General features: G+C 47.8%; 4 protein-coding genes and 2 long non-coding RNA genes across 7 annotated transcripts in view; 2 read left to right on the top strand and 4 right to left on the bottom strand.

The window, feature by feature from the left end:
* Positions 1-5,308: 5,308 nt before the first annotated feature.
* LOC144149406 (neprilysin-1-like) lies at positions 5,309-9,078 on the top strand. The gene is made up of 2 exons (XM_077680966.1): positions 5,309-6,916; positions 8,793-9,078. The coding sequence occupies exons 1-2, from the start codon at positions 5,379-5,381 to the stop codon at positions 9,076-9,078; spliced, it is 1,824 nt and encodes a 607-aa protein (XP_077537092.1). The 5' UTR covers positions 5,309-5,378.
* A 25,090-nt stretch (positions 9,079-34,168) lies between these two features.
* LOC144148657 (uncharacterized) lies at positions 34,169-74,248 on the top strand. Its single transcript, XM_077680171.1, has 5 exons — positions 34,169-34,390; positions 52,944-53,056; positions 62,732-62,769; positions 69,114-69,302; positions 71,179-74,248. Exons 2-5 carry the CDS (start codon positions 53,029-53,031, stop codon positions 71,413-71,415), a joined length of 492 nt encoding a protein of 163 aa, XP_077536297.1. The 5' UTR covers positions 34,169-34,390; positions 52,944-53,028; the 3' UTR covers positions 71,416-74,248.
* A 2,947-nt stretch (positions 74,249-77,195) lies between these two features.
* LOC144149140 (protein-cysteine N-palmitoyltransferase HHAT-like) lies at positions 77,196-109,636 on the bottom strand. The gene is made up of 10 exons (XM_077680679.1): positions 109,431-109,636; positions 107,713-107,780; positions 100,935-101,045; positions 95,598-95,798; positions 90,663-90,890; positions 88,510-88,835; positions 86,942-86,977; positions 84,362-84,563; positions 80,034-80,172; positions 77,196-77,397 (listed from the first exon to the last, which is right to left on the bottom strand). The coding sequence occupies exons 1-10, from the start codon at positions 109,546-109,548 to the stop codon at positions 77,222-77,224; spliced, it is 1,605 nt and encodes a 534-aa protein (XP_077536805.1). The 5' UTR covers positions 109,549-109,636; the 3' UTR covers positions 77,196-77,221.
* Positions 109,637-117,833: 8,197 nt separating this feature from the next.
* On the bottom strand, positions 117,834-124,523 carry LOC144148802 (uncharacterized). Its single transcript, XR_013318067.1, has 2 exons — positions 124,154-124,523; positions 117,834-120,957 (listed from the first exon to the last, which is right to left on the bottom strand). It is a non-coding gene; the product is annotated as an uncharacterized LOC144148802 (long non-coding RNA).
* Positions 124,524-128,675: 4,152 nt separating this feature from the next.
* On the bottom strand, positions 128,676-135,365 carry LOC144148800 (uncharacterized). The gene is made up of 2 exons (XR_013318065.1): positions 134,996-135,365; positions 128,676-131,799 (listed from the first exon to the last, which is right to left on the bottom strand). It is a non-coding gene; the product is annotated as an uncharacterized LOC144148800 (long non-coding RNA).
* A 4,152-nt stretch (positions 135,366-139,517) lies between these two features.
* The window catches only part of LOC144150177 (protein-cysteine N-palmitoyltransferase HHAT-like protein), a 51,583-nt gene continuing 47,245 nt past the window's right edge, over positions 139,518-143,855 (bottom strand). For both annotated transcript variants that reach the window (XM_077682021.1, XM_077682020.1), the window contains exon 13: positions 139,518-142,642. In XM_077682021.1, coding sequence (XP_077538147.1) covers positions 142,542-142,642 — 101 coding nt within the window. In that variant the 3' untranslated portion in view covers positions 139,518-142,541. The remainder of the gene's footprint in view (positions 142,643-143,855) is intronic.

The raw sequence follows: 143,855 nt of genomic DNA, 5'->3' as shown, positions 1-143,855 counted from the left end.
CCCTCGCGCCCGCAGGAGGAGGCCGAGGGGAGTGCGGGTTCCCCTTTCGCCTTTGCCTGTCCAGTGCAGCCTCGAGCCGCTGGATGGCCCTTAGCTGATCTTCTCGCCCCGAAGAGCGCACTGAGTCCGCAATGTCCGGTGGGAGGATCGGCCTCCCCGCACTTGAGTCGTGGTCCGCACATCCCCACATCAAGTGGGCCAAGTCTGCGTTCACCCGCGCACACACACTGCACACCTCGTCCTCGTACATGTCCCGCTGAATCAGATGACTACAGTTCGAGGGAACCAGCCAATGAACCAAGCGGGGCGTGAAGCACGAGGTGCGAGCCACGGAGCTCGAGACACCTTCCAGAAGAAGAAGGAGAAGAAGGCCACCACCGAAGCCACCGGCTCGCCCCTGCCCGCCAACGCTCCCCGTAGAACCGTCAACCGACAGCGCCCTGATATGGCGTCCCTTCCGAAGATTGTGCGGCACTGCTGTACCTTCCTGTCGGCCTTCGGGTCGGCCGTGCTCTTCGCCATGGCATTTGTCCTGGCCTTCCTCGTACTCGAAGGTACGTGCTACCCTGCCGCCTGCGTTCCCGTAGTCGCTCATTGCAGTCTAACCTTTAGCGCACTTCGGTTGATTTCACGCGCGATGTCTGTACTGGTGCGGAATCCTGAGATTTGCGTGCTTCAAAGGGTCCACTCTAAGCGAGCTCTGATTGGCTGAGAGGCCAAGCCGCGCATGTGACGCAAGACAAGAAAGGCGGAGCGTTGGTTTTCGGTAGTGTTTATTCTACCGGCAGAGAGAATTTCCCCCGGCAGTCGCCTGGGACTGGGTAAGCCTGCCACCTGAAGAGTTGGGACAAGGCGTACTTGGGATAAGTACTCCGCCGATACGTCGGGTTGTGTTTGGTTTATGATAGGTCAGGTTACGTTATATACGTTGGGCGACCTTGGGTTAATGTCGACCGTCACAAATGAGGTCACTGCCGGAGATCCGCCGTGATAATAACAAAACGCTTATTTTCAAGCGAGATGTCACGTAGTTTTATAAGCCAGTGAGACGAGCACTGGCGTAATTTTGGCTAAGTAATTCTCCCGGATGTCGGCAGAACATACACTGCCTGATTTTTGATGGTACAGGTTAAAGACCTGGGAAGTGCTACCACGGCATATGCTGAAACGTAAAATAGATTGAAATTGTTTTCGAAGCGGGCACAACTGCTTTTTCTGCCCCTTGTGTACCCCTGCCCTACCGTACGGGTTTTCGGCGCCCCATTTTGTGAAACAATGGTCTATTTCCATTCCGGTTTACGGATTTCAATATTTCATCCTCAGCGTCATTTCATTTCGAAAACTGGGGCGAAATTATACGAGCGGGCGGAAGTTTTTTTTTCCGGGTGGGTTCATTTATCAGGCTGTCTCCCGTGATTATTTCAGCGCGCCGTTATCCGTGACGTTTTAAAGCGAAAGCTCTACTACGCCTCGTTTCATTGCGTCACAATGACCTTGAGCCGCCGGAGTGCAAGTGTGGCCGGTACAACGTCACGTCATGCGCTGCAGAGGGCTGTCGCTCCTGCTCTCGCTAATAGCCTCGCCAAGACGGTACCACGTGACTAGGCGAGGTTTCAACGGCTGCTTGGCCGGCGCTTAGCCGCTCAGTCTCGCCATGGCTGGCACACCGCCTGCGCAGTCTACGTGTGCGTCCGCTTCAGCGACAGTGACAGTCTGTCAAACCAAGCCAAGCAGACCTTTTACTCGTGTTCACTAGTGTAGTATCCCGCGTTTCGGTTTTGGTTTCAATGTCGGTGGTTCTACCACCAGGGGGGTAATCCGTGGACATAAATGTGACGCCATCCGGAATAAAGACTCTTTGGCTTGACTCCAACCAGAGCGCGCGTCTGTTGGGCAGTCACACGCGGCTGTAGGGTCGCGTCGGCGACGGCCCCGAAGAGCGAAGCAAGCAGACGTGCGCTCGGGTTGCAGAGTCAAGCCAAAAGAGAGCTTTATTCAGAATAACGTCGCATATATACCCTCGCGTTAGCCGCCTGGTGGTAGAACCAGCGACATCGAAACTGAAACCCCGTATACTACAACTAGGTTTTCAAGTATTAAACCTTGCCCATTTCTTCCGCGCGCAGCCTATCGTGCATGATGAAAAATCAGCCCTGTTGGAAACCTTCCGGCCCCTCCTCGAAGTACGGTGCCCCTATTTTACATATTTCCGATTTATGGCCACGGTACGAGGAAGTTGCAACAACGTTTATAAATGTCGCAATCGTTAACTACGCATCTAAATACAAACCATCGCTATATATTCAAATATATTCACATATACAGCAAAGGGTATACGTACAGCCCCGGAAGGCAGCTACAACTTGTGTTCCCCTCACGCATATCTTAAGACAAGTTAAATACCACAGGTGTTCGCTAAGAAGAATTCGTAACAAAGGAGAGTTTAACCTGATTCATGGCTGTAGATACGAAGCAATTGAATTCCTAAAGCGAATGATGTCACGGAACAATTTAGCGGCCGCATGGGGTCTGGAGAAAAGCCCGCTGGAGCCTGTAGACACCCGTTTTAAAGCGAAGCTTCTTCGGTCTCACTCATGGCGGTGTCAGAACCAAAACGCATTGCAGGAAAGCCAACATTACACAATGAGAGGGCAGGTGATGATGGCGATGATGATGAAACAAGAAAAAAAAACCGCTTCACGTGGTCGCAATTGAACCTGGGTCCCTCGCGCCATGAAGCCAACGTCTATACAATTGCAGCATCATCATCGTCGAGTCGCTCAGCGTCTATTTTGGATCGTCAGCGCATTCTCTCTTCAAACAAACTTCGAATCCCCTCCGGCTAACGACGACGACGAGGGGTGGGGCTCAGATTTTTCGCTTGCTCTTGGCTGAGTTTGGACTTCGACTAGCAGGCAGTTTGCACTTTGATCGTTCACGCCTGGACTTTGATTGTAGTAGCGGCTTTGACTTTGGCACCTCGCCGTTTGATTACAGAATGCAAGAAAGCTTCGCGTTTCAACCATCGTCGTCGTTCGACGGAGGGCAATTTTTTTGCCCCCTGGATGTTGTATCGTCACTTTAGTCATCGCGTTGCACACTGCAATCAGTTGTATTGTAACCGAATCCAAGTGCATCAGTGTACGAGCGACCGTATCAACTCCTCTTTCTCACGTGTTCGTCAGAGCGACATCTTACTTTTTTTCGTTTTCCGACCAGTTTATTTTTTGTGCCCGTTGAAAAATGCACAGGAAACGATTAAGCCTGAACGTTCGCGCAAAGGTTTTCAATAAGGAAGTGCACTGTTAAATAAAGGGGGGAAGGGCGGTTTTCGGATTGATTTGAATCATCCTTGCGCTAGTCCTACAGCCCAGCCGCCATCAAAACCTTGTTGGGGCTAAGGTCGGTGCACAGGACAATTGGCCATCATTCTGTTTATAAATGCGCTGAATTGTGCGGAGTAAGTTACACCGTGTTATTTGTCCGTGTTTTTCTAGTAATTAAGGTTTCGCCCCCTACCTCCCGCCTCCCCGGCTTGCCCCACCTTTGGGAAAGTTACTGCGCAATCCCCGGTGCCTAGTAACCATGAACTCTCCCCGAATTCTTATGCACACGACCATGTACCTCAGCAATGTTAAAACTTGGGCGAGTTGGTGATGCATGTTGAATCACAGCGCAAACGACGATGCAAAGGACGATAGCAAGAGGACACACGAAGCGCTGATCATTCTCATCATCTCTGTCACCGCCTGTAATCGACCCCGAGACATCGCGATCGGTGGCGCAGATGTCTTTGGTTCTGCAGCGTCGTATATTGTATGCACTCAGACCATGAGGAGGTCATCTTCCCGTATCCCGTGCTCTATCGGCTATGAAAGGTAAAAGGTCGCAATTTTGATTCACGGAAATTAGAAGCGCTGCCCGGTATGCAACTGAAATGTCCCTACCCCTAAATCTGATGCATTTTTGTGTTGCCTTTTTTGTTGTTAGCAGGTAGTAGTGTTTATATAAATAAGGTTTCTAATTACTTAATTTTCGTTACAGGAGTGTATTAAAACCTGCTTTCGAATCTACTGCTCTTACGTTGTGTTGTGTAGTTGCTTTTCTCCGATATTGGTCGCATTGTTTTATTTTCCTTGTGTGCGGCTCCGCCATTTCGGTCTTGTAGGGGCTTCTTGGGCCCCTACAAGCTGTGTACAGTAGCTTTTCTCCCAGAAACCCTTCTCAAGAACCACTGAGAAAAGAAAGAACTGAATTGAATTGAATTGAATTGAATTACCCTGGCCACTGAGAAACGCGCAGGCTACCACCGCAAGATCGACTTGGAGATCCACGAGCACGAGCACAACGACGCCGCCGAGTTGTCCTCGGGCAAACTGCACCACCGGCACCGGCAGCACTGGCAGCGCGGCAACGACTCCGCCGCTCGCGCCGGGCGCCCCCGCGTTCCCGTGGCGCTCGTGTCGCGAGTGACGGGCGGCGACGCCGCCGCGGCTGCCCGTGGGACCAGCGGCAAGCCGCGCCTGGACGCGTGCGACGACTTCTACGAGTTCGTCTGCGGCTCCGGTGGAGTCGACGACGCCGGAGAGCAGCTACACGCCCAAGTCGTCCCTCCGCAGCGCCCTTACGTCGCTAGGGTCAGGGCTGAGCGCTTCTTTTAAAAAGCGCGCGCAAAAAATAACACCTTGGGACCACGGCTTCAGTAGAGCCTTCGTGAGAAATGGAAGTTCTGATGATATAACAGACAGACTGACAGACCGACAGAAAAATTGTTTTTTCCTCTTAAAGTACGTACACTGAAGCTTAGGAACGCTAACACCAAGAATTAGTTGTTTTGTACTGGGTAAAGTTCACTCGCGAAGGATAAGCTGTTCGATTACTCCTCCCCCCCCCCCCTTTCCGAAGTCAGAACATTAGCTAGACACATACACTAGGCAGTTAAAACATCGCATAGCAGGAGGAATAAGTACAAAAACCACTCTCATAATTTCAACGTGCACACAGATGGACGAATGGATAGATTTTAAGGTATTCTAAATTTAAACGGTTTCTGATTCAAACTTAGCTGATTTCAATGCAAGAACCTCGGTCAGGCATCATGAGCCTTTGTGAATTAAAGTTGCCTATAGGCAATTTTTATTATAATAAAAATTGACGTCTGGCGCAGACCGCAGCGTTGCTTGAGGCGTTGTGACAAAATCCGCTACTATCATCACTGGCCAAAAGTGCGCAAAACTTTATTGGATTTGAATTTAAACGCAACTAATCCTCTCGCTGCACTTTCCTCTTGTATCCAGGTCGGGGAAACGCTTCTGAACAATCTCCAGAAAGCGTTCGAAGCGTACAAAGCGGCGGACCCGTACCCCGGCTTCCCCAGCATGTTCATCAACCAGGCCGCCTACTTCCTACCCAACTGCACCGCAGTGTACAGCCGCAACGGCCTCGGCTGGGACCCCTTCCAGGACGTCCTCGAGGACGTCGGCCTGGGCCGCTGGCCCACCCAGCTGCCCGACAAGAGCATGTCGACCCTGGCCGCACTCGTTGGCCGGGTGGACGCCGCCCTAGGCGTCTTCCCGCTCGTCGACGTCACCGTCAAGGATGAGTACGAGTCCAAGTACGCCGTGCACCTCGACGTTCCGGCGACGATCCTCAAGAGGCGCCAGACGTGGTACGCGTCTTCCAACCTCACCGAGTACGGAGTCAACATTTCCAACGCACTCAAGGCCCTTGGCATGGCCGCCGGGACGGCAGAGGCACGGGCGAGTGAAATAGTCGGTATAGAAGTCGGACTGGAGGAGGCCATCAGCACGCGTCGGTTCGAGCCCCCGCCGTACAGGACGCGAACCCTAGACCAATTGCCGCATGGCCGTGCCTGGGACTGGAAGAAGTACTTCTCCGCGCTCCTCAAGAACTTCCCAGCTGATGAAGAGCCCTTCGTCAGCGTCGAGGTCCTGGCGCCACTCTACCTCGAGGACCTGGCGAAGGTCTTGGACAACGCGAAAGACGCCTCCAAGTTCGTCCTCTACGTCGGCTACAGGGTTCTCGTACACTTGTCCCCGGTCCTGCCGGACGAAGTCGATCACTTCGTCCCGCTGAGCTCCGAAGGAATAGTGGCCGGGGTGGACGTAAGACAGCAAGCTTGCGCGAGGCTCCTCGAGCTCGTCTACCCTCAAGGCACCCGGACGTTCTTGCGGATGTCCCTGGGACTGCCAGAGAGCACACTTCGCTACGATACGCGCTACGACGGCGAAGTGCAGGAGCTCTTCGACGGCCTCAACCGGCAGCTGCAGACCATAGCGAAGCGGACGCCGTGGTACGACCCCGTCGAGCACGTCGTCGCCGTCGAGAAGCTCAAGGGCGTCCATTTCACTTTCTTCGGGACGACGCAGAACCTGACACCCATCGCCGACTACTACAACCTCAACGTGCCGGCGTTCCGCGGCCAGAGACTGTTGGAGAGCCTCTACAACATGCTCATCAACAGTCGCCAATCGTACTACCACCCGCAGAAGCGGTTCCGGGACTGGGACAACCGCTTCCACGCGTCCAGCCTCTCTCCGGGCCACGAGTACATGCACGGCCGCAACGCGCTCTTCTACCCGTACTCGAACGTGGCCGCGCTCAACCTGACAGCGGCCAACGGGAAGCTTCGGGCCCTGGACATTCCGGTGGTCGGGGCGAACATGCTGCGTGGTCTTGTGGCAGCCATCGACGAACGCGGCTCGTACATCGACCATAAGCGTCGTGTGCGGGGCTGGTGGAGTCGCGAGACGGCGGCCAAGTACCGGGTCATACGCGACTGCTTCTGGGCACAGTACAAGCAGGCGCTGGAGGAGATATTGCGCGATGACGTGGACCTGATACGGACGATTGAGGACGACATCGCCGACAACGCCATAATCTACCCGCTGTTCAGGTTCGTGTGGCCTTAGAGCCTTTATTGAATCTGCACAGTGCGCAAAGTCCTTAAGAACATCGGAGAGTGTAGTCGCTCGTTTAACCCGTGTAAAAAAATGTCGTAGAACGTATACAAACAGAACACTAACCAGTTAGTTGTCCCCGTATTGACTAGGTACTTAGCTGCTTTTAATAGCGGGTCATGCAGGACCTAGTAACAAGCTGCGCGTAACAATGTGGATCTCCTGAGTGCGCAGCGCGACATAGACACATTCGTCACGCACATATCACACGTGGACAATCAACAAATGAATTGAGCAAGAAAGCCAACGGGATGCACGAGGAGAGCGAGTATTACTTAGTTACCTTAGAAGTACATCTGATCTTCTTGCTTTTATAGCCAGCAGCGGAAAGTCCCCTGAGAGAGTCGGTTGGCTTGTCGTAAAAATCAGATATTTTAGCGATAATTTTAGAATTATGCATTTTAATGTGAGCACATACAAGACAGCATGTGGATTTGCAAAAACTTTTAAATCGTCATTTGGTGTGAAAAAAATCTGTAGTTGTTTATGTTCAATAATTCATAGAATTTGTTACTTCAGTGAATTTTAGTATCAAACCAGCAGCAGTTACTAAGTGCACGGTCCACACTTAGTGGTAGGACATACGTGGCAGTTCACACTAAGTCCACTAAGTACTGGGGGGTAGTAAGCTCCGTAAGGAGTTAGTAAATACAGTCCTTACTACCCTTTTACGAGCTTTTTTGTTGAGAGCGAAGGGCTTGGGGACCCGTCTGGGTAGCCCGCCAGGGACAGAAACACGGTGGCACGGAAGATGCCGTCACCGCTCACCGAAGCCCACAGCGTAGCAAAAAACAAACGCAGTTCTCGCACACTATAGTTCCAACGAGACTCTTGCGATTCCATCACCACTCAAACAGATTCCGAACGCTTGGAAAATCTATGAGGATAATGACAGATTGTTTTAAATTGGACAAAGCGGCGGCCTGTCATTCTATTTGAGTGTTTTTGTAGAGCCTAATGTTTACCCGAAACCTAAAGGGGAGCTGGAAAATACGGCCGTGTGAGGCAACTGATGCAGTTGCACGCAAATTGCACGCAAATCACGTGCACCTGTATTGTGCCAACATTATACACCTCACCCTTCACCCGAGGATCTGCCTGTGTGTGAGGGAGAAATAAAAACACGTGAAATATAAAAGTGCGGGGCTGTAACCACTGCTTCAGTGAAAACGACGGCCATATATGCACAAAGCGTGTTACATGCAGTCGGTGAACACCCTTTTCGCCACATGACTATAATCTTTTTAATTTTGAAGGTTCAAGTTGGTGTTTCACGTGCCAAAGCTAAAGAGGTGCACCGCATATGGAAACGAGTGATCATTGCATACGAGCAATTATTATTTTTGCGTTTGAATATTTCTTGCGAGTAGAGAAGTATATGAGGGGATGTCTTGTTCTTTACAGTGCTATTATGCATCCAAGCATGGCCTTATTCAATGAACAGCTGAACTGAACACATTTTCCACACCTTTTCAACACCCTAAGAAAACCCAAGGGTGTTGAAGTTGATCAACACCTTTTTTCTCACATAAAAAGGGTGTAGAGCTAGGAAAAGGGTGTTGAGATTCAAGAAAAAGGGTGTAAAGGCCTCCCAACACCCTTTTCTCACTTATGCTACACCCTTTTTGGCTAAAAGGGTGTAAAAAGGTTTAGTGAGTTATCTTGCGGAGATGCATTTATAGCTCATACATCTTTGGTATGGTTGGGGCGATGGCCTCAGTTCTGACATCAATGGCCCTGCAGTTTGACCAGCAGTTCTGCGCCTGTAGTTGGCAGTCGTTGACGATAAGCTTGTCAACTTTTTACCCGCAGGTACTACGTGCGGGAGGCGAAGCGCACCCTGGCGGTCGGATCGGGCCTAATGCTACAGAGACTGTTCTTCGTGCAGTTTGCGCGTGCGCACTGCTACCGCAGCAACGACACTCGCTACGAAGAGCGCATGGCCTTCTTCGGCGAGACCCCGCCCCGGCTGCGCGTCAACCTGCCGCTCACCAACTTCCCGCAGTTCGCCGAGGTGTACGGCTGCCAGAAAGGGGACGCCATGTACCCGCGCAAGGGACGCTGCTCGCTGTGGTTTACCGATGAAGACTCGCGATAAAAAGAGAAATTGCGGACAGCGAGAAATATCTCACTACCTGGCTCTTTCTCGTCTCTTGCGAACGTCAGACTGTGAACGCTTTCAACAGTCTTGCGAGCCCTAATATGTGAGGCATCGCAAAGACCTGAAGGTGTACTTATAGCGTGCTGCACGGATAATATGTGTAAATATGCAGGAATGCAATTAACGCAGGCTGTGAATGCAGCTGTATTTAGGAGTTAAGCGCTAACCACATGGAGCGATTTTTCCAGCGACGCGACGAGCGACGCGACTAGGATCCGCAGTCGCCGAACCGAAGTCGCTCGCCGAGGCAACCACATGACAGCGACTGCTCGAGCGACTGAGGATGGCGATTTCAATGTTGCCGCACACACTCGCTTGGTACGCTGGTTGTTGGCAAACATTTTTTTGTTCATTTGTCATAAAAAGCATGACTAAAAAGTATTACGCCTTTCTACCTTGCTTTTTGCACTTCATTGCATCTCTAAAACTGGTTTGGGTTAGCGATAGCGCACGCTTTTCATTCTGCGCCTCGTCTCTCGGCTCCAACATGAACGCCGTGAAGAATTCGCTTTCTTGACGTCGTTTTTCCCACACGGGTCTCACCCAGTGTGTGCGGGAGCCTTCTTGCTCCTGCTTCAGCGTGTACACAAGCTTTGCCACGCGAAGCTTTCTTTTCCGCTGCACCGCTGCGGAAAATCCGCTGCTCCGCTGCGTGGGTTTGCAAAGTCACAGAACAGGGGCAAAGTCTTCCCCCCGTTCTCTTCCAAAACCGGAGGTTGCGTGTTACGTAGGGGCTCTCCTATTGGCTAGTCGCTGAGGCCACTTCCGGGAGGCGAGCGACTGTTTCTGGCGGCCCAGAACCGAGCGATTCGATGAGCGACTTGGTCCGCGGCGAAAAGTAGTTCGTCGCTAGTCGCGTCGCGCCCCAAGTCGCGCGCAAAATCGCTCCATGTGGTTGGGGCTTTAGCCTTGGCCGCACCAAGTGTGGCGAAGTCTCGTTTTGCGAAATCGCAGAAAACCTCACAAACTCCTAACACTGGCTCGGCTTTGTAACTGCTGCTTACGGAGGGTACCTATAGAAGAGCTGGTGAAGGAGTGTGCTATTCCAATTGAACAGAACTTTTCGCTGAGTGAGTTGGTTCATGCTTGAATAAAAAAAAAAACGTGGCGCTAAACAGACGTGGACGAAAACTAGAAAGAAACAGGCACCATTTCTGCCGTATCTGTTTGTCGTAACTCGTGGACGTCCACGCCTGTTTGAAGCAACGCTTTTTTATAGGTACTATTGCGGTTCATTGCGGACACTATTGTAAAGAGAATCTTCAATTTACCATGTGCCGTTTGCCCAATCCTATCCCCGTCTGCTTTACCTTTGATGATCCGGTGGACATCGCGAAAGAAGGACGCGGATTCCATTCCCGGCCACGGCGGCCGCTTTTCTGACGGAGGCGAAAAGCAAAAACGCCCGTGTGTACGAGACTTCGGCGCACGTTAAAGATCCCCAGGCGGTCGAAATTAATCCGGAGCCCGCCACTACGGCGTGCCTCATTGCCTGCGTTGCGTCGGCGCGTTAAAGCCCACAATCAATCAATCAATCAATCAATCAATCAATCAATCAATCAATCAATCAATCAATCAATCAATCAATCAATCAATCAATCAGGACATCGGAAGCAGAGTTTATCTCCAAGACTTGCGCTTGAGTTGACTGTGCGCCCTTCAGCCGGAGGCTACCAGCAGGCCGAATGAATCATCTGATAAGTTAGACATATCATGGTCCAAAATGAACATCTTACACCAGGGGCGGTATTCTCGTAACTGTCCCTTTTGAAAACGTCCCTTTTGCGTCCCTTTCATCGTGACGTACTTCCGGTTAAGAATTGGACGTTGGTAGCATGGAGCAAGGTTGGCTGTAGGTTTGCCGCGCTTGCGTTACGTCACTTCCGGTTGTTTGCTTTTAGCCAATCAGGGCTCGCCAAAAGGGACACTTTTGAAAGGGACGCAAAAGGGACAAAACTCGAGAATACCGCCACAGAACGCGCTCGTCGCAAGGTGTCGCCATACGGAAATATCGAGCCAACAGGATGTGGCGATTTGAAGCTTATCTGTGCATGAGGTATTACTGTGCAAGCATTTCTTTGCTTGGTCAAAATCGTCTTCGCTGTGACCATGCAATCGCGCAAGAAATTACCGCGAACCCAAGCAGGATAAACGTAATTGAGGTGAAAGAAACAACGTTAAATTGGGGTCTGGGAATCCAAGCCCGGGACTACAGACTTCAGATGAACGGCGAATTCTAAAAACCACCAATAAAAAACACTTCAGAGCTCTTTGGCGACCACAACACCAACCTTGTGTTATCAAATTTAAGGAATGAAGAGGACAGAGGCATCCTTACTGTTCCGCATCCGGATCAACTCAGCGCGGACACCGGCGTGGCTTCATAAGCTGAACCTTGCCTCCTCACCTCTGTGCGCAACGTGTTGTGTAATAGGTGATATCGGACATTTTCTTATGGACTGCCGAGAGCATGCAACGGAGTGGTTAGCTTTGTTTAAGGAACTTCGAAGGAGAGCCGCTCCGCATGACTCTTCGGATGATATAATTTTTTCTATAGGACATTAGATAGTCAGGAGAGACATTTTGCGCCTGATACTCGGGTTTTTAAGTGACACAACCCTGAGTGACTCCTGGTGATTTCCCGTGCGTAGTGGCAAGAAGGTGTTGATCAGGGGAGCAATTGCCGGCATATCACGCAAGGCTAGATCCACCCGTTAATAAACATCGTCACCACCACTACCACCACTGCCGATCCAAGCAGCAATCCCCAGTACAATGACCGATCCTTAACTCCAGCTGGTCTGAGGGGGATTTAGTAAATGCGTTGTTGCCTTTGACTTGGAAACGTGCGCTACGGATATGTGTTTGGCATACAGAAACAATTGAGGCACAAGGAAGCACTCCCTTATGACACAGAGGCCACGCCGTTCCCTGTTTCAGCTAAAATACCTCGCACCTTGACGCCTACGGGTGGAAATTATGACACTCGACCTGTTTCGGGCAATAAACGCCTCCCTTACATCACGGTGCACAAAACCGCCGTAACACACGCGACCGTAACGACACAGATTGGTGGGCGCTTTTATTCCGAACATGCTTGGTCGTGGGCATGAAATCCGACTCTGTTGCACAATACCTACCCCTACAAACTTAACATTAAACGGCCGCGTGGGAGGACGAACGTCGCACGCCAGGTCAGATTTACATCCACTCCCGAATTCTGGGAGGCCCACACGCACATTCCTGAGACAATTTACCCCGACGTAATAACACCCACTTTGGTTGAATTATACGCCACCCTCCGCAGCCATCAGTCACGAAATTTCGTGTTCATTTGGCCTTTGGTTTTACTCCGAAGGCCAGTGGAGAAAGTCTTCCTCGCAATTAATTATTTCGTCAGCTCGTAACTCTCCGAGGGGCCCGGGGGGAAACGGCAGCAGAGGGTGCGTTAGAGAGGCTGCCTTTAAAATCGACAGGTCGGATGCGAGCGTGATGAATGCTGGCTCCGTAAGTAGGACGCGCAGCAACCTCTGAAGGTCGTTGCTGTTGTTTGGACACCTATGATTACTGGCTTGGATTGGCTCGGCGGGTCTCGGTGCGACGGGGAGCGCCCGACGCCGCAGGAAGATGCGGTGGGCATGCCACAGGAAGGCGGACTGACTGCGGTCGCGATTACTTTGAATTCTCCGTGAAACGGCGTAGTTGCGCGGTGTATATTCGCTCAGATATAGGCAGATCATAAGTCATCGTGGTGCGTGGTTGTAATAAACAAATAAGTTTTGTTTGTGTTGAGAACTGCAGTTGTAGCGTGTGCCTCTGCGTAGAACGGCATATTGATGCTCGAGATGTCTGCATATCAGGGTGTCATTAAAAGTCATGGTGCATGGGGGCACATAAATGAAAAAGATGTGTTTGTTTGCTTGTTTTGTTTATTTGTTTTGAAAACTGCAGTGGTAGCGTTGGTCTCGGCGTGAATATATATATCCTTAGTCGTGGGTGGAAGCGGGGGACACAGTTTGTGAATGTGGGCGTGTTCATTTGTGGGCGTGTTCAAGAGCAGCAGTTTTGTACTTTCGGGGACTGGTACACGGTTGTGGGTACGGTACTATAGCGAAAGGGGTCCCCTACACGTTCGTCGTAGTGTGTACTACTCTTGCAGACACTTTTAAGAAAGGCGGCTCATTATTTGTGTATTCATCGTTCGACGCACACTTTTGAATGCGCAGATATACGCGAAAAAGTCCGCAATCCTGGTACAGTTGCCCTGTTATTTATCTTGGAAGCATCCATCCCCTTTGCATTGTGTGCTGTAAGCAAACACCGCTATTTTCCATTGTTTAACACCCTCTTCAGCGTCATTCAAAAGAAAGGCCTGAGAATTGACTGATTACTATACGGGGTTAAAGTTAGAACTATAGCGATGTCTCTAGCCTCGTTAGCTAATTTATATGCATTTTATTTTTAAAAACTGTGTGCAAACATTTGATTGTCATGTTTTTTTTTTGCCACTTTTTGCAACTATTGTTACTTGCTACTATTGCTGCTATTGCTACCAACTTTCAGACGCCATCACAGCATCGAACCTGCCAAGAGCGACAAAGGAATGCCGCAGAAACATTGAATAAACAGCAGAGTTTTTTTGTAGGGTGATTCCAAAGTTCTCGCAGCGATTTATGGAACGTCTGTCGGCATTGTCTTTCGGATTGGCTTGGATGTCAACAGGGAACGCCTCAACGTCTTCTTCAACGACCGCAAGGCTGCCTCTAAACCGTCAATGGTCGAGCATCGAAGCTTCTATGTATCATTTGGCGCCCGAAAGTGGAAAACGGCGATACGACCTGTTTCTCTTCCTGTCACGTCTGCTTTCGCAATCTTCGGTCTCATGTGAGAGCCTGCGCGCGGTTTAAAGGGGCCCTAAAAGCAAATTACAACCGCGTTAAATTTGAAAGAACTGGCTTTGGTGTCTCACTCAGTTGCATTTCAACCAGGAAAGACGTGTTTTACCGCAAAAACGCAGAAAAAATGGAAAAAGAAGATATCAAATTTCGCGCTTTTAGTGACTTGATATGGGCCACCACTAAAAACCTAATTTTTATTGTGTTATCGCCACTGCTTCATATTGTTTTCTTTGATAGCTCGATTATATGTTTGAAGTTTCATGTAAAAAATGGTATCATTGCTATTGGGACAAATCAGTCTTTTTAATGGAGCAAACATGAATTTTGTCTTCATGGCCCTTTAAACTTTCTTCCTCTCTTTTAAAGACGATAGTCTTTCTTGGGCTACTTAAACGCAGAAATTTCGCTCTGTCTGTCTGTCTGTCTGTCTGTGACTTGATTCAGCCAGCCGGCCAAAGTGAAACAGAAGCTGCACATTAGGTTCATATACCCACAGGCTTATCTAAACGTTTAATTCCGCTGGCAATGTTCATACTTGTCAACATTTTTGAACAAGAACAATACATTACGCAAATATGAGGTAATAAATCAATGCGTAAGTGGTATTCGCATTGTTCCTTTACAAAAAATTTACGGATGCTTGATTTTTTGCGATAGCAGATTCTACATCCACTGAAGAAAAAAAATTCACTGCATCGCCTGCTGTTGCCCGCGCCACAATAGCTTCTGGCGTCATTTTAATAAATCAAACGGCAATAGTTACGAAAGGTTCCACTAGATAGGTTCCACTAGATAGGTTCCACTAGATAGGTTCCACGTTCTGCTTGGAACGCACGTGCAGAAGGGCAGCGTGGTTCTATAATTGTTGAATTAGAGTGCACCAATTCACGCGCGTCTCCGCCGTACGGCAGCGCTGGCATCGAGGCACCCGGCCTGGTGCGGTGGAACGCGGTAAATTTAAATTGACTTGAGCAAACCTCTAGCGTGTTCACCTTGGGAAGAGCGCGACGGGAGAGGAACAGCATGAGAGGTCAGCGGGAAAGCGAATGAAGGCATTTACTTGGCAAATGTCGACGAAAGACTATTGTCTTTTGTCGACATTTGCAACGAAACGAGCAGATACGCGGACAAATTTTTTTCGTGCGTTCATTAAACAGCACTACCGTTTTGGGCGAAACAACTAATCTCCGTCGAGTTGCGCGGAGAAGTCTTCGACTTGAAACGCACCCGACCAAGCCCATACCGCGTTCAGGTTCGTGACAGAGCGGCGACTTTCCCAGAGCGCGGGCGGAAACTCTTCCTTCCGTCAAGTCCGACGAAGCGAACGCGCCTGCGAGCCAAGTCGTCGTCGTCGCATGCCATCGTGAACACCCGGGCCACGCGACGCGTGATCTTGAGTCAATTGTGCGTCCCGACTGCCGAGTAAGCGCGCTTCCCATTGTGTGAGGCCGTGCGACCGACGAGAGAGCTGCGAGAGCGGCTGCTTGGCGTTCCCTCGCTGGGCAGCCCCTGCACGCCCCGGCCGAAGTCCTCGTCGGCGTCGTCGGCGCGGACGCCGGGGTGGCCTCGTATTGTCGCGGCCGCTCTCGATACGCGACGGACAAAGGTCGCGGAAACTGGTGCCCTAGCCGCCGACGCCAATCATCGCAATTATAAAGGCCCGCGTATACGACTCCGCCGCTGCTGCTGTACGGAAGATGGGAGCAGCGCTGCGCGCTCGGCTTCGGAAAAAGGGAACGACGCGGTCCGTGCTGGCCGGTGCACGGCCCAGCCGGACGTTGGGAATTCGGGTTGCATTGCACGAGTTTCTGTGCGCTCGGTGACGGTTTCCGGAGCAACCGTTGAGTTGGAATTGCGATGGAACTGGAGGGAACTTCGAAGAAAGATGATGCACATTTTAAGGCGGAATCTTTAGATGTCTCATCGAAAGCGAAATGTGACCGTAGTCGTAGTCGCCGTCGGCGCAAACACGAATGTTACCAAAATGGCCGCCACTATAGAGGAAAAATTAATTGGTGTCGGGATTTGAGCGCGGGTCGTACGAGCAACAACTCGGTGCGCTAACCACAGCGCTAACGGGTCACCGTGGAAGAATGGAACAAAAGTTAACGTGGTGTGTGCGTCGTGTCAGTTAAACGTGACGGAACGTGGGTGAAACAGGTTCACGCGAAAGATGATGATGATGATTGGTTTTTTAATGGCGCAAGGCAGACTAAGGGCAAGGAGCGCTAAGGAAAAGTTGTTTTATGAGGACAAAGTGACAGTAAATGAAAAACATTTAACTCAAGATATACGTGAAATCACGTAAAAGACCATGCAGATGACTGGTGTACAGGTTTTTGACTGTATAACGCGCCGACACAACGTAGGCGATGAGGCGCGCCGTAGTGGAGGGCTCCGGATTAATTTTGACCACCTGAGGGGGTTCTTTAACGTGCGCCGAAATCCCGTACACACGGGCGTTTTGGCTTTCGCCTCCATCAGAAAATCGGCCGCCGCGGCGGTTAATCGAACCCGCGACCTCGTGCTCAGCAGCGCAGCGCCTTAGCCACTGAGCCACCGCGGCGGGTACTGGTGTAAAGGGCCAGGTTGTTAGCATGCATGGTAAGTAATGTCGTGTAAAAACTTGACATCGCTAAGAAACTTAAAAATACACTTGCGGAGAAAATACGCTTGCATGGGGTCATCACCTGAAAATTCGTTGGGTGTAGTGGAATGTGTTGTCAGTATAGTTGTGAAAAGTGCGCGCGGAAGAGAGCTGTGAGTGTCCGCTAGCTGCTTTTTTAATTGGGGCCAGTCGGTCTATCGAAGCAACATGCGTCAAAACACGAAGAAACGAAAGCGAAGAGAAATCCCGGGCCATCGCCACTATAACGTGAAACCTGTGGAGGGGCGAAGCATGCAGTGTACAAGTGTATTCTTGGCGCCTTGGCGTTTTTGCCCACGGAGAAGAAACCTTTGGTGGGTAGAGGCATACACAGCTTTGCTGTAAAAGTCTCGTGTCTTTAAGCACGAAGCGTTCTAGCGCGAGGCGTTGGAAAACGAGCGTCCCTGTGTTTTAGTACCATGACGACATGAGACGACGACGACGACGGCGACAGGAGAAGCCGACAGCCCAAGCCCCGAAGTGGCTTCTCCCTGTAAAGAGGCAAACACGACGCAGCAGGGGAGAATTCTGATCATTTCGGGCTTTCGCCTTCAAGAGAGAGAGATAGAGGTAGATGAATCTTTACTGGTCATCTTTGCTGAGCGTAACCACCCGAAAGGGGGGTTCCGGGTGGGCGCTTGACGGCCGCAGCTTGTACTTCGGGAATGCAGCTGAGCAGCACGGCCTCCAACTGCTCGGAATTACAGATGTGGAATCCGGGGTTGGCGGACTGGGGTTTGAGAGGGCAGCTGACAGTCCACACCTCTTGCATGTGTCCTGGTACCTACCTGGATACTGTCAATGCCATAGGGCGGGGTGAGGGAAAGTATGTGACTGCAGGCTATGCCACGCTACTGATTGTCCTCTTGTGAGGGATCTGTGAGCTGCCGGAAGTTTAAGGCGACTCAGCCTATAGTGCTGTGTAATTGCCTGATATTACCAGAGCCGATCCCTTTTCCCCGTGTCAGACGGCACCTCTTCGGACTCGGGGTCAGCCTGGTTGCAGAATCCTCGGGCTAACTCATGTGCCATCTCGAACACGTAAAAAGACCGAAGTGCCCTATAGGAACATTTTGAGTTGGAAATGGGGTGAAACTGGAGGATACTCAGAAAAAAAAAAAAAAAACTTTGAGTATATTCACGTTTGAGGCTTGTCAGTGGCACACACCGAGCAGGAAGGAGAACGCAAAATTGACACTAGACATGAAGTTTGAGAGGAGCGTTACCGTCCCCAACCCTTCTTTCCGCTTGTCGGGTTTGTCGCGCCGTGAAAATCATATGCCTAGCAGACATGCTCGCCTTTCGATAGAACGCCTTCTTCGCATTCCAACGCGCAACTCAACAGCGTGCTGTTAAGACCATCGCGGTGGCTTCTTAATAAACGGCCTGCTCCCGTTAAGGACAGCGGCTTCTCGCGAGCTGTACAACGCACCCCCCTGCAATTTTTGCGAGGCGTAAACTTCCTTTAGGTCACCCGTACAAAAGCAGGAGTGAAGCCTCACATTCCGGCCAACCTCCCGTCTGCGAATCTACTCAATCTTGCACCACAACACACGTACACATACGCATCGCTCTTCGAATATGGTTGGGACACCGTGACGCAAATGGGGCGCTCTAGATAGCCACGCGTCCTCCCCCGCGTCTCCTCGCAGCCTGACCGCCTGGTCAGCAAAGAAGTGGCTTAGTTGTCCGTCGGCCACAGGGTCGCTTCTCCTTCGTGCGATTGGCTACCCTTTTACGTTTATTGATGACGTCACTGTGCTTTACCACTCAGGCTTGCGGAATTCGGGCGCGTGCTTACGCAGTGCGCAAGCCGTGTTGTCTGTGTGGTGCGACACGCAGAAGCCGTCGGAAGCAGTTCAGCTCGAGCAGCGGCGAATCGACGAAAACACTTGGGAGAGGACGTGCCGGTGAGCACAGTCGGAGGGCCCCCTTGGCCGAGAAAGAGAAAGCATGCCGCGGCACCATCATCACCGCCAGCGGCCATTGTGACTTCCGATAAACAAATCATCTCGCTGTCACTCCCTCCGAGATGTATTTGTCGAGAGGCAGACGTAGGGCGCTACTTAATCTGCACCCATCTCTACTCCATCTTATCCGTCCGCTCTCGGCACTACTAGTAATGTACTTCTAACGCGCGGGCCTGGCGTCCGTGAGGTCTCTCTCGCTGCTCTTACGTTCTTTCTCAAGATCGATGCGTTATTGTTGTGGATGTGCCGCTGCAGCCGCCTCTAACACTGCTCGCACGCTGCCAGCTCTCTGTATCGCTGAGTAGTAGCCCTCGCGTGTTTTACGCCTTCTGATCTCCTTCCGTCTGCATGGGTGCCGAAGAGCGCGTGGAGCTTCTCCTGTAATTCTAACGTGCGTCGTCCTGGCGGCGTTAGATGCGAGCGTCTGTTGAACGGATGCGGGGCGTTGGGAAACGGACAGCTTTGACAATCTTACAAGACAAGGGCACCAGATGTAATCTATCGGAAACGGAGCAAGGTGATTGGAGGGGGGTGTGGTGTACGTGGAGATCTAAAACGATGCACAAGCAAGGCAACAAATAATCTTGAATCACGATGTACGCTCCCGTTTGCCGAACAATACCTCGACGGCAAGCATGCAGACTTAATCGCACGTTCGCGCTTTCCGCGTCGTTGGCTGTTTGCAGTCACCTTGTTATTTCGCTTTTTTCTTCGCTTTTCGTTTTGTTTCCAACTTTTATTTGTCAAATGCCCCAAAATGCTGACTTGCCCGCATCGAAGCTCCCTTTAAGAAGGTGGAAGAACAGCTCTTGCACGGTTTGGTTTCTCAAATTCCTTCGTCTTCTCGCGTCCTACGCTGTCACCTGTATCTCATGAGATGGAACACCAAAGGGCGTTGCGTTTTCTTCACGGTCTGAGCCGTTTTACGAGCTGATTTTTCCGCGGCCTGCAGCATAAATTGCCCTACTTACGACCTCTTCACTAGTGCGGTTAGGTCACGAGCACCTCAGACGCGTCATATAAGTTGTAAGTGCAATAAGCTGTTATTGGGGCAGCTCACTTTCAGTGGAGAGCGAAACTCGTAGTGATAATAGAGTTTTAGCAGTCCGTACGTTCCGTGTTGTACGTAGTTACCGTGTTGACCGGGACCCGCCTGGGCACTTGGGCATTCGTCGCGGTGGGGGATTAGTTCCGCAGGCCGGCCCTCGCCATGCCCGTGCATTCGTCACGGCGGGGTGCGCCTCCTCGTCCTTCTTCCTCGCCCTTCCGCACGCACAGGCGCAGTCGGGTCCCGGTAAACACGGTAACTACGTAAACGGCGGAACAGGTCGACTGCTAAAACTCCCTAATTTCGGGGCAGGACTACCGGCCGGAAAAATAAACCGGTTTTACGGAAAAGTGGACAAGAGCTTTTCGCTTAAGTGCTGTTGGCTTTACGCTTACTTCCCCGCGAAGGAGCAGTGGGGGGAAAAGAGGGCAAGAGAATTTACTCGATCGGGCTGGTGCGCGACCGTCGCTCGGAGCAGCACAATTGGCGATTTGGAGGCTGTCGCGGAGACAACGCCCCGGCCTGGGTTGGTTGCCGCCGAGGTGAAGTTCGGAACGGGACTTTGACGGAGAGGCGGGCCCATCGGAGTGACCGTGGGGCCACGCGAAACAGGGTCAAACGGTCCCCGAAGCGTCAGCGAAAGTTGGTTCCGCGAGGCGTGCCCGCAAGCGCGAGACTTGCAAAAGACAACGCATCCGCAATTGGCCAATCCTCTAGTGACATGTGCCTAACAAGTTCACTGAGTTTAAATTAAAGTTTGAAGCTCAAGTTAGGGTCTCATGGTTGTATAAGGACAAGTTTAGGTAGCCTGAGTCTTGACCTGCGCCGAAATGTTTTACATATATCTGCCTTTTTTTAAGTGCAATGCACTTCTTAAGCGACCCTGAACCTGCGTCCACCGGCGATGTCCGCGCACGTGGAGATGGGCGCGCGCTGCCTGGCCGCTGACATGGCACATACCCACGTGGGGGATTGGCCAGGAATCTCCTCGTCTTCCTTGGCAACGGGGGGAGATGGGCGCGCGCTGCCTGGCCGCTGACATGGCACATACCCACGTGGGGGATTGGCCAAGAATCGGGCGTGAGAAGGGCTAATGCACCCGCTTAAAGGAGTACTGACACGAAATTTCAAAGCTGAGATCCGCTCTAGCAATCAAGTACAACGACAACCCAAATAGGTGTCTGTGAATAAATGCATCTTTCTTTCTTTGTAGTTGTGTGTGTGTGTGTGTGTGTGATCTCTCTTTCGCGAACATTACCGAACCGCGCAAATTCAACTCGTGCATTCGCACTTTCACATTCTTCCCCTCGGGGAAATGCGGGGAATTTTTCTTCTCCCTGTTTGTAAGCAGGCGCTAAGGCCGGAAATCGAAGGCTACTTTGGTGGAGGGTCTTTGAAGCAAAGAAAGCGAACGGGACAGACAGACAGACAGACAGACAGACAGACAGACAGACAGACAGACAGACAGACAGACAGACAGACAGACAGACAGACAGACAGACAGACAGACAGACAGACAGACAGACAGACAGACAGACAGACAGATGGGTGGATGTATGGACATATGAATGGATAGAAGGGTGGATGGGTACTCTTCTGGATGCTCTATGACTGGCATTGCCTCGATGCGTGTACACTTTGATGATTCTCTTCATCAAATAAAACAGACGCATAGCAAATACGTGAAGCTTGTAGTCCATCACATCTTCTGGAACAGCATCAAGCCAGACAGGAGGAGAGAAGGTGGTTTCTCGGGTTCGCCGCGAACAAGCCATGTCCTCCTGCACCAGCAGCAAGAAATTGATGGTTAGCTTCGGGGTGGACAAATGCCCTTGCGTGACCAACAGAAGCTACGACGGACACAGGTTTACTAAAATCTTGAAATAGCACAGTTATGAAGAACCTTTAATCACCACCATCCTTCCACTCTTTCTTGTTCCCAACTAAACACGTTTGTTATTAACGCAAAGCTTTACATGTCTCACCCGAAGGTGACCTTGGCGCCAACACGCAGGGTACAAAATCTGGTACGAAAAATATCCCGTCACCCAAGCAAGGCCACAAGCGAATCGAAACATGCCAGCCGTGTATTGAAGGTCAATAATGACTACCAACGTGGATTAGCCATTTATTACAGATTGGTAGTGATTATTATTAAGGTTTGATTACGGTGGAATAAGATGGAAAAAGGTGGGTCATGATGAATTAAAATGGATTAAGGCGGATTAATTACGGTGGGTTTTACTGTATTAAGGTGCATAAAGATGAATTAAGGGTTGTTTAGGTGGGTGTGAGTGGGCGTCGATACAGCACTGAGACATTAAAATAAGTATAAATTAAAATAGCATAGCTGCTGGGTATAGACGGGAAGACATGTATGTGAAAGGTGTTCGTCGGAAACGAAACCTCGTCGATGGCGAACGTGAATAAATATCGCTAGCCTTTCTCCTCCAGAGCTCTTAGTCAGACTCCAATGCTCCGAGAATTTTTTTTTTTCCCTGCTACTGAGCCGATTGTAAACTGCACTGTGCTGTAAACTGAACTGTGCCAACCGCAAAAGGCGTCAACGCTGATAGGTGTTAAAAAAACTCGATTTACGCTACCACCACTGTACGTAGCCTCGTCGACTGATGCATGGTACAATAAATAAAATGCAGCAGTAGCCCTCCCCTCAAGCAATAGCTAAAGCGAACAACCGAGTACACGCGCCGAAACAGCGGTTCCTCTTCCTAGTGTGGTCTTTTCTATTGCGTCAGTCGCTCAATTTTCACACGCTAAAATTAGACTCCTAGCTTGGGTCATAGGCCTCAATAAACTCTGGCCCGTGCCCGTAATATTTCATAACAACCTTCCATAAACCTCAAGAGAGACCGTCCGAACGTGTCTGTAAACAATTCTCCGTACCCGCTCCCAAAACGCTCTTAACAGCTCGACTACCGATTGCTTCCGACTTGAGCGTTCTCCCGTCAAAAGCGAAAAAAAAAAAAAAAAAAAGAACACAAGATGGCGGCGGAAAAGGAAATTCGAAAGCAGGCGCAAAAGGAGGTCCTAGCTGTTCAAACACGGCGTACACGAAAGACGACGGAGGAGGTGCCGAGGCCTGGACAACGAGGCTTCACTTCGTCTTTTCAAGACGTCAAGGAAGAGAAGAAAAAAAAGAGCGGCGATGGCGTTTAACATCCTTTCTTTCTTTTCTTTTTTTTTTATTCTTGTTGCTTCAGCCTTCGCTTCCGCGGGTTGAGGTTAAAAAGGTTTACCTCGCGAACGCCTGCAAGGCGTTTTTCATCGAGAGGTGGACCGCGACTCACCGCATACCACAAACGGAAATAACCGTTTTGTTCGACGCTGCATTGCGCGCGCTACACAACAATGCGGCTGGCGAAATCGGGCCATTCCGGTACGCGCAACATTTGTTATGGTAGTTATACGAGACGGGAATAGAGGAAGGATAATAAAATGCGCGCGTTGTATGATTTTTGTTCGCGCGAGTGTAGGTTAATATGTGCCCTCCGTCAGACGTCGTTCCCTTCTTTGTACTCGCACGTACGCGCGCACTTTTAGGCGCATGCGCACAGACAAGCGTGCACATCACGGGCGAACCGCATAGACGTGAGAAGTAGATGGAAGGAGAAACAAAATATCATCGCGCAGGTCTGCGGTTTGGAAATCTTGAGGTTACGCATATATGTGCGCAAGCACATACCTCCAGTTTTTTTTTTTTTTTTTTTACATCGTGTCTTTTACCTTTTCCCTGCCTACTTCCCCTCTCCCCCAACCGCACTTTTTTTTCCTTCGGTGGGGAAGACGCGAAACGTTAAGTGCGTGAACTCTTCTCCCTTGCTGCGAATCGACATTTCACTGTGTAATCGGTGAAAAAGTGCGGTGGCGTGGATTCTTGACCGACATTAGGCGCCTAGCGGCGCCGGAAGAAACCCTCGGCACTTCCTGAGAAAAGGAGAAATAGTTTGATCGAGGGAGAAACTAAGAGGTGTAGTCGTGGCGGGACTCGCAAGTGAGCAAATGGCGGAAAGGGCTGTTGGCTAAAGATGCGAAGAGCGAAGCACCGGAATCCGCTCGCCGTTTATACAAGGGCACCGATTTTCCCGCATCTTTTTTTTTTTTTTTCAAGCGCGCACTTTTTGTTCCGCTCTCTAATGGCGCATGTCAGCGAAGGGCTGGCCGGAGTAGGTCAAAACCCAGCGAGTTTGCGAACACGAATTCCCATAGACCATACAGTGAGTGTACCGCAGTTCGAGTTGGCTGCGTTGGCTGCTCCCGGTTCGATGAAGAGCGGCTTCCGGAAGCGGTGGAGTGATTGAGCAGCTAGACATTAGTGAAGAAACCTCGCCCTAAAAAAAGAAAAAGAAAACAAAGACTTCCTATTTTTGTTTGCTTTCTCGTGCTTCAGTGTTCGAGCTTCCGGAGCAAAACTCTCTCTCTCTCTCTCTCTCTCTCTCTCTCTCTCTCTCTCTCTCTCTCTCTCTCTCTCTTATTCTTTATAGGTTGTCAGCTTCTTCATCGGCATTCGTTTCTTTCAAAGAACGCCCTTCTTAAAATACGTGCTGCTTACATACGATTTAGCAAAGTAACGCGAAGGACGCGAATATAGCATCATACTTCCTAATATTGGATGCTAGGGATCACGGTAGTTCATGCCCCATTTCATGTGTACGCTGAAAACAGTGTAAGACATTTACCGAGAAGCGTAGGGATAATTATGGCCACTCAGCCAAGATTCGCAATTTCAAGGTTTCTTTTTTTATTTAATCGACATTATTGCTCGCTTTGAAAAAAAAAAAAAAGCAACTGCAGAAGCGTTGCTGCGAAGCTGTTACATCGTTGACATTTCCCGCCTACGGAGTCGAGTTGAACCGGACCGTCGTCGGTGTATCTTTGCCCTTTTACGTACTGGTGATGAACTCAGCGGGTACCATGGCGAAGCCGTCTTATTAACGCACGAGAAAAACAAAAATGCTATCTCTTTTTAAAGAAAGTTGAGAGAAGGCAGAATGTGCGTGCAACCTTCGCTGAAGGTGCGTTCAATCGATCGTCGTCGAACCCTCAAAACCCAAACCGCAAACGAAGGACAAACCAATGCATCGACGATTTTTCGCGCACTAAGTTAACGCATCCACGAACAAACTAAATGTATACCGATACGTGGTTTACGAGATGAAAGTATACTATTGTGCTTCTTCTTCGTGACCGATGCGCGTATTGTCTCATCTAGAAGCGTTACTTTTTCGCGATTTCCAAGTAACAGTTTTGGCACAATGGAAGCCCGGAAGTTTCACGCATGCGCGGCGTGTGTCCACAAATGTTTTTATCGGAGCTTTTCGGTCGACCGATCATGGTATAAGGGAAAACACACTAGTTTTCTGACAGAACGCCATCGGTATCACTAAGAATGCTTTCACTTTAAAATGAACACCGGACGAACCCGCGCCTTCAAGCCGGATCCGCTCTCATATAACGATGCGCAAACGTTCCAGGTTGAATGCAGCAAAGACCCAGCGGAGAACTGCAGCAGCTGCCTTCGGGGTCGGTTACGTTTCCGCTCAGTGAAGTGGTAGGAAATTTCCCGAGCGCGCTTTTCGGTTTTTTCTAATATGTAACCTTGTAATGCGCTTGGCTCTCTTTCCAATGAACGTAACCAACCGGAGTGCATAATCTGGCTATACAACAGTGAGGAGGATTACTTATATGTGCGCACGTCTCTTGTTGAATCTACGCCCGTTCACTCCCCCGTTTTTCTGCTTCAAGGTGTGATTCCGAAATTATTTGGGAGCAAATCGCAACTGATGATGTTGGTGGCGGTATACCGCCACCAACATCATCAGTTGCGATTTCATCATCATTGCGACTTCACCAACATCATCATCGCGATCATCTTGCGATCATCAAGTAGGCGGTATATTTGAAACGCCCTCGCAGTGATATCGCCTGTTCCTCACACGCCGATCTTGCAGACGGGCACCATATGGCTGTTAATACCAGTTATGTAGCCGGATTTCCTTTATGTAACCCAATAAAAGCTATCGTATGTACATGCCTATGTCGGCGACACAAGTCAGGGTAGTTGGGTCGGGTCCGTGTTGCGCTTGCGGCTTGAGCTATCAGAAGAGCGCGGACTTCACTTCCTGCAACACCATTTTCCTCCATCGATCTCAGATTTACAATCCATTTTTTTAGCTCGACTAGGCGAGGTACAAGCCTACGTCTATTAAACTCTTCCAAAGCGGCCGTCTGCAGCGGCCCGTAGATAGGTTCCTTCGGTTTGCCGCCTGCCGCCACTGAACGCTGCGAGCAATCGTTGTACGAATTCATATTCTTGCACGTTTAGAATGCGCGGCAGAAGTAACCGGGCGCTTTTTACACAACTGCTTTATATAATATATTCGTATGCAAATAAAACATCGCTGATGAGTTGGTGTGCGTAGATGATAGGAGTGCATGTCCATGCTTACTCTCGCACTGTACAAGGATGACATTGCAATTTTACTCTTCGTACTGGAGATGGGAGATGAAGCGCAGGTTTAGTCTTCACTGCTGCGGGAGCAGAACTGGGGCTGCACTCCGCCGCGCACGAGAAGAGTACGCGGTCAGTTTTGCTCTCCTGCTCATGGGGAGCGAACGTTGCATCCAACTCCCCGCAGCTTTCGAGGGGAGTCCGCCAACGCTTACCTGAGTACAATGACTGTTGGACTCTTCAACTACTCCCCCGATTTCTTAGAGTGTAATTCAACCGCATACGCGCACGGAAAAACGTCTTGCTTAGTGAAGGGCACACGCTATAGTGGCCTATGATAAAATGTATAGGGAATATAAAACTCCGGGTAGCTTTTTTTTTGCTTTAAGGACAACACTTGATAAGCAACACTTTTGATAAGCGATTTCACTCGTTCCTTCGCGTCTGGAGGAGCAGCGAAAACTATAGTTACCGCCAGCATGGAGCGGCACTGCGTGATTTGCTCGTCGCATCAGGTACGCCGTCCATTTCTGCTTTGTTTTTGTGGCTTTTTTTTTAGTTGCTATCGAAAAGCGTTCAGTGCTTCAACTGAAGGAAAACCGGCCAACAGCCGCCGCATGGCCTCAGTCACGTAATTGGAGCCGTCGAGCAACGTCAAGACGGGAAAAGAGAGAAAAATCTTTTGGGCGAGTTTACGAGATATCTGATGGGAACAGAGCAGTAATTTTTGGCTGAGGTAGTTGCGACCCCCTAATCTAAGTACTGGGTGTGTTGGGTGGCTACGTTCTGAAAGCTATTAAGATTTTTAAAAAAGTTGAAAAAGTGTTGAAGGGTCCCTTCAATACTTATTGTTATAGTAGCTGCCTTTTATAATGCCGTTGAACATTGCTATCTTCCCATGTATCTACCAGACGTCTCTTCTAGCTCAGTGATATTTAGGTGTTTCTGCTTGCCAACAGTGACACACACCGACGTAGTTGCTCTGTCTGGATCGACCACGCCTGCAGAAACAGACTTGTGGGCAGGAAAGGTTGTCGACTTCTACACGTAGGAGTCGGCCGCAAAAAAGCAAGCGAGCAAGCAAGCAAGCACGCAAGCAGACCGCGTGGGAAGATATTCCGAACGCCGCAGCCACGACGTCCTCCTCCGAGCCGCCGCGACAGCCAAACAATCGACGTAACAGGCTGGAAATGGAAAGGAGAGCGACAACGACCGACGAAGAAGCATTTTTGGTGCTTGTCACTAGCACAAAAACGAGAAAGGGGTGTGTGACGAACACGCCACAACGTGACGCGTTTTCTCTCTTGCTTTTCTGCGGGGCCTTAGTCTGCGTCGTTCGACGAGGCTCGACGGTTGCAGCAATCTAAGCTCCACTTGTCGAACCAAGTGTAAGAGCACGCAATGAAGCCTAACCGCGTCGTCGTCGTGTGACAAGAGCGAAACGTGCGTGATGGTGAGGTAGAGAGAAAGCAGAGTATACTGATGACCGAAAGATGTAACGATCGAACACCCCGCCACGTGAACGACAAGAGAAAAGAGTCACGCGTCTTGGCGTCGTCGTAGGTGGCTTTGAGCCCCCGCCGGAAACAAATAAAGCGAAGCGAGAACTGGGCCCGGTGATGTACCTGCGTCAAGGCGACTCGGAAACGAGCATAACCCGTTCCTGCCATATCCGCTCTCGCACGGTGACGAGCGTGCAACCAGCCGGGGTGGTCGTCTGAAGCTCGGACACGTCGCTTTCTGGACGCCTGCGTCTTCACGACCTCGATGACGGTTATTTTAATGGCGACGACGATGAAATAGTAGTGACAGAAATAATGATAACCAAAACGACGAGGACGACGACGATGGCGATGACGACAACGATTAGAGGAAAAGGAAGTGGAGGAGGAGGAGGAGGTCGTGATTATCGTTTTGGTGGATGTGGCGAGACGTTCGCACAATCACCCGATTGGTAATCTTGTTCATGGAATGCTTGCACGAAAAGTAGTTCAAGCCCTCGACAGTGACAACGCCTATCTCTAGTGGCAGCTAAATACACGCCGACACAGCCATTAGCTTGGGCTCGTATCGACGCGATCGAATCAAGACGATGACGACATTTTAGCTGTCTCCGCGAGTCTCAGTAAATAATTTTAGTGTTCGGGTTTTTTTTAACCGCTGGCGCTGTGCTTTTTTAACTTTCATTGGACAGGTGTGCGTGCCATTTCTGTAAATTCTGCGGATGAAACTTCCATCGAGCTAATGGTCTAATGCACTGTAATAATGGTGTGCTTCGGAGCACAACGATATCGCAAATTATATGCGCAAGGCACGCGGGTGTCGAGAGTGTGAAGTTGGGCTTGTTGGCGACGCAATCTTGTAGACGACGCGCAAAAGTAGACACAGGACGAGACAAGAGATGGGATGAGCTCGTCCCATCTCTTGTTTTGTCCTGCGTATATATACTTTTGCGCGTAGTCTACAAGAACAAACTGGTGTCTTCCAAATCTGGCGTGCGGCACAAATCTAGTTAGACTGTAAGAACCCCCAGGATTTCACTCATCACTGATACCAACCAGACACCTCTGAAATAGGGACGAGCATTACAATATCCAGACGGCATCAACAATCGTTTAGCTACTGCCCACGCCACACACAGTCATTGTCAAAAGTCTCTAGGCCATTCCAAGGGTTAATAGACCCTAAGAATTCAACATACAAACTTTTTTCTTGAGCTAGACTGAAAAGTTCGCTCCTTGTTCTTACTATCACCAAGAAACTCAGCCACACTTGGAGGCAAGGCTTTGCGTTAAGCTTTTGGGACTCCAGAGCTTTTGGCGTGACCTAGAATCTTTTTGCAAACATTGAGCTTCATTCACCTTTTGACTCGATCTAGATAGATAATGAGAGTAAAAGGTTATTGAAGTAGAAGAGGTCAGCCAGAGCAACTGATCCTAGACTTGCTACTTCCCGCTGAGGAAAGGGTACGGGTGGCAAAAAAGAGAAAGGAATGAAGATACAAGATATGAGAAACGACAGTGAAACCGACAAATCGACCATGAATATGCAATGAGACCTATAAACGCCCCACATGCAACGGGGCGCCGAACCATATTATCCCAGTCCCGTTTTCATCGCATGATTATCGTCTATATAAAAAAAAAATATGGGGCATTATTCCGTAGTCCGCGAAATTTTTGCAATCTAGAGCCGAGAATCCAGAGCTCGAGTCTAGGTGAATGAAGTACTGTAATCGAGCATTTAAGAATACATGGATGTTTCACACTGTAACGAACAAATTATTACAAATTATAGTTTATAATATCTCTGAGAGCAATCTCAGTTCTCGAGATACCCCTGACTCTATGGTGTGGGGTGTGAAGTCTAGCTTTGGGCTTCCTAAAGGCCGGTTATTCCCGATTCGATCATGCTCTTTTTCACTGGCATCTTTGTTAACCTGAACCCTTTCACAGTGAATTGCGACCTGCAACAGCAAACCCAGCATCGCGTAGGGCTTACCTCTTCAGTTCCTATAAGGAATCTTTTCTCTCTCTCTCTCTCTCTCTCTCTCTCTCTCTCTCTCTACTCTCGCTTTGGCACAAAACTGGTCACAGTATTTCTTAGCCTGGATAGTTTGTCTGCGAATGATAAATAATAATCAAAAAATAACAAAAACACAATAATGGTAATAATAAAAACCTTAGTCCATCTTCACAACCAGTGGTTCAACTTCCGATTTCCTTCGCATCTGGTCTTCCGGGACCCTGGGGCACCTGTTCTGCTCCTGCCGCCGGCCCGATACCCCGAGGGCAGACCTATACGGGCCGAACAGCATCTCGGGCTGCCCAGCCACACCCTTAGGGACCTGCTCTTCCCGACGGGCCCCAACTCCACCCAGCGGGAAGCCTTCCGACTTGTCCTGGCCTTCCTCGAGGAGAACGACGTCATCAAACGGCTGTATACCCGATGCCTGCCGGCCAGCCTTACGCAATCCTTAGCTCTGTCGTTCTCTCCCCTTCCCCCGGACTGGGTTGTATGCTGGTGAACTCCCAAAATTAGTTCAAAATATCCCCAGTCCACTTCTTTTCCACTTTCTATTTCAATAAATCACTCACCTCCATCATCTCTGGTTTCCAACAGTGGACTCCCTCGTTGATTTCCACACAAACCCGCTCTCATTGAAATGTATATAATCAATGAAATAAACATCATCCGAAGAAATCTGTAAAATAGTGGACGCATCATTCTTGGCGCCCAAAAATTGAAGGGCCGCCTGACCCCTCAAACGCGCGGGGTAGCTAAGGAACAAAAGTGGACGTTCTTTTTTTTTTCTGCAGTTCTAGTGGAAAGGGCCAAAGAGAGTTAAACGTTTTTGTTGAGCAGAGCATTGTTGGGAGTAAAACCCTAATTCAAACAGGTAACAATGCGTCATCCTGGCGCGCTACAACTCTCTCAACCTGCAGGAGCTCATCTCAAAAACTGTATAGCGGGGCAGCGAAGTCGTCAAAAGATGGGGAGTTATAGGTCGAAATTAAGCGACTGTAATGAACATACGCCTTTTAGCTATACGTGCATTTGTCTACCTTGCAGTAATGGTGAACAGGTATGTTTGTAGTCCAGTCTCGAACTCTGTCCACTCGTCGTTGCCAACTGCCAACTTTAGTCATTGGCAGTGCTATCCGATCTATTGAATGTCGGGGATTGGCCCAACAGCTATGGCTCCGACGCGAGCCTTAAGGAAGTTTAACTTCCGGAGGTGCCGTTATTAGTTTCGATTCTGACGTCTCTTCTGGTGCATTCATATAACTATAACATTGGCCTACCTCAAGGATTGGCTTATAATTAACACCACAAATGGGTCGACGCCATTAGTGCAGAGCGCGTCAGATAGGTACAAACAAACGAGAACTGGAGGGAGGAGACGACCCAAATGATCCGAGCGGAAGCAGGCATCGTTTCATTCTCCAAACGGGTCAGGTTACCTTTAAGGGACCAATCGCACCTCGGGAATGCAAGCTGAAGCCCTTGCACAAAAATGTATAAAAGTATATAAAAATTCAGATCGTATTTAACAGCATAATCCTGTAAAACAAAAACAGATACAGTGTATATCTGCTGTCTATAAAATTGTAATTGGAATGGTGGAGGCGACACTAGCGACCATGCTTTAGAAAGACCCCCATGCTCCGTGATTTCGTTTTCTTGTTTGCATTTAAGGGACAACTCATCGCTTTCAACACGAAGTTATTTTTACTGGAGAGCCGTCATAATCGTACAGAAGTGGTATCAACAACCATCGCTGTAGGTCTTCTAACCTAGTTGTAATATTCTGTGAATTATTTTCTTGCTTTGAGGGATGCTTTGCCTTAAATTCTACGCCATAAAACGGCAGGCCTTTAGATCTCAAAGCAAATAGTAGCTCATTGGTGGGGAGCATCGCCGTAATTGAGGAACGTAGAGCCGGAAATCCAGCTGTTTATGAGACACTTTTTACTCCCGCCCTTCATAGCCCTATGAAGCGGACAAGTAGCTAGTGACTCTTCTGCCCGCGTCGCATATCTCTTCGAGCGGACGAGAGAATCGCTAACTCGCACCGCACAAAAACTTCCTCTGGGACCTTGAATGCCTGGCGATACTTATAAACAACTCGTTCTTCGAGGTCATTTCTTTTTCGCAGTGTCTAGAGTGCCGTCCGACGGCACTCTAGCTGATCGTTGCAGGCAAGGCTAGAGTGCCGTCCCACGACATTCGAATATTTAGCACTAGTCTAGCACCTTCCAAAGAGAGAGAGAGAGAGAGAGAGCTCTTTAATGTGGGCTGGAGAGGTCAGCTCTGCTAGCGGCAGTGCTTGCTACGCCAGATGGGGATGATTACAATGCAGTGAAGTGAATGTGAGAAATCGGGAAAGCAGCAATAGAGAGAAAACAAAAGTTAAATAAAAATGGCAGTCGTTGTAGTGTAGAGGATCCGTCTCACCTTATTCGTCCCAGAGTCGGTAGTTCGAAACCGGCTTTTTTTCGAAACCGGGTCGGTTTTTTTTTTGTCATTATTTAATTGAAGTGTAATTTTTGTGTCCTAGGTTATTTTTGGTGTTTTAAAGGATTTCTTTGTGTGCGTTAGGTTAGCTTATGTTATGTTTAGGTTAGGTTGCCTAGCTTTACGTTATCTAGAGCGATGTAGTGCCGAACGCGGCAATTTTGTCATAAAACGCCGGTGGACGTCGATATAGTGGAGTGCTTATAAAACCGTCGGACGGCACTCTAGACACGGCCTTTCTTTTTTAACGGCGAAGCTGCTTAGCAAAGCGTTATTTGTCGTGTCCGCAGTTAAAAATACCAAGAAATTGCCGAACAGTGCGTGTTTCGCGACAACCGCCCAACGTCCCCGGCGCATGTTTGCCAAGCCAAGCATACCCACTTAGGTAGAGTGGTCAAGATTGGCCAAAAAAGAACTCCAGAGTTCGCGGCAATCGTAGCAACACTCCCTCGGGACGAAAAAGACACGTCACAGCGCACGCCCCTCCATGCAAGGGGATGTTCAATGGCAGCATTGAAGAAGAAGCAAATCGATTGAAATTGTGGGCTTGAACCTTCGTGATGGTTGTGATGGTATTGTGCAGCTTCGCTACCTTCAAATATTACGCGTAGGGTGAGCTTCCTTCATTTTTTTTTTTTTTGTCTTCTGGCGCTGATCACTTCGACTAGCCTTTTTTCTTCTACTCACGTGGCGTCACCTTCGGGCGTCACGAGGCACGAACTACCCTACATCTTCACGCTGTCAATTCACAGTTTTGTAAATGTCGTGAAGCGGCCAGATCAGCCCGTCGAAGCTCCCGATTCCTAATCGACTCCTCTAGTAGGCATGTGCCGCAAAGAAAGGGACAAAGACAGAGACAACAACTTTTGTTCTACGGCTGGCAGAGAGTGGAAATAGCCTAGTGGTATCGCATCGGGCTGCAACTGTGGAGACCGGAGCGCAGATCCAATCGTATGACACGGATGTTTTTTTTTTTTTTATTGCCTAATTGAAGCGAAGCTTTCAATGCCTTCCTGATTGTGTTCGATGTCGCGCCAGAATGCACTGCAAGAAAACCAACTTTACGCAATGGGTTTCACAAAACCATGAGGATGATAAGCGAAGGAACATCAAGCGGCTCAAAAAAAAAACCCTTCCCGTGGTCAGAATCTAACCCGGGTGCCACGTGTTGTGAAGCCGATGTCTATCCAATTACGCCATCCCTACGCGGTCGAAGCAGTTTGGATTTTGGACTTTGACTTTGGCTCAGGTTTCGTAGGAGAAAGCTTCGTGTTTTAGGCGTCTCAAATAAGAAAGGGGTTCTAAATTTTCTTCCTTTCACCGGCGGATTTTTCTTGACCTGGCAACAACAACAACAGCGACGGGTTCTTTTCTGAGAATGGGGATCCTAAAGCTTTCGCCCTAAAATTACCTTAAAAGAATAACTGCGCACGCGGAGGATTAATGTCGGCGCCCTGCCGTGTATAGCGACCATCAGCCGCGGCGATGCTGCACTGCCGAGAACATAAACGCCGGTGGGCAAAAGAGAACAAGCCGGTGTCAATCGGCCGCCGCCGGAGATGATGCCGCCGGAGCCGGGAGACGCGGGAGGAGGAGGACGCCGCACGGCGGGAAAGGGTGCAGCAGGAGAAAGGCCTCGACCTCTGAAGGTGAAAGTCGGAAGGAAGAGGACGACGAGGCATGGAGAGAGAGCAGCCCACGGAGGCGAGGGATGACGCGGAGAGAAGATGCGGAGATCAGAGTTGCGGGGATGCGCGCGGAGGGAAGGAGGCGACGGCGGGGGTGTCCGAGGGCTCCGCCCGGCCACGACAAAGGAAGAGAGAGGGGGAAAAAAAACGAAGATGCGCGTAACCCTCTCTCTCTCGCGCTCGGAGGTCCGGAGACGGAGCGAGCACTCTTCTTTTCATTGTTTGTATTTCCTCCCTCTCTTTCTCGTTCCGAGCGCGCGAGTCACGATGGGAAAGCCGTATAAAAAGCCGGCCTCCGCTGTCGCTCATGCCGAGTGTCCAGTGAAAGTCCGAGCCAAGACGTTCCTAAGTTAACGTTCCCTCCTCCTGCCATCTCGTCCCTTGCGAGAACGAATCGAGTGGTGTCGTGTTGCCGGACGTCCGCTTTGGAAAGCGCTGGTCCCCTACCTGCACCTCTTGAGCACCCGGAGCAGAAGTTGTGCTTCGAAGACGTCACCGACGAACCAACAAGGTGCGACCGGCCGCTGTTCTCCCTGTGTTCTCTTTGGCTCCGCGGTCACATTTTTTTTGGCACCCCGCATCGCCGCTGTCAGCCGTGATCCACGTAGTCGATACATCACCCGTCGCTCGGCCCCGATCAAGGTATCCGTGAGTAAAGCCGCCGGCGCCACCCAGGAAGGATATACGTGCTTCGATTACGATGAATTAGCCTGATGAAAGCGCGGTAAAAACCTAAGCTGCCCTCAGCGAAGTGTAGACGTTCTGATGTTCGGAGTGATGTTCCGGTAGAGCGATTCATTGTGGCATTTGATAATTAAGTGCACGTTAAAACGTCGAACCATGAAGTCAGTGTGAAGGATGTTGGGTAGGAACAGGCGGAGCACGGTGATACGTCTTTGATGAACGTTACCGGTGGTTTTTTCGCGCCAACGCTACCAGGATAAACTAAAGATACACCACCGGGTACTAGCCGTGCTGATTCTGATTAATTTAGGACGCTCGGGGTCCTAACCCCGCCCCGAGAATTTGTGCAAACTGGAGTTGTTGCTTTGTCGCCTGTATCGTGAAAAACAACCGCCGTGGCAGAGATTCGAACCCGGCGCTTTGAGCTCATGTGGTGTAACCTTTTAACCACTGAGTTATACCCCTTCACCTCGCGTGTAATGTTGCTCCTTGGGGGAATGGAGGGGTGGGACGTTTGCTAAATTCATATACACTGTTCCTTTCGACGGCTATCAGAAACTACCTTAACCTAAAATCCGTGTCTCGACTGGGAGTAGCAACGGCCAGTACAGCAGTACGGGAGTGGTGACACGAATATTCGCCTTCTATTCCGGAGTGTTCGCCTTCTATTCCGGAGTGTTAGGCACGGGACGGGATACAGTGAGCTCTCGACATAAAGTGCTGGGAACGAGAAACTGTTTTCATTATAAGCGTCATGTCGTTTAAAGCTCGTATGATTTGTTTCGGACGCACTGGAATGCGGGCCATATAAAACAACTTCTGGGATAGCGGGAATGCGAATAAAGCAGTTTCGTTGTAACGAACGTTTTACTACCCTGCCGTTTCCGCATATTGATATCACGTGATTGGGCCAGCTTAGAATGGCAGGCCGAGTCGGTCTACAAATGCAGCTTAATGATTATTGCGGAAATGATAGAGGAGAAGCTTGTATCACACGTTATATTTAAGCAGAAGTGTCTAGTTACCTTTATCGCTAAGAAGATTGCAAATCAGAATTGATTCCTAGCTGAAACAATCGAAATTCATGGCAGCTGTGCTTAACAAACACCCCCAAAAATGTACGTCAGTAAGACTGCAGGATGACCGGTATTATTTGGATAGATACTGTTTTAAACATTTATATCGGTGCAGTCTACGAAAAATCAATGGCGCCATTTTTTATCGAGCTTCTCTTTTTTATTTTGGAAATTTCCGCTTTCCGCTACAGTATACAGAAGTAGTAGCGGATACAGTGTACAGTAGCACTACAGTATACAGTAGCACTACAGTATCCAGTAGTAGTAGCAAAAGTGCTACAGTATACAGTAGCACTTTTGTATGGAACAAGAGGGCCCGCGATCCACGTAAGGTGAATAGTTGATTAGGAACGGGGGTTCGGATTAGTGCATACAAAACATTACAACCTGCTACCATGAGAGTTCCCCAGGGGCACCGTCAATTTGTCCTTTTTTAACTGACGGTTCAGTCTTGGAGAAAGATAAAAAAAAAACAATGACTGTTCGCATTGTACCGTTTCATCGGTTAATGTAAAATAATTGCACCCTAACGTGGCATACGTTGCCAACCGCTTGACGGACATAAAGTGGCCGAGGTGCGGCAGTATGGGCAGCCTTGACGTCCCGTCAGAGTCGGGCGCCTACATCCCGCTGTCATCGGTGACGTCTCGTAATCTCAGCCGTCCATCGGGGTCCGCTCTTTAACCATTTGGGTGATTCCGCAGCACCCTGGTTTGTTTATCTTGGCGTTTTATACAGTTATTCTTATATTTATTTGTTTATTTTGTAACAGCGTGGCTGAAACTGTGTCCTTTTACCCATTATTCCGCGCGCACTGTATCGTTTATCCACTTAGGGCGAGTCTTGTGTCACGGCTTTTCTCGTCAAGATCTTTATCAGCCAGCCATTCAGGCACGCTGATGGATTCTTTTATTTTAACGCGAAAGCATTACGTGGCTTACTGAACAAAAAAGCCGGTGTTCGTTAAACGCGAGAGGTCGTTTCCCAAAGGTAATGTGGCTGTATAGCGCGTGCCGTAGAAATAAAAACACCAACGCCGCGGCTTCCGCAGCCATCGGCTCAGCAGTCACCAGTAAACCAGTGGGCTCTGCGCGGCGCACAACCACACTCGCAGTCTGCGCTGCGGCCTATTCTGCTCCTCCAGGCGCCGAATACCCAGGAGCGCTCAATTACACACTGATGCTTTCGCACGCACTCCACCGTAAGAAGTGCTTATATGTCCTCGTAGTTCCTTTTGTTGAGGTTGTTGTTGTTGTCGTCGGCCACTAGAAGAGCGAGGCGTGGCCAAACATTTCCTATTTTGGGTTGGCGGTGCGTTTCTTTGGGCTCCTTCCTGTGGCAGCGCTGCCCGTAGATCATTTCCGGAAACTGTAAAGCCGGTTTTTCCGCACTGCGTGCCTCCTAAACTCTGCGGCTCCTGCGCTGCTCAAAGCAAACCTGCTGCGTGACACTTGCACGTTTTAGTTCGTGAAAAGCCACAGTCGCAGGCATGTACGCGTTACTTCCCCGCAGTTTTGAGACCAACGTACGTTGCAAGAGAATAGGTACGCCTCCCTATCAGGGGCTCACGGCATTGTACGCGGGTTGTATCGCCTAGCTTCTCACGGACGTTGGAAGTTCGCAACGATCAGATGTCCTGGTATTTGTTTTGCTTTCGTCATGCATTACCTTGTTATTTTGTGATTTTAAAGTCACAGACGAGTCAATGTCGTGGGTCGCCTTCCCCAAAGCCTATTATGTCGACGGTACGTGTTCTTTCGCACCCCCCCCCCCCCAGGTCTCCCTAACGGCAAAAGAGCAATTAAATTTGCCCGACCATCGTTATGCCCCTGAGAAATCCTGTCACTTCGGGTGGACGACAGATAATTTCCGTTTGGTTTCCAATCTCTAAATTGAACTGTTGATACATCTTTCAGGGATAAGTGGGCATAACTTGTGAGTTAATGGCTAATTACTTAATGATTATGAGTTAAAAACTTCGCTACCTTCGATGACTGATTACGCAAAAATTCTTAAAGGTTGCACGAAATTTTCGCTTAGTCATGTGTTTTGGCTTCATAGAAAAATGTTACTGCCACAGTTGTCCGAATGGCAAGACGCGACGGCCGCGGAATAATTTCCTTCGCAGTGACGCTGGAGCAGCTTGCGGTCACACCGTGGTGTCAAGGTAACGTGAAGGTGAAAGAAATCTCGGTCCTAATGATAGCAACTGTCTGTATGCTCGATGTAAGTTAGAAAATGGCTGTGCTAAGCCTCCGAACAATTCGATTTCGTACGAGGGCGCAAGTTTAAACAGGCGGCTTTCATTCGGCACTAGACTTCTGCAGTAAAGTTTTGTTTTTCCTTGCTTCGAAGTGAGCACTTCGCTTCGTCGAGACGTGTCGTTTACAGTGTAGTTCCTCAATTCTTCTGGCAAGCTGCGCCTTTGTCTGAACTTGTTGAGCGCCTTCCTCTCATTGCCTTAAGCAGGTGACGGGTGAAGGCTAATTGACGGCGCCATGTACGGGGTCCAGAGGTCCCGTGGAGTGGAGTCAATAAAGGTTGAGCTGCGTAATTCGGTTTGCATACCAAACACTGAGCATATAAGAAGAAAGCCGTGCAAGCGCCCAGTTTCAAACTAGCGCTCTTTTTATCTAGATTCGTCGTCCCTTCTTTCCCGCGTCGAAATGCCGTTACTGTTACTCAAGTGCTTAAACGTGTAACCTAAGCGCCCACACTATTCAAGTAGGGAGACCTTTTCCCTCGCCTTAGTTAGATGCTGCTCCTGGAAATAACCTAGAGGGCCCACATGAATGCTAGTGCCTCCGTAAGCACTCCCACGACACGCAAACTCGCTTCGTGCACCCACGAGCCCTCCGAGTACATTTACTACTGTGCGTGTGGGTTCATGTGACACAGGTGTTTGTGTGTCAGCGTGCGTGATTCACCCGTTTTTACCTCCACCTGAAAAAGCAGGTCACGCTGACTTTCCTCAACATTTTCCCGCACACTCTTTCACTCGGCTTTCACACCTAGCAACAAGTGAAAAGTATTCCTATAAGGGACCGTGTTTTTTTTTTTTTTAGCCCGGATGATTCCGTAACGGTTTGAAGAAATTCTAAAACAAAGCACTACAGAGGATACCCATTGGCACCCCTGAAACATCGCCGAGAAATGGACGGCACACAATTCATGGTAGCGTTGGGAACAACCGTTGGGGCGGAGCCGCATGATAATGCCGGACGCCTATAAAGGGGTTGCGAAGCATCTATTACAACAACTTATCTGGAATATCAAGCACTGTGCTCAACAACAACATCGCGCGGTTAGTACTAAGGCCGAACCTGGTATTACCTTCTCCGGCCCCGCCTTGCATAAAACAACGGTTACAGAATGTAAATGGCACACTTGCTTGCAAACCCACTCCGGGTCAGCGATACGCCGTACCCTACCTCTACCGAGACTCGACCTTCCTGACTCCGGAAAAGTTGCCCCCTCGCCCGTATACGAACGTCCACAAACGTATGCAAGTGCGTAGAGATGAATTCAGCAACACGCCGCGCTCCGTACTCTGCCTTACTTTCCGATTCCTCCTCTCCCCTATTTCTCATTCGGCGCCATGTTCTGATACAAAGCGGACCGCGCCGGGCGGCGCTGAAGATACACGGGCTATCGGCACTACAAAAGCCGGAGAAAAACGAACGACTCGAAGATGAGCGGCCTACATTTGAAATTCGCAACACAGTCCCTCGGCGGGTGCAGAGACGGAAGCCGCGGTGAAAGGAGAACAGACGACCATTAAACTCGGGACGAACACGGTACCCCCCGCTGAGCGGACGCTTCTTCTAAGCGAGGGTGGCCCGATCGCGAAGCACTGTATCGTTTCGCCCAGACCAACGACGACGACGACTGTATAGGAAGTCGCCGCTGCAAAGACTTGACCGTTGAACGACTTCTCGGTCCAGAGCAGTGCAGGGGTTATTTGTTCACGCGGTTGCCTCCCCCACCCGGAGGACGTCTGCGTTCGTGGCGGGAGTTTCAAATCGTTTCCTTCCAGTCTGAAAAGGGGCGTTTAACAGAGTGTCCGGAACAAGGGTTCACGAATGTGTGGTAAGAGCGGAAGTGGAGCTGCTTCGCTATTGCATCGCGCTACCCAAGTAGAAGTATCGGCAAGATAACCTTGCAGAGGGGGTCACTTTGTGGCCGTGAGAAAACGCATGTGAAGTGAGAGGGGGGAAAGAATCGGCCGCTTGGAAGCAATCTAAAGTATGCAGAATTCTAGGAGGGAATAGTTGAAACTGCACACGCACGCCTCCGTTGGCGAGGCTAGCATCATCAAAGAGGTGCGATTTAAGAGCAGGCAACTAGGTGGTGTGCGAGTTGCACAACTGCTTGGGCGTATGACCACAAGAGAAGGAAACTGTGCTACAAAATATACACTTTTATGCCCTGCCCCCGCCCCCCCTCCCCCTCGACCGGTAAAATATACGCACGCAAAATCAGGCTAATCATTCCGAAATAGCAGTTACTGAGTATCCCTTGCTTTATACGCCGCTATTTATAACTTAGCCGAACTCTAGTTGAATAGGAGGCTTCAGCGTATAAGCGTTTTTTTTTCTTATTCATGTCATAAACATGCACATGTTAAATGGAATAAGTCGAAAGAGTCGATAGCTTGTATATAACCCTTTTTCAACGAATACTTTAAACGTGTGGCGATTACCTCCTGATACTTTATTGTTTTGTGTGCGTGCTGATTTAAGTAAAGGTGCATGTTTACTTTGTACGTTTGGGTAATTTATGTTTCTTAGCTCCCGTCTCAATGCCCTTTCTTAAATGCCGGTATTATATTGTCTTACAGCGAACGTTATGCTGGCGGCTAGAAGGTGCCCTAAGAAACAACCTTTTCTGGATGAGCATTCTTTTTCTTCACATTTAGAGATACCGTCGTTTATTTGGTTGATATGCAGCAGTAATGCAGCGAGAAAAAGGGTGAGAGAGAAGAAACATTTAATAGAGCATACGGTGGTGGTTGAGCCGTCACAAATATAAATTTTTAGCGCGAACGCTTTTACGCACATCAAGTCCTCGTTGTAACGAAATTGTTTTATTCAAATTCCCGCTTCATTCGTAGTTTTTTTTTTTGAGAGCCTACACTCCCTTACACAAGAATAAAATTATATTACCGGTTTTAACGAAATACCCCTTATGAAAAAATCAGTTTCCTATTTCCAGACTTTCTTATAACGAGGGTTCACTACATATAATATCGAAATGACATGGGGGCCAGCCACAAGAGGTATCACGATGCCCGTGTCGGAACTATGCTTCCGTGACGACTGAAGCATTCTCTTTCGAAGTCTTTTACTTCCGGAGTAGTCAAACGTTTCTTTCACGCACTCAGCCCGTGGATCGCTGTCAAGAACTGTGTCTCAAACACGCGTCATGCGACGAACAAGTCTGCAAAGACGAACCGAGAAGGGTGCTGCGCTTGTTCGAGATGTACCTATTTAAAAGCACGGGTAGAAGTAGTGGGAGATGCCGCATTGTTTCAGTGATTGAAGGCTTTGTTAGGAGGCGTTTCGTTTTTCTCGAAAGTGACAATGAGTTTCGCTTTGTTTTTTTGCGCGCCGACACTTACACGCGCTGTCAGGGTGACACTTCCTAGTTTCAATTTTCCTTCACCCCGCGTGCTTCGGACGAAACAATTTCTAAAAGTAGTCGCGGGACTCAAGTGCTGTTTGAACAGAGAAGACTGTTAGAGCTTATTAAAAAAGCGTGACTGATAGGGGTGCGTGCATGCCTGCTAGAATTTCTTGGCAGTCGTGGGGCGGTTCAGTTCCGTAATATTCAATTTGCGTTACTTCGTTCGCCTGGTGTCTTTCCGACGTCTCAAACTGGCAAGATTCCCCAAACGTAATGTGTAACCAACTTTTGACAGGGATAATAAAACTCTACCGTCTCCTAGTCTTGACGCTGTTACAGGCTTGGGAAGGTTGCAACGCGCCGCCTTTTAGCAGCGAAGCTGTTTAGCAAATCGCAATTTTTCGTGTCCGTGTTTAAAAATGCCAAGAAATTGCCGCGCACACGCACGTGAGCACGGGCCTCGTGGCGATCGCCCGGCAGTTAACAAAACCAAGAAAATGCCTAGCGCTCGTCTGTGCGTGCCTCGCGACAACCGCCCAGCGTCCCCTGCGCACGTTTTCCAGGCCCAGCATGCCCACTTGGGGAGATTGGCCAAGATTCGCTAAAAAGAAACTCCAGCGTTCGCCGTAATCGTGGCAACACGTGCGCGGAACGAGAAAGACACGTCATAGCGTACGCTCCTACAAGTTGATTTCCAATGATTATCACTTCCAAAAAACAAAAAAAAAATCGAGGGAGGTCACACTTATAGCTACAAGGATGAAGTAAAGGTCGTTGCGGCAGCGACGAAGCAGCACATCGGCTGCAATCGTGGACTTAAACCATCGTGATGGTCGTGAAGGTTGCGTATACAGCTTCGTACACCTTCAAGTCTTTACGCGTTAGTGCGAGATTTTTTTTTCATTTTTTAAAGACTTCGCCTTCAGTTATCGGCCAGCGGCATTTCTTTTTGCTACATCGTATACAGCTTAAAATTTACTTTCAGTTTAAACGCAGTAGCTCCAAGACTATCCCCTAAACAACGGCTAGGAGGGGATGTCCGTGTAGAACTTCCATCGAAAATAACGAGCCTCTGCTAAAATCTACGCCGGTGCACTTCGACTGCGCAGTTCTTCGTCATTTATTCACGTACAATACCACAAATACATAAGGGTAAGCTAGAGCACACTAACAGGAGGTTGAAAGGAACGGAAAATTATGTCTGTGTTATCAGATTTATCCGCGTTCCGCGTTTTTATTCACCGGATGCTTCTTAGTTCTTGTGTTTGTTCTGAGAAAACAAAAGTGCTTGCTATTATTCTCCACCGCATTCATTGCGACGACTGTCAATGCCATAACCGTCTCGACGCCTCATTTTATATCTGAATCGGTAACACCTGTTCACGGTTACTAAAATAACCATGTGGTAGAGGGTAAAGAGGAACCGTTTTCGTCGAGGTCTGTCCTTTCCACATCATAGTGCCCTGTTTCCAAATAATGTGCAATTCGACTTTCATCGTTGTTGAGGCGGGGTAGTTTTACAAGTGGCTAGCAGAAATTAACACAGGAAACACTTTTATTGTTTCCAAAAGCAAGTGCCTTCGTGTGTTACGGAGGCGTGTTTTGTATAAGGACGTGTTCAAACACGGCCCAGTCTGCCTTGCTTCCGTCTGGAAGACCGGAAAGCGCGCAAGCGGTCTTTTTTATCTTTCAGGCCCAACGCGCATCTCATTAAAAAAAGGCCGCTGCGCGAAGAAATTAACCAAGGACATCCGCAACCTTTGAGGCGCGTAGCACGATAGGTCACTTCGCTTCCGTCTCGAAGCTCCCCGCATGCGTGCACGCCGTCGACGATTCCTCACAACCCGGCGTGTTTCAAAACGCGAACGTTACAAGACGACGCGTGAAGCTTACAACCTAAGTCTCCCTGACGGCCCCCCCTCGCACGTATTTGAAGACGGCGAAACAAACTCCTTGGTGTGATTGAAGACTCTGTCATGGCGAGAAAAAAAAAAAGACAAGCAGGATAGGCGGCTTCTTTAAATAGCGTTCTAAGCTCCGTTATTTCCGGCTGCTCAGCTGTACGGCACCCTCAACGGAGTGTCTATCGCGCAGTTCGGCGTCCGTGCCAAAGCCATTGTCTGAAAGCGAACGGTATTTACCGTGGTCGTATGAACGATGCAAGCCGGGACCGTGCACATCCTGCAGCAGCCGCGGAGCAGACGAGAGTTCACGGAAGCTGCAGCAGACGATCCTTCTTTGAAGAGCCATTACCGAGGCGCGCACAGCCGTTTGTTCGTGCTTGTCTTCTATCTGAGGCCTCGCTAGTAATTGCTTCAGCGGCACCTGTTCGCACAATGCTTGCGCTCAACAGACGAGCAAAGTTTCAGTCCATGAATAAAGCGACGGAGAGTGTATACGGCGCCTTTTCCGATGCATCGGGGTCTCGTTTATTAAGCGCTGTTCACGTTTCTGAGAACTTCAGCGCGCAAAGCTGAGTGTGTTGTGCCATTGAGAGCTTCAGGTGTCTGGCTTGTCGGCGAGAAACTAGTGAAAAGTGAGAATAGGAGAGAAAGGCGAAATTTGAGGCAAAGAAGACGATGAGAGAGTACACGCTGAAAACGATAAATACGTACCGTGTTGTGTTCTCCATTTCACGTTCTGTTTTTTTACCCTATAAAACTAGTTCCGTTACCTTGTGTTTTCGCACCTACTAATTGCACTACATGCGCCGCTTACTAAAATAATTGCCCCTGTCCTCTTAATGCGCCACCCCTACCAGTAACTGCACTGCACTGTGTTTCGTATACGATTGGGAGGGACACTTAATGTAAAGCTCCGCCACATGCTGGATAGATGACATATCACAAGTTACGTGCTCTTTCAACTGCCAGGAATCAGAATTCTGTGCATGGCCACGCTCTACCTTCCACAAAGAGCATCTTGACATCAGCGCTAGAGGGCATCGTGTAAGGGTACGTTTTTTACCGGTGACAGTCACGATAAACTGTTGTATGTTTGTATGTAAAGAAATAGGATATTTACCACCGGGTAAATGGTTCGTTGTCTTACTATCGCCAAGCTTTGAACTAAACCAGTGTGTACACAATACCAAGCAGCGCGTATAAGTAATAAGAACAACCTGTGGAGGGCAGCGTTATCTTTCTGTAAGAAGATATCTGTTGGATAATGCAGAAACAAAAAATTAATGACATTCACAATATCCCCGCGTACGGGAGGTTGTTCGCAGTGTAACATGTAGAGCAGGTTGATGAAATAAACATTATGAGACTAAAAAAAAATCAGTGCTGGGTACTTTACACTTTGGTCTGTGCCCTCCTCCGCCGCACCTCGGAATTTCTTGCACAAAATTAATACATAGAATGTTTAGATGATTCAGGATTGAATGCAAGCCCGGGTGTCGAATCTTTGCCCAGACCGCTACTCGCAAGAGTCCCTCCTGCAGCTGCGGGACCAACATTCGCGCAGCAAACACCACTCTTTTAGCCTGTGGCTCGTCTCGTGGATTGTGGCTTAGCTTGTGGCTTAGCTTGGCTTGGTTCGTAGCATGTGTTCCCCGAAGAGCTTCTTCCTCTACTTTGGATGCCGGTGGATTGCGCCCCGGGAATACTTCAATCATGGAAGAAACAAAAGGTCAGGAGAGGTCCCGGCGGTCACCGGTGCATTGGGAAAAGTGTAGAGGAGGTCACGTGATTTTATCACGCTCATGGGGGGTCACGCTCATCGCGTGTCCTAGCAATAGCGCCGGAGGCCGGCCCACGGAGGCCCTACGTCACTGCGCGGCCCGACGGGTACCCAATTGTCGCCACACTCTTAATCTGGTTCCACGTAAGATCCACTTAGTAACTGGAACTTTTTTGCAAAAAAGTTCCAGTTATATATTTGGAACCGTGTTCCACATATCCTGAAAATTAAGTGGAACAGTTCCCCACATATTTTTGCAACTAAATTATGTGGATCGGTGTTCCAAATAAAAGTATGCGGATCACTGTTCCAAATAAAAGGGTAGTTTGAGTTACTGGAACATTGATCCATGTAAAATGATTATGGAATTTATCCGGTGCGCCGTTCCAGGTACCTTCAGGCCAGCTGTTTATATAAAACGGTGTTCCTATAGGCATTGGGAAGCTGTCTATGGGACTCCACTTTTCCAATATTTCTGCTTTCCTGTCGGTATACACCGAGGCCATATGCCAGGCTGGCGGATGCATTGGTATCAGCAGGAAACCGCAAGCACCATTTTAACACAGCCTTGATATATGACCCGCAGTGATACCAACAATTGGAAAGCAGAAACCACCGCAGCAGTGGGGTCCCTGGCAGTTCCCAACAGTTGCCTATCGGAGCACAGTTCTATATAAAAGTTGGTCTGAGGCACCTAGAGCGGCACACAGTCTTTGGCTTCACCCGCAGAATCCTGTGCTGGGTTTCAGCTGCATATAAAAGAAACAATATACTTGCATTAAAATACACACAAAACAAACTATTATGACTCATAGACTGCTTTTCAACATACTATACAACTTTATTGGGTGTTAGTATGCATACATTTCAGATTTGAATAGCTGTCTATTTTAAATTGCACAGAAAATGACCAACGTACAAGGAATAAATACCATAACGATAACACTAGGCTCCAAGTGGCATTTTCACATATTCACCTTTACTCAAAAACATGGTTAATAAAGACGGTATTAGGGGCAACTGCTTCACAAATAAATAGACGTGTGCGTCTACCGCGGCACTGACACATACATTATACAACAGTGAGCATCAAATATGCTGTCTTAACAGATAAACCAAGGTAATTCAAAGGCGGAATGACTCATTGCGCTTGCCATACTATGTTTACGCATAACTGTTTGGGAAAATGCAGTTTGCTATTAAATTGTAGGGAAAGGCCTAAAAACAAGCCATAACCGGTTGTATTATCACAAACCTACAACAGTGCAGTGCAAGAGTTTAGGAAAACAACGCTCGAGCCAAGATTAACGATAAAACATTTTGACACGAGAGGTCACATGTGGCAGTATGCCACCATTAAAACATCGTTATTAAAGATAGTAGTTTCCTGACACCAGACGTAAGTGGAACATCAAGCTATTTGTAGGCAAAATAGACTTTATGAGCGTCCTGAAAAGGCCTGACATAAGGCACGTTACTTGCCCAAACAATTTGTAGTTGTTACAATAATTCATCCCAAGAAATCTCACAAAAGCCAGCGTGAATCACATAATTTTGCAAACCAGGTAGCTGGAAGCATGTTACACATATTAAAATTTAACAAGCAGACTAATGATATACGTCATCAATTCAAGCGGGAACAAGTCAGACATCCGTAAGAAGCAAACAAGCCAGCGTCGAATCATACAGGTGACCAGTTTTACAAAGCAGACTTGAAAGCATTTTTTCCAGCCTCAACATTTTACCTTAGGTGAAACTCACAGTTGCGTGCTATAAAAACCCTCCCGTCTTGCTACCAGTGTAATTGTGACCAAAGCCCTGCTTCTGCCAAACAAGAAATGCAGCTTTGTTCAAAAAAGAAAACTTGTTCAAGCCAAATGCGCACATTTTAAATTCTTCTCGGTCATGGGTGTCAGCTCATATCCTGTACTAAAATTTATCAATGAAGGCGGAAGCCATCTGCGTAAATAATCACTGTCACTTTTGCATCAGCAGTAGCACTGCCATGAAAAAAAAATCTCATGAGCTACACTTGAATAATAAGGACGTTACAATGAGGTGCAATGAACTACATTAACACCCACTATAGATTCAAAGGCAGCCAGCGCATTGTGCCAATGATGAAAAATAAGGCACGACTTCAGTGTTCAGCTGACATGAAACTTGCATGTGCCAGTAACCTAAACCTCTTCATCTGATTTCACCCCCTTCATGCCTTTCATCTGACCTCCTTCATGCCTTTCAAGAGATACTTTAACCTTTACCAATAATTTAAAATCCCAAGTGGAGCTGAACACTTCAAGTATTTCAACAGAGATTCCAACTTAAATGACACCAGGCCACTGTCAAACTTCTCATGCTTTCCAAGAAATCCCTGCAAAACTCCCAAGAACTCTCCAAAGGCACACAACCATATGAACATGATGACACGATAAAAAAGATGACATATGGGGCGAAGAGGATGACCACATCCTGAAGTGACAATGCAGGCGGCGAATCCGTGATGTGTTTCTTGCGGGCAATATTGATGCCGCCAGTCCCTTCTCTCAGAATAACCGGGCCTCGAGAAGACTTACTGCTCACCTCATGTACCTTCAAGGAAACAAGAAAATTTTGTTACATGGTTGCTTTAAATGAGTGAGTTGCTTAGTCCCTTTCATAACACAGTAATTTATTTAAAATCAGTGATTTCTTGGGTTTTTTCTGGGAGTGCTGCTAAAGGTGAAAGTGCGCTAAACAATATCACCACAGACAATCAATGAAATTGCCGTGATTCTGGAAGGTATCCAACTTTGCTGCCTCGGTATCCTGAATATAAGGTTTTTTTATCTTTGAAAGGTTTCGTTTATTAATCAAATAATAATTACTATAATCACCTTTGGGCATTATATTTTGCACACCTTCTCTCTGCAAAAAATGTTCTCTGTACTGTATAATGTGCTCCCTAGAATGCTGTAGTGAAACTGGCTTATTATAACTTACAGCTAAACGATGTTTCTACCGCAAAGAAATAAATGGCCAATCATAGGAAATCATAAATATCGCACTGTGGCAAAAATTTTTTTTGGAATTAGTTCCCCCTAAAATATTTCCCTCCTCGATATCTATTACCTCCATGGTTCGTAGTGGTATGAGGCCGAAGTTCAGCTGACTAATGCTGAACTAGGCTGTTGCACAATTTTCTTATAAATCGCAACTGTAGCACATTTTCTTGCAGACGTCACTTTCTGCACTCTAAACAATTCCCTTTAAAAAAATTACCTCTTATTTAACCACCTGTCAAAATCCAATGCAAGCATTACTCATGCTACGCCTGTATTTGGAGTATTATTGGTGCTACGGGCGTATTAACAGCGGGAAGTTTAAATTGTCAGTTGCCACCATATTGTTGTAGCAGCAACCACGTTGGGCGTGTCCGTGGTGCTGGCAAATCACAACTCTCAAGGTGTAAAAGCTAAATATTTACAAAACTAAAATACAAAATAGTGGGGTTTTTTTGGCCACTGTTGGAGGTCCGTAATAGGCGGAATGTGAACACAATGGCCAATATTGGCGTTCACGATAACTTCTTAACACTGAGATTTTATTCGGACGAACAGATGCAGAAATTGAGTCTCGCAAAAACAAAATGCCAGCTTACCCAACCAAAATTAAGACCCAGGTGTTTCTGCCAGGGCCTTCTCAAAGTGCACTTCCAGGAAAGTTTCGCTAACGTGTTCCGAAAAGCTCCGACTGTCACCTTGAGCCACAGGCCAAGCTGTCACTAAAAAGAAGTTTCAAACCATTAGTTACAAAGAAACTACCTAAAAACGCGCCATGAAAGACCCAAAAATGGCAGTGCGTACTTACTTGTAGAATGCAATGATTTCATCCCGTGCAAGAGCTTTAATGTGTTGCCTTCTGATGATACACTTCCAAGAAGAGGTCCAAATACAAATAAAATGGCCATACGCATTCCTTGTACCACTGTTCTAGGTCTATCTTCGCCCTATTGCCTAGAAAATAAACAGTACAAAAATATCAGATAATAAATTTTTGCCTCGCTTTACCCAGGGAGCACGAGAAAATATTGAACAATGTCTGATTCGTTCCACGAAAGTATAATGTCTTTTTTACAGCGGAAGCCCTGGTAATCTTTCCTTGCTAAACAATTTGAGATATGAAAATATTTGAATATACTTTAAGCTCACCTGTCCTTGGTCTATGCGAACTGGTGAATATCTGCACAATATGCACGACTCAAAAAGTACTCTTTTGTGGCTTATGAGCTCCACAGAGCATTCATAATCCGCCACACTCTCCCCGACGACCCTTCAGCATGCCAAAGATATCCTCAGCCAGTGAATGCCACAGTCATGACTTCGCAGGAACATGTAAAGAGAGGAAATAATTTGTTTTCATTTTTTTTTTTTTTTTTTGCAGAGGAACAAAAACGTTTGTCACAACCTATCAATGGAGGGCCAAATGTCTCCACAGTCAGCCATATACTCTTTCTGAACAGGTCATAGAGTATGAATACAGAATGTAGCAATCTGCTTTTGCAGTATAATTTCTACGTTCAAAGTAGAATAGAAACGGATTAATGTTTGCTGCACATCATGATGCAACAACTTTGCACCCGAGCGTTTTGAAAATTATTCCAACTCTCGAGCTGCCACTGACATTGATAGCATAAAATGGCACGAATGGATTATTTTTAAACTTACTTTGTGACGTTACAACTTCTAATAGTCCACACGTGAGTTTTATGGGTAATTATTCTGAGGTCTCAGGTTACCACTGACATTGACAGCATAGAAACGGCACCACACTTTCTGCGTGTTTCCACCTGCCGCCCCCTCCACAAAAGGAACGTTTTGTTACTACGCTACTGCTCAGACAACCACTTTCCCTTGCATTTCACTACACGTCAGGGAGCCAACTAACGTTGACTTGTGTAAATAGACCATCTAAATTCATCGAAGGCATTGGAAGAAACAAGGAACAACTACACACACAGCACAGATAAACGTAAGCAGTGCTGCCGCCAACGCCTTGAACGCACATCAACTTTAGGCGGAATAGCGTGATTAGCACAGTAAATTTATGGCTCTCAGAAGACCAACACAACGCAATTAACAAGGAAGTTTGAAAATACCGATAAGTCTAAAGACAGACGCTCCGACAAACATGTTGTGCAGTGTGTGCGCGTGAGACAATAGCGTGCGACTAACCCGAGAAGATTCAGTACCGCTGACAGGTACAGCAACCGTCAATATACAACTAAGCAACACCACACCGTAAGGGGACATGCAGACTCCAGAAATGCGCGCACCAGCCATGTGCACTTTCTAACTAGCACTAGCTAACGTACGCAGTCAGAAATGTCAAGCCGACTCCGACCCACAAACACACAAGCTTTTAATTAAAATAACGGCCGCAAACGTTTCTCGCTTCGAACAGGAAGCAGAGCGGCACGTTTATCGGACGCAGTGATGAACAAGTCAATGAACAACAACCGTTACCAGAACATAAATAAGCAGCACTGACCTTTTTTGCGCCGCCCGGCAAAACTTCACTTCGTCGAACAGTAAATACAGCCTGAGGACATGAAGAAATCCGCAGTTTCACGCCACAACCAAACCAACCAAACTGGTAACCGTTCCCGCCAGTCTGACCGACAGTTCATTTAGTACATCAGGCGCATAACGCGAGCAATCGAGAAAACCGCTACAGAAGGCCACTGGTGGCGCTGCATGCGGACGAACAAAAACTAGCTTCTACATAAACGTTGAGACGTAGGGGCGCTGCTGTCATTAAAAGTGTTCACGCAGTCCCGTTTTTCCGTCATCGTCGTTGTACCCGTTGCCGTCCCACTATACCATGCATCAACGCAAGCGGCGCTGCCTTGTATTCTTTCCTGCATGCTGTCAACGCATGCGCACGGCATGCCGCACTGAAGTGGCGGTCGTTTCGTAATCGTTTCGGCCAACTTTTTCTCCCTCCGTGCCTTTGGGGATGCACGCCGACGCCGTGGCCAGTGACCAGTCCGCGGAAGAGATCACAAACTCGGCACCCTTGATCGCTTATATTTGCTTCGGAAAATGGGAGTAGGCCTTTAAGCGGACGTCTACGCTGCTCTGAGGCTGGAACAAAGAGCTCAGATATTAGCCAATTTAACACGTTAGTTGGGCTAAAGTTGTTTCTCTACGCGGTCCGTGAGCGCGTGAGGTATGTGTGCATAAACTTTGATGACAGCTTTATTTCTTTCTTTGCAGTGAAAACAAAACGACGCTTCTTTATTGACTGCGTTCTCTTGACAAGTCTTTCCAATACCAATTATATATACTGCGACACTCTTTGATACCCACGTTATAGATAACTACTACCGCATAGTGAATCCAGTGTGATTACTCGCTAATTAGCGATTAATAATACATCTGCCCGTTTTCCAGCAGTTTTTCTTCATGAACACCAATAGTGCAGGGGGGACCAGCAGGAGAAGGCAGGTCATTCGGTGAACTTGAATTACTACGGCAAGTAACAACATTAGGGTAACACTGCGAATTTTCGCGATACTGCAATGCATAATTTGAAATAAGAATGCCATTTCAGTATAAATATATAGAATGTAAGGCAGATGTCGCGGGGTAGATTTAGTTCTCCGGGTTTTGTGTCATTCTCCTCCTGCAAAGAGGCTTGCGTTTTTGCTTGTGAAAATTACTAGCCGGGACGAGACAAAATACAAAAACTAACTACTAAGCATATAACTGCATGCGTAGCATGATGTGTGTGGTGTAAAATGTGACGCAGTCGGTTACCATTATGTATGTACCCCATCACAACATAAGTAACGTGCACTAAGTACCATTGAGCGCGTACTACATCACAGCGAGATGATGACTGAGTGTTGAACAAAAACTGCCGTTTCTGCGACGCTTTGTAAACCAAATGCATAAAATGTAATGGCCTCAACAAGTATTTCGTAATGAAGATGTTCACAAAAGCACCAGGAATTCTTCAGCGCTATAGCAGCTATGGCTTTGCCCGAACGGCATATGGGGAAAGGGAAGACGTTTAGTCCTTCTCAAATTGAAGTCACTGGTAATTTTGTACTTGACGCCTCAAATTAGAAAAATACAATGTTCACGAAGCGGTTTGGGTGCCGCAGAACACCTGGAAATGGGTTCCTGCAATTTCTTCTTTTGCCTGAGATATTCTCCTCTCGACATTTTTAATGCTTTGTACGGCGTTGACAAAAAAGTGGGATTTCGTTTTCTGTGAAAGGACATCACTAAAACTGCAGCTTAGCCGTATAATGAAAGTTAACTGCTGCAAGGCAGTATCATAGATGTCGGCGAAGTTCATTAAATTTTATGTGCGATGTGCGCGTGTATATTAAACGCGCACGTGAATCTTGGGTCAAGAAGCACCTAATATATATGCGGTTCATTGTTCCAGTTGATGCATGAAAGAGTGCATACTTCACTGCCGTGCACGAGTTATGTGGAACAAGACACGAGCAAAAAATATCCAAACGCACTCTCCCCAACCGTTTACTGGGACATAAGTGGAACAGTAACCGGAACCGCCGACATCGCATGACCCCATTTCTTCGGTTCCAGATAAAAACCACGAACATAAACAAAACAAGCTGACGGTTCCAGATAAGATCCACCTATATGCCTCGTTCCAGCTATTCTTTCGTTCGGATCCACATAAAATATATGGATCACCCTTTTTAACTGGAACTTATATGGAACCAGATTAAGAGTGCAGGCGGAGACGAAGCAGACGACGTGGAGCGAGCGATGGCGGACCAGGTAGCCTGTGCGCGCAAAACACAAGTAACAAGGGGCTACCCCCAATTGTGGTTGTTCCGGAGATGACGTCAGGGCATCTCGTAAGCTTTTTTTTTTCCTCCATGAATGCAATGCTTGAAATCTAAGCATCAATTTGGAAAATCAGTTACGTACAGGAATGAACCCGGTTATTCTTTTCTTTATCCCCTCGCAGGACACCCGCAGCCTCCGCACCGAGAGGAAAGCTACCCCACGGGATAACGTCTACGCGTGCGGACTCCTACCACCACCCAGCTAAGATGATGAAGACCGCCCTGATCGCCTTCGGTAAGTCGTTGCGCGTTTCGAAAACCGTTCGTCACGCACGATTAAGAGCAAGATTCGATCCGATGCCAAGGCTTCCATTCCTCGTGAGCCAAGCGCGTCCTCAATCACGTCCACAGCTGTTCCGCGAACCCCGCCCGTAAGCTTCTCGCAAGAAGAAAAAAACCGTGCGTATAGTTAGTTACATGATGCACTTCAGTGGTTACACCGCTTAAATTGATTTAGACGTGCGTGTTTTAGATATTGGATGTGACGTGACTTAAGGTAGATTACGAGAAAGTCTATATCCGGGCTCTTTTGCCCGTGGACGATCCTAGAAGACGAAAGAAAGACTTCTCATCCACACGTTGAATTCTTGCCGCATAGGCATGCAACTTGTAGTTCGTTGTCCGGCTGAAGGAGAAGAGAAAAGAGAAAATTAAAACCCGGAAAAATAGGAGGCGGGAAGCAGTGTTAGTCGATGGAGCAAAAGTTTCAATGACGCCAAACTGAGCCAAAGCGCCATCAAAAGGCGGCGCCGAAGAATCATCCATTAAAACACATCGATGGTGATTACGAACGCAATAACACAACGCTCAAATCTTTAAATGCTATCCCCATTCCGCTTCTCTAAAAATTATCATGCCTTCCCGTCAAAATTACCGCCCCCCCCCCCCCCTCCCTCTGCCTTGAAGGAATAGTGTGGTGCTTAAGTTTAGCACCTTATCCTGTGTCATCACTAGCAGCCCAAGAGAAGTATTGTGAGGAGAAATACTGCGCCCTACGCGACAATGTTCTTTTCTCTTTTCTACTTTCGCCAAGGGAAAATATAACTCCGCATTGAAATCCCTCCAACTGAAAACAGTACGGCACTCCTACGCATGCACTTCGCTATGCAACCTTCGCACAAACGGGCGTCTGCAAACGCAAAAATTGTTACGGGGCAACACCGAGAACACTTAACAGGCTACTGATAGTTTCGGTCTCCTTCACCCGCAGTATTACTTGACAGCAAATGCCTACGTCAGCAATTGCGTCGCGTGAATACGTACAGAAAATGCTCTGTATAACACAATCTCCTCATTCGAAATGTTTCATCCTTCCCACTGAAGAGCACAAAGATAATATCATTCCAGCTTTTAACGAATTGTAGCTTATAACGTTATAACGATGCCAGTTCGTTAGACCGATGGTGTACTTTGTTTTACGATTCAATCGACCCGGTAGGCGACATTCGGCGATCACACTATTGCAATCAATCCATAGCGTAGGCCTTGCTATCTAAGCGTGATCGGGAGTAACATCCTTAATTTCACAACACCACTCACCCGCATTGCTCCTGTGCAGCGTGCTAGTGACATGCCGCACAACACAACGCTTATGCAGTGAAGCTAACAGTCTTGCCTGCGGGGTTGGGAAGGAGCAAATCTCCCAGACAGATGACGTTACCTATATCTACAGAGACAATAAGTATTTGAGAAAGTGCCTTCAGCTCACTCTTCCTCAGGGCGTGACCCTCGCAGCCACATAAGCACGCACTGTGCCACGAAAATTCTTTCCGCATGTACCCGGCCTACTTAGACATATACAAGCCCTCTTCCACACGCGTATCTCAGTGAACCCCACTGTTGATGTCTTGGGTGCATTACAAACCAAATGTTATTTCGGTGCGCGTTTCGACGGGATTGCAGGAGCCGCCGTGTCAAAATTAGAAGTTAATGGGGCCCGTCAACGTCTCCATAAGAAGGCAGGCGCACTTGCGTGCGCTGTTCGATTAACGTATGCCCGCCCGTCAGCGGCTAGACGATATCAGAACTTCCTTCCTCGCACCTCGAAGCGCGCCGCAGCGACGCGCACTTCCAGCCTGTTCTCGCCGCCAGCCGCGCAAAAGAGCGCGGGAGTAGTACGGGGCCCTGCGGGGTACCACACTCTTTCCCGTACCCGGAGTAAAGAGAGAGAGAAAGAGAGACAAAGGGCAACAGAAGCGTCCGCAAAACGTCCCAGAAACGCTCTCGCGGAGAGTGCGGCGGGGGTCAAAATTACCGCGGGCTCAATCCGCGGCGCACGTATACTCTACGAGCGCAATTCACTTTCTCTAATGACCGACGCTGACCGCTTCTCTACGCGGAAGGGTACGTAGCGCGGTGGAAAATGGCGGGAAGGTTTGAGAGGAGGCGAGCACCACGCTTCGCTAGTAGGTTAAGCTTGAATTGAACGGAGAACTCACACAACAACTGAGTGAACTAGAAGAGCGCGGAGGGAGAGGGTAAACAATGGTCAATGGGAACGACGCACATGGAGGGTACGCGACGCAATTAGATGGGGTGCCTAGCGGCGCGTCGGTGGCGCAAGTGATGACGGCGACTGCGCGGAGTGCGTGTGTGTGCTTTGGAGAAAGAGCGATTTGGCAGGAATGGCGTGTCGTCAGCGCGAGCACGCGCAAGGCAACAAGGGGACGAGCTCGTCGTGACTGGCAATGACGGATGCGAACTCTTTCACCCGCATGATGGAAGGTGACGACGCGAGTTTTCGAGTTGAGTAACAACGGGAGCCGACTCCCTGTTAAAATGATCGAATGTTTATGCACGGTCGAAGGTTCGTTGCGACACCTGTTAAGATTGCGGAATGGCGGAAGCCAATTGAAGGGTTTGATGGAACCCCGCAGTGTGCTGCAACAAATGAACGACGTCGGCAGCAACACGACCTTTTAAAAAAAACCTGTTAAAAAGTTAATCGAAAAACTGGAACACTCGATAGATCGATCGTCGGATTAACTCGTTCTTTCGTCGCTTGGTTTGAGGGTTATAGTTGAACTACTCAAGATAAGTGTTGGGTTTTTGTGGCCACACACACCGAGAGAGAAAAGGTGAGGCTGTGGTGCTCACAAGAGGCCGTCTCATTAAGCTTCACAACGTTTCATAAAGCTTCAAGTATACATGTAGCCCTGAAGGCAGAAGAACGGAGAGTTGGGCTGGTTGGTAGGTGTTGATCTTGGTGGAAAACAAAAGCGCTCAAAAAACAGGGACGAAGGAAGACGTAGACAGCCCTGAATGCCCTGCAGCATTCGGGCCTGTAGCACTGAATGCCCTGTAGCATTGAATGAACGCACTGAATGCCTGTAGCATTGAATGCCCTGAAGGCATTCAATGCTGCAGGCGGGAATGAACGATTTGGAGGTTAAAAACGCGTATTTAGTTCTATGGCGACCGATCAAGTTACGACCACTACATCAAGAGAATTATGGTGCTTAAAGCTCTACGGTTTCGCTCGCCATTGCATTGCTGCCACATCTATAATACGCTGATAATCTGGCAAGTGGACTTAGCGAGCATGCGCTATATGTACAATTATGACAGCTTTTACGCAAATTACCCTTCTCGTTGTAATTCGGGTGAATCTATAGACAATTAAATTGCAGAGTCTACACACTTATGGAGGAATGAAATGCCCACACACACACACATTAGCCACGTCAACACGCCAGATCAAATACCGTGGTTTCTGGAGTGAAATAACGTCACGCTTCCGGTGCGCGTAGACGGTTTCTGCCATTTATTATTGCGGCTAATTAAAAACGCACCTAATGGATAGCCAATGCGCCACTCAATAGAAAACTGGTTCAAAGGCCTTCTAGGCCCTTGAAACGGCCCCGTAGCACAGATATAACGCACGGAATCATTTTACGCACGAAATTGCCCAGTCCGTGCGCGGTTCATATTTCCGGCCCGCGACTGATTTGTCCGTAACGGTGGATAAACGATAAGCGAAACTGTATGTAGATTCTATTATCAGCAAGAACCGTAAAAAAACCAAGAGAGCATGTTCAGCTTCGATGGTTCTACCAACATGTGCCACTCTGCGTACATGATACATTTTTTTTTTCAACCACTATAAGGGTTTTCTGGGCATTTGTACCACCAGCATCAACTTACACATCTGTATTTTGGGAAATAGCCGGAATCGCGTGATAAATGAACACGCATTTCATGCGTGTATTGGGTTAATATTCAGCGCTTCGAGATAAACGCGTAGTTTGAAACGTGGCAGGGTTAACGTGGTCGCCTGTTCCGTTTCTTTTTCTGTAGTCCCGCTTACTGCTTTCGACAAAACGAACTTGTGAAAACTAGGAAGGTCCGTTACTCTAAGCAAGCAGAGGAGCTCCGTCCGTGGCTCGAAAAGCTTCCGATAAAAATTACTCGCACTTAGGTCGCCTCATATATAGTGACTCTCTTCGCGTCAACGTTATGCTGTTCTTCTCGGACTTCGAAACTAGGGGTATTACGAATTTCATACCGGGAAATGCTAATCTGGCTCCAACCGAAGCCAAACAGAAGCCAAGACTTTTTTTTTTTTTTTTTTTTTTTTTGCGGTAGTAGAAGCAGGTACGTCATGGCGGCCGAAACGAAACGCGACACGGCTCTAAAGCATACAACCCTTGTAGTAACTGTAATACTGGCGTCTGGCTAAGGCATTGTGCTGCTGAGCACGAGGACGCGGGTTCGATTCCCGGCCGCGACGGCCGCTTTCTGATGGAGGCGAAAAGCAAGAAGGCCCGTTTGTACAAGATTTGGGCGCACATTAAAGATCCCCAGGTGGTCAAACCTAATCCTGAGCCCTCCACAACGGCGCGCCTCATCTTTTGCGTTGCGTCGGCGCGTTAAATGCTACAAATCAATCAATAATGCTGGCGTCTACGCAGAGCATGTGTTTGGGATCTCTGTAGGGTAAGTACTCTGCGATAACAATAACAACTTTAATTAATAACACTGCGGAAGTACTAGAGAGAGAGAGAGAGAGAGAGAGAGAGAGAGAGAGAGAGAGAGAGAGAGAGAGAGAGAGAGAGAGAGAGAGAGAGAGAGAAGCAAACTAATAAAAACACAGAGAGGAAGATCGTCCTGCGGATGCTGTCTGGCCAGCTACCCTGCGTCTGGAGGGGGACAGGGGACACAAAGGCGGGCAAAGTAGGGCAAACTTTCGGGTCGGTGCGAAAAACTACAAAAATGTGGCCACACCGTCTATACCAAAACTGCTCAGATATCAAAAAGAAAACGCGATGGGTGAAGCGACGGGTCAGTCGCGGAAAGGACAAATAGGTGACCGCATCAACACATGAATTAATGATTCGCGTTTATTTTTTTTTTTTCACTCATCGGCGCTAAAGCCATTGATTTTAGGGGGTGGGCGTTCGTTGGGGTCTTTCGGTAACTTGAATATCTCACCCCTAAAGGGGACTGGGCGATGTTTCGGGTGTGGGCGTTCACTCGTAACCTTACGGTACATGTGTCGCAAAGCCCGTTTTGTTCTCATTCCGTGCTGGAAGAACGCTCCCGAACGGAGGTGGCTCCGTAAAATGACGCCGGTCCGTGTAACCACTTTTCGGGAGTACGGAACCCTTTCCGTTAGTGCCCGTTCTTGCAACAAAGAGACAGAAGAAAACCGGCTTGGAAGAGCTACCGCTTACAAGCCAGGTAACAGGTCTTTGGAGATCCCGGGTGATAAATTGCAACGGCTCTCGTGTATTATGCAGGAGCGCCCCTTAATTGCCCATTAGCGTCCGTTTACGAGTGATAAGGTAGTGGAAGGAGCGCTTCAGAAAGCAGGAAAGCAACATCGTGGTCTTGCTCTCAGTGCTTGATTGACCAAGCGGAAACGCTGGGGACGCCAAATTCTCAGCCACCGTTTTTATTGATTGCGCAAAACCTAAATCTGCCACACGCGCGCAAGGGAGGCCGCGTACTTTCCTTGGAAGAAACGGCGAGATTTGTGCCGCACCGTTAATTGCTTCCTGGCCAATTCGCGAGCTGACGTCACTTACATTTCTCTAAATGACTAACACCGAAGCTATTCATGCCCATCTTGTATTGTTGTTGCTATGCTGCCGTGACCCCGGATATAACACCGGCCATGCAAAGGGATATGATAATCACTAAGAGGCTTCATAATCGTTCAATATCACGACAGTTTATAACCATTCAACATAACGCCAGTTTAGACGGGTTTAAATGAAGAGAACACCTGGTGCAAAAAAAATTCCGTATTATGCCGTGAACGGTTCTTGTACCAGCCTGTATGTTCATGGTGAAGCTGGTAATATCTTTGTGCAGAACGACCGATTCCTTCATGGTGTGAGGTTTCAGTACTGCCCAAAGTGATTTGATTGATTCATTGTGGGGTTTAACGCGCCGACGCAACGCAGGCGATGAGGCGCGCCGTAGTGGAGGGCTCCGGATTAATTTTGACCACCTGGGGATCTTTATCGTGCGCCGAAATCTCGCACACACGGGCGTTTTTGCTTTTCGCCTCCATCAGAAAAGCGGCCGCCGCGGCCGGGAATCGAACCCGCGACCTCGTGCTCAGCAGCGCAACGCCTTAGCCACTGAGCCACCGCGGCGGGTAGTATACTGCCCAAAGTGGCACTGACACCAGCATTAAATAAATCCTGCCCCTCGCAAACACCCACCTAACCAACTTTCCGAAATTTTTAAAGTTAAGCGTTCTATGCCTCACTGATGGCGTTAAATGACGCTACATAACGCAGTGCAGGAAAGCTAACTTCACACAATGGATTTCACAAAACGATGGTCATGATAAGCGAAGGCGCATTAAGCGCCTTAAAGGAGCCATGAAGAGAAAATACAACTTCGTTTAATTCGAAAGAACTAGGATTCAGTATCTCATTCAGCTCAATTAGAGCCACAAAATATGTTTTTAACGAAAAAAAAAAGCCAGAAGTGTTTAAAAACTTTCAAATTTTGCGCCACAGTGACGTGTTATGAGCAAGAATGACGTCATACGGGCCAGAAATAAAACATAATTTTCAGTGCTAACTGCACGTTAGCATTCAAGCGATGCGGTCAAATGGAACTAGAGGCCCCATTACAGACGTCCAGTCACGTGTCGTCGCGACAGGTCAGTTAGGCAGGCGGCCGCCAATCGCACAAACAAGGTTCCGTGACGTCATAGAAAAGTTGCGAAAAATTGGCTAGGGTGTCTCCACGGCTTCAAGCGTTTTCTTTAATATCTCCGTTACTTGTTCGAAGATTGCGATGATATTGATATCATTGTTATTGGGACTAAGCAGTCTTTCTAATAAACTCATCTTGTATTTTGTCTTCATGGCTCCTTTAAGAAGAAAACACTTCCCATGGTCAGAATCGAATCTGCAGGTCCGTCGCATTGTGAAACCGACGCCTATGCCATTTCGCCGTTCCGACATGGTTGAAGCAGTTCGCATTTCGGACTTGACTTTGACTCAGGTTGCATCCCAGAAAGCTGCTGCGCGTTTTAATAACCTTTATCTTAAAAAAGAGGTTCCGTTTTTTTTTATCTCTCGTTTCTGAGGTCCCCATTTTGTCCAATTTGAAAGCGAAGAACTTTCTTCAGATTGTTTCGTCGGCACTTCATCAAAGTGCCACACATTTTTGTGCGCGGTTTGGGAGCGAATGTAAGTAAAGTTTTAGACAAACGCTTAAAACCAAGATCATAACCGACGCGATGGTTATTAAATATAACGGCGCAAACGCATTTGTCATACGAGTATACAGTCATGGACAAATGAAATAACAACTCCAAAATATGAGACCTAGAACACGCAAAATCAAAGAATATATGGGCCGTGGATATAAAGCAATGACTCGCAAGTGGTACATTTTCAAAGACACGTTTTCAAACTTCGTTTCGGTAATTAAGCCCCACAACAGTGTTACTTGCACGGAAATAAATCGCGCTACTTGCGCGTTCTGGCTCATATTTTAGTGTTCGCGTATCATTTGTACCAGCCTGTAACATTTTAGCACAACAATAGTCGTTCTGGATCATGCCATTGGAATCGCTGTTGTACCCGCCGCGGTGGCTCAGTGTCTAAGGCGTTGTGCTGCTGAGCACGAAGACGCGGGTTCGATTCCCGGCCGTGGCGGCCGCTTTTCTGACGGAGGCGAGAAGCAAAAAACGCCCGTGTGTTCGAGATTTCGGCGCACGTTAAAGATCCCCTGCAGGTGGTCAAAACGAATCCGGAGCCCTCCACTACGGCGCGCCTCATCGCCTGCGTTGCGTCGGCGCGTAAAAAACCGCACTAACAAAAAACGAAATTTCTGTTGTGCCGGCGAGCCCACTTCAGCCTCAAGGTTGTCTATGTGTCGCCGCCACCTGCAAATCGTTCCGTACACAACAAATGGCGAACACCTTTTTAATCGCAACACTTGCACGATCGGAATTCTTATCGTGTGCGCAACTTGCCAAGACGTCGAAGAAAAGCGACAACAAGCTCCCACGTTGTGGAGAAAGGATGGGGGAAAAAGCGCGAAGGCTTACCGCCCGGCCTTGACATTGCTGCGCCCGGAGCTCCGTCTGTCCTGTGTTTTGGACGAAAAAGGCGCACAGATGAGGCAAAGGGGCGGCAAACGGGTTTGGCGCGTGCAGAGTCTATAGAACGCCTCTCAGTTAAGACAGCTTGGGTGCGACAGTCTGCTTAAAGGGGTCCTGAAACAAAGCGCTGCTCGACGCAATTTTAACGAACAAGACTTTAGAAACTCACTCAGCTCTTATTGCGGCCGCGGAATTCGGCTTTTAAACCAATAAAACGCAAGAAATATTGCAAAACGTGCAAAATTTGCGCTACAGTGACGCAATATGGGCAGCAATGGCGTCATATGGGAGAGCACTATAGTTATCAGTGTATGAACTCCACGATAGCATTCAAGTGATGCGATCGAATGGCGCTAGGGGAAATTGCCGAGTCATGTTTGTTGGCAATCGTTTATGCCGGCGGCTACCAACCGCACAAACATTTTGTGACGTCATAGAAAAGTTGCAGAAAAGTGAGTGGGGAGTCGCCACTGCTTCACATGTTTTCTTTGATATCTCGGTTATTCGTTTGAAGCTTGTGATTAAACTAGTAGGATTATTATTGGAACAATGCAGTCTTTTTTAATTAACCAAGCTCGTATATTTGTCTTCAGAACCCCTTTAAGCGTACTAACGAAAATTAGGAACACAAACTACGAAAAACTTGTACCATTCTCTGTCCACTTCACCATATCGCCTTCCGCTCTGTCAAATGTTCTTCTTGTTCTTGTTCTTGTTGTTCTTCTTCTTATACTTCTGCTACTACTACTACTACTACTACTACTACTACTACTACTACAACAACAACTAATACTACTACTATTACTACTACTACTACTATTACTACTACTACTACTACTACTACTACTACTACTACTACTACTACTACTACTACTACTACTACTACTACTACTACTGCTACTACTATTACAACAAGGTAAATATTAGGGCTGGTTGGTACATATTCAAGAATAGCACAAAAAGCGCAAAGGACGGGACAATGACGGGTCTTTTGTGCTGCTTTTGCTATTCTTGAGTACTACTATTACTTCACTAACCAGTTACTGCGCATTGCAGTTGTTATCTTAACTACAACTGGAGACAATGCATGACACCGTACTATATCTTCAAAGCGATGTATCGTTTCTCTTGATGTTACCAGCAATACCCCATTTCAAAGTGTCGTGGCCTAATGATTTCGTGTTAGCGTCCGACATGAGACGACAGCATCTGCGCAGTCTGGCAACACTGTCTCAGTTGCATTCCTTGAACGTACTATAGCTTCGCTTTCAATGACTTCTTTCCTGCTTTGCTCGAACGATTACAGTTACAATTTGTTTTTGTTTTTTATTCCAGCTGCCCTCTGCCTAGCCATCGCAGTAGCTGTTCCAAAGGTGAGTGCTTACGTACTTTGCACGAGTAGTTAGTGAGACCCTGGTTAGGTTTAGCTCGTTGCTAACAGCGTACAAACTCAGTGGTAAGGAAGGCATCGAAAAATATAACGCCGGCTATTTAAAACCAGCGAGCAAACTGAGTACGTGCGAACACAAATACTTCCACATGCTTGAATTCAAACTAAAATCGAAGCCTTGTTTTTACACGGACACTTATTCCGAATTAGAAGACGTTTCAAAAAGCCATGTTGTGTATGTTTCTTTAGGAGCCCTGTGCAAAGATATTCCCTTAACTTGTATTCTCTCGACATTTCGAACTTAAGCCACTTCCTCTGTCCCCGCACTAGGAAAAAAAATGCCCTGGCAATGCTAGCCGTTTTAGATCGGTTTCGGAGCCCCCAAAACGAGGTTTACGTTTCGAACGTTAATACAGCGCCTAGCAACGTCACAAGAAACAATCATCTGCCAGCATTCACCCAGCCTTAACTCATTGGAGAGCTTGGGCCACATAATTTAAAATTTTGAAATTAGGCCAATTTCAGCCAAATAATAGAACCAAACTCCGTAGAGCTTGGCGCTGCTTTGACGGACGAATCCATGGTCCTAAAACCATTCTGAGAACAAAAATATGCATGTAAGTCCGCTACCGCACCAAGTCCACGACAGTTCTTTTTTTGTTTTCTTTTTCTTTCCTGCCCAGCTCTTCCTTGGGCCTTTTCTTACCACATCCCCAAACCAACAGCAGAGAAGCATGCAGGCGTCTGTAAATGCCGGCAAACCTCTCTGCTTTTCCAATAAAGAGCCTTCTCTCTCTCTCTCTCTCTCTCTCTCTCTCTCTCTCTCTCTCTCTCTCTCTCTCTCTCTCTCTCTCTCTCTCTCTCTCTCTCTCTCTCTCTCAATAGAGAGAATCCACCAGCTCTGCTGTTTCTCCAGCTTTGCACCAATAGTGCATGCGGCGCCAATTTTTTTGTTTGTTTGACCGAGGCGTCCAAAGAAGCACACCGACGTCCTCCCGCTCAGCGCCTCTCAATATTAAGGCAAATTAAAGCCTCGGATGTCTCATTGAACGCGAAAGGTGACCGCCGTGGTGACTAACACGAATGGGGCCAGACAGGCCGCCCTTGTAAAGATAAAATAAATAAATAATAGCACACTCGGGTTCGTGTGGGATTTGAACCCGCGTCGCCAGAGCAGCAGCCAAGAGCAGCAGCCAAGCAGCCAAGACGAAAAAACAAAAGCGAAGAGACAGACGCAAACATGATCGGCAGCAATGGAGATGTACTATCGGCGTCAAATGAAACGCGAACACGAAAATATGAACCAGAACGTGCAGAATTGAAAAATACTGTTCGTAGAGTTCGTATAATGGCACGCTATTGGTATATTTGGAAAACCAATTTTCCCAACACTGTTTTTGTAACTAAGCCACGCGTCATTTTGGCTTGCATGGAAAGAAATCGCGCTATTTGTGCGCTCAGGTTCATATTTTCATGTTCGCGTTTCATTTGACGCCGATAGTACGTATTTGATAATCACTGGCTTTCGTCTTACAATTACGTCAGCAGACTTAAGTGTCCCATGAATGTTTCTTCTAGAACTCAAAAGTAGGCCGCATACTTGGCTCAATGCGACAGAAAGACGACGTGTCCATAAAAGCGAAAAACGGGAGCTGTGGGGAGGGGGACGTTGTTATAAAACGAGAAGGAGGAGGAGGAGGAGGAGAGGGAGGTCGAGTTTGAAAACACGTAAGGGCAAACAGCGGCGGCGCTATCGACGCGGAAACGAGTTGGCGCGGCCGATGCGAACACGGAGAAGGAAAACACGCGACAGCGCGCCAACCTTGGAGGTCGTGCAAACGATGTCGTCCCTTCCACCTTCTATTACGGGCCGAGGACCCAGCGGGCTGGGCCAACCAACGCCTTATAGAGAAGAAAGGCGGTCATATCAATCGCCTCACCATCGCCACTGCTCTCCTGTAAGATAGTTGGCCTAATTCATCTTCTTCTTGTACCGCTGCCTTTTTAAACAGATAGGAAGTTGAGTAGGATTAGGATAGCATCTTTGGTTCTTTGGTGCAACGCAATGACGTAATGTGGCGGCTTTCTATTCGTGTAGGTGTTGATTTAGCATTGCGGCATAGAAGCACGCTGAGCTCGATTTTCGTCACTGAGAGTACGTACGGACAGTGACGCCAAGAAAGGACGCGGGATTTTCTGTGTGTTATCCAAGGAGGTGGAGCTAGTTACCAGGACTCACCTTTTGCTAGCAGTAGGCGTGGGAGCTTAAGTATACCGACCCCCTTTCGAGTACATTGGACATAGGGGATTGCGAGAGCCTCTTTGAGTTAAGTGAGGGAGGTTACGCAATGCAACGCACGCTACCACTGACCAATACATGGATGACCGTGGATATACTTTCATAGGATCGAGACGCAGCGAAGAAACACGTTACAAGGACTAGCCTTCGGTTGAATCCGAACGCGGTGTAAGTTTTCTGGGTGCTTTTGGCTGCGCGTTAAGCCTCAGATTTCATGTTGGCGTGCTGTCGACTAAGCCGTACCGTTCGAGCGCTCTCAGTTGGCCTTGCTCGTCCATGAGGTCAAATTTTTTTTTGGTTCTGTCCAAAAATTTTTGTCTTTTTTTATTCTTTTATTCATCATCATCAGCATCATAAAAAATGAATTCACATTTTCCCCACAATGACCAACAGTTGTAATGATCTTTTTCATTATTGAACATACGAGAATAGGATGGGATAGGAAGTGTCGATCGTCGTGTACTGACAACCTCGGTTATAAAGCTCCGCATCGTGAGGAGGATTTTGGTTCGAACCATTCTTAATTTTAGAGGCAACCGAACTTTTAAAAAATCCTTGCAAGGCTACATGCTGCATGGATTTTTTTAGAGAGAGAGAGAGAGGAGAGAGAGAGAGAGAGAGAGAGAGAGAGAGAGAGAGAGAGAGAGAGAGAGAGAGAGAGAGAGAGAGAGAGAGAGAGAGAGAGAGAGAGAGAGAGAGACTTCGCAAGCAGCCGGAGTTCTTCCAGAGAAGAACGTTTTCAAATGTATAGTCACGCCGAGTCACCAACAGTCCCGAAGGTATGAGTTCCTAAAAGACCGAAGAACTATAGCCCCTCGAGATATCCAGCTGGGGAATCGAATGGTCACTTTGGTATATAACATCATCTGAAAGGGCACGCGGGGCGGCTCGCATACGAAGTTTTTCAAACAAAGCCGACCACATCGTCGCAGGATATGGGAATTTCAAGGTACATCATCAGATATCACCCGTGACACGACTCGTTGAACGCAGTGAAGATGGCGTTGAAATCGCATATCAGGCCACACTAGTTTTCCTCTGCAATTTGTGCGCGCATGGAACAGCACTCAGACATATGTGCTTTCGTTACTACAGTCAAACAAGGTGGTAACGCGGACGCCGCATTGACCTAAAATGCTCGATAAGAACCTGCTTTAAAATGCGCCAATCTTTTGGCAGCACTCTCACCAGGCGAGTGCTTCAGGTTGGGTTCTGACCAACTTGACAGCGGCTTCGTCTCCTACTACGTCCACGTGTGAAGGGAAGCCACACGAAGCGCACATTAGTACTCCTTTGTAGCGCACATGCCAGACTTGAAGGAAATTGCCACCCACGACACAAACTAAACAAATTATCTCATTCTCGCGTCAGCGAAATGGGACACAAAGGAATAACCTAATCCGCCGCTGAGGTGTTACAAGCCGCCCGGTACCACATCGCGCATATACACGTCCGTGTTAAGGACATTCGGCCGAAATAACCTGCGACCTGCTGCTGCGGAACCCCACAAGGAAGTACTCTTGTTCCTTCCCTTTTCCTTTCGTTGATACGCGGTATCTATACGCGTCTCGGCTCCATACGGTAGCGTGCGAAATGTATACACGCACGCTATCGTATACTTCGTGCAGGACCCCCCCAAGTGTCGCATTTGACGCGATATTCCTGAGGGAACGCGCACTCTTGCATTCTCAGTGCGCCCTGGGAATGGAGAGCCAGGCTTCCGTTCCGTCCGCCTTCTCTTTTTATAATTGGATAATCACTCTGTAGAGAGGTGACCCTCGCAGCTATTATGAAGGCTTAGGTTACACCCCGTCTTGCGTGCACCGTTGAAAAGTTCCCACTTCGCAGTTTGTCCAAAGAGGAAGGAAGGCATATACGACCGTGTGTTTTATTCGCTTGGCCCCTTCGCTCATGCACACAACAATCCATTGTTCCTCATGGCTTGACGAGCCACGCAATTCTTGCCGCTTCTTTAAAGACAGCTGCTTGGCAGGTGAGAAGATCGCGCACCTAGTCGGTGTACATCTTGCTGTCTGACCATAGATTTCAGAAATCTATACCGCCACTCGTTCTGTTCAGTTTGATCCCTATGTCATCGACAGCCATTCTGCAGCCGTGTCTTGAGATCCACCGGTTTCGCGGGGAATGCTGCAGCCGATTCTGATGAAGAATTGAACAGAAGAAACAGAAGATTGCGGACGAAAATCTCCAGGTTCTTGGTGCGGAGCAACTCCCTCCAAAGAAAACTTTCGCGTATACGCGACTGCATACCCTGAGCCGACATACGTCTAAACACTCAAAAGTTTATAAACCAAAAAATGGGTGGTACTTGCAAGGCTGTGGCTACACAAGCAAAATGGTTCCACCGCTTATTACGAAGTCAGTTCCCTGTCGCGATGTCTTCGTTATTACTACGGTTTATCGCAGTTTGCATGGAACATGCGAACACGCCGTAAGGAGTTATAACATGGCCAGCTTGTGCTGCTTTGCAGAGGCTAAGCTACTGTGTATCCGTTCACCATGCGTGCCGCGTGAACGGGTTTGCGGAGGACACGAGCGGTAATTATATAAGGCTGCCTTGTGACGGTACATGTCCTCGCACAAGGCCGGGAGTGCTTCTTCGTCTACGCGCCCTCCGTCTTTGACGCCGCCGCGTCGTGCGACGCCAAGGTGTCCGTCCGCGGCTTCTTCGTCCAACCCGCCCGCCCCTACATGTAACAGCGGGTCGAGGTCACGGAAGAAGAATGGCGTCCGGGAAAAAGACGCGGCGATCTTCCTTTCCCATGCGTCACTGGCCTCGAAGGGGGGCAGCCAGGGTAATTAATCGGAAAACAAAGCTAATGCGCTTACCTCCGGCGGCTCTCCTCTTGCTTCCGACCTCGACGATGTCGCAGCGCGGAGATGGCGTGCCTATAACGACGGTGGGATGCCATTGCTTTGTCGAGCGCTGTCCGACGAGGTTGCTGTTCATTGTTCGAGAATCTCAATTACCAATTGGTGCGACGCCAGTTCGCAGGACACTTGTTGTGCAGCGTGGGTGATCACAGCGCTGATTAGCACCGGCATTGTAACCAGAGGTTACGAGGATGACGGAGCTCAAGTCAGAATGGCGCCAACCAGTTTGCGAAGCTTGTGTTCTCACTAGCGCAGAAGCTGCAATCAGAAAGATGATTAATGGTACACTTGTTAACGGGACCCTGAAACGGGACAGACCGGGTGACTTTCTCTTAACTTTGTGATTGGACACACAGTGACAGCTATGCCCATACCGGTCAGGATACTCTGCCTGTGGTTCACCGCAGCCTACATGTGATGCGTCCTGATTCTTTAAAAATGATGTTCTCTAATGATAGCAACAGTGACAGCGTTAACTTTTAAAGTGACTTGTCGTTTGTCACAATACGTTGAACGTTTTGTCTTCAGGAAGGTTCTCAAGATTGTTAACGGCATGATTGTCATTGTGGGAGGAGGAGGAGGAGGAGGTGGAAAAACTTTATTGTGAGCCAGGTGATGTGGGAGTGGCTCCTCAGTCCAGGAGACCATGGGACGACCTTGCTGTCTCAGCCCTGGACACCAGGAGTTGCTGTGCATCCAAGCTGGCGCTGGTCGTCAGGTTCTCCCACAGCTCAGGAAGGGGAAGGGAAGTGGGTAAAGGAGGGAGGGCTGGGTGACTTGTGGCAGATTACCCAGAGCGCTGGGCTTATATGCGTTGCAGATTAAAGCTGAAGTTGACCCTCAGCAGAGACTTACCCAGTGTTTTCAAAGCCGGACAGGGCTATCGCATGTTACTTGGGGTGTATACCTCCGATTTCTCTCAAAACTTGCGAGAATTTCTGTAACAACACCGGAAAACACACCGCCACCCTTCTTTTCTTTTTTTGTTGCGCTCATCTAAGCTTCAACATTTTCCAGCTTATTCTGTTCGCTCTTCACTCCGCCTTCTCGGAACAACTTTTTTGAAAGCGGATGTTTGGTAACTGCTTCAGTGGACCCTCACATGCCCGCTACCTTTACTCGCGCATGCGCAGAAGGACGCCAATCGGCGGTCCAAGCGTGCCGCCTACGAGCTGCCTGCCGACGCGGAGCTGATCGTGGGCAGCTACCAGACGACCTTCAACTGCGCGGGTCTCCGGTACGGCTACTACGCAGACACGGACAACGACTGCAAGATCTTCCACATCTGCCATGAAGTGGAGCTCGCCGACGGAAGCAAGCAGGTAGGTAATCGGTTTGGCTATGGATGTGGGATTTTGTTCAGTGAGGATTTAAACAGAAAAATGTGGTTGATTCACCTTTCATAGGAATCGGTAAAACACGAAAGTGAAATGTGCCTTCCCAGCAGCATTTATTGTGCATCCATATGAACTTGCACATCGCTATTTATATGACGTGGGTACGGCACCGTTAGACGCATCAACGTTAGACACTGGATTGTACGCGCCAGAACATTGCGTAAATCCAACTGAAACCACAGCCTTTTGAAAACCATGCGACAAAAACGGAACCGAAACCGAAACCAAAAGCAGTAGGTGGTGCAGGGTGATTCACCCGCGTCCGCGTACACGAAGACGCTAGCATCAAGGCGCCAACTGTTGGCGCTCATTAGTGTCATGATGAACTACTTTGCTTCACTTCTCCTATGCGGCAGCATCTCCTAGGCGGAATCTGAATGAAGAAAGTAGTGGGAAAGATATAAGGCGTGTTCGTATACCTATTTGCGCTCGCATTCACAGAGCAGTGGGCAGACGCTGTGTACCTCCCGTTGCGGCGAGAGAGTTCGTGGCTGAATCCCGACGCAGCCGTGTCAGTGGAACTTTTTCTGGCGACGTCATTTCCGTTACAGATATGACGCCAGTCAAATCTTCATGTACCCGGGCATAAAACACTTTCGAGTTAAATAAGGAGGAGATAACTCAGAAGGCGAAAAATGTTGTAACTGTGACATTTCGTGGAAGAAAAAAATTTGTGAATGAAAACAAAAAACAAAAACGAGCCCCAACTCAGCGTCTTACTGAGGAGTACCAAGATGTTCGCTCTCATTGGCTTTCGTGGAAGGGAACGCTGTGATCATATGTGGTAGCGGTAGGGTCACATACGCCGTCTCCACAGATACTTGCGCACATGTGCTGCAGGGGTACAGCCAGAGGAGAAGGGGGCGCCTATGGGCCTTGAGCCGTTACAGAGAGAGAGAGAGAGAGAGAGAGAGAGAGAGAGAGAGAGAGAGAGAGAGAGAGAGAGAGAGAGAGAGAGAGAGAGAGAGAGAGAGAGAGAGAGAGAGAGAGAGAGAGAGAGTAAAAGTTTATTTAAATCAACAGGGGGGATTGTACTAAAGCTTGAAGGAAGCGTCCTCAGTCCAGGATGCCTTGAGCGCGGGCAGCATCGACAACCCTTTGTGCCATCCGAAGCTGGTCGTCGAGGCCGGTGCTCGCCAAGGCGCTCTCCCAAAGCTCGGCAGTAGAAAGTTAGTTGCAGGTTGGCGTAGACTCGAAATGTAGGCCAGTGTATGAAAGCAGAACGCAGGTCCATTTTTGTGTGTCTCTTTGGAATTATTTAGATCACAGTGGCGGGGCAGAGGTGAAGACGAAGGTTGTCGAACAGAAACCGCTACTGTATAAATATTGCTTTATTCGTCTTGTTTGATAGCCCTCGCTGCAGCGCACAGTAACAAAATCGTACCCGCCTTGAACGAAGTGTCGCTTATAACGAGGCCAGTTTCTTGTCTTTACGGCTTCCACATAACGAGGGTTCACTGCATATATATTCTGCTGCCGTCCTATACCCCCTAACCACGCGAAGTGTACGGTGCGCAGCCGTAAATTCCCTCTAAGAAAGAGGTGGCCCTGAATTCTGCGGCCCAATTGTCACACCTTCAATGGCATTTAAGGAAAAATACAACGTGCAAATATACCGGACATAATGAAGAGGCACAACACAACCGCTGCAATGTGACTCTTCCATGCTTTGCGGTCCGTTTGCGCGCTTTGTTTTGCCTACGATGTTATTCTAACTCGCCCAACCTTCCGTTTTGCTCCAACGGCAGCCAGAATGAGCTCTGACCTCTCTTTTCGCCCTTCCCGTGTGTTTCCGTCGCAGCTGAACCACTGGAGTTTCTTCTGCGGGAACCAGACCATCTTCAACCAGCTGACGCTCACCTGCTCCTACCCGGAGGAGTCGGTGCCGTGCGCGAACGCCCGGGACTTCTACTACGTCAACGACAACATCGGCGTCCAGGATGCGCCCTTCCTCACCGACGACGACGTGTCCCGGGGACAGGCGCTCTACGAGGGCTTCGGCGCCAGGCTTAGCGGTCGTGCTGCCAGCAAGAAATAAACGCCGCCCCACCACCCGGAAAGGAAAGACACGTGGAAGAAGACGCCACAAAAGGAACGACGACACGTTGCATACTCACGATTTCAAAAGGACAGCGAAAGCGTGGCTTGAGACCGGAAGGGGACAATGAGAGTGACTAGGACGGCACATCCACGTGACGTCGGGGCGAGGGAAGGAAAGTTGGAAATCTTCTGGCAGATGCTAGTAGGTGTCTTCCGGTCTCATGCCACTTTTTCTAGAGTCCGTTCAGGGCTAGTGGATTAAAAACCTTAGGAAAAGTAGGCGTTGCAGTCGACATTCTACCTAGTTCTTGTTTCATTGAGAACAATTGAGACTCGCTTGAATGTCCATTGATCAACGTCTATTTTTCAAAGGAGGGGACGCCCAGAAGCCCAGGTACTGCTACGGGCATGATGATTAATAGCGAGGTTTCAAAGTGCGCTCACCTTGTATTGCTTAGGTGGGGTCATAGTGCGTTTTCTGTCGGAGTCTTTGTGGTTTCTATACGCCGCATCACAGTGCCGGTGTAGGTGCAAAGCAGAAATTCCTGGCAAGTTCAATCTAAGCTGCGGCGATGGTCCCTCGCATAGGTCAAAACGATTTAGCTCGTTTTATCTTGCTAAGCGTATCTGCATCTTTTTTTTTTTTTTGCTTCAAAGATCGCTAGGACAGAAACTGTGCGAATCAATTTGGAGAGTTTCCGCTTAAGCATTATGTTTTTCTCATGGCCTCATCCTCAGTCCAGCGTCAAAAGTCTCGACCACAGGTTTGAGACCTTTTCGCTAACACTAGGTAACTTCGCCCTTCATCCAATTACTTCGACCAAGAGTACATTAACGCAAATTAATGATATGAAGGGCTCAACATGTTCGTTGCCAACTAGGGGTTTCAATCAGGTTTCAGATCTCCATTGCTACACTGCCACCGTGTTACACAAAACTGAGTGCCAATGTCTCTGTTTAAGGACGTCCAGAGGACGTTGCTTGCGGTTCAGTGCACAGAGCTGAGTATACCCTTCACAAACGTCACGCTAACGTGTTAGCATGAGCTCTCACAAATGAAGTTTACTCCAATCCAATCCGTCTTGAAGGTGCCTTAGAACAACACGTTTAAGAAGCGTGTTCGAGGTGGAGGCGGCTTCTTGTTCTTTAATAATTTTTCAGTTGGGATGATAGCGACAAACTTTCTCTCAGCTGTTTATCCCAATCTCTTATCGCGAGCCCGTGTCAAACGTAGTGGTTAAACTGGTTGTTACTGCTTGCCGTCTTCGAGGCGGATATGATATGGATAAGGACAAGTGAAGTTGCTTCTCAAACTCTGTTTCATTCTAGCATACTTATTAAATATTAAACTACTCTGTGTTGGGAAAACTAACTCGTTAGGAACTTTTCTTCTGTGTTACTACCTTGATAGTTGCGAGTTGTTCTCCAAGCGTAGCGTTTAACCCCATATCAAGCCATGTTCAAAAGATGTTGCACTGATAAGCCGCGGTGCGTCCATGTGCCAGTTCTTCCCTCACCCATCTCGTCTTAATTATTGTTCGTTTTATGTGAACGTCTGAGGCTTCTTTGTTCATGCTACATGTGGGTTTATGTTGTTACGAGATACGCGTCGATAGATGCGATGGGCCTTATCTACAACCTGATTTGCAACGCGGGATTTATCTGATGCTTTTTAGTGAGCAAGGCAGGGCGAATCTTTCTCCGCTGTTTTAGTAGACTGCCGAAAATAGCGCGAAGTTCCGGAATCCAGAATGGTAGTTGAAACAATTCCCCTTGGATTCGATTATTCACACCTACTTTTTCTTCTGGCAGGAGTAACCATACAGTGGCAGCGCCATGCATTGAAATCGCACTAGAAATTATTTTGACCTCTATTGCTTCAAGTGCCGTTCACAAAGCAGTTTCTTAACCTCTGCCAAAGTGCCTGTGATATGATGGTTTAGAAATTTAGGGCGCTTTTCACAGAACACCCCAGGTTGGAACCGGAAATTGCCCGAGACAAGCCTTTAGAAAGTGGAAGCTCGGATTTGATCGATCGTTTTACAAAGTGGGTCGAATACACAAAATATCAGTTCGTGAGTAATTAACACCCACTTTTGGAATAACTAGCACACGTGGACGCTTTTTGTCTTTATCTTTAAAGGCCAACCTCGGCACACCTTCCCCCCCCGCCACTCCTGGTTGAGGCCATAACTGTCAACTGCCTTAACACATGTCATTGTCCACCTATGCAAAAAAAAGAAACGTCTCGCTGGCTGAGATTGTTTGTGTACGCAATTCCAAGCTACCTTACTCGCTGCGCTTATCTTTTATCTGCAATGTGTTTGTCCTGGTTAAGTGCTTTAGCGGAGCGAGCCATCGTTGTCATGCTGTTGTGACGTTCTCACGCATACTAACACACGCAACGTTCAACGTATTGTTTTGTTGTCCGCTCAGAACCAATTGCTTTGAGTGAGTGCGTACCCGTCCTGTACGGCGTGTGTTCTAACTGTTAATTGTGAGATAAAACGGTGACGTCAGTATTGTGAAGTGTTCTGTTCTCTCGTTTCTGCCAAACGTTCACTTAGGCTACAGTCGCTTGTGTCAAATGTCTTTGTTGATCGAGTTATGTCAAAGTGAGTTCGTCTCCCTCCTTTCTTTCATCCTTATCACGCAATTTTGCGTTGTGTTATGCTGCGAGCGTTAGACGCGAAACAATTGTTTTGTCCTTTGTCACTGTTTTTTTTTTCATACCCTGTTGTTGCCATGCTGTTACGTTTCTTGTTTTGAGCGGCCTGAACCATTTCTTTACACGCGTGTACAGACCATGGAAACGGATGCAATAAAGACGCACAAGCACTTCCTTTTCCTGTTTCTGTGCAAGAAACTCTGTCCCGCACGACTATCAGCAGGGTCAGCAGCTCAGTGGCTGCGATCTGCTCGCAAGGAAGTCGGACAAATACTCCACCTAACACGGTGCATCTCGCATAAGAGGTCTGGGTTCTGCTGAAAGAATTCCGGTCTCTTAGTGCACTTCGTACTGCGCTCAGAGCTTGTGCAGAAAGAAAATTTGACATTCTCTAAAAAAAGCAACGGTGCGGCTACAAAGGAAACCCGTGCAGCTGTCTCAGAAACTTCGTAATGTTTGTCCTAGTCCAGTATTTCTCTTGTATACATTACCTTGTCGTGCTACTCAAAATTCGTTCTGGTACACCGCCTTGGGGTTTCCTCTCAACTCGTCGACTAACCCCCGGCTTGTGTGTCAAGACACAGTTACCGCACGTGACGCGAGCGAGTTTGGTTCCGCCTGAGGCGATAAACATGGCGCCTACGCGCACAATTACTGGCCTCCGTTGCACAACGTCAATCCCACCCTTGGTTGGCCAGGAAGACACGCTAGATGATAGCATCCTTCAGCTCCTCGTCCTGCTCGGACCTCTGGACCCTGCGCATGGTGATAGCGACGGCAACGAGCAGCCAGCGAGTACCAGGCCATCCCGATCTGGAGGCCCACGCACACAGGGCCAGTGTTTTCGCCGTCAAACACCAATCGACTCGTAATTACGTAATTAAAGATGTTTATTCTCTCTCTATCTGTCTCTGCTCACCTGTAGATGTGTGAGTTTGTTCCAGAGGCTGCAGCTCTCGCCTTGCATACGGGCATGTCGCCTGATATGATACCAGCCTTTTACGTTACAAGAACACCCCGGCTTTGCGTTCAAGTGACGGACATGACGCTTCTGAAAATAGTCAATGTGCGAACCCCTGTTTGGCTGCAAATACCTCCAGGACGCAAACGTAGTTGATGACACTGACTCGACGTCAGCGAGGCCACCCCGAGTAGTGCAGGCTTTCTTGGAAGCTAGGGCGGTTTGCAGTCTCATAACTACGGCATTAACGAGTCCCGCCCAACTAAAGTTAAGCCAGAGCTGCTTCCAAGAGAGCTTCCCTTTAGTAACAAGCTTGTTGGCAAAACGTGTCGCCATTTGGGGCGGTCTCCAGGCCCTTGCGTCAGCAACTTCACTTGGGGGCAACTTCACTTTCACGCTCATTGAACGACAGCGATACGTGATTTACGACGACTCCTCTACGCGTATCTCCTGTATTCACAGGAACACGATTCCTAGCAACATTGCGGCGGATAGAGCTTCAATTCTTCAACCCCTCCCGCGGCGGCCGCTCCCACTTTCATCGGTGTCAACACGAGAAGAACTGCTAGTGGCAAAGCAGAACCCCCGGCACGCCACGGATATGCGTGGCGTGCCCTACTTCCACCGTAACGAACCGCCCTAGTGAGCTCCCACGCTGGGTCGGGAGGTCTTGCCGCAGAGGTTTGAGTTGAGGTGGTCATATACCTAGCAATGGCCAGACCACACGCTCAACCTTCCCGGTTTCGTGCTCGGATTGCGGACACTTGTCCGTTTTAGACGCTCCCTTTGAAAGGTTGACGTGGACCAATTATTATTAACCTGATTGCATATCAGCCCAGAACACTTGCAACAGCTCCGGGCAACAAGGCTCCATACTGGGAGACCAGATGATCTCAAACAGTGTATATTACGCCCACCATCATCTGTCTCTTATTGTTTCTATGCGCGAAACGGGTGTAATTGTGCGCCTGTAAGAACCCCTACCTCGTTGAAAAATCTCTCGCAATAAAATGCCAAGCACAACTAAAAAACTAGAACTGCTCCTCGAAAAGCGTTTAACTGCAGCCAATGAATACTGTAAAGCTGGTGAAAAAACCCACCATAAGGCCTAAAGAATGTCCTCCGATGGGCGTTTTCAATAGGTATTCTCATTCGAAAGCTTATACTGCACTCTGCTTTGGGAGGACGCAGGAAGACGGGCACACAACTTCTATTTTGGCTCATATCTGGTCATCGTGAATTGTAAAAAAAAAAAAAAAAACTCGTAACATATTACGTACAATATGCTACGCAACTGACTGGATGGACCAAGTTTTCCCAATATTCCATGTTCGGTTTGACAGGGGCCTGACATGGCGGAGACCCAGGCAAGTTGCACTCATCTCCTAAAATTATTTAACTTATGCTCACTCACCGAAAGCTGCGGTTCGCAGTGTTACGCTGATGTTCACTCCAGAGTTGACCGATTTCGATACACGAGGAGTCGTCGAACTTCTGTGTACTATAGATTGGGACACTTAGGTGAAACAGTGAGTCAAAGAAAAGAACATTTGGCATGGCTTGTAAATTCGCCAGTAATATTGGCGCTGCCATAAAGAAATTAATTCGCATTCCACTCTCAAGTTATTTACGAAATACATTAAGCGTGAACAAAGGTATACCAGCAAGGTGAACAAATGAGCATAAGAAAGCCTGGGTAGATGCATTTTTCCCCTTGCCTTGCTAGTGCCCTTCTAACGCTATGCACAGTCACAGACAAATAAAAAGCGCGCACAAAAATATAAACCAGAACCCGCAACAACGAACAATATGACTCGTAGAGATCAGGTAATGGCGGGTTTGTGATAGATTTGGGTAATTACCTATTTCAACTTTGTTCTCGTTAGAGCCGCGCGTAAAGTTGGCTTGTATGAAAAGGAATCGCGCCTTTTGCGTGTTCTTGCTCATATTTACGCGTTCGGATTTCATTTACCCAAGACTGTACGCATGCTCTGTAATGAAACATTTTACAAGTAGACCCTCAACACCTTCAGTACGTTGATCTTGAGTTTCACCCTGAATCAGGGGCCGTCAAATGACTGCCAAATTGTTTTTGTGGTTGTCGAGTTCTAGGTTGTGGCATACGTAGCATGATTTTCAAATTTGGGAATCCTGGAACGACAATATGTAGCAAATTTATTCAGAAGACGCAACCACTCGGTTTTCGATGCACACGCGGGCTCCTTCAGGACCCTGCACTCCATCATTCGCCTTTGTGCCCTGCGACGTCTTCTCCCATTCAAGTACGTCCATGGCGACTTGGGCCTTGCAGTAGAGGCCGAGTAACACCGGCAGCAGAGGCACCGGAAAAGCTGAAGCAAAAGAGGAATCGTGGACAAAGGAAAAAAACAAAAGTGACTTTTCTTCGACACAGTCTATGGGAGTTGAAAATTTTTCTAAACACGAAAACAAAGAAAATCGAAGCGTTTGACCACCCTTGAGCCCGTTATTCGAGCTGATTCAGTCACAACAGAAAACACACGAGAGCGGACATATTAACGTGAACATAACCCGTCATAGATTCGCAGTAACAGCCAATACTTTCGAAGGTCTGTGCCACAAACGCGCACTTTTTTTTATAGGAAAGGTCCAAGACAGATGTGCTTCGAAAATGCGATAGCCCGTACTATCGGGCATACAGCCTGCGGGCGCTATCGGAGGTTTCTGTTTTGGGGAAGGAAGGCAGTGAAGTGCAGGTCCGTCCTCGCCCTCCCCTGTGCCTTTTCTGCTTATTTCTGTTAGTGAGAATGGGAGGAGTTCCTTCTTGTGAAGAGTCATACTTTGCCCGCGTATACCGAACCTGTTGAGGTCCAACCATGCACTATACCAAGTTTTTGCGATTCTAATCATCCCCCGATTCTAAGCATTCTCCTCTATTTTCGGAGGAAAAAATTGAAAGAAGAAAATATTTGCATGCGAATCTAAGCACCCCTTTTTTTAAACAACCGTCGCAAGAAGGATTTCCGAGACGTGGAAGCGGGCCCGAGTTGACGTTGTGGCCAAGTCATTTATGAAGTGTACAAGTACAAACCACTTCAACGGAACAGAAGACGACCTGCTGGGGGATGCTGAGAGCGGCGGCCTAAGCGGCACAACGAACTCATGAGACTTAGCACTAGGACTTCATTCGCAGGCCCCAAAGAAGTTTTTCCAATCCAATCCAATCCAATCGAATGGTAGGGAGGGTGACTGAGTATGAGACGTAAGCAGGTGGGTTCCCTTCACGTGCTTATTTTTCTTTTGAATATTTGCCAGATAAAACATTCCTTTCGCCCGTCTCGTCGAGGTACGGCCGCGAAAAAAAGGTGTCGGGGTAGGGGTGGCGGACGGGGGGTACTTTAAACTGTTCGAATCTAAGCCCCCTCCCCCCTTACTTTGGGCATCGTGGTCTTCGAAAGAAGGGGGATGCTTAGAATCGCGTAAATACGATAGTTTCCCTGGACTTTGCAGTGCACGGTCCTGGATACGAAGGCATCTTTCAGGTCAGTGTGGTTGTACCTTTACATTATGGGACTTACCGAGCTAATTTTGGGAAAAGGGGCCCTACAAATGCAGCGCAGAATCCGGAGGATGCAGCGGTACCAGAGCGAGCTTCGCTATTGCGACGATTAATCGTTCAATACAGTCGTCGTCGAAGCAGGGGTCGTGGTCTAGAGGAACAGTTGTCGACTTCATTGCCTAACCCTTCGTTGCCTTCTGGAGACCAAGGCCAAAGTCTGATCTAATTACTATTAGTGCTGGTAAATCGAAACACGCATTCCTTTTCACTTCTGGTTCTATGTTTCTATCGCGCTCTGGTTTGCTCTGAGATTATTGTGTACGATCCGATTATCCCATTGAATTTGGTGCACGAATGTTGCCAGCCTGCGAAAGCCTTATCAAAGTGAAAGCCTATCTCTGATGGCGCGCCGTCGTACAGGAGACCAAAAGTTTCTATTTTAACATCGCACTCCACAAATACGGCAGTTGTAAATTCACTCTTCTCGTGGTCATCATCATCATCATCTTCGTAATCACCGCCGTCATCATCGTCATCAACATATTGATGTCCACAGTAGGGACATTTTCTCCCACATGCTTCCCACCGCTTTTGTCCTGCGATGTCCGAATCCATTCTTCTCCCCAAGTTACGTTATTTTCATCGAGATCATTGTCTTGTCTTTTGGAGACAGGGCGATCTTTAATCAAGTATGGCATTGTCAAAAGAGCTGAAATGCTGATCTTGCTACGCCAGATGAATGCGGTGATAACGATAAAGAAAATAGTGATGGCGTTGAAGTTGACGCGTAGTACAGGCCTACAGATGCATTCAGTTATTTACCGTATCTGGTCAAGCCCTGTGTTTACCAGGCACGTAATCAAAGCTGTTATCAAGCATGAGGCACGTTTGGGACATGACTATGGACCTACTACATCCCAGAGTTAAAGACCCATGCTAAGAGGCAGTCCAAAAGACGCTGCGAGGGCCACTTTTACGCAATATAGTTTTATCTCTCATTATCCACTATGTTGCTCGGCGTAGATTAATATTTCCTCTGCTGGAACTGAGACCAGAGAAGGCCCTTCAAAATTCGAGCACTTTTCAGCAGCAGTAGTTTCAGCATTGACACCCCTCACATGACTCGTCATTTTGCAGCACATCTTGCGACATCTTCGATTTTGCTGTAAGTGGTTCGCGAAGCAAGCAAGCTGCACTTCGCTCTTGATTGTGTGGTTTAACGCGCCGACGCAACGCAGGCGATGAGGCGCGCCATAGTGGGGGGCTCCGGATTAATTTTGACCACCTGGGGATCTTTAACGTGCGCCGAAATCTCGCACACACGGACGTTTTCGCTTTTCGCCTCCATCAGAAAAGCGGCCGCCGCGGCCGGGAATCGAACCCGCGACCTCGTGCTCAGCAGCGCAACTCCTTGAGCCACCGCGGCGGGTGCACTTGGCTCTCACTCACCTAGTAGCTTTGCGAGGGAGCCACGGGCGATGGTAACGTCCGTCAGGTAGAAGAAGCTGCTTGCGATGACTCCGACCAGACTGAGGGCACATAAGACGCCTCGCAACACCTGCTCAGTGGGTGGACTTAGGTACAGCGCCTGCAGTAAGAGAGAGAGAGAGAGAGAGAGAGAGAGAGTGAGTGGTCGTCATCCCCAATTCTTGGGAGTCACGTTTAACAAGCTCGTGAGGCGGTCACTGTCCTGCCCATCACGCCAGCATTTTCGAATGCTTCCCTTCACACGAGTGTTGACTGTTGGGTTGACAATCTTCGAGCACAGCGCGCAGCAACAGGGCGCAAAAACTAGACTGTGTGCGCGTTCCCTCTTTGTGTCATTGTTCATGTGCGCTGTGCGTGAAGACTCTCCATCGGGGAAGGAGCATGATCTGTCGACGCACTGCAGAGGCTCTAAATGGCATCTTGGGGGAGATAGGTCCGTTACCGTCTTCGCCTCTGGCTTCACTTTCCGAGACAAACGCAGAGCTGCCAAAAAGGCTGCCGGTACGGGCTTTGCGGGTCTGTTTTCGCCCAAAGACTACATTCATCTTCGGAACCCTTGAAGAGACCATACGAGTTTTATTTAAGCACCTACCACCTCGCATATCCCTATGCCGTTCAAATCGGCAACCAAGTCGTTCAGCGCCCTGGGAAGTTCTCCCGCTGACAACTCTGGTCTTCCTAAGCATTGCGCTGAAAGACCTGTACGCAGCAGTATACGTGTCACCAGAACATATGGCGCTTATGTCCCTTCCACCCCAGTTAACGCTGAACGAGTTCGGGAACCCCCCCCCCCCCCCCCCCCCCCGGTTCAGGAAGTCCCCCTGCAGTCATTGACTTCTGGACCTCCTCCTGTATATACCTTTTGTATGTTGTTTTTTTTTTGTGATAAATAAACCACCATCGAATCGAATCGAACCATCAGTCGGAATGGCCGTGTAGGTTTACCGCACCTACGTAAACATTTCAGGCAAAATGCATATTCCGTGATTGGGTTTAGATGCGAAGCATTATTCGGTTTGGGAAAATCACTCGCTGCTGCATCACAGGCATCCATAGACAAAATTTGCTGGATCCTTACAAGGAAAAAAATCCCCATCCAAAAGAAAGTGGAGAGAAGCTCTAAAGCTAGGAGTGCGTGCAACCTCCTTCGCTGAAGGTGCGTCTAATCGATTGTCAAACCTTCGAAGACCGAAATCGCAAACGAAGAGACGAACCCGTGCGACGATCCGTTGCGCACTAAATATACGCATCTGCGAACGATCTAAATGTATACCGATACATGGTTTATGAGATAAAGGTACTCCTTCTTGTATGAAGGTACTCCATAAAGGTACTCCATAAAGGTACTCCATAGGTATCCCTTCTTGGATAAAGGTACTCCTTCTTGAATAAAGGTACTCCTTCTTAAAGGTACTAAAGATAAAGGTACTCCAAAGGTACTCCTTCTTGGATAAATGTACTCCAAAGCTAAAGGTACTCCAAAGGTACTCCTTCTTGGATAAAGGTACTCCATAAAGGTACTCCATAAAGGTACTCCTTCATTGTACTCATTCTTCAAGCTCGATGAGTAGTCTTATCTTCTTATCCGGAGCCGTTCCTTCTTCGCGGTTTTCAAGTAACCATTTTGACACAATGGAAGCCGCCCAGTTTCACGCACGCACCGTGTGTCCATGATCTTATCAGAGCTTTTCTCTTGACCAACCGGTCTATGGGGAAATGCATTAGTTGTCTGACAGGACGGCATCGGTCCCACTAAGGAAGCTTCCGCCTTAAAGGGGCACTGACACAAAATTTTGAAGGCGAGATAACTTCGGAGATAGATTGGTGGGAACACACATACATGATCTGCAAAATATCAGCGGCGAATACAGCCTAGAACATATTTAAAATCAGTTTTGAAGTGTGCGAAACGCAACCGAGCAGCCAGCAGAGGACCACGCGCAGTTGTAAATAAACAACATCCAAACACGTCACGAGTTTGTGTTTGCCGCTTCCGCACTACCGGCGTTTTGCGCCGGCTCGCGCGGTTCGCCGCTCCAATCGGAGGGCCGGAGGGCGGAGCTTCTGCTCTCGAGAACGAACGACCCGATCGTTGGCGGCGGAGGCGCCGTGATTTCGTCAGCTAATCGGGCAGCTGGCCGCGACCAAAGTTCTACAGCGATTCCAGGCACTCTGTTTCTATTACTGTTTATTACCATTGGATGCGAAAACGCGCCGGAGGCACGAAAAGCTCACTGAGCTAGCCGCACGGTCGCTGTGCAGGCGGCGGCCACGGCCGCGAAGTGGCCCAGGCCGGCGCAGGTAGCTCGAGTGATAGCTTGTTACCGCTGCACGAAATTGTCCCCAAGTCCCGACCATGGTGGCTTGCGCGAGAAAGGAGTTAATGATGCGATGGCGGGTTGCATTAAAAATTGTCATCTGCACCGCTTACGAGAGCGGCACTCGAATATCCGCCGCAGTGCTGAGCCGAACACATCTGTAGGCGGACCTGTAGGCAGACCGGCCGGCTGCTCCCAGCGCGCGTCTTGCCACCCACCGTCTCGAGCGTCGCGCGTCGTTCTTTAGCCGCGGTAGCATTTGCACTCGCAGCGCCTGCGTCACATCCACGGTCACTTTTTAATTAAGCGCCTCACGAGATCAGTACGTGAGGGCATTCGCAGAAACTGCCGTCGATGCGGATTCGACAGTGCTACGGCGGCTCTGCTCTGTGATATCCCTCCGACGGTCACGTAGTCAGCTTTGTTCACACAAAATCCACAAAATCCATCGTTTCGCGGCACTCGCTGAAACCGAAACTGCGACTGGCCGCATGGAAAATGCCTCTAATTAAACAACCGTCGCACGCTGAAGCAAATGAGGTTTCTACAGGTTATAAGTAGGTCACTAGCTACTTATCGCAACAAAAAAAAAAAAAAACAAGATGCAAAATTTTTGTGTCAGTGCCCCTTTAATAGATCTTGTAGTGCGAGTACTGCGAGTTCGATTAGTGCGAGTAGTCAAAAGCAGATGATGCTTGGCGCTTATTAACGTTGGCTTCACCGCCATACTATATATGCTGCTGTGGTGCCCCCTTTACAGGCAAACCGGTCGTACATGGCTTGGCGTAAAATATTCGATAGTCTCGTACACAGCAAGCCGGATTTTAAAAGATGTAGGATAAACGTGAGAACTACATGCCTCGTAAAGCTGGACAAATTGGACACGTTAATGCTGGATGCTTGGTCAATTGGCCAAGTTGATGCATGCTTTGCAGCGTCAATATCGGCGTCGTTCAGGCCTCAGAGCTTCCGCTATGTACGAAAGTGAACGACCAACACATTTGACAGCGTATTTCTGGAGCGATAGCTCTGGCGGTGTCTTCTGTACCACGAAGATGATGCCGCAGTGAAAAGTGATTACTGAATGTCGCGCGTCACGGGCATTGAGCGAACGACAGCACCGCGTCATTGCGAGTGATGAACCGTGTATTGTTGCAGCATGCGCCAATCGGGTCGCTCACGGGTGCGTTATCACAATTAGGCCTCCTCCACAAGAGAATGCCATGCTGCATAAAGTTTGTCGATCGCCGGAGTCAGAATCCCTATTCTCTCGAGGGTCGCTGCGCGCCACGTGGGGAAAGATTCAGGAGGAGTGTGGTTATGGCGTGTGTACGCACATGTCATCACTAGCCTCGGTCATCCCTTCTGAATAAATCTTTTCCCTCCCTCCCTCCCTCCCTCCCTCCCTTTCTTTCACCTCATCCCGTCTGAATAAAGCTCCTCCCTCCCTTCCTCTTTCCCTCCCATCCCTCTCTCCCTCCCTCCATTTCTTTCGCCTCATCCCTTCTAAATAAAGCTCCTCCCTCACTCCATTTCTTTCACCTCATCCCTTCTGAATAAAGCCCCTCCCTCCCTCCCTCCCTCCCTCCCTCCCTCCCTCCCTCCCTCCCTCCCTTCATTTCTTTCACCTCATCCCTTCTGAATAAAGCTCCCCCCTCTTTCCATTTCTTTCACCTCATCCCTTCTGAATACAGCTCCTCCTTCTTTCCATTTCTTTCACCTCAACCCTTCTGAATAAAGCTCCTCCCTCCCTCCCTCCCTCCCTCGATTTCTTTCACCGGTCACCGTCTCTTGCATTTCTACCAATTCGTTCAAAAGATTAATTAATTCTGAATTGCTTTTGCCTTGGCGCTGTAGCCTGCAGGGCCTGGGAGATGTACAATAAATTCATTCATTCATTCTCTTGGCGCTAGGCAAGTACCATACCGTATGGCAAAACCGGTATAGTACTGGGTGTCCAAGCACACTTACCCGCCAATACGCCCAGGGCACAGAGTTGATCACCGATGTGCAGGCCATCTCCGCTAGCACGAGGAGGAAGTTGAGTCCCGCCCAGACTAGCATGTTCGGTCTCACCGAGTGCCAGATGAGCACGAAGGAAAACGAGGCGCAGGTGCCCAAAAAGCGTCTCCACATATTCCAGCGATGGCTGACCACCGGTTTGTAGATGTATCTGCGCGCAAAGTAAGGGGAAAATGCCAATCCCAACACTCATAAACAGTACATCAAGTTTTATAGCGTAAGCTACACTGGCCGAGGTTGAGCAGTTTCGCGTGGACCTTGAACGGCCGTGCTGCGCAAGCGTGAGGAGCATTGGATTGGAATGGATTAAATTGGATTGTATTTGGATTGGTTTGAATTGGATTGGATTGGATTGAATTAGATTAAATCGGATCGGTTTAGATTTGATTGGATTGGAAATCCAATCTAATTGGAGTACGGGTGTGTAGAGAATTGGGTCTGCACATTCGCCGGTCTGCGCATTCCAGAGGAGTGACGACGTAGCGCGGCAGATGCACTGGCGCCGGCGCGTGACCTGCTGTGCGCCTCCGTTGCGCAGTAGCCAAGTCTGACGCTGCGCCGGAGCCGCTTGACAACCGTTTCGCGTGGCTCCTGGAGAGCAGTGCTGCGCATGCGCGAGGACCAGTGACTGGACTGGATTGGATTAAATTGGATTGGATTGGAAATCGTTTTAGCAGCTGTAAACATGATAATCAGCTAATCCTAGACAACCAGGAAACGTAAGAATAACTAGCTGAACCTTAGCTCATGCTACGTATATCCTGGCATAGCCGAGCTAAGCCACTGCTAATTTTTTAGCCTAGACCGCCTGCCTCGAGTCTACGCTGGTATGTCCAGACCAATGAAGAGGGCGTTACACTGGCTGCACCAGTGCAGTCCTAGTGTCACTCCAGTGGTGGTGTACCCTGCTCCCCACACGCACAAAGAATAGACTTGTTGTTGTTTGTTCGTTTATTTAATAGCCTCAAGGCTTAGTGGACACTAAGCGGGTCCGATCTATATCCAGGAAACTAGGTTGGCCTCCCGTATATAGTCCAGTAGGGAATGGTAGGCAGGACCATGGAGCCACCGATGGTAATGCGTATCTTGCTGCAAGACTTAAAAGCTGCCCGTACACCCCTGAACGCAGACGCGTCGGAGTCTGATACATTCCCTGGTTATGCCTTAAGCATTATGAAAGTCAAGGTGGAAATTCACTCACGTTTGGTGCCATTTGCAGTCAGACCGACGGGAACAAATAGGCGAAATTTCGGTTTGATGTAGACAATGCATTGCGCTCATTTATTTTTTTTTACAGCGGAGCTGCTAACCTCTAGTTTGACGGAAAATTTCGTGCCGTAAACAAAAAACCAGGGCAAGGACCCAACAGTTCTCGCCTAAGACGCCCAGCGCATGCGTCAGGCTACTCAGGCATACAGCATAGAGCCCAGTATTTGTGCAAAGAAAAAAACCTCAAAACAAGCATCGAAACCGCCTTATGGATGATATAAGGCGCCTGTAAACATTGGGACACCCTACCACGTGTTCTTGGTAAAGATTATGTCTGCAGATTATGTTTGAAGGCTAGGCAGGATTAGTGTCACTAAATATAGCAGTTCTTGCCCAAGACACCCAGCGCACGCGTCAGGCTAGGCAGGACCCAGCATTTTCCGCCAGAGAAGCCGAGCACAAGCGTTAAGCCCGCGGAGACGGCGAGAAACATTTCATACCTTCCCCCATCAGAATTTTTAGTTGTTAACAACAGCTTTGGTGGACATCTACTTTCACAGGGCGGGATGGGGACCATTTTAGATGCAACGCATCTCATGCTCGCCCCTCTGTACTTCCTGCGTCTGACCGGCGTTGTCCGCACAGCTGCGCCTCTCCTCCTCTCCTCTCTCCGGTAGCGAACACTCTTTCCCAAACAGCTGGGGGTTGGCGCAGCGCGCTCTCACGCCGTTGCTAGGCGCCGCTGGGCGGCGCTGCGCATGTGCAGTACTCTCTCTCTCTCCGCGCTCTCCTCTCCATCGGGCGCTGTGAATATAAAGCGGCATGCCGCGCTCCGACGGTCTCAGTCGACGGTCGTCCGCGTAACGCTTGCACTCTCTCGCAGTACTCGACGATTGCTTGATGCAATCGTCGAGCCCCTAACTGTGCACTTTACAGACCACAAGGCACTCATTCTCGTCTGCAATAAAGACCGTACCTGAGCATACGTGTACTGCATGTACATTGCATGGTGAAAATGGAAAATTACGCCAACCTCCCCTTCGCGTGAGAATCCCTGCTATAAGCGTAATCAATACGATGGAAAACACCAATGGAACCCCTCATGAGATGCGTTGCATCACACCAGGGTTCCCGCGAGGGGAGGTGGGCGTAATTTTTTTTCTGCCGCTTTCCCCTCCTAGACGTTGACAACTGCTTACTCAATGGTTCAAGTATCGGATACAGTTTGCCCTCCCACAATTTATGTTGGTTCTATACGAGAAATACAATACGAGTACGCCCTTTCGTGGTGCACCTCGGTGGTAATACAAAACGGCTCACCTGAGAATCCACCTGTACAGCCCTATGTCAAAATACCTGGAACAAACATACATACCGCGCTGTAATTTACGGGAAATGATCAAGAGAAGCACATAAAAAACCCGATAATTCCCCCTGCCAGAAATCATACGCAGTCAAATTCACGCTTTCTCCTCTCAGCGATAAGTTGCCAACATCGTGAGCAACGTTGCCGCAGAGTATTGGAGGCTCGTCTCCTCACAGTCGCTTAAAGAATTCCCGCTCAACCATTTTTGTCAATTATGTGCGCGGCTTGTGACAGACAGTCATGTTCATAATGTTTATCAACAACTTTGACGCCTCATCTCTCTAATAAAATCTATTATTTTCTACAGTGCTAAGATGTACTCGGGCGATTAAGGGCGCAGCACTTTGGCGGCCGCTACTGTGGTTTGGCGGCGGCGACGGCGCTGTAACTGACTGAACGATGGGAAGACCGAAGACTGAAAGAAAGCGGTGGAGGAGAGTGTCGCGAAATTTTGAGGTGGAGGGCGGTTTGCCGAGGCGGCGCGAGACGCTCCTCCGAAAGTGTGAGGCAGAGGCAGCTGCCGAGCCGCCGTAGGACACGTATGTAAAAACCGCCCTCGGACTCTAGTGGCACCATAGAAAGGAAACGCATAACCGGGCATCCATGAAAGCAAGCATCTTGTTCTTTCAAGATCACAAAATGCGCAGAAACCCAGCAGGCACTGCGTGCTGCACGTTCATCTGTACTTCAAGTTTTTCGGCGTCCTCCTCGTTGTGTGGCTTATCCGAACCACGTGACATTTGAGCGGGAAGTTCAAACACGATTCTAAGCAACATGCTCGCCGGTGGCGACGTGCTGCGAGATAACCGTACAGTATCGCGCACCGCCGTACGTTCCCTGATCACGCGATCACTTCCCGAGACACAGTAGCAGCTATGCGCCTGAAGCGAGATAACTGCAGTCAGTTCGCACAGCGCACAAATTTCGCATTACGGTGTATGGTAATCGTCAGACATTTTCTCTCCCTTCAGTCGCTGCTCGACCATCTACAGCCTTTCAAGAGCCGTCGACTGGCGGTATACACCCTTACGCTACCTTTCGGCCCCAAGGGCGCCAGAACCAAGGCCCACATTACGCTTTTATCTTTGTGGGATTCGGAATGAGGTGCTTGCTGGACGAACACAGAGAGCCGTCAGCCTACCACGCAAAGCAAAAGATGGGGACAGCAGGTAATGAAGGTAACCATTTTTTCATACGTTACGAAAGAAAGGAAAAAAAAAACATATGCCCAGTGTGGGGACCGAACCCGGATAAGAACAGGCAGCGTAAGAGGACGCAGCGAGGTAGCCTCACAGCAATGTCTCCAAGTGCAGCACACGTCCACGCAACTCGAAACTGCTTCAATTAAGTACCACACTCAAAAGATATCCGCATCCTCCCCTTCAGTGGCCTCCAAGACGTCATAGTGGATCTTCCTCTCTTTCCAGACTAGCCCACGAGCTTTACCTTCCCCACGGTCGCGGCAAATTAAAACAGCCTGTAGTGTGGTATAAAGCACAAACATGACGAGAAGTACATCCACCTCCAGGTGTTGCTGGCCGTGCTGATGCGCAGGCTGCAGCGGGGCCTGAGGTCGTGCCTCTCGTAGACGCCGTCCAGCCAGAAGAACAACGAGGACAGGCCGTAGCAGAAGTTGTACTTGAGGTAGAAGTGCACGGTGGTGAAGTAGACGATGCCGGCCAGCGGCCAGCCCGACTGCGACAGCAACCACTGGGGACACAGGGCAGCGCCCCGGACGTACGCCAGCCGCACGAATCCCTCTGTCAGTAGGAATCCGAGGGCCAGGCGACCGGACCTCACGAGGAACTCCAGGAGCCGCTTGGCGCTCCACAGAGGGGGACGGAAAGGCTGCTCTTTGAGGGAGACCAGAGAGAGGCAGGGAGGGAGAGAAAGAGAAGATAGAGAGAATAAACATAATCGTCATCATCATCATCATCATCCCGTCTACGCCGAGTGCAGGGCAAAGGCCTCTCCCATAGATCTCCAATTACCCTGCCCATGTGCTAACTGCGACCCATTTACCCCCGCAAGCTTCTTGACCTCATCTGCCCACCTAACTTACTGCCGCCCCCAGCCCCGCTTGCCTTCGCTAGGGATTTATTCTGTTACCCTTAATGACCAACGGTTATCTTGCCTTCGCAATACATGCTCTGCCCACGCCCGTTCTTTCTTAATTTCTACTCATATGTCCTTAACACGCGTTTGTTCCCTGACCCACTCCGCTCTCTTTTTGTCCTTTAACGTCACCCCTATCATCTTCCGTTCTATTGCTCGCTGAGTCGACCTCAATTTAAGGGACAATGGTAGGCTGCCATTCCTTATCTGAGAGTACCTGCTGAATGTACTCCACCCTATTCTTATCTGAACCAATAAACATGTTTATTGTTAAAAGCAATGGAGAGGAGTCTTGAGTTCTGCATACCTTAGCTTTGCGAGGATCCGTACCCTGTTGGTAGAAGCCCGCCACTTTCTGTACGTACCCAGCTCCATCTACTGGTGCGCTTCGTACACTCCTTCTAGTGCTTTGAGCAGGTGCCTCGGGGTGGAATCACGGATTTTGGCGCGAATGACCTGGGTTCGATCCCAAGCAGTGCTAACGTTTTTCCGTAAGACCCGTGATATGTTTACTCTAAAATGTGCTTTTGGCTCAGTCCTATGCATTCTGTCCGTTAATAAGGTGGTCTGGTATCTTTTAGGTCGGATACTTGTCATGGCGCGGGACATCAAAACATTTAATTACTTTCTGGATCGCATCGGAAGCACCTGGCTTGTACTTATCTCATAACGGAATATGACGCCACGATAACTGCCACCGCCCTTTCCACTGCTCCGCCGCATTTTTTTAGCACGGCGTACTGTCGCAGAAGACCGGGTCTGTCTGTGGTTCTGACTGAGGCGCCGTTTTGTGGCGTGAGCTACACTGGCCGAGGTTGAGCAGTTTCGCGTGGCTTCTTAAAAGCCGTGCTGCGCATGCGTGAGGAGCAGTGACGTCACACGGAGCATACAACGTTGCTTGTTGCCCGGCGTTTCTCATCGACCTCCTCCGTTCCGCACGTGGCGGCCCGGTCCACTTGATGATCGTGCGAGGGGTGGCCGGGTGGGGAACCGATGGCTCGTGCGTCGCAGCAACACCGGCGTGTGCCTGTGGAACCAGCTCAACTCTGGGGCTATTGCTGACGGTGCGCCGGAGCCGCATGACAAATACACACGTGTCACATAATGCGTATACCGTGTGTGTGTCATTGAAGCAACAGTAAGCATGATAACCAAGTTAATCCTAGACAACTAGGAAAGCTTGATTGATTGATTGTGGGGTTTAACGCGCCGACGCAACGCAGGCGATGAGGCGCGCCGTAGTGGAGGGCTCCGGATTAATTTTGACCACCTGGGGATCTTTAACGTGCGCCGAAATCTCGTACACACGGGCGTTTTTGCTTTTCGCCTCCATCAGAAAAGCGGCCGCCGCGGCCGGGAATCGAACCCGCGACCTCGTGCACAGCAGCGCAACGCCTTAGCCACTGAGCCACCGCGGCGGGTCAACTAGGAAAGCTAAGAATAACCAGCTGAACCTTAGCTCACGCTACGTGTATCCAGGCATAGCCGAGCTAAGCCGCTGCTAATTTTTTGCCCTCGTTTATCAGGAAACCGGCGCCAGGTGTCACGCAGGCCACGTACCTCCTTCATGAAGTCGGCGCAGTTAGTGATGGGGCCCGTCATGAGGCTCGGGAAGTACAGCAGGTAGGCCAGCTCTCGCAGGAACATGCTGCGCGAAGGGCGGGTGCGTCCCTCCCGGTTAGCGTCGATGAGGTCGGCGGCGACGCTGACGCAGCGCAGCACGTTCCAGCCGGTGAAGAAGACGGCCGCCTCGAACGACAAGGAGCCGTTGATAAGGCACGGTGGTATCTAGGGGCAGGCCCAGAGAATAGCGACAAGCGGATGAAATTTGGGTTAATTTCTCTTTGCAAGGAATCGGTAACAGCAAGGAATACGGTGGCACTTTTAGGGGGTGCATTCACACAGCTCTATTCAAATTGGCGACAGGTGGGTTTGCCGCACGACTGTCGGGGGCTCTCTTTTTACAGCGAAGCTGTTACAGGCTAGCTAGAGTGAATAAAGAATACGTAATATTGATTGATTGATTGATTGATTGATTGATTGATTGATTGATTGATTGATTGATTGATTGATTGATTGACTGATTGACTGATTGATTGATTGATTGATTGATTGATTGATTGATTGATTGATTGATTGATTGATTGATTGATTGATTGATTGATTGATTGATTGATTGATTGATTGATTGATTGATTGTAGGGTTTAACGCGCCGACGCAACGCAGGCGACGAGGCGCGCCGTAGTGGAGGGCTCCGGATTAATTTTGACCACCTGGGGATCTTTAACGTGCGCCGAAATCTCGTACACACGGGCGTTTTTGTTTTTAGCGCCCATCAAATACGCAATATAGGAAAGCCAGCTTAAAAAGCGTCTTACGGACGCAAAAAAAAAAATACCAGGCGATTAGCCCATAACCGATCAACTGTAAAAAGTGTCAAGAAACCAAGAAGTCAGCCCGCTAGTGGTCTCGCTTACCATTTGCGATGTGGGTGGAAAATGAGATGTATCATTCCCACAGGCGTACTACATATCTCCCACCTCCTTCACAAGCAGTCCTCTGCTCTATCGGCAGAAGCCCAGGGCTGAGCTTTGTCGACTGGTGCCTTCGCTCGAGCACTCCGGAATACAGAATACAGTAAGTCTCTAAGGTTGGCTAAAAATCCCCACAAATAGAGGTAAGCAATAAGAGTCCTCATTGCCAGCGCGGTACCATCGATACCCGCCGCGGTGGCTCAGTGGCTAAGGCGTTGCGCTGCTGAGTACGAGGTGGCGGGTTCGATTCCCGGCCGCAGCGGCCGCTTTTCTGATGGAGGCGAAAAGCAAGAACGCCCGTGTGTACGAGATTTCGGCGCACGTTAAAGATCCTCAGGTGGTCAAAATTAATCCGGAGCCCTCCAATACGGCGCGCCTCAACGCCTGCGTTGCGTCGGCGCGTTAAAGGAGAAATGAAGAGAAAATACAAGTTCGTGTAATTTGAAAGAACTAGGATTCAGAATCTCACTCAGCTCCATTACAGCCCCAAAAGATGTTTTTTAACGAAAAAAAAGCAAGAAGTATTTAAAAACTTTCAAACTTTGCACCACAGTGACGTGTTATGAGCAAGAATAACGTCATACGGGCCAACAATAAAACATAATTTTCAGTGCGTTAGCATTAAAGTTATGGGGTCAAATGGAACTAGAGGCCCAATTACAGACGTCCAGTCATGTGTCGTCGCGACAGGTCAGTTAGGCGGCCGCCAATCACACAAACAAGGTTCCGTGACGTCATAGAAAAGTTGCGGGAAATTGGCTAGGGGGTCGCGACTGCGTCACACGTTTTCTTTAATATCTCCGTTATTTTTTTCGAAGATTGCGATGATATTGGTATCATTGTTATCGGAACTAACCAGTCTTTCTAATACACCCAACTTGTATTTTGTCTTCATGGCTCCTTTAAACCCCACAATCAATCAGCACTACATTCGATGATTTAATGGCCAAAAAAGTCAGTCACACGGATAAATCCTGCGTAATGCGGTACGTAGTATAGCGGTCATCCAAGTGCCGTTTTCGCAAGGTCAGAAGTCGCTCGAGTGCCCATAGCATGATGCGCGATTTCATCACGCACATCAAAGACTGAACTGTAAGGAATGAGGGAGACAACCGCGGGAAGAGTTAGGATCCATTTAGTCTCCCTCAATCCGACAAAACGCAGTAGCCAAACGTGAACACGCGCACGTGCCTATACACCTTATCAACTTCGTCGCCTGTGAATCTGATGATGCTATTGAGCACCTGCTTTCTCGTTGCCCCAAATTTTAACCGGGTGGAAGCGTGCTGGCTACTGAGCCCAGCCGATTGGAAGATCGGCCGTTCACGGATATGTCCTAGGATTGTCTCTATCGCGAACGGTAGAGACAATTCTACTCCTACTCCTAATGTCCTAGAATTGCCTCTACCGTTCACGATAGAGACAATCCTAGGACATTAATCCGCTCCATAAAATTCGCAGAAGGTGGCAAAAGCCCTTCTTCGTCTCTTGAATGACGCGCGTCTTTACACAAACGTATTTTGCGCCAACATGGACTTTGAGCGCGCGTTACCGTTTTTGTCTCCTCTTTTTCGACCTCCTCCTCCTTTATCCCCTTAACCTCACTTCCCCACTGCAGGGTAGCAAACCGGGAATTACATTTGTTTAACTCTCCTGCCTATCCACTCGTTTTAAAGCGAAGCTTTAGTGCTCCCACTGATGCTGTTTTACGCCAATACCCCCTGAAGGAAAGCCAACTTTCTCCGATGAATGATCGTAGGTGAAGCGTAATAAAAACAAAATGCTGTGGTTTAGCTTTGGTTAACCGTAGTTGGTAACAGACGCTTCGCCCGTCTCCGTTACCTGCTCGTCTACCTCTCCTCTGCCGCCTATCTATCCTCGTCATCGGGCCGCCGCTGCGTGCTGGGCTCTTGAGGAACAGAAGCTCTGCGCAACGTCACCTCTAGGTGGCGTCGCTCTGCGCCGCACGATTCACACGACGGAGAAACCCTCTCTTTTTGGACCGCGGGACCCGCTCACGTGACCGGTTTTAGGCTCCGCCCCTCGGTGGGGATAGCCCGCGGTGGCTCCGGGAAAGAAAATGCCTCCGCATGTTTTCGCTCGACGGCGGTGGCCCTCGGCGGGGAATGGAACCTGTTCCTCGGCGCTGTCGTCTGCTAGTCACTCCGCGTAGCTCCGCACGTGTGGATGCGCCGCCAGGCCGGATAATCCAGTCACGTGTTGTTGACGTCACATATCCGTCCGCCTCCCTCCGTGAGAGGGTTTCTCCGTGGTGTGAAAACCTTCCAGCGGCCTTCTCGGCTATCTCTCCACTGCCGCCTATCTCTCCCCGCCATTGAGCTGCTGCTTCTCTAGCTCTCAAGGGAAAAACTGGTCACCCTGCGAAGACTGCCCGGGGTAGCGTAGTGTAGCTTTCGCTACAAAAACGCTTCCCGAGGCCGGCGTCAAATTTAAGGTCTCTCGCGTTATTGCTCCATTTCGGCATTGTCAAAGTGACCGCCAAGCAGCAGGTACCGATTCGCGCCGTACACCCCAAAGCCAAACGTTAGGGCTACAGGTGCACACGCGAGAGTTGCTGTGGATCATGCTCAGCTTTCCCGCTCATGGCAGTTCTTTCAACAGTTCTTTAACAATGTAGTTATTTAGCGAAATGGAAAGTTGGAAAGTTCTTTCCCGCAGCTAATATTGGGGGTGAAAACTTGCTTAGTGCACAGTTCCAAGTCTAGCACGTTGCACGACTAAGTTTCACAGCCATGGAAACTATCCTATATACAAATGCATGGGGTGTAAGATTTGACAGAGAATTACACACAAAAAAAAATATTCAGAATACTAGAAAGTTCTTTTAGAGTTTTCTTCTCCACGTTGACTTCCTTTCTGCCAAATACCACTTTCCTGAAGTGGTTTCGCAATGTTTCTGAGAGGTAGGAATTTTGAGCCAGAAAGCTGGGGATGATTCCAAAAGAGTGGTGTGCAGCACATATACTCGCATTGTGGGATTGGTCAACCAGAGAATTCATACCGAGAACGCTTCGCGTTCAACGTCTTGTTGGCCTTTTTAGCAGTCTCTGTCATGTCGTCAAGAACATCTTGCAAGATGTCTTGCTACGCTCAGGCATAGCGTCGCGTTAGTTGAGTTACAGAATGGCTACATCACGTCTTGACAATGTCTATGAAAATCTCGATCAGGTTTTGTGTAGATATCTCGGAGGTCTTGCCAAGATGTCGTATACAAGTGTGGTAGCTGTCTTAATGTAAAGGTCAAGATGACTGGAACAAGTAAACAAGATAATTTTAGACGTCTACAAGACGTGCTTTCGTTTACTGGGCTTCGTACAGTCAAGTACCATAGCCAGGCGGCGTTATGCACTTTATTGTCCGCCAAAAATCACGTAATCCAAATAGCACGTGCAAATGTTCCACTTTAAACCATGCAAAAGGTTGTCCATAAATCACTCGAGAGTGGCAGGCAAGTTACAAAGTCCAAATGGCATTAGGTTTAATTTGTAAAGGCCCTGTGGCATAACAAAGGCTGTCTTTGCTTTGTCTGCTGGACGAACGGAATTTTTCAATAACCCGATTGTAAGTATACAGACAAAAAATTGGAAGCGGAGTGCAAGAAGTCAATGGTGGCTTCAACCCGTGGAAGCGGGTAAACATTTTTCTTGCTGAGATCCCTCAATCGGCGATAATTAACCCAAAACCTCCATGATCCATCTTTTTTTCTAGCCAACATGATTGGAGCCGCCCATGAACTACACTATTCCTATATGACGCCTTTTGCCAATATCTCTTGAACTTGTTTACCATCGTCGTCGTTAGACGCAGGGGGGCGAGATTTTTTTTCCCCACCTCCCTCCGTGTGCTTAGGAGTAGCCACTTTATCAGTGGGGTTTGCTAGCAGCAGCATAATTAGTTATATATAATAAAGCACCATAAAAAGTTACATATAACACTCACCGGATAGTGAGGCACGAACGGAATGTTGATGGTCGTGTACGCCACCATGGCGGCGCCGGCAGCGTAGACAACGGCCTTGCGACGCAGCTGGACGGATGCCCACAACGCCAGCAGCATGATGCCGATTCGGAGCCACACGACTGCCGGGAAGTGGAGCCCCATGAAGAGGACCGAGTACCCCGCGTAGAAGCACTGCAGAAGCTGCCGAAAAGTCGAGCAAGGGCAATAATGTGTTGAACGTGCGGGACAGTCTGGAGCGCCATGCTGGACAGCTTGCCATGGGCGATGTTCCGTCCCGAGATAGGTATACAAGCCAGGCACTCCCGGTACAATGCAGAACCTTAACTCATCATCAACAACCTACTCAGGTCCACTGCAGTATGAAAGTCTTTCCTATTCACCTCCAATCACTCTTGTCCTGCGCTGCTCGAGTCCACAGCTTACCCCCGAATTTCCCCATTTAATCCCTCTATCGGGTTAATGGCATTCCCATTCTTCTAGACCGGTATCTCGGTGTCCACCGGTTGTCCTTTCGCCTCGCTACGTAGCCTGCCCTAGTACATTCCTTTCTATTTATTTGAACTGTGATATCCTCCACCCGAGTTTGTTCTCTGATCCTGGAAGCTCGTTTCCTGTTTATTAGTTAATTGAATGCTGCACCCGCCGCGGTGGCTCAGTGGCTAAGGCGTTGCGCTGCTGAGCACAAGGTCGCGGGTTCGATTCCCTGCCGCGGCGGCCGTTTTTCTTATGGAGGCGAAAAGCAAAAACGCCCGTGTGTACGAGATTTCGGCGCACGATAAAGATCCCCAGGTGGTCAAAATTAATCCGGAGCCCTCCACTACGGTGGGCCTCATCGCATGCGTTGCGTCGGCGCGTTAAACCCTACAATCAATCAGTTAATTGAATGCTAATTAATTTAACATTAATTACCAGTGTTGAAATGCCTCACCAACCACGATAACACATCGTGGTCTTACGCGCTACGATAACACATCGCGATAAATGCACATTCCAATTCTTCATAACGCGCGCGGTGCCAGCTCACCCAGCTTCGCGCGGCGCGGCACGCAGGCGCAGCGTTTTGAAGCCATGGCATGTAGCACCCCTATGGCGCCGCCAAGAACCACACACTGAAGGGCTGTCTGCCGGATGCTGACAGCATGCGTCACGAATGCTCTCACCCTCACCGTATACCACAGTGCGTCAGCTCACTTTCACAAGCGCTCACCTGTGGCGCAACAAGCACCGGCAGCCACGCGCTCCGAGTATCGCGTTTCAATCGCTGAGCACTGTACGTACACAACTAACGTGACAAAGAATGCGTTGGCGGATGTCGAGTGACAAAGCGAACAATAGCGTATCAAAAAGGAGCACGGACAGGTTTACTCGAAATAGGAAAGGTTTAGAACCTGCCTCTAACTCGGTAGCATTAAAACCAGGCATACCTGGTGAGAACTTTACTTTACTTTATGTGAACGTCATTGGACCGATGCGCATAGTGAGTATCTGTGTAGCGAGAGCCAGGGTAACCGTACAAAGAAACTGCGGTTGATTCCTCTGTCATAGGAATCAGAAAAAATACGATAGTGAAATGTGCAGCGAAATCAGCAGCTGAGCATTATTTGCGGGTCGGCGGCTGTCTTGTGGGTGTGCTTGGCGAGCGACGTTCTGCTGGCGGGTCGCTTCGGCAAAGGTGTACTGGCGTCATTTCCGTGACGGATATGACGTCAGTGAAATACTGGTGTATCCCGGCGTAAAATGCTTCCGTGTTAAAATATAAAACCCGAAAACGAACCCTAAGTATAACGTACTCTTAGCGCCCAAGGTTGCTTCCCCGCACGAAGACACTGTGTGCAGGGGTGCACCCTTTTCAGGCCGCTTGCTTCGTTGTACTGGCGTCCCTTCCGTGACGGATATGACGTCACCGAAATCTTTGTGTGTGCCCCGGAATAAAACACTTTCGTATTAAAAAGACGCCTCACTTTCCTAGCTGAGGCCCTCGAAGGGTGGAATGAAACTTTAGCTGAGTTGTACGCACTTGAGTAAGACGCCATCGTTTTGTTGACGCGTCACGGAGACTTTCCTTCCAGCGTCGCAGGTGCAAAGCCCCACTCGCGTGCGCCGTAGATGTAGAGAGAGAGAGAGAGAGAACTGTTTAATGTGGGCTGGAGAGGTCAGCTCTGCTAGCGGCAGTGCTTGCTACGCCAGATGGGGATGATTACAATGCAGTGAAGTGAATGTGAGAAATCGGGAAAGCAGCAATAGAGAGAAAACAAAAGTTAAATAAAAATGGCACGCAATGTAGTGCAAGGAAAAAACTCGAAATAAAATTAAGCAAAAGAAAAGAAAAATTGAGCGAATGGAGCCCAAGGAATCAAAGGAATGGAGCCCAATGGAGCCCAAGGAAGCCCAAGGAAGAAAAAGGAATCAAAGCGTACACAATGACGCAAACGCGTACAGACGTAGCCATGCGCACAATGGAAGAATTACAAAGTTTTGTCTAGTCCTGAATCTCGCAGAAAACGCAGAAGAATCTTTGTTCCTAAATATGAGTCATTGTTGTTGTCCCAGGGTCCAAGAAAGTGACACAACTGAAGGCTTGCTCCGCGTCGAACACGAGACAGGCAGCTCGCCGCTGTAACTCGCGCAGCGGAAAATCGCGGGCATATACACAACAAGTGCTCGGTAGTCTCGCGCACAGCGCATGTGGGGCACAGTGGTGAATCCTCCCACCCTATTCTGAACTTGAAGCTTCGGGTGTAAGCCACGTTGAGACGCAAACGATGCAGTACATCTTCAGACGCTTTGCTTAGGTCGGGTGGAACACGGAATTTACAGAAAGGGTCAATTCCATGTAGAGGTGGATATCCGCTGCGAGGGTGCTGCCACTTCAACATTTGCTCTCTCCAACCAGTTCGATAGATAAGGGCACAACCATCCTCTCGAGAGAAAGGAAGCTGTGTCGTGTTACGCAGAGAGTGGCCAGCGCTGGCGGCTGCATCAGATATTATATTTCCTTCTATTCCCGAATGACCAGGAAGCCATTGAAGCGCGATGTAGTGGCCCGCGCGCACTACCGCTGTAGACGGCTGTCTACCTGCTGGCTCTCTTTACGAAGACTGTATCTTTATCCCAGTATATATAGAGCGATGACACCGCTTGAAAACCGAAACCAAAAGCGAGATGAAAACGAAAACTCCCACCTCCCCTCGCGGGAACCGTGCAGCGTTGGACAGTGGAGGAACGGCGCTGGAACCATGGAGCGGAGCGGCGCAGGCACCGCGTTTTATAGCGCGCATAACGGTGAGGGGACGCGCCGGCGCCAGTGCGTCTTCCGCGGCTATGACGCAACACAATCCAACACAATCCACTTTAATCCAATCCAAATCCAATCCAATCTAATCCAAGCCAGGCCAAGCCAAGCCAAGCCAATCCATTCGAATCCAACTCAATGCCCCTCGCGAGAGAGGGGCATCGGAGAGGAGAGGGGGTGAGCGGCGGAGAGCGCAGCTCGCACGACGAGGAGAATGGGGGAGGGGCGGACGCCGACGACGACGACGCCGGATGCAGGGACAAGGCGAGTGAATGAGATGCAGTCGCATCTAAAAGCAAAAGGATGTTATACTGTTCAGCTTAAAATTGCACAACTTTCGTTGGCCTACTGGTAACGACCCTGATTTTATAGTGCAGCAAATTCAATACGGTGGCCCGCCGAAATTAAACGGAAGCAGCCTGTATCGGCCGGGTGAAGAATGATGAGCGCTGGAAAGCTAGGGGACACAAATTTTGACTAAAACTCATCTCTTCGAACTTCCCTTTACATTGCCTATTTCTCGAAAAGCTCACAGACAACGAGGGTTTACAACTGAAAGTCTTCCTCGCAGCAGTGCTCGGTGAACCTCAGTTCACATCGTCTTCCTGTTTTACTCCTTGTAAAAAAGCTTTTCTCCCGCCAGTTGGCACGTCAAATTGCTCGCCCCATTTATTGTTAGTTCATTTGATTATCCCAGTCCTTGCCTCACTGCATACCATTCAATTCGTCCAAGTCTTGACAGTTTTTGCCGACATCTGCGCCCAGCTTTTCATAGGTCTTAGTTTAGAGCTCCTGGGTTCTCTCCTTAACGAAGAATCATGTGTGCAAGCTAGTTACGTTTAAACTATTATAGGACAGACAGAGTCAAGTCTTTTCCTCCAACGTGTACGCCTTTCTTCTCCAAACCAGCTTTTCCAATGTGCCAAATACCTATTCCTCAAAGTTTTTAGCAACTCTGGTAAATGCAAGAGACCTGCTTAGTTATAAAAGCGCGAATAAATTGTACAGTTGAACCTCGTTATCACGAACACGGATATAGCGAATTATCGTCTATGGGGAACTAAATACAAACTTCGGTTGGTCACGCTTTATTTCAATGACACTTATTCTTTCATAACGAAACTCAAACTATGAGAGCCCCGCGCGATATCAGGTATAACAAAAAACTATTTGACCAGGAGTCTGAAAAGCTACACGAAAAAAAACCTCCCGGCGCACGAAACTACGCTAGTACGTATAAAGGCCCTTTGTTCGTGGACACCGTGGAAAACTTCATCCTGCTTAGTGCTACGAGTAGCCACCAGACGAAGATCACATCCTTTATCAAATAAATAAGGACGCAGGCCTGCTTTGTCAAGTGAACTCTGTTCTGTTGTAATTTCAAGCACTCATGTTCCGGTTCATTGATGTTGACATACAACAAGGAGAAAGGTGAGGGTTACCTTGTTTTTAGTGGATTCTAAGCCTGAAAAAGCGCATTTTTGTATCAAGTATTTTTGCGCGAGCCAGATTATTGATTGGGCCGAGCCGATTTTTACCTCTACCTGCCGCGGTGGCTCAGTGCTGCTGAGCACGAGAGCGCGGCATCGATTCCCGGCCGCGGTGGCCGATTTTTCGATGAAGGCGAAAAGCAAAAACGCACGTGTGTACGAGATTTCGGCGTACGTTAAAGATCCCCAGATGGTCAAAATTATCCGGATCCCTCCACTACAGCGCGTTTCATTGCCTGCGTTGCGTCGGCACGTTAAACCCTACAATCAATCAATCAATCAATCAATCAATCAATCAATCAATCAATCAATCAATCAATCAATCAATCAATCAATCAATCAATCAATCAATCAATCAATCAACTAACCCACCAATCAATCAATCAAGCGATCGATGAATCAATCGATTTGTACCTCTACTGTTACAACGAATATCGGGTTTAACGAACTAATTTGCTGTCCCGATACTACTTCGCTATAACGAGGTTCGACTGTATATAGACTGAAAACACACACCCTTTTTAAGCAACTCACCTGTGGTTGAAACTTTGCTATCAGCTGCGCAGCGACGAGGTGTCCGAGGAACCAGTACCTCGCCGACCAAGCGATATTGACTATGCCGTCCCATTCAATATCGCCGAAGTCCTGAAAGTAGCGGTGTGTACAGATTCACTTGTTAAACCTTAATTCGCAAGGTCTAAACACAACCTCTAGAGTCGCTTCGTAACTTTGCCTACTTTACGTCGCATGAATATGCTCCATTTGACGCAAACTTCTCGAAGTTCGGTACAAGTTGCTAGGTGCGATGAGGCACTCCTGACAATATGCGCGGACGAAAGCTAGCCCCAAAGATCGTCTTGTTTCCTGCCTGATTAGAGCAAGTGACCTTGACACGAAGGGAACTTTAGACTGTGGAATTTGTTTTCATTGGCTGATGCCGCTGCGTTCAAAATGATGACGATGATGTTCGGATGTTAATGGCGCAAGGCCAACTATAGGGCAAAAAGCGCCAAGAAAGTATACATAACTTATTTGAAACGGTGAATAGTAAAATTGGTTAGCAAAACATAAGTAAAATCAGTTAATGATGATGAGCATGGCTAGTGTAAAGGGCCAGGTTGTGATCATGCGTGATACGATACGAAGCGCAGAAATTTAACTTCTGATAAAAAATTAAGGACACGTTGGAGAGAAAATTGCCCCCGAAAAAGTATGCTGGGTGAAGTAAAATGTGGTGTCTGCAGACTCGGGAAAGTGTTTTTGTCGTGTTTTGTCGAGTGCCTGGCATGAGATTAGGATGCGGACTACGGATAGGTCCTCCCCACACCTGCCACACAGAGGTTACAGTGTACTATAGAAGACAGGTGTGTCGTTCAGGGCCGATTAGGGAGGTCCTTTATGCGATGAAAATTTCTGCTGAGGAGCTCCTGTTGTAAGCAGCGCCCCTGGCGGCCGCTGCTTAACAGTTTGTTTCAGAAGTTTTGTTTGTTAAATTAATCCTGAGACAGCTACTTACAAAAAAAATTTCCTTCGCAGTAAATAAATCCTCATTTATTGCCCTAAATAGTCTTATTTCTTTATTTAATGCCACAAAGTTTTATTAAACCCGTCAAATAACTGTTTAGTTTGATTCAAAAACGTATAGTGGCGCTGGCTGCAACAAGAGTTCTCTGGGGAACGCCAGCGCTCCATACAATTTTCTCATCGCAAAAGGGACCCGCCCGCCTTCTCCATTGGTTTTTCCCCCGAACGAATCTTCTGGTACACTGTACCATCGCCTCCTGTATTTTACAATGTCAAACGCATCGTCCGCTTCCCAGTGGGAGTGAGTGGTACGCCTGCAGTGCCAATATGTTGCAAGGTGGGGCCCCGAACTGAACCGGGATCACACAACCTTAACTAAAAATTCGAGAGCGGCTAGTGCCTGGTTGCCAAGGCAACCAATGTTTGAGATTGCCCAAGGAAGGGCGCTCCCACCAGTGTCAGAAAACTCAGATTCGCGGCGGAGCCCGTCTCGCCAATGTTGCCGCTTTCCACCACGCGTCGCCCCAGAATGAACCGATCACGTGTCCAAAGCGCTGGGAAGGCTAGCGATTGGGAGAGAGTGGCAGGAGTAGAAGGAGAGGGCTTGGTTGGCCGGTCCGCGGGCTGATGCGTTTGGCATTGTAAAAATACAGGAGGCGATGACTGTACACGGTCTTGAAGACCCACCGCTGCGTCCATACTGCCTAGTCGTAAGTTCGTTTGTAGTGGCGACACTGTGAGAAACTACAACGATGATCCCTATCGAGGCTCGCGTAGCAGCTTCCCATTTCTGCATTGGTCGTTGCCGCGTGAAATCGACGTGTTTCGCCTTAGCGGAGGGCGCTGTAGTACTAGCAATATAGTCTCCCCGTCTTGATCTGCGTGCGCAGCGTATACATGTTAAAATGCCGAAGTCGCCCTTGTGTACACGCAGATATCAGTGGTGGCTTGGGAACCACATATTCTTGTGTAAGCCCGACGTTGTATAAGGACAGCATCCTTCGGTTGGGCTGTGCAAGCACCCCTGTACAGCGCTCATCCACAGCTGTTGCAAGTCTACGGACGAATTTGACAATTGCCAACTCCGAGTGTAGTGCAGGAATGCAATAAAATTTCATTGTGGGCCAGTATGTATAGAAAATGTGAGAACGAAACCATTCTGAATGAGGGCTGAAAAACAAGTGCAGCATCTTTAGTTTAATGGGTTTTTTTTTTCGTTCTTGTATCCCTGTGATTGCAAGAGCGGGTTGCTTTTTTTCTCGTATACCTGACACCTTGCCCATATATCAATTGAGTATACGTACTACATGTTACGGGTACTCACCTACGGGGCAGAAACTTGGAGACTCACTAAAAGGGCTGAACTTAAATTGAGGACGACGTAGAGAGCAATGGAACGGAAGATGATAGGCATAACGTTAAGGGACAGACGAGATTGGGGTGGGTTAGGGAAAAAATGCGTGTTAAGGGTATATTAGTAGAAATTAAGAAAAAAATGGGTGTGGGCAGGGCATGTAATGCGAAGGCAAGATAACCGTTGTTCATTAAGGGCAACAGAGTGGATCCCTAGAGAAGGCAAGCGTGGCAGGGGGCGGCAGAAAGTGAGGTGGGCGGATGAGATCAAGAGGTTTGCGGGGATAAATTGGTCGCAGCTAGCACAGGAGTAGAATAATTGAGTCTATGGGTGAGGTCTTTGCCACGACCTATGGGTGAGGCCTTTGCCCTGCAGTGGGCGTAGACAGGCTGATGATGATGGCTACAACTTCTAAATTACCACGTGTTGGAAATAATGGTTTGGGAAATAAATAACGCGCTACTCAAGTTCAGTTAGGCCCATGTCTATGGCGCCATCTGAATTTATCCCATTACCGTGATTCCGCCTAATTTATCCACACTTGTTTTCATATTCACACACACCCCTCTCTCCCCGATGGTCCAGAGGCTAAGCCATTGCGCTACTTAGCACGAGGTCATGGTTTCAGCGGCTGCTTTTAGGGAACAAAGACAAAAAAAAATGTCCTTGAATGTACGAGACTTTGGCATGTTTCAATCCCCCCTCGGTGATCTAAATTATTCCGTAGCCCTGACACTAGGGCGTGCCTCGTAGTCCCGGGTGCACATTAACGCGTTATATTCTAGTTCGGCTTTTTATGCGCGGTTCCCATACCTGCCGATAATTGAGGGCCATTGTGGACGTTCAGTGCATATAAAAGCTTCTTTCCAGGGAGCTACCGCACTACAGCAGCGCACTTATGTCTCACGCCCGCGTACTCAACGTAAATAGCAACCCCGCCCGTACGCACGACTTAAGCATGACAGAGCCAGTATACCGTGGGTGGTAACTACCCACCCTTTAATTAACATTTTACCTTTTACAATGCACATTTTATTAACTGACGCAAAAACTCGGGCGCAGGCGATTAAACAAATACAGGAGGTTCCCTACCACTTCTACCACTGTATTATTTAAGAAACAGCGCTTTGTACCGTTCTTAGCAACCTGACTTAACGTTGCTATAAGCGTTACCCGGAGTTTTGTAGCTTCGCAACGTGGTGGTACGTGTTGATCGGTAATCCACGCCGTTCACTGTGCGTGCCGTTTTAAGGTCTTTTCCGTTTTTAAGGTCTTTTCTGCGGAAAAGATACAAACTATGCGGCACATAGTGTTAGAATGCGAGGGTATCCATCCAAATCTACATGAGGGAAATATTCGGCTTCCAGAAGCCCTGGGATTTAAGGGTAGCGATGCTGTCGAGGCGACGAAGAGAAGATTAGAATGCTGGTGGACGAAAAGCAGGGAGGGGAATATTGCCTAGGACAGCTACCACCTGTAACAGGAAAAATGAGCATTCCATGCCTAATAAGTTCTTTTGTTCCTGCCCTAAGAGCAGCGCTAGCATTAACGAGGAGTGTAAAACATAGGTATATTAGTTCTTTTTTTGGTAAGATGACACGTCATCACCCCACTACAAAGGAGATACCACTATCAATCGTCAATCATCATCATCATCACATCGTGTGTTAACCGATGACACGATCACTAAGGCATGCGGTTAGCACGTCCATCTATGTCATATATGCAAACAAAGCGCGCATTGGAGTAGCAATACCTGAAGAATAAAAGTGTTCTGTGACCATGCATACATGCATGCCTGAAATTCTTTGCTTCAGCATATCTTGCAAATCGAAACAGTTTGACAAGTGTGCTCAAATTTCGTACGAGGGAGTATCTTAATCATCACCCAATATTTGTACGCTCTTCCCGTGTTGATTTTCCGTCTAAAAGGAAACTAGGCGAAAGGAAAATAAGACGGTCCCGTGTACGCAGATAACTCCTCCGGCGCAAGACCATGTGGGATAAACCCATGTTGGAGAGGAGTTAAAATTAAGGGGAAAGAGATTAGCTGAGTTTATTGACGAAGAGCGCGCGAACAGCCATCTACGGTCTGAAGCACATCACTATAGCGAGGATGGCCGACAAGGGCAGTGGCGGTGCGGACGGAGCAATGTCAACGCGGAAATAAAAAAATGGCTGCGGCTTTGCTCAGCTAACATTGGATATGCAAAGCAAAAGCCTGGCTGAGTCTGTTTGAGTCTTGGTTTCGCTTGGTTAATCTTTGATGTAGCTGTATTGCCGACCACGGCTCAATGCCGTTAGCTCCCGTGCAACGCTTACAGAAGGAGGCCCTCCTCGCTTTCATTCGCGGCGAACGCGGCGTTCCTCTTCGCCGGGCGCAAGATGAGTCACGTGGCCCGAGACGACCCGGCGGCGCATGCGTGGGAGGTGGCAGGGTTGGTCGGCTGCTGATCGGCTGAGCGGCCGCAACCGCGCGAGCTCAGCAGATCAGTTGAGCAGACCGACTGAAAACGGGGCCTTTTGCGCGCAGCTCCGAAAGCGGCCCCGGCGAATCACGCAATGCGCTTCAAGGGGTGTGTCGCAGGGGGTGTGTCTGAGGTCAAAAGGTGTACTTGCGCATTCGCGGCGACACCGTGGACGCAAGTAGTAAAGCTTTGCTTTTAAAAACCCCGGCCTCACGTTACCTCGAAAGGGGTAGGCCACGCGACATCGGTAAAGCACCGGTCGCTACAGCTCCGCTGCTTAGCCACCTGTGAGGAGTGTGCGGGCACATTCTTTTCACTATTATGTATTCGTGGTGTGGAAGTGTAGCGCCGCCTCTCTTAACATTTGTGATTGTCACTCGCGCAAGAAACAGCGATTGGTGGAAGGAGCCGGCCGTCTGGTTTTGGAGAGAGTTGTGTACTCGTGTTGTTCTCTTCGATCATTATTATTATTAGCCAGACTTTTTCCCTCGCGGATTTTTCTGTTAGCATTTTACAGCGAAGCTGTCTACCGCTAGGATCCAGCAGGTCGTTCTTCGGCGACACGTAGAGCGACAATTTCGCGGGTGGAAAAATCATAAAAGTCAAACAAGTCCTAGGGCCTCCATATTTTGATATCAGACAACTTATAATTCCCCGATAAAGCGGCTTCCCATCAATGCAATGGTGTTTTGAGGTGAAGCCGGCTTTGCTCGGATCCGGGGTAAGCTTGGTTTTTTGTAAACTGACTTTGCCACACCGCGAGTTGCACAGTGAAGTACGGCCATCTCCGGAGGAGTAAGGTTATAGCCCCACTTTATACCCCTCTCCACAGCCGCTGCCGCCGCTTTCCCGAGTCGCATACATCTCGTTTCTCGTCCCCCCCAACATTGCGCAATGCCGCGTGCTCTTCAGAGGCCACCTTGTGTGGCGTACTAGAGCGTGCGATGTGATTGGCGCATCCCTGAAGCAATAAAACTGCAGTGGTTCTACCCACCAATCATGTGTGCTCTTAGTCAGTGACGCAGAGATTGCTTTCATCATAATCATCATCATATTAATATTCATCAGCCTGTATACGAACACAGCAGAACAAAGGCATCTGCCATGGATCTCCACTTAAACCGGCCCTGTGTCAACTGCGACCAATTTATCCCCGCAAACTTCTTGACCTCATCTGCCCACCTAACTTTCTGCCGCCCCCTGCCACACTTGCCTTTTCTGGGGATCCACTCTTTTACCTTTGATGACCAGCGATGATCTTGCCTTCGCATATACATGCCCTGCCCATTTCTCCTTCTTAATTTCTACTAATATGTCCTTGACAAGCGTTTGTTCCCTGACCCACTCCGCGCTCTCTTTTTGCCCCTCAACGTTACACCTATAACCTTCCGTTCCATTGCTCGCTGAGTCGTCCTCAACTCAGGTTGAACCCTCTTAGTGAGCCTCCAAATTTTTGCCCCGTAGGTGAGTACCGGAAAGATGCAGCTGTCATACACTTTTCTCTTCAGTGACAACGGTAGGCTGCCATTCATTACCTGAAAATGCCTGCCGAATGCACTCCACCCCATTCTTATCCTTCTAATTATCTCCACCTCATGGTTGCGCTACTGTCCTTATAATTCAACACAGCAATCCCCAATATAGCTACACCCCAACCATAGCGAATCCCACCAGAGCGCCAGCTTCGTTGGACTTCCATCTTCACAAGTCGGAACTATTCTGATTTTTTAAAAATATATTGCAGTGTATACTTCTGTCCCCTTTAGACGGCGTCGTTATAAATACGCGTTCGAGCCACCTGAATTTCGCCTTGCGAAAGGTCGGCTTCCGACCGATGTTTTCTTCAGATTTTCCGCCTTCTTGCCCAATCACTTGCCAAAACGTATAGGAAGTAACTCTGCAGTTTTTTTAAGCCCCCAAACAAACGCGTTTCGAGCTGCTGTTACAGCTCAAAAACCATGCTTACCCTTTCATTGCAGTCATAGACTTCACAAAAGCCTTCGGCTTCTTGGGACATCGCGGAGATAATTTCGGCTGTTACGAAAAAAAAAGATAAAAATAAGCCAGACTGCTGCATTTGCTGTGTTTGTGCGAAGTGTTCGTGATGTCCTATAAACAAACGATTGTTTCGCAACTTCTAATTTTAAGATGTCTCTGAATGACTTCCTACACAAAGCTGCATGCGTGCACTATACCAGCCAGACTCTTTTAATGCTGGAGTACAATTAGGATAAGTATAATGAAAAACTAGGTGCACTTTCGCTTCAACTTTCAGGGAGGGATTGCTAACATTGAATGGAATTCAGGGATCAATTTAATATTTTTACCACTTCACACAGACACACACGCGCACGCACACACACAGAAGAGACAATGACGCGCCTTACGTATCCGCCATTGAGCTACTGGGGCGATTGTATCCGTACTTCAACACTTTCTAGTGCATATATGTTAATGTGTACTGCCCTTTCGGGTGGTACGGGCTCTAATTTCGGACAGAGAATGACGACCCTCTGCGCGTTCACTTATTGACCAAGTCCTGACACTTGTTTACCAGCTGGAGTGTGGACTCTCGACAAGCGGAGCCGACGGAAGTGAGAAATTCTGCTTATCGGAAGTTCTGTTTAACGAGAGAATTCGCTTGAAGTGTTAAATGCTGCCCCAGATTCTGTGTCAGCGTCACTTCCGAAATAAGAGAAAAGTTCCGGAAAGTGGTACTAAAGGCAGAAGACACAGACCCGATATGCCTTTCACATCCACCCACGCACTCACAGTGGAACTGGTGTCGCTGCATATCGCTGCGTCGTGATAATTAGTTTTTGACTGTTTAAGCCTTTGCATATGTTTTGTTGTGGGTGTGGCAGTACGACAACTTCATTGGTGCCCACCAACCTTGCTTTCTATCATGGCGCAAGGGTACAAAGAAATAATTTTAGCCTCCGTGGCGTTCAACAAACAAAAAGACATCCTATAACATATAAAAATCCCGGGTACCTCCACTAACGTAAAACCTTCGGAGGAACGAAGCATGAGTGTAAAGTGTATTCTTGGCGCCTTGATGTTTTTGCCAACGGAAATGAAACCGTTGGGGGGTACTGGTATACAGCTTTGCCGTAAAAGTATATTGTCTTTATAGCACGAAGCTCTCCAGCGCGAGGCGCTAACGAGTGTCCCGTTTTTTTTTTTTTTTTTTTTTGTGGTACGCGTTATGAAGCGCTCCAACGCGAGGCGTTAACGAGTGACCCGGTATTTTAATACCGTGACTACATAAGACGACGCTTACGACGCCGACATGAGACGCCGACAGCCCCAGCCCCTAAGGGGCTTCGCCCTTAAAATGTTTGCAAATCCGGGTCGTGACCGTTCAGTGCTCAGAACTACCTAGATGATTTCGTTCATCTGAGGTATATATATATATATATATATATATATATATATATATATATATATATATATATATATATATATATATATATATATATATATATATATATATATTCACGTCGCGTAAATTAAAAAAAATAAACACCTCCGCTTCAGCTGTTCCATTTGAGCAGAAATTCCCTGCAAGCAATTTCCCTTTCCCCTGGCGCTCCTGACGTTTCCACAGGTACAGGGCTTCGGATGTTGTTACTGCGTGTGTCCGTAAACGTTCAGCTGAACACGAAAGAACCAGACGCTTACCCTTTTTCTCGAACACCCTGTAAAAGGCGTAGAGGAGAATTCCAATCCAACAAGTCCAGTGAGCGATGCGCAAACTGTTGCACGCGCTCCAGTTCAGGACCTGGCGTCCTGGTGACATTGCTAGATTGATGCGGAAAAGTGGAAACCAGCGAAGCCGTTTCTTCGGTTTCAGAGCAATCACTTTCTAACATGACCGGGGCGGCTTATACGCGTCTAACTTCGCTCTGAGGCAGTGGTCACGCGCGGCTGGTAGTGTATACCGTTACGGTATCTCGCCTGAATACGTTACAGCTGTCCTGTAGAGAGAAGGATAAAAGGGCAGACAAAGCGGATGCTGCTTCATTTCGAGAAAAAAGGTCGCTCGTGCACGCACTATTATTTCCGCAGCTGCGTATAGAACAAGTGTTAATTCCGTCTTAGCCATACAGCTATAAACGGCCTGTCCGGCCCGATATGCAACTAGCCTATACGCAGTTACTCGGCGAAACAGGGGCTTTAATCACAAAATAGCCTATAAAGTCAATTTAGGCACAGCTTTGTTTTATTGCTATAATATTTGAAATGCAGTTTTCCTGCTCTAAAGCCAGGCGTACGCGTTGTTGTCCATGTGAAGGCTCGGCGAAAGTGCATAGAAGGTTAGAACAGCATAGAGAGTGGTATACTCGGTGACAACTTAAGAACGGCCCCGGAAGTTGCCGCTGTGCCTTATCACCGTAGCCGCATGTTTCTCCGCGCGGCGCAAGTAGGGCGTTAGTGGGAATATTTTTAGCATGGCGTGAGCCCTTCTCGCGATTTTTTGGACTTAATATGCTTATAAACGACTCCAGTGACGACAAACAAACTGCGTGAGACAAGGCAGACGATATCACGCATTCATAGCAAACCCCTTCCAAAACGCGCCTGCACTGACGTCACGGGTCCGGCGCTTTGGCGGAGTGATACACTACATGAGGTGGTGCCGTTCTTGAGTTGTAACCGAGTATAGGAGGTGGTAGAGAAAGGCGAGAGGGGTAGGGGGCGGAGTGAATTCAGTTCGTGGACAAAAGGCTGTAATCGCACTGATAGTGCCCACCTCACCGCCATGTATCAGAATGACCACCACCCGTGCTTTTTAAAGGGCCACGAAGACAAAATATGTTTGGTTCATTAGAAAGATTTCTTTGTTTCGCTAACGATCATGCCAATTTAATCGCAAAATTTGCAGAAATAATGGAGGTATTAAAAAATTTGGCCGCGTATCTGCTCCTTTCGTTGCAAATGTCGTCAAAAGACGATAGTCTTTGTAGACATTTGCCAAGCAAATGCCCCCCTTTGCTTTCCCGCTCGCCTCTCATGCTGTTCCTGTACCGTCGCGCTCATCCCAAGGTAAACACACTAAAGGTTTGCGCAAGGTGATTTGAATTTACCGCGTTCCACTGCTACAGGCCGGGTTCCTCGATGCCAGCGCTGAAGTACGGCGGAGACGCGCGTGAATGGAGGCGGCCGACTACTAGAAGGTTTATAGAGCCGCGTGGCCGTGCTCCACGCGCGTTCCAAGCAGAACGTGGAACCTAGCTAGTGGAACCTTTCGTTGCCGTTGCCGCGTGATTTTTCATATGTCGCTAGGAGGCGGCGGTTTTCTTCAGTAGATGTAGAATATCATTTGCTGTCAAAAAACCAAGCATCCAAGAATTTTTTAATAAAGGAACACTGTAATTATTCCTTGTGTACTAATTTCCTGTCTTATATTTACGTAATATCTTGTCCTTGTTCAACAAAGTTGACAAGTATGAACATATAAACCGGGCTCACACGTTTACATGTGGCTGTGAGTATATAAGACTATTGTGCAATGTGAATTTTACTTTAGCCGGGTGGCTGAATCGAGTCACAGACAGACAGACGGACAGACAGACATACAGACAGACCAAAATTTCTGGGTTTAAGTAGCCCAAGAAAGACTATCGTCTTTAAAAAATCGCGTGAGACTGTGGCGACTCTCTAGCCACTTCCCGGCAACTTTTCTATAACGTCACAGAATCTTCTTTGTTTCATTGGTGGCCGACGACATAAACCATCGCTAAGACACGTGACTGGACGATAGTCGAGGGGTCTCTGGTTCCGTTTGATCGCATCAATTGAATGCTAAAAGGCAGTTAACACGATTAAAATTAGGTTTTTAGTGCTGGCCTATATGACGTCACTGCTATTCATAATACGTCGCTGTAGCGCGAAATTAGAAAGTTTTTCGATACTGCTCGAGTTTTTTCAGTTAAAAAACGTTTTTCTGTGATTTTAATGGAGCCGAGTGCCGTACCGAAGCCTAGTTGATTCATGTTAAACTGTTGTATTTTGTTTTTACGGCTCCTTTAAGGCTTTTTTTTCATTGAACACGTGAGGTACAGAAAAAAAATCCCGGGTCCTCTCCACGAACATGAAACCTGGGGAGGGGCGAAGCATGCCGTGTATAAGTGTATGCTTTGCGCCTTGGAGTTTTTGCCCACGTAGATGAAACTGTTGGGGGTAGAGGTATACAGCTTTGCTGTAAAAGTCTCGTCTTTGAAGCACGAAGCTCTCTAGCGCGAGGCGTAAACGAGTTTCCCGGTGTTTTAGCACCGTGACTACATGAGACGACGACGACGACGACGGCGACGGTGGCGACAGGAGATGCCAACAGCCCCAGCCCCTATTCGCCCCTAATAATCGTTGTGTGGGACACAGAATCGCACAGAAAATCGCAGCGCCAGACGGGGATGACGCGCCAGAAAAGGGTAACAGCAGTTCGGGAGGAGGGCTCTAAGAAAGAACGGCGCAGTGCGCGCCGGGAAAGGGAAACAAACGCGCTGGAGGAGGGGCGCACAAGCAATGACGGCCGCCTTGAGAGGTTAAAGTGCCGAGCGATGGAGGCGAACGTTAGGAGGCTCCAAGCGATGACTAGTGGGGCAACAGTTCATAAGTTCTACCGAAAGTCCAACAGCAGATCAACAGATGTTTTAACTAGGCTTTGAAGTTGAAGTTTATTTTCTTTCCTAGAGGAGGCCCCCCCCGGGCGGGCGTCCAACCATCAGCGCCTGAAGCTCGTCTACATAAAGTTTATCCACTCCACCACTTTCCCCATACAGGGCGAGATGACGCAAAGACGGAGGGAAAAGCAAAAGGCTAGAAGCCTGGCAGAGGATTTCCCTCCGACAGCAGTCTTGCACGGCTATGCATTTACATGAACAATACAATATGAAAAGTTACGCAGCACACATCTTTGATGTACACCGAAATACTATCTCAGAATGGCACACACGTACAAAAAAACTGGTTGATTCCTCTTTCATAGGAATCGGTAAAACACGAAAGTGAAATGTACAGCGAAATCTGCAGCTGAGCATGATTTGCGGGTCGGCGGTTGTCTTGTGGGTGTGCTTGGAGAGCGACGTCCTGCTGGCAGGTCGCTTCGGCAAAGGTGTACTGGCGTCATTTCCGTGACGGATATGACGTCAGTGAAATCTCGGTGTATCCAGGCGTAAAATGCTTCCGTGTTAAAATATAAAACCCGAAAACGAACAACCCTAAGTATAACGTACTCTGTAGTTCTAAAGGTTGCTTCTCCGCAAGGACACCTTGCGTGCAGGGGTACACCCTTTGCTGGCCGCTTGCTTCGTTGTACTGGCGTCATCTCCATGACGTCGTTACGACGTTAGTAAAATCTTTGCGTATCCCGGAATAAAACACTTTCGTGTTAAAAACGAATTCCTTAAAAAAGCATACATACCGTAATAAATCAAAACATACAATGTAAGCATGGCACATAAAAGCAAACAAAAAATACCCATTTCGCCCAAAAGCAAAGCATTTGGAAAAAAAAAAGACAAGTTCGTGCATGCTATTCGCAGGTACAGTCTGAAACATTGCGAGAATTGTATGTCATTTTTTATAATCAGTGTTTTATATTTCTTCTTTGACCTTATATAACTAAGGTCCATGAGGTGGCCCACTTTATTTAGAAGGGTGGGAACTTGGCAGTTTACGCGTTGCTTACCATAGTTAGTTCTAATGATTGGTCTGTTTACTTGCGGTTTACGGAAAGTATAATGCAGACTTTGGGCACAAGTGTCGCTGACGTATAGTTTGTTGCTGCTGGTGTGATGTAATGTAATAACTTGAGATGGTAAATTCGGGTGGCTCGCAGTATATCATGTTTTTTAAACAGTACTTTTAAACACGATAGTCTTTCTATGGCTACTTAAACGCGAAATTTCTTGTCTGTATGTCTGTCTGTCTGCCCGATCTTCGATTCCGCCGCCAGACCAAAAGTTCAAACTAAATCTTTAAGGAGAAGATTATATAAGCGAAGCTTTACCAAATTACCCAGTCTAGAGACACTGCGTTCTTGTCAACATTATTCAGCAAAAAGAAAACATTAGGTGCATTTTAGGCAAAACATCAATACGCAAATGGTATCTTTAGTGTTCTTTTGAATAAAAATACGTGGCTGCATGGTTGATTTTCGCGAAAGCAAACAAAAAAAATGCGCGTTGAAAACAATATTTTGACCCCCAAATACAAATACAGCATGCGACGAGTTGGGACCTCGTAGCGACGTGGTGGTAACACGCATTTGTTTTATTTACAAATGATACAAAGACGCCATGTTACGCGTTAGCGAATATTGGTGTCAAGGGTAGACGGGATAGGTTATGGGAATTAGGGAAAAAATTATGCAGATCCACTGGGGTAGGAAACTAATCGAAGTGGTGGAGGCCGGATGTCTCAAGGAAGCTCCGTAGAGCGGTGAGCAGACGCCGTTCTTCGCTTCCATTAAGAAGACTTGGGTAAAGCCAATCATTAAGACTGGGTGGGCTTGCGAATCCTGCAATTTTAAGGCTTGTTGTCGACAGTCCGCAAAGCAAGGGCATGCCCCACGGAATGTGTGCAGTGCCGTTATTGGCTGAGCAACGCGAACACTCGGGATCATCTAAACTATACCGTATCGCGTAGCGCGAAAATGTGGTGTCCTTGCCGGACGAGTTCTCATCCTGTGGATGATATAGGGTGCCATTTTCTGGGCCAGAGCTGAGGACAATCTGGACGCTTCAGACCTAGAGCCACTTTGAGACAAGTGTAAAATTCCGAGCTCGTAATAGGTGAAGGTTTCTTAGCTGAGTTCTCAAAGTTCTCATCCGTCTGCTCGTCCTGAGATCCAGATGATGGTGCTATGACCAAAGGAAGGTCCAAGTGTTTCAAGTTCAACAGTAACAAGAGGTTTCAGTAGAGGGCTCGAGCAGTGGAACGCGCGAAAATTGAATGGACTTTAGCAAACCTCCTCCGTGTTTGTAGTGGGAGGAGTGAAGTGTGAGGGGTAAGAGCGTGAGAGGTGGACGGGGAAGAGGAGAGACGAATTTATGTGGCAGGGGTGGCAGAAGTCTATCGTCTTCGACGACTTTTGCAGGGAGGTGAGCATGCAGACGCCCTGCCAATTTTAACAGCAGAGATGTTTAAGCTCTCGCCTCGGCTCCAGCAAGTGCGACGTAAGAGGAAGCACAAAAAGCACACAGGTTCCGCTCGCGCTGTTCCAGCCAGAACAAGAATCAAAAGATAAAGAAAAAAATCCGGGGCCAACGTGAAACCTGGGGAGGGGCGAAGCATGGCGTTTTTGCCAACGGAGATGAAACCGTTGGGAGGTGGCGGTATACAGCTTTGCTGCAAAAGTCTCTTGTCTTTTCAGCGCGAAGCGTAAACGAGTTTCGCGGTGTTTTTTTTTAGTACGCGTTGCGAAGTGTTCTAGCGCGAGGCATAAACGAGCGTCCCGGTGTTTTTAGTACGCGTGAAGAAGCGTTCCAGTGCGAGGCGTAAACGGGCCCGTCCCGGTGTTCTTTTTAAGGACGCGTTACGTTCTAGCGCGAGGCGTAAATCAGTGTCCCGGTGTTTTAGTACCATGACCACATGAGACGACGGTTACGACGACGACATGAGACGCCAACAGCCCGAGCCCCTATACGACGCGCGCTAGAAAACTCCGCTCGGCGAACTGGCAAGAGAGGGGGGGGGGTGGGGGGGGGGGGGGGTAGTGGCATGCAACGAATGACGCATGAGGAGTGGCCGGGACGCGGAGGGACAGCTTTGTATGAGCGCGCGGCGTGGTGCTGCTGCCGTGTAGATGAGGAGCGTCGTACGCGATTGGCTGAGCCTGGTGATGACGTAAGATGTGGCGTGCAGGTGCTCTCCTGGAACAGATGTGTGTGTCCCAATTAACCACAGTCCTTTGAACAAGGCGCACACATAAGATGTAATGAGCAGTGGAAGGTTGCATCGTTCAGCTCTCTTTCCGGAATACAGGCTGCTGTCATCCAACACGCAGAGGACGTCGCCAGGGACGACGGGTTACTGAGTGCCGCCTGATGGGACGAAGACAGAAACAAAAAAATTAGCAGTGGCTTATTTCGGCTCTGCCAGGATATACGTAGCGTGAGCTAATGTTCAACAATCCAATCCAATCCAATCCAGTTCAGTCCAGTCCAGCTAGTCCAATGCAATCCAGTCCAGTCCAGTCCAGTCACATGAAGACAGCAAAAGCGCAGGGCGCTTGTGCTGTCTTCATTGTTCTTGTTTCAGTTAATTTGTGCACAGCTTGTTTTTTTGAGATGCACCCTCCAACATATAATTCTGGAATGCATATTTAATTCAGCCGTTCCTTTGCTAAGCTCTGGGAGGCACTGCTGACCAACTGCCCAGTGGAGGACCAGACTTACTTGGTGAAACGGGTGAAGACATGGATTCGTGGACTAGGGTTTCCTCATCAAGAAGTTTTCTCTCACTTTCACCTAATTCCGTTCACATGGTGCTTGCCTTCATGTGGGTACTCGGGCAGGATCTAGCATTTTCAGTTTTGCCCAATTAACTGCTACAGTCGAACACGGGTATATCGAATCATTGTCTATATCGAACTCATAAATTATCCCCTTGAAAATTCTGTGTAAAAGTATAGGAATTGGTACGTTTATATCGAACCGTATTTTTCCCGAGATTGGGTATATCGAACGCCGCACGAGCTGGAAGGTGCTCTTCGGCGGTCGCTGCACCCCTGATTGAGGTTGAGGAGGATGTGGAGGAATGCGCGGGCATGGCGAAGACTGGCTCGCAGAACTAATCCCCCCTACTGGAACGAATTTGCGCTTGCCCAGTCGGGCCCCGCTACCGGCCACCGTAGCGTTAGCGGACGGAGCCCGGTATGCTAAATCTCTCTAGGCACACAAGCCCGAACGCTCAGAAAATGTGACAGTGCGAGGTAGGGATGCCCCGACTGCGCACGTCCTTTTTTTTTTTTTTTTTTTTTCGGCTGCGTACGTTCCCGGCTTGCCGAAAAAGAGTTTTTTTTTCTCTCTCTGTCTGGGTCTGTCTTCCCCCAACACCAACTAGATACGAAATCTGGTGTTGCTTCCCCCGATGTCGTCTCGGGAAAGGGAAGAGGGAACGAAGGCGCTGACGGCATTCTCCTTCTTTTGCATTTTGCTGCTGTTGCTGCTGTTTGGCGAGTTGTCCCGCACCTTTCGGAGATCACTGTTTCTCTCGGAGATGACCATCGCGAGCGCTTTGTTGGAGTCCGTTCAGAGAGTCAAAGTTCTTGTGGTACGTGCGCGCTGTTCTTCTTTTGCGTGCGTGTTGTGCATGGTGTGCGAAGGCGCAGCGTACTGCTGGAATTTTCTAGTTGCGCAGCCTCGAGAAGATCGAGATCAGCGTCTTTAATTTCATTTCCAGGACGAAGAAGCAGGCCAAGATGAGCGATTTTTTTTTTTCACGGAAATAAAGAGTCCTGTTGCGTCGTGAGTGCGGAATTAGTTGTCATTCTTGAATGCGACGATCGGTAAGTGATTGTCCGCCATAGGTGAGGTCTCAGAGCCCATATTTTTATATCGAATTTTTCATATATCGAACTATTTCGCGATCCCCTTGGAGTTCGATATATCCGTGTTCGACTGTATACTGTCGATAAGTCAAAGTCCAAATTCCATGTTGTGCCTCTGACAAAAACGTGGCACTTTCTCCTTTAAAGCCTACGTGTTTACGTATTGGTTTCAGGCATGGTAACAGCCGGTACAGAAACTTTCCACAAAGGCTGTAAATGCAAATGCGTCGTTTCACCCAAAGCCAGGCTGAATAATTCAGTTGCGACACTGGGGAGGCTACGTTGTGAAAACAACAAATAAACGAAATTACGGTTCAAAACAAGCCTTTTAACCCTTTTAACAGCATCGGATGACGGTAATCCTTGTCCAGGGAAATTATTATGCTTTATTTATAGTAATCATTTATCAACAACAACAATCCAGAGCAATCACACGCCATCACCAACTTAGACACAGTCAACAAAATGTAAGCTGTTCCCTCATAGTCTCTAATCTATTTGCTGTCACTCACTAATAAAAAAAAAACACGTCAATTTTCAAAATTCCATTTATTTTTGCCTCTGATAACAAGTAATAAGTTAAAACAATTGCATTATGGGAACAAGCAGAACAGCAATGCCAACAACGTGAGAAGCGCGACAAAACAAGGGCTGCGCAAAAGACGCAAATCTGACCCTGTCAGTGATGCGTGCATGCCACCCATATTATTAACAGCTATTGAATCACATTCACTTCTGCATAACCTTCAATCCCTTCATTGCCAAGATCTGTGTTCTAGGTTACTGTAAATGTTGATGTGGAAAGCAGTGAGCACATGCTAAGGTTTCGGTGCAAGGAAATGGCAGTCATCTTGCAGGTTTCATATTAACCGCTTTTGTGTTGTTTGGAAGACTTTGGCCACGTCTAGTCACTTGAAAGGTGAAGCCAAAACTGCTTCCCGCTTTCATCCAAGTGCCTGACCAATGTAAATCTATGGCAAAGGTACAACTACGAAGGTCACCAATTCTTTTCACTTGAAGGCTTCGGACGGAGAAGACTAAGTGGTATTGCAGTTGAACTACCCCCCCCCCCCTCTTTTTAATCCCCTATTAGTAGTAGATATACAAGGAGGGCGGGTGGGTGCAGATATCCATTTTTAAATGCCCAGTTGAAGAAAACTATTAAAATGAGAGATTGCCAATGTGTTCTTGCAGAACACAAATACTTTCAGTTTCGGTGCGTGCGAAACACACGTGCAGGACGAAATTATCTCCGAGCGAATGCACCGACATAAATGTGAATTCCACCAGGTAGTTAGTTACTCGACAAATGGTGTGTTTGCACGCTTCCAGACCATAAAAAGAAAAAGGCCAGCACAGGACAAGACATACGAGAAAGTGGAGTTGATGAACGCTCGTTGGATTTTAAATTAAACAAAACTACCAGAGGTTCACGCTCTTTTGTGTCTGTGATGTAGAAGATTTCTGACAATTCTCCCCCAGTTTGCCTGAATGTCTTTTTTTGTGCTAGCCCACTAGGTTTGTGTTTTGTATTTGTTAGTTTTCCATTGCCCCGTTTGACTTGATGGTCTATGGTGCATTATTTTACATTAGTGTCTACTAGAGTTGTGTTCTGTCGTTCTGCATTGCCTCATTTGACGTGATGGTCAATGGTGCGTCGTTCTACACCACTATTTACCTGTTCATCACTCTATCTTTAATGAGGAGTTCATTACTCTCTTAAGTCAGCATGGAGATGGATGACTTGCCACTACATCTTACCATCTGTCTACTGAATTTTTTAAATTCTCGATCTAATGATAGTCAGCTGGACATTTGGAGATCGATGTGAACTGTTTTTGTCTTTCCTTGCTTGCGCACTACTTGTCATGTGTTTTTCTCTTTTGTGAAGCTTTGGCGGCATGCAGCGAGACTGAAGTTAGGAGTCATACCTTGCGACAAAGCAATATTTGGTTCACAGTAACACCTCGGTAACATTTAAGAGCTAAAAAAGCACCAGAATGTTCGAGAGATTAAATAAAAGTGTACTGTGGAACACCGCCCGTGCACTGTTTGAAGTTTCCAAATATTTGCACACTAGGTTAGAAATATTTCCTAAAATCCAATACACATGCTGAAAAGGTGCTTTCACTTAAAGCATGTGTTTTACGTGTGCGTGGGAGGGGTGACAAAAAGCAAGCACTCTTGTGAAATAAAATCTTCGCTATGCTATCCCAGCCTCAACGTTATCGCTGGGGTTAGCGATGACGGCCAACGTGCTTGCAAAATTACCAGATTCAGCACTACAGGATTCATTCCACATCGAAGTCAGCATCCAGAAATTTTTCATCCAAAATTTGATTTTTTGTACGGTAGGCGGAGGGGCTTGAGCCAGAAGTTTGATAAAGTGACACAAATGGTGCAAATTTAGGACACACCCGAGTTCCACTTGTCCAGTAATCATATGCTAGCTGGTATGCGGTTAATTTACCACCTGAAGAAAGCACTTTGGCTCGCTTTATTTTCTTGACAACAATATTGGTTGTGACCACTCTACATTAAATAAGACTAGATTAGACCATTAGATTCGCAATAATTATTCAGGTGGTGTCCTCAGCAGTAGCAGCTTGTACCTCTGATGATCTTGCCTAGGACACCATTTGCTTTGGGTGGTCTCAGCTACAACAAAACACATTGCCTTCACACTTTTATTCATGAAATACCGAGCAATTTTAGCCCTTTTATTACTGTTTTAAGCCCGCCACATGGTAGCCTCTTTCGCAAACTCACCTTAAAATAGATAGTTTAATAATTACTCGCTGCCGGTAACAGCACCAAATCTCAAAACAAGCTAGTACGTACTGTGCAAAAGACAGCAGCACCTATGAATGAGTTTGCCTCAAAAAGACTGACACCGTTTTATAAACAACACAGAGCAAAAGTTTGTACAGTCAAACCTCCTCACAACTGCCTCCGCTTGTGAACTAACAGCTATAAATAAGTAAGTACAACAATAATTAGAGTATATTTTGGGTGATAAAAGACCACGTGCTATGGGCATCAGTTGTGACCGCAGGACCATCAAGGCTGTTAGTACAACTCAACTCAACTGTACAATATGAAACCACTCTGTAGGGCCACCACTAAAAGAAGAACCATTGTGACCGTTCGAAACACCGTTACAACAGTTTTGTAAACCGCTCAGGCCTTTGAAATCTATCTCACCAGAATTGGATTGGCAAAAAAAAAGCGAGAATATGTTCAGGGCAGTGATGCTAGAAAGGTGACTGAGAAAGAAATTCTGTACGTTCAATCCATCTTCATTACAAGCACTCCAAAACATTTGAACATCACCATAATCGAATTAATAAAGGTAATATAAAAATTCACACGCATCTATAAACGCACTTTCAGTGTGTCTTGGGTTCCATAAATACGTCAACAATACAATTTGAACTCTGGCAGCTATATGTGTAGTTAAAGGCCATCAGCGTGCACTAACCAACAGAGTATCACTTTACGATACTACACATCACCACGACCGGTTCAAAGCGCAAAGAAGATGAGGCAAACGCTAGGATTGCTTCTTCTTTGATTCCCAGTCCATGACGTCCATCGAGACGTGGCAACCGCAGTACATGACGAGTAGCGTTGGCACCAAGGGAAGTGGAAAGCCTGGAACACACACATGCAAAAATGAAAGCCAGCTTTAAAAACTTTTGAGATTGTGTTGTTGTGCTTTTGTATACTTGCACTATAGCGTGTTTTCGTGCGTATAACCCACACCAAAAATGAGAAAATGTCAGAGGTGAACTAGAGGTGCGGATTATATGTGAGGTATTATTTCCTTTGGTGCAGTTTCCCCGCAATGCACGTTGGACCGTGATGCCCCTGCAGCAGTAATAGCGACTAGGCCACTGTTATCCCATTGACAGCGCTTATTTTGCACACGCAACTCAACAATATACCAACCTGAAAAAATGTATGCGGCAAGTCCTCTAGTTACGTAGTCAGATCGGTAAGTTCTTTTGCATACACAAATGTGTAATGTTGCTTGAGTGGTAGATTTGGTCCATCTTCTTATGTACAAAATATGCAGGCAATACGAGGGGATGTACTTTTTTATTCGTCAATGGAAAGTGGGGGTGCGGGTTATACGTGCGAAAATACTGCCGCGAACCATGCATTGGGTTTGTTTATTTGTGTTTTGCTTTTACCGTCCGGCTGCGCCGGTCTGTGTTATCTCCGTGCCAAGGGAAGCGCGTGTTCCATTCTTTCTTTCTGTGCCGCATGTGTTATCTGTTCAGATAGGGAGAGCATTCCGATCTAACGTGAACATCCCGGAATAATCTTCTTGCATCTACAATGTTCTCGATGCGAATCGACGGTTCCAGAACCACGCGCGCCGAAAGATAAAAAGCCTGCAGAGCAGACGCCGGGGCATTCGATTCTGCGACGCTCGCCGACGCACGTACGTCACTTTGTTGACCACTGCTTCGCCGCCTCTGTATTCTTTTCAGTTGTTAGGGGAGCACAAGTTCGCTCCAATAAACTTGTTTCTTTTCCAAACAACTGCTTCGTCCTTGGCTACGTGACAATACGGTACTTACACTGTACAGGATGTACAGTATCACTACATTGCAGTGCATTATAAAAATTAAATTCATGTTGTTCGTACTGGAAAAGGTACCCAGAAGCAACTGCAAAGCGGGGATTATATTGCCATGTCATTAAAAGGCGGGCAGTTTAAAAGTAGACCATTTTTTCATGCCTTGCACTTCCCTATGCACACAGTTTCCTTCCTACAACTGATATGAACACCTACGGAACAGTGGTTTACATTGTTTTTTATTTTTGTTAATCTCAGCTTATCAGTTATCAGGATATATACTCCCATTAAACTAAAACTGAAGCAATGTGGTACGGCACCCCGTAAGGTAAAAGTTACCCCCACCTAAAATTTAATCGTGTCATGAAAGCTAGAAGCAACACCGCAACTTCTGTGCATTTATTTTATGCCACAGAGAAATATCGCAAAGCCTTTTGAACAAGCCTTTTATTTTTCTACAGGCTATTCTTACTGAAGCATGCTTGAGAGATTGTAAATTTCAGTTTTCTCATTGCAAAAACGCCAACTGTTCGCTTCGATTTACAACTACACGAACACAATCATTTTTTGCTTCACACTCACTTTGAAACCAAACACACTTTTGAACATTTGTTACAGTAGACACAAGTACATAAAATTATACTTTGTAGAGAAGAAAAAAAAAATCAGAACAGCCCCTTTCTTAAGACGAAGATGGTTAAAACGCGAAGCTGCTTCGACTGTGTCGGACTGACCCAGGTTCGCTTCCGACCAGGGGAGGCGTTTCTTTCTTGAGACATCCGATGTGCCTTCACTTATCATCATCATCGTCGTCATTTTGTGAAACCAGCTGTGTAAAGTTGGCTTTCCTGCGGTGCATTTTGGTAACGGGACGGTGAGGCGTAGAAAAGCTCCGCTTTAAAAATGAACCCTCGAAAAACAAATAAAAATTTACTGTTTGCCACAAACAAGATATAGTTGGCCATTGAATGTATCACGCCTTGAGTGTTTGCGCCTGCCTGCCATACACGTGCACTGGCTTCCTACCCCCTAACGGCAGCAGGCTTTCCCGCAATACATCGGTGTCGTGCGGCTAAACACGGCAAAAGGAAGGTGCTTTCGGAGTGCCCCTTATCTCCTCAGCATTTATTTTTCAGAAAATGGCACACAATTGCTACCGTTAGCTCCGCTCATGCGCAATTTCTCCTTCTAGATCTTCGCTACGATGTTTGTTGATAAACGTGAGTATGACTATTTTTTTAAACGTTCATTAAAGCAACAGCTCAACTTTTTGAGGCGCGCCTCAGTTGCTCTTTGTGCCTGGAACCAACCAAGTGAACCGAAACGCATTAAGCACTCACCTACACATAAGATTTATGCACATTCGTGCCCATTAGAAGCTTGCCCAAAGTGGCCAGGAATTGAACTTTGCGACATTTTCACCAGCAGCAAAATGTCCTGGCCCCGTCACCACCAACGGTAACTGATCATCATCAACAGCAGCAGCAGCAGCAGCTGCCCACTGCTGGACGAAGGCCTCTACCATGAACTTCTGACCACTTCACTTTTTTATGCAACAAACTTTGCCCCACATTTTCTTATCTTGTCTCTCAAACGAGCTGTCTCTCTTCCTTAACTAGTATTGGTCTTTCGTACCTCAGTAGCCAGACAGTCCACAGGATAGTCCCTTTACATCACATGCCCAGCCAAACTCCACTTTTCTTTTCTTCGTTTAATTAAGCGAGAGTATGTCCTGCATAAATTTGTTCCACAATTCAAAGCACTTGTTCGCTACCTGTAAGCATTACATCTACCATTCTCCTTTGCATAGGTTAACCTAGTAGGGCCAAATTTCGAAGTATGTACTAACCGTAACAACAAAGAGTACAAGAACATGCAACAAATTTTTACAATTAAGGTAACAAAAATGGAGCAGCAAAGAGATTAAAAAGAAAAAGAAAAGGCACGCATGTCGGCCGAATGCTCCCTCAAGAGATGTGAGTGATGTGCCAAAGAGGTCTCCATAACCAAACACTGCCAAACGTTTGTTCCTCTTTCAGAGCAACTTACTCCTGCCTCTCAGGGAAAATGACTTACGAGGTCCACAGGTGTGCGATCTATTCTCCACATGAGCAGGAATTGATTCAGCAAGGCCATGGATGTACGATTACACCCATTATACGTCATCCCTTTTCTCCCGAAAGAGGAATGAGCCACACTTTGCTTCCCGTATCCACGAGTAAGTACTACGTCCTACTCAGTACCAAGCACGAGTTTCCTCACCACATACGACTTTTCTGAAGAAGACCAGTCCGACGTCCACGTTGCTCAAGAAGAATACGCAGGAGAACATGGAGAAGAGGAAATGCGGAGCCGAAACGGCGGCCCTGAGACATCGCAGACGCATTCCCGACAAGTACTTCTCCTGGAAGAAGATGAAGGTAGTGATGTCGGGTATATATAAGAACACACTTGAGACACTTAAGTAGGCTTACGTGCTTCAAAGGCGAAGAAAGCCTTGCAGTACTTCTCAAAGACTTCCACGCTGCTAATCTTTTAATGTGAATCACTTTTACCGGAACACTGCTGACACCTCGGATGCGGTTGCAAACTCCTCAACAATACATTGTGTCTCTAGGGTTGGCTCTTCAACTGTGAGTTTCGGACTGACCACAGAGTGACCGAGGCACAGCCAGATATCTGTTTCTCACATACATCCCAGCAACAAGCAGAACCCTTGGATTACTTGTGCACTATCTGCGGCGAGCCCAAGAGAGACAGTCTCTTGGGTACTGCTCAGATAATATGAGCTTGGCTGACAACCTCACATGATAAATGCACGTTAAACCGCATTACGATCACTCTGGGTCGACAGCTGATGACACAAATTCAGCCAATCAGTCAATGACAATAGCACTTGCACCAAGCTGGTAGTGGATAGCTGCAGCCGTTTTCAAGTCTCGTCACAACAGCGCAAGAAAAGTCCTTCAAAGAGAAGGCACGCCGTCCAGTGATGAAGGAGACAAGTAGGGGTGTCCGAATACAGTTAATAAACCTCGCGATAACGAAATCCTTCTATAGTCAAACTCCGCTACAACGAACTCCGCTACAACGAAATTCCCGCTTCAACGAAGGTTTTTCGATTCCCCGCCCGCATCCCATAGGCCCCAATGTATTAAAACTCCCTCCACAACGAACCACTTTTTTTATTGTTCTCCCTGTTCAACGAAATTTTCCCGGGACACAAGTCACTCGATCTGCAACGGACTGAACCACTCTAACTAATTTTGATAAGTTATAACAATGTAAATTATTAGTAGCAACATTTTCTTCGAACATCCGGACATCGAGAAGCTGCCGCTTCTCGATGTCTGGATTACCGGTGCCGACGGCGCTCAAAAGCGGCGGCGGCTAAGGTCCCTTAGCGGCGGCGGCGGCGGCGGAGGAGGAGGAAACTGCTTCTCGCCCTTTCTCGCGCTCACCCGGCACCCGCCGGCGGGGCCCGCCGGCGAGAGCACTGATCTTGCGGCTCACGTGACCGGGGCCCCCTGAATGGATAGCCGTTTGCGCAAAGCGGCGCCTTAGAGTTAGCTCGGTACTCCTGCACGCTTCGCTTCATCAGCTACGACCCGTGCTTTTTTTTTCTCGGTCTCGTCTGCGGTTGCCTATGGCGGTGCCACACTTTAGCAAACCTCCTCCGTGTTTGTAGTGGGAGGAGTGAAGTGTGAGGGGTAAGAGCGTGAGAGGTGGACGGGGAAGAGGAGAGACGAATTTATGTGGCAGGGGTGGCAGAAGTCTATCGTCTTCGACGACTTTTGCAGGGAGGTGAGCATGCAGACGCCCTGCCAATTTTAACAGCAGAGATGTTTAAGCTCTCGCCTCGGCTCCAGCAAGTGCGACGTAAGAGGAAGCACAAAAAGCACACAGGTTCCGCTCGCGCTGTTCCAGCCAGAACAAGAATCAAAAGATAAAGAAAAAAATCCGGGGCCAACGTGAAACCTGGGGAGGGGCGAAGCATGGCGTTTTTGCCAACGGAGATGAAACCGTTGGGAGGTGGCGGTATACAGCTTTGCTGCAAAAGTCTCTTGTCTTTTCAGCGCGAAGCGTAAACGAGTTTCGCGGTGTTTTTTTTTAGTACGCGTTGCGAAGTGTTCTAGCGCGAGGCATAAACGAGCGTCCCGGTGTTTTTAGTACGCGTGAAGAAGCGTTCCAGTGCGAGGCGTAAACGGGCCCGTCCCGGTGTTCTTTTTAAGGACGCGTTACGTTCTAGCGCGAGGCGTAAATCAGTGTCCCGGTGTTTTAGTACCATGACCACATGAGACGACGGTTACGACGACGACATGAGACGCCAACAGCCCGAGCCCCTATACGACGCGCGCTAGAAAACTCCGCTCGGCGAACTGGCAAGAGAGGGGGGGGGGGTGGGGGGGGGGGGGGGTAGTGGCATGCAACGAATGACGCATGAGGAGTGGCCGGGACGCGGAGGGACAGCTTTGTATGAGCGCGCGGCGTGGTGCTGCTGCCGTGTAGATGAGGAGCGTCGTACGCGATTGGCTGAGCCTGGTGATGACGTAAGATGTGGCGTGCAGGTGCTCTCCTGGAACAGATGTGTGTGTCCCAATTAACCACAGTCCTTTGAACAAGGCGCACACATAAGATGTAATGAGCAGTGGAAGGTTGCATCGTTCAGCTCTCTTTCCGGAATACAGGCTGCTGTCATCCAACACGCAGAGGACGTCGCCAGGGACGACGGGTTACTGAGTGCCGCCTGATGGGACGAAGACAGAAACAAAAAAATTAGCAGTGGCTTATTTCGGCTCTGCCAGGATATACGTAGCGTGAGCTAATGTTCAACAATCCAATCCAATCCAATCCAGTTCAGTCCAGTCCAGCTAGTCCAATGCAATCCAGTCCAGTCCAGTCCAGTCACATGAAGACAGCAAAAGCGCAGGGCGCTTGTGCTGTCTTCATTGTTCTTGTTTCAGTTAATTTGTGCACAGCTTGTTTTTTTGAGATGCACCCTCCAACATATAATTCTGGAATGCATATTTAATTCAGCCGTTCCTTTGCTAAGCTCTGGGAGGCACTGCTGACCAACTGCCCAGTGGAGGACCAGACTTACTTGGTGAAACGGGTGAAGACATGGATTCGTGGACTAGGGTTTCCTCATCAAGAAGTTTTCTCTCACTTTCACCTAATTCCGTTCACATGGTGCTTGCCTTCATGTGGGTACTCGGGCAGGATCTAGCATTTTCAGTTTTGCCCAATTAACTGCTACAGTCGAACACGGGTATATCGAATCATTGTCTATATCGAACTCATAAATTATCCCCTTGAAAATTCTGTGTAAAAGTATAGGAATTGGTACGTTTATATCGAACCGTATTTTTCCCGAGATTGGGTATATCGAACGCCGCACGAGCTGGAAGGTGCTCTTCGGCGGTCGCTGCACCCCTGATTGAGGTTGAGGAGGATGTGGAGGAATGCGCGGGCATGGCGAAGACTGGCTCGCAGAACTAATCCCCCCTACTGGAACGAATTTGCGCTTGCCCAGTCGGGCCCCGCTACCGGCCACCGTAGCGTTAGCGGACGGAGCCCGGTATGCTAAATCTCTCTAGGCACACAAGCCCGAACGCTCAGAAAATGTGACAGTGCGAGGTAGGGATGCCCCGACTGCGCACGTCCTTTTTTTTTTTTTTTTTTTTCGGCTGCGTACGTTCCCGGCTTGCCGAAAAAGAGTTTTTTTTTCTCTCTCTGTCTGGGTCTGTCTTCCCCCAACACCAACTAGATACGAAATCTGGTGTTGCTTCCCCCGATGTCGTCTCGGGAAAGGGAAGAGGGAACGAAGGCGCTGACGGCATTCTCCTTCTTTTGCATTTTGCTGCTGTTGCTGCTGTTTGGCGAGTTGTCCCGCACCTTTCGGAGATCACTGTTTCTCTCGGAGATGACCATCGCGAGCGCTTTGTTGGAGTCCGTTCAGAGAGTCAAAGTTCTTGTGGTACGTGCGCGCTGTTCTTCTTTTGCGTGCGTGTTGTGCATGGTGTGCGAAGGCGCAGCGTACTGCTGGAATTTTCTAGTTGCGCAGCCTCGAGAAGATCGAGATCAGCGTCTTTAATTTCATTTCCAGGACGAAGAAGCAGGCCAAGATGAGCGATTTTTTTTTTTCACGGAAATAAAGAGTCCTGTTGCGTCGTGAGTGCGGAATTAGTTGTCATTCTTGAATGCGACGATCGGTAAGTGATTGTCCGCCATAGGTGAGGTCTCAGAGCCCATATTTTTATATCGAATTTTTCATATATCGAACTATTTCGCGATCCCCTTGGAGTTCGATATATCCGTGTTCGACTGTATACTGTCGATAAGTCAAAGTCCAAATTCCATGTTGTGCCTCTGACAAAAACGTGGCACTTTCTCCTTTAAAGCCTACGTGTTTACGTATTGGTTTCAGGCATGGTAACAGCCGGTACAGAAACTTTCCACAAAGGCTGTAAATGCAAATGCGTCGTTTCACCCAAAGCCAGGCTGAATAATTCAGTTGCGACACTGGGGAGGCTACGTTGTGAAAACAACAAATAAACGAAATTACGGTTCAAAACAAGCCTTTTAACCCTTTTAACAGCATCGGATGACGGTAATCCTTGTCCAGGGAAATTATTATGCTTTATTTATAGTAATCATTTATCAACAACAACAATCCAGAGCAATCACACGCCATCACCAACTTAGACACAGTCAACAAAATGTAAGCTGTTCCCTCATAGTCTCTAATCTATTTGCTGTCACTCACTAATAAAAAAAAAACACGTCAATTTTCAAAATTCCATTTATTTTTGCCTCTGATAACAAGTAATAAGTTAAAACAATTGCATTATGGGAACAAGCAGAACAGCAATGCCAACAACGTGAGAAGCGCGACAAAACAAGGGCTGCGCAAAAGACGCAAATCTGACCCTGTCAGTGATGCGTGCATGCCACCCATATTATTAACAGCTATTGAATCACATTCACTTCTGCATAACCTTCAATCCCTTCATTGCCAAGATCTGTGTTCTAGGTTACTGTAAATGTTGATGTGGAAAGCAGTGAGCACATGCTAAGGTTTCGGTGCAAGGAAATGGCAGTCATCTTGCAGGTTTCATATTAACCGCTTTTGTGTTGTTTGGAAGACTTTGGCCACGTCTAGTCACTTGAAAGGTGAAGCCAAAACTGCTTCCCGCTTTCATCCAAGTGCCTGACCAATGTAAATCTATGGCAAAGGTACAACTACGAAGGTCACCAATTCTTTTCACTTGAAGGCTTCGGACGGAGAAGACTAAGTGGTATTGCAGTTGAACTACCCCCCCCCCCCTCTTTTTAATCCCCTATTAGTAGTAGATATACAAGGAGGGCGGGTGGGTGCAGATATCCATTTTTAAATGCCCAGTTGAAGAAAACTATTAAAATGAGAGATTGCCAATGTGTTCTTGCAGAACACAAATACTTTCAGTTTCGGTGCGTGCGAAACACACGTGCAGGACGAAATTATCTCCGAGCGAATGCACCGACATAAATGTGAATTCCACCAGGTAGTTAGTTACTCGACAAATGGTGTGTTTGCACGCTTCCAGACCATAAAAAGAAAAAGGCCAGCACAGGACAAGACATACGAGAAAGTGGAGTTGATGAACGCTCGTTGGATTTTAAATTAAACAAAACTACCAGAGGTTCACGCTCTTTTGTGTCTGTGATGTAGAAGATTTCTGACAATTCTCCCCCAGTTTGCCTGAATGTCTTTTTTTGTGCTAGCCCACTAGGTTTGTGTTTTGTATTTGTTAGTTTTCCATTGCCCCGTTTGACTTGATGGTCTATGGTGCATTATTTTACATTAGTGTCTACTAGAGTTGTGTTCTGTCGTTCTGCATTGCCTCATTTGACGTGATGGTCAATGGTGCGTCGTTCTACACCACTATTTACCTGTTCATCACTCTATCTTTAATGAGGAGTTCATTACTCTCTTAAGTCAGCATGGAGATGGATGACTTGCCACTACATCTTACCATCTGTCTACTGAATTTTTTAAATTCTCGATCTAATGATAGTCAGCTGGACATTTGGAGATCGATGTGAACTGTTTTTGTCTTTCCTTGCTTGCGCACTACTTGTCATGTGTTTTTCTCTTTTGTGAAGCTTTGGCGGCATGCAGCGAGACTGAAGTTAGGAGTCATACCTTGCGACAAAGCAATATTTGGTTCACAGTAACACCTCGGTAACATTTAAGAGCTAAAAAAGCACCAGAATGTTCGAGAGATTAAATAAAAGTGTACTGTGGAACACCGCCCGTGCACTGTTTGAAGTTTCCAAATATTTGCACACTAGGTTAGAAATATTTCCTAAAATCCAATACACATGCTGAAAAGGTGCTTTCACTTAAAGCATGTGTTTTACGTGTGCGTGGGAGGGGTGACAAAAAGCAAGCACTCTTGTGAAATAAAATCTTCGCTATGCTATCCCAGCCTCAACGTTATCGCTGGGGTTAGCGATGACGGCCAACGTGCTTGCAAAATTACCAGATTCAGCACTACAGGATTCATTCCACATCGAAGTCAGCATCCAGAAATTTTTCATCCAAAATTTGATTTTTTGTACGGTAGGCGGAGGGGCTTGAGCCAGAAGTTTGATAAAGTGACACAAATGGTGCAAATTTAGGACACACCCGAGTTCCACTTGTCCAGTAATCATATGCTAGCTGGTATGCGGTTAATTTACCACCTGAAGAAAGCACTTTGGCTCGCTTTATTTTCTTGACAACAATATTGGTTGTGACCACTCTACATTAAATAAGACTAGATTAGACCATTAGATTCGCAATAATTATTCAGGTGGTGTCCTCAGCAGTAGCAGCTTGTACCTCTGATGATCTTGCCTAGGACACCATTTGCTTTGGGTGGTCTCAGCTACAACAAAACACATTGCCTTCACACTTTTATTCATGAAATACCGAGCAATTTTAGCCCTTTTATTACTGTTTTAAGCCCGCCACATGGTAGCCTCTTTCGCAAACTCACCTTAAAATAGATAGTTTAATAATTACTCGCTGCCGGTAACAGCACCAAATCTCAAAACAAGCTAGTACGTACTGTGCAAAAGACAGCAGCACCTATGAATGAGTTTGCCTCAAAAAGACTGACACCGTTTTATAAACAACACAGAGCAAAAGTTTGTACAGTCAAACCTCCTCACAACTGCCTCCGCTTGTGAACTAACAGCTATAAATAAGTAAGTACAACAATAATTAGAGTATATTTTGGGTGATAAAAGACCACGTGCTATGGGCATCAGTTGTGACCGCAGGACCATCAAGGCTGTTAGTACAACTCAACTCAACTGTACAATATGAAACCACTCTGTAGGGCCACCACTAAAAGAAGAACCATTGTGACCGTTCGAAACACCGTTACAACAGTTTTGTAAACCGCTCAGGCCTTTGAAATCTATCTCACCAGAATTGGATTGGCAAAAAAAAAGCGAGAATATGTTCAGGGCAGTGATGCTAGAAAGGTGACTGAGAAAGAAATTCTGTACGTTCAATCCATCTTCATTACAAGCACTCCAAAACATTTGAACATCACCATAATCGAATTAATAAAGGTAATATAAAAATTCACACGCATCTATAAACGCACTTTCAGTGTGTCTTGGGTTCCATAAATACGTCAACAATACAATTTGAACTCTGGCAGCTATATGTGTAGTTAAAGGCCATCAGCGTGCACTAACCAACAGAGTATCACTTTACGATACTACACATCACCACGACCGGTTCAAAGCGCAAAGAAGATGAGGCAAACGCTAGGATTGCTTCTTCTTTGATTCCCAGTCCATGACGTCCATCGAGACGTGGCAACCGCAGTACATGACGAGTAGCGTTGGCACCAAGGGAAGTGGAAAGCCTGGAACACACACATGCAAAAATGAAAGCCAGCTTTAAAAACTTTTGAGATTGTGTTGTTGTGCTTTTGTATACTTGCACTATAGCGTGTTTTCGTGCGTATAACCCACACCAAAAATGAGAAAATGTCAGAGGTGAACTAGAGGTGCGGATTATATGTGAGGTATTATTTCCTTTGGTGCAGTTTCCCCGCAATGCACGTTGGACCGTGATGCCCCTGCAGCAGTAATAGCGACTAGGCCACTGTTATCCCATTGACAGCGCTTATTTTGCACACGCAACTCAACAATATACCAACCTGAAAAAATGTATGCGGCAAGTCCTCTAGTTACGTAGTCAGATCGGTAAGTTCTTTTGCATACACAAATGTGTAATGTTGCTTGAGTGGTAGATTTGGTCCATCTTCTTATGTACAAAATATGCAGGCAATACGAGGGGATGTACTTTTTTATTCGTCAATGGAAAGTGGGGGTGCGGGTTATACGTGCGAAAATACTGCCGCGAACCATGCATTGGGTTTGTTTATTTGTGTTTTGCTTTTACCGTCCGGCTGCGCCGGTCTGTGTTATCTCCGTGCCAAGGGAAGCGCGTGTTCCATTCTTTCTTTCTGTGCCGCATGTGTTATCTGTTCAGATAGGGAGAGCATTCCGATCTAACGTGAACATCCCGGAATAATCTTCTTGCATCTACAATGTTCTCGATGCGAATCGACGGTTCCAGAACCACGCGCGCCGAAAGATAAAAAGCCTGCAGAGCAGACGCCGGGGCATTCGATTCTGCGACGCTCGCCGACGCACGTACGTCACTTTGTTGACCACTGCTTCGCCGCCTCTGTATTCTTTTCAGTTGTTAGGGGAGCACAAGTTCGCTCCAATAAACTTGTTTCTTTTCCAAACAACTGCTTCGTCCTTGGCTACGTGACAATACGGTACTTACACTGTACAGGATGTACAGTATCACTACATTGCAGTGCATTATAAAAATTAAATTCATGTTGTTCGTACTGGAAAAGGTACCCAGAAGCAACTGCAAAGCGGGGATTATATTGCCATGTCATTAAAAGGCGGGCAGTTTAAAAGTAGACCATTTTTTCATGCCTTGCACTTCCCTATGCACACAGTTTCCTTCCTACAACTGATATGAACACCTACGGAACAGTGGTTTACATTGTTTTTTATTTTTGTTAATCTCAGCTTATCAGTTATCAGGATATATACTCCCATTAAACTAAAACTGAAGCAATGTGGTACGGCACCCCGTAAGGTAAAAGTTACCCCCACCTAAAATTTAATCGTGTCATGAAAGCTAGAAGCAACACCGCAACTTCTGTGCATTTATTTTATGCCACAGAGAAATATCGCAAAGCCTTTTGAACAAGCCTTTTATTTTTCTACAGGCTATTCTTACTGAAGCATGCTTGAGAGATTGTAAATTTCAGTTTTCTCATTGCAAAAACGCCAACTGTTCGCTTCGATTTACAACTACACGAACACAATCATTTTTTGCTTCACACTCACTTTGAAACCAAACACACTTTTGAACATTTGTTACAGTAGACACAAGTACATAAAATTATACTTTGTAGAGAAGAAAAAAAAAATCAGAACAGCCCCTTTCTTAAGACGAAGATGGTTAAAACGCGAAGCTGCTTCGACTGTGTCGGACTGACCCAGGTTCGCTTCCGACCAGGGGAGGCGTTTCTTTCTTGAGACATCCGATGTGCCTTCACTTATCATCATCATCGTCGTCATTTTGTGAAACCAGCTGTGTAAAGTTGGCTTTCCTGCGGTGCATTTTGGTAACGGGACGGTGAGGCGTAGAAAAGCTCCGCTTTAAAAATGAACCCTCGAAAAACAAATAAAAATTTACTGTTTGCCACAAACAAGATATAGTTGGCCATTGAATGTATCATGCCTTGAGTGTTTGCGCCTGCCTGCCATACACGTGCACTGGCTTCCTACCCCCTAACGGCAGCAGGCTTTCCCGCAATACATCGGTGTCGTGCGGCTAAACACGGCAAAAGGAAGGTGCTTTCGGAGTGCCCCTTATCTCCTCAGCATTTATTTTTCAGAAAATGGCACACAATTGCTACCGTTAGCTCCGCTCATGCGCAATTTCTCCTTCTAGATCTTCGCTACGATGTTTGTTGATAAACGTGAGTATGACTATTTTTTTAAACGTTCATTAAAGCAACAGCTCAACTTTTTGAGGCGCGCCTCAGTTGCTCTTTGTGCCTGGAACCAACCAAGTGAACCGAAACGCATTAAGCACTCACCTACACATAAGATTTATGCACATTCGTGCCCATTAGAAGCTTGCCCAAAGTGGCCAGGAATTGAACTTTGCGACATTTTCACCAGCAGCAAAATGTCCTGGCCCCGTCACCACCAACGGTAACTGATCATCATCAACAGCAGCAGCAGCAGCAGCTGCCCACTGCTGGACGAAGGCCTCTACCATGAACTTCTGACCACTTCACTTTTTTATGCAACAAACTTTGCCCCACATTTTCTTATCTTGTCTCTCAAACGAGCTGTCTCTCTTCCTTAACTAGTATTGGTCTTTCGTACCTCAGTAGCCAGACAGTCCACAGGATAGTCCCTTTACATCACATGCCCAGCCAAACTCCACTTTTCTTTTCTTCGTTTAATTAAGCGAGAGTATGTCCTGCATAAATTTGTTCCACAATTCAAAGCACTTGTTCGCTACCTGTAAGCATTACATCTACCATTCTCCTTTGCATAGGTTAACCTAGTAGGGCCAAATTTCGAAGTATGTACTAACCGTAACAACAAAGAGTACAAGAACATGCAACAAATTTTTACAATTAAGGTAACAAAAATGGAGCAGCAAAGAGATTAAAAAGAAAAAGAAAAGGCACGCATGTCGGCCGAATGCTCCCTCAAGAGATGTGAGTGATGTGCCAAAGAGGTCTCCATAACCAAACACTGCCAAACGTTTGTTCCTCTTTCAGAGCAACTTACTCCTGCCTCTCAGGGAAAATGACTTACGAGGTCCACAGGTGTGCGATCTATTCTCCACATGAGCAGGAATTGATTCAGCAAGGCCATGGATGTACGATTACACCCATTATACGTCATCCCTTTTCTCCCGAAAGAGGAATGAGCCACACTTTGCTTCCCGTATCCACGAGTAAGTACTACGTCCTACTCAGTACCAAGCACGAGTTTCCTCACCACATACGACTTTTCTGAAGAAGACCAGTCCGACGTCCACGTTGCTCAAGAAGAATACGCAGGAGAACATGGAGAAGAGGAAATGCGGAGCCGAAACGGCGGCCCTGAGACATCGCAGACGCATTCCCGACAAGTACTTCTCCTGGAAGAAGATGAAGGTAGTGATGTCGGGTATATATAAGAACACACTTGAGACACTTAAGTAGGCTTACGTGCTTCAAAGGCGAAGAAAGCCTTGCAGTACTTCTCAAAGACTTCCACGCTGCTAATCTTTTAATGTGAATCACTTTTACCGGAACACTGCTGACACCTCGGATGCGGTTGCAAACTCCTCAACAATACATTGTGTCTCTAGGGTTGGCTCTTCAACTGTGAGTTTCGGACTGACCACAGAGTGACCGAGGCACAGCCAGATATCTGTTTCTCACATACATCCCAGCAACAAGCAGAACCCTTGGATTACTTGTGCACTATCTGCGGCGAGCCCAAGAGAGACAGTCTCTTGGGTACTGCTCAGATAATATGAGCTTGGCTGACAACCTCACATGATAAATGCACGTTAAACCGCATTACGATCACTCTGGGTCGACAGCTGATGACACAAATTCAGCCAATCAGTCAATGACAATAGCACTTGCACCAAGCTGGTAGTGGATAGCTGCAGCCGTTTTCAAGTCTCGTCACAACAGCGCAAGAAAAGTCCTTCAAAGAGAAGGCACGCCGTCCAGTGATGAAGGAGACAAGTAGGGGTGTCCGAATACAGTTAATAAACCTCGCGATAACGAAATCCTTCTATAGTCAAACTCCGCTACAACGAACTCCGCTACAACGAAATTCCCGCTTCAACGAAGGTTTTTCGATTCCCCGCCCGCATCCCATAGGCCCCAATGTATTAAAACTCCCTCCACAACGAACCACTTTTTTTATTGTTCTCCCTGTTCAACGAAATTTTCCCGGGACACAAGTCACTCGATCTGCAACGGACTGAACCACTCTAACTAATTTTGATAAGTTATAACAATGTAAATTATTAGTAGCAACATTTTCTTCGAACATCCGGACATCGAGAAGCTGCCGCTTCTCGATGTCTGGATTACCGGTGCCGACGGCGCTCAAAAGCGGCGGCGGCTAAGGTCCCTTAGCGGCGGCGGCGGCGGCGGAGGAGGAGGAAACTGCTTCTCGCCCTTTCTCGCGCTCACCCGGCACCCGCCGGCGGGGCCCGCCGGCGAGAGCACTGATCTTGCGGCTCACGTGACCGGGGCCCCCTGAATGGATAGCCGTTTGCGCAAAGCGGCGCCTTAGAGTTAGCTCGGTACTCCTGCACGCTTCGCTTCATCAGCTACGACCCGTGCTTTTTTTTTCTCGGTCTCGTCTGCGGTTGCCTATGGCGGTGCCACACTTTAGCAAACCTCCTCCGTGTTTGTAGTGGGAGGAGTGAAGTGTGAGGGGTAAGAGCGTGAGAGGTGGACGGGGAAGAGGAGAGACGAATTTATGTGGCAGGGGTGGCAGAAGTCTATCGTCTTCGACGACTTTTGCAGGGAGGTGAGCATGCAGACGCCCTGCCAATTTTAACAGCAGAGATGTTTAAGCTCTCGCCTCGGCTCCAGCAAGTGCGACGTAAGAGGAAGCACAAAAAGCACACAGGTTCCGCTCGCGCTGTTCCAGCCAGAACAAGAATCAAAAGATAAAGAAAAAAATCCGGGGCCAACGTGAAACCTGGGGAGGGGCGAAGCATGGCGTTTTTGCCAACGGAGATGAAACCGTTGGGAGGTGGCGGTATACAGCTTTGCTGCAAAAGTCTCTTGTCTTTTCAGCGCGAAGCGTAAACGAGTTTCGCGGTGTTTTTTTTTAGTACGCGTTGCGAAGTGTTCTAGCGCGAGGCATAAACGAGCGTCCCGGTGTTTTTAGTACGCGTGAAGAAGCGTTCCAGTGCGAGGCGTAAACGGGCCCGTCCCGGTGTTCTTTTTAAGGACGCGTTACGTTCTAGCGCGAGGCGTAAATCAGTGTCCCGGTGTTTTAGTACCATGACCACATGAGACGACGGTTACGACGACGACATGAGACGCCAACAGCCCGAGCCCCTATACGACGCGCGCTAGAAAACTCCGCTCGGCGAACTGGCAAGAGAGGGGGGGGGGTGGGGGGGGGGGGGGGGTAGTGGCATGCAACGAATGACGCATGAGGAGTGGCCGGGACGCGGAGGGACAGCTTTGTATGAGCGCGCGGCGTGGTGCTGCTGCCGTGTAGATGAGGAGCGTCGTACGCGATTGGCTGAGCCTGGTGATGACGTAAGATGTGGCGTGCAGGTGCTCTCCTGGAACAGATGTGTGTGTCCCAATTAACCACAGTCCTTTGAACAAGGCGCACACATAAGATGTAATGAGCAGTGGAAGGTTGCATCGTTCAGCTCTCTTTCCGGAATACAGGCTGCTGTCATCCAACACGCAGAGGACGTCGCCAGGGACGACGGGTTACTGAGTGCCGCCTGATGGGACGAAGACAGAAACAAAAAAATTAGCAGTGGCTTATTTCGGCTCTGCCAGGATATACGTAGCGTGAGCTAATGTTCAACAATCCAATCCAATCCAATCCAGTTCAGTCCAGTCCAGCTAGTCCAATGCAATCCAGTCCAGTCCAGTCCAGTCACATGAAGACAGCAAAAGCGCAGGGCGCTTGTGCTGTCTTCATTGTTCTTGTTTCAGTTAATTTGTGCACAGCTTGTTTTTTTGAGATGCACCCTCCAACATATAATTCTGGAATGCATATTTAATTCAGCCGTTCCTTTGCTAAGCTCTGGGAGGCACTGCTGACCAACTGCCCAGTGGAGGACCAGACTTACTTGGTGAAACGGGTGAAGACATGGATTCGTGGACTAGGGTTTCCTCATCAAGAAGTTTTCTCTCACTTTCACCTAATTCCGTTCACATGGTGCTTGCCTTCATGTGGGTACTCGGGCAGGATCTAGCATTTTCAGTTTTGCCCAATTAACTGCTACAGTCGAACACGGGTATATCGAATCATTGTCTATATCGAACTCATAAATTATCCCCTTGAAAATTCTGTGTAAAAGTATAGGAATTGGTACGTTTATATCGAACCGTATTTTTCCCGAGATTGGGTATATCGAACGCCGCACGAGCTGGAAGGTGCTCTTCGGCGGTCGCTGCACCCCTGATTGAGGTTGAGGAGGATGTGGAGGAATGCGCGGGCATGGCGAAGACTGGCTCGCAGAACTAATCCCCCCTACTGGAACGAATTTGCGCTTGCCCAGTCGGGCCCCGCTACCGGCCACCGTAGCGTTAGCGGACGGAGCCCGGTATGCTAAATCTCTCTAGGCACACAAGCCCGAACGCTCAGAAAATGTGACAGTGCGAGGTAGGGATGCCCCGACTGCGCACGTCCTTTTTTTTTTTTTTTTTTTTCGGCTGCGTACGTTCCCGGCTTGCCGAAAAAGAGTTTTTTTTTCTCTCTCTGTCTGGGTCTGTCTTCCCCCAACACCAACTAGATACGAAATCTGGTGTTGCTTCCCCCGATGTCGTCTCGGGAAAGGGAAGAGGGAACGAAGGCGCTGACGGCATTCTCCTTCTTTTGCATTTTGCTGCTGTTGCTGCTGTTTGGCGAGTTGTCCCGCACCTTTCGGAGATCACTGTTTCTCTCGGAGATGACCATCGCGAGCGCTTTGTTGGAGTCCGTTCAGAGAGTCAAAGTTCTTGTGGTACGTGCGCGCTGTTCTTCTTTTGCGTGCGTGTTGTGCATGGTGTGCGAAGGCGCAGCGTACTGCTGGAATTTTCTAGTTGCGCAGCCTCGAGAAGATCGAGATCAGCGTCTTTAATTTCATTTCCAGGACGAAGAAGCAGGCCAAGATGAGCGATTTTTTTTTTTCACGGAAATAAAGAGTCCTGTTGCGTCGTGAGTGCGGAATTAGTTGTCATTCTTGAATGCGACGATCGGTAAGTGATTGTCCGCCATAGGTGAGGTCTCAGAGCCCATATTTTTATATCGAATTTTTCATATATCGAACTATTTCGCGATCCCCTTGGAGTTCGATATATCCGTGTTCGACTGTATACTGTCGATAAGTCAAAGTCCAAATTCCATGTTGTGCCTCTGACAAAAACGTGGCACTTTCTCCTTTAAAGCCTACGTGTTTACGTATTGGTTTCAGGCATGGTAACAGCCGGTACAGAAACTTTCCACAAAGGCTGTAAATGCAAATGCGTCGTTTCACCCAAAGCCAGGCTGAATAATTCAGTTGCGACACTGGGGAGGCTACGTTGTGAAAACAACAAATAAACGAAATTACGGTTCAAAACAAGCCTTTTAACCCTTTTAACAGCATCGGATGACGGTAATCCTTGTCCAGGGAAATTATTATGCTTTATTTATAGTAATCATTTATCAACAACAACAATCCAGAGCAATCACACGCCATCACCAACTTAGACACAGTCAACAAAATGTAAGCTGTTCCCTCATAGTCTCTAATCTATTTGCTGTCACTCACTAATAAAAAAAAAACACGTCAATTTTCAAAATTCCATTTATTTTTGCCTCTGATAACAAGTAATAAGTTAAAACAATTGCATTATGGGAACAAGCAGAACAGCAATGCCAACAACGTGAGAAGCGCGACAAAACAAGGGCTGCGCAAAAGACGCAAATCTGACCCTGTCAGTGATGCGTGCATGCCACCCATATTATTAACAGCTATTGAATCACATTCACTTCTGCATAACCTTCAATCCCTTCATTGCCAAGATCTGTGTTCTAGGTTACTGTAAATGTTGATGTGGAAAGCAGTGAGCACATGCTAAGGTTTCGGTGCAAGGAAATGGCAGTCATCTTGCAGGTTTCATATTAACCGCTTTTGTGTTGTTTGGAAGACTTTGGCCACGTCTAGTCACTTGAAAGGTGAAGCCAAAACTGCTTCCCGCTTTCATCCAAGTGCCTGACCAATGTAAATCTATGGCAAAGGTACAACTACGAAGGTCACCAATTCTTTTCACTTGAAGGCTTCGGACGGAGAAGACTAAGTGGTATTGCAGTTGAACTACCCCCCCCCCCCCTCTTTTTAATCCCCTATTAGTAGTAGATATACAAGGAGGGCGGGTGGGTGCAGATATCCATTTTTAAATGCCCAGTTGAAGAAAACTATTAAAATGAGAGATTGCCAATGTGTTCTTGCAGAACACAAATACTTTCAGTTTCGGTGCGTGCGAAACACACGTGCAGGACGAAATTATCTCCGAGCGAATGCACCGACATAAATGTGAATTCCACCAGGTAGTTAGTTACTCGACAAATGGTGTGTTTGCACGCTTCCAGACCATAAAAAGAAAAAGGCCAGCACAGGACAAGACATACGAGAAAGTGGAGTTGATGAACGCTCGTTGGATTTTAAATTAAACAAAACTACCAGAGGTTCACGCTCTTTTGTGTCTGTGATGTAGAAGATTTCTGACAATTCTCCCCCAGTTTGCCTGAATGTCTTTTTTTGTGCTAGCCCACTAGGTTTGTGTTTTGTATTTGTTAGTTTTCCATTGCCCCGTTTGACTTGATGGTCTATGGTGCATTATTTTACATTAGTGTCTACTAGAGTTGTGTTCTGTCGTTCTGCATTGCCTCATTTGACGTGATGGTCAATGGTGCGTCGTTCTACACCACTATTTACCTGTTCATCACTCTATCTTTAATGAGGAGTTCATTACTCTCTTAAGTCAGCATGGAGATGGATGACTTGCCACTACATCTTACCATCTGTCTACTGAATTTTTTAAATTCTCGATCTAATGATAGTCAGCTGGACATTTGGAGATCGATGTGAACTGTTTTTGTCTTTCCTTGCTTGCGCACTACTTGTCATGTGTTTTTCTCTTTTGTGAAGCTTTGGCGGCATGCAGCGAGACTGAAGTTGGGAGTCATACCTTGCGACAAAGCAATATTTGGTTCACAGTAACACCTCGGTAACATTTAAGAGCTAAAAAAGCACCAGAATGTTCGAGAGATTAAATAAAAGTGTACTGTGGAACACCGCCCGTGCACTGTTTGAAGTTTCCAAATATTTGCACACTAGGTTAGAAATATTTCCTAAAATCCAATACACATGCTGAAAAGGTGCTTTCACTTAAAGCATGTGTTTTACGTGTGCGTGGGAGGGGTGACAAAAAGCAAGCACTCTTGTGAAATAAAATCTTCGCTATGCTATCCCAGCCTCAACGTTATCGCTGGGGTTAGCGATGACGGCCAACGTGCTTGCAAAATTACCAGATTCAGCACTACAGGATTCATTCCACATCGAAGTCAGCATCCAGAAATTTTTCATCCAAAATTTGATTTTTTGTACGGTAGGCGGAGGGGCTTGAGCCAGAAGTTTGATAAAGTGACACAAATGGTGCAAATTTAGGACACACCCGAGTTCCACTTGTCCAGTAATCATATGCTAGCTGGTATGCGGTTAATTTACCACCTGAAGAAAGCACTTTGGCTCGCTTTATTTTCTTGACAACAATATTGGTTGTGACCACTCTACATTAAATAAGACTAGATTAGACCATTAGATTCGCAATAATTATTCAGGTGGTGTCCTCAGCAGTAGCAGCTTGTACCTCTGATGATCTTGCCTAGGACACCATTTGCTTTGGGTGGTCTCAGCTACAACAAAACACATTGCCTTCACACTTTTATTCATGAAATACCGAGCAATTTTAGCCCTTTTATTACTGTTTTAAGCCCGCCACATGGTAGCCTCTTTCGCAAACTCACCTTAAAATAGATAGTTTAATAATTACTCGCTGCCGGTAACAGCACCAAATCTCAAAACAAGCTAGTACGTACTGTGCAAAAGACAGCAGCACCTATGAATGAGTTTGCCTCAAAAAGACTGACACCGTTTTATAAACAACACAGAGCAAAAGTTTGTACAGTCAAACCTCCTCACAACTGCCTCCGCTTGTGAACTAACAGCTATAAATAAGTAAGTACAACAATAATTAGAGTATATTTTGGGTGATAAAAGACCACGTGCTATGGGCATCAGTTGTGACCGCAGGACCATCAAGGCTGTTAGTACAACTCAACTCAACTGTACAATATGAAACCACTCTGTAGGGCCACCACTAAAAGAAGAACCATTGTGACCGTTCGAAACACCGTTACAACAGTTTTGTAAACCGCTCAGGCCTTTGAAATCTATCTCACCAGAATTGGATTGGCAAAAAAAAAGCGAGAATATGTTCAGGGCAGTGATGCTAGAAAGGTGACTGAGAAAGAAATTCTGTACGTTCAATCCATCTTCATTACAAGCACTCCAAAACATTTGAACATCACCATAATCGAATTAATAAAGGTAATATAAAAATTCACACGCATCTATAAACGCACTTTCAGTGTGTCTTGGGTTCCATAAATACGTCAACAATACAATTTGAACTCTGGCAGCTATATGTGTAGTTAAAGGCCATCAGCGTGCACTAACCAACAGAGTATCACTTTACGATACTACACATCACCACGACCGGTTCAAAGCGCAAAGAAGATGAGGCAAACGCTAGGATTGCTTCTTCTTTGATTCCCAGTCCATGACGTCCATCGAGACGTGGCAACCGCAGTACATGACGAGTAGCGTTGGCACCAAGGGAAGTGGAAAGCCTGGAACACACACATGCAAAAATGAAAGCCAGCTTTAAAAACTTTTGAGATTGTGTTGTTGTGCTTTTGTATACTTGCACTATAGCGTGTTTTCGTGCGTATAACCCACACCAAAAATGAGAAAATGTCAGAGGTGAACTAGAGGTGCGGATTATATGTGAGGTATTATTTCCTTTGGTGCAGTTTCCCCGCAATGCACGTTGGACCGTGATGCCCCTGCAGCAGTAATAGCGACTAGGCCACTGTTATCCCATTGACAGCGCTTATTTTGCACACGCAACTCAACAATATACCAACCTGAAAAAATGTATGCGGCAAGTCCTCTAGTTACGTAGTCAGATCGGTAAGTTCTTTTGCATACACAAATGTGTAATGTTGCTTGAGTGGTAGATTTGGTCCATCTTCTTATGTACAAAATATGCGGGCAATACGAGGGGATGTACTTTTTTATTCGTCAATGGAAAGTGGGGGTGCGGGTTATACGTGCGAAAATACTGCCGCGAACCATGCATTGGGTTTGTTTATTTGTGTTTTGCTTTTACCGTCCGGCTGCGCCGGTCTGTGTTATCTCCGTGCCAAGGGAAGCGCGTGTTCCATTCTTTCTTTCTGTGCCGCATGTGTTATCTGTTCAGATAGGGAGAGCATTCCGATCTAACGTGAACATCCCGGAATAATCTTCTTGCATCTACAATGTTCTCGATGCGAATCGACGGTTCCAGAACCACGCGCGCCGAAAGATAAAAAGCCTGCAGAGCAGACGCCGGGGCATTCGATTCTGCGACGCTCGCCGACGCACGTACGTCACTTTGTTGACCACTGCTTCGCCGCCTCTGTATTCTTTTCAGTTGTTAGGGGAGCACAAGTTCGCTCCAATAAACTTGTTTCTTTTCCAAACAACTGCTTCGTCCTTGGCTACGTGACAATACGGTACTTACACTGTACAGGATGTACAGTATCACTACATTGCAGTGCATTATAAAAATTAAATTCATGTTGTTCGTACTGGAAAAGGTACCCAGAAGCAACTGCAAAGCGGGGATTATATTGCCATGTCATTAAAAGGCGGGCAGTTTAAAAGTAGACCATTTTTTCATGCCTTGCACTTCCCTATGCACACAGTTTCCTTCCTACAACTGATATGAACACCTACGGAACAGTGGTTTACATTGTTTTTTATTTTTGTTAATCTCAGCTTATCAGTTATCAGGATATA

This window comes from Haemaphysalis longicornis, unplaced genomic scaffold, assembly GCF_048455015.1.
Source record: "Haemaphysalis longicornis isolate Haplotype H1 unplaced genomic scaffold, Haemaphysalis longicornis Haplotype H1 scaffold_8, whole genome shotgun sequence".
Lineage (NCBI taxonomy): Eukaryota > Metazoa > Arthropoda > Arachnida > Ixodida > Ixodidae > Haemaphysalis > Haemaphysalis longicornis.
This window is presented reverse-complemented; position numbering and strand designations above follow the sequence as displayed.

Bases quoted from the DNA above. Each gene is read 5' to 3' on its own strand.
- LOC144149406 (XM_077680966.1), top strand. From the start codon at position 5,379: ATGTTCATCAACCAGGCCGCCTACTTCCTACCCAACTGCACCGCAGTG. The intron at 6,917-8,792 runs GTTCGTGTGGCC...TTTTACCCGCAG, and splicing joins ATAATCTACCCGCTGTTCAG to GTACTACGTGCGGGAGGCGA.
- LOC144148657 (XM_077680171.1), top strand. From the start codon at position 53,029: ATGATGAAGACCGCCCTGATCGCCTTCG. The intron at 53,057-62,731 runs GTAAGTCGTTGC...TTTTTATTCCAG, and splicing joins GACCGCCCTGATCGCCTTCG to CTGCCCTCTGCCTAGCCATC. The intron at 62,770-69,113 runs GTGAGTGCTTAC...GCGCATGCGCAG, and splicing joins TCGCAGTAGCTGTTCCAAAG to AAGGACGCCAATCGGCGGTC.
- LOC144149140 (XM_077680679.1), bottom strand. From the start codon at position 109,548: ATGTCACCAGGACGCCAGGTCCTGAACTGGAGCGCGTGCAACAGTTTG. The intron at 107,781-109,430 runs GTAAGCGTCTGG...TTTTCGTAACAG, and splicing joins CAGGGTGTTCGAGAAAAAGG to CCGAAATTATCTCCGCGATG. The intron at 101,046-107,712 runs GTAAGCATGGTT...CGCTACTTTCAG, and splicing joins TCTATGACTGCAATGAAAGG to GACTTCGGCGATATTGAATG.